This window comes from Bufo bufo, chromosome 7 (assembly GCF_905171765.1).
Source record: "Bufo bufo chromosome 7, aBufBuf1.1, whole genome shotgun sequence".
Classification (NCBI taxonomy): Eukaryota; Metazoa; Chordata; class Amphibia; order Anura; family Bufonidae; genus Bufo; species Bufo bufo.
In genome coordinates this window covers 44,066,062-44,198,380 of record NC_053395.1, presented here as the reverse complement: position 1 = coordinate 44,198,380, position 132,319 = coordinate 44,066,062, and the positions used below count along the sequence as shown (strand labels likewise).

The 132,319-nt window shown below is 45.6% G+C and overlaps 1 protein-coding gene across 1 annotated transcript; it reads right to left on the bottom strand.

Annotated features, from left to right (window-relative positions):
* Nucleotides 1–34,952: 34,952 nt before the first annotated feature.
* On the bottom strand, nt 34,953–126,363 carry LMTK2 (lemur tyrosine kinase 2). Its single transcript, XM_040441907.1, has 14 exons — nt 125,972–126,363; nt 106,712–106,833; nt 95,254–95,398; nt 87,716–87,789; nt 85,259–85,377; nt 84,568–84,655; nt 67,794–67,927; nt 58,131–58,215; nt 57,157–57,278; nt 55,998–56,147; nt 52,519–55,051; nt 51,477–51,609; nt 42,261–42,515; nt 34,953–39,693 (listed from the first exon to the last, which is right to left on the bottom strand). The coding sequence occupies exons 1-14, from the start codon at nt 126,066–126,068 to the stop codon at nt 39,665–39,667; spliced, it is 4,086 nt and encodes a 1,361-aa protein (XP_040297841.1). The 5' UTR covers nt 126,069–126,363; the 3' UTR covers nt 34,953–39,664.
* Nucleotides 126,364–132,319: the final 5,956 nt, after the last annotated feature.

Below are 132,319 nucleotides of genomic sequence, written 5' to 3'. Positions count from 1 at the left end.
AAGCCAATTTTGCAGGCGATTTTCAGGAAAGAAGCATTCCTTCCCGACAAGCGCCTGCTCGCCAGTAGAGGAGATCGTCGCTATTACATGCAGCGATCTCCTCCACAATACGGGGAGGAGTGATCGCTAATGCCATTGCTGGTCCCCATACTGACTCGTTGTTTAGACGGCACAATCTGCTGCTGGCATACTGTGATTTATGCTCCCACACAAACGATCCAGTTATCCGATGAACGAGCGTTTCGCCCATTCATTGGGTAATTGCTGGGACACTTAACACCGCCAGATAATCGCTAACGAGTGTTCTCAGCCAGTGAAAAGGGCCCTTAATTGTATATCACACACAATGTGGGAGGAAACCAGAGTACTCAGAACGAAAGCCGGCAAACACAGAGAGAACCTAAAAACTCTGTGCAAGATGTTGTCCTTGATTGGATTTTGACCTAGGACCCCGGTGGTGCAAGGCTATAGCGCTAACCACCATGCCGTTCAACTAGATCATGGGCTTGTTCAGATCAGCAAACTCCAGCATGTCTGTACATTAGGTAAAAAGAAATATGATTTTTTTTAAAGGGGTTTTCTGAAATTTTTACATTAATATATATCAATATGTGATTGGTGGGGGCCCAACTCCCAGCACTCTGCTGGGCACTCCTCAGCTATTTGAAAAGGCAGCGGCACTCTGCAGCCTCTTCCTAGGCCAGTGATGTCACCGCACATCGCTCACATGGCCTAGACGCAGCTCAGTCCCATTCAATGAATGCGGCTGAGCTGCAATACCAACCACAGCCACTATACAATGTATGTCACTGTGCTTGGTAAACTGCAAGGAGGTCGCAATGCTCACCTCAAAGGATCAGCGGCCTCCTCAAAGGATCAGCGGAGGTGCCAGGAGCTGGCTCCACCGATTACCTATGGAGGCCATTAATATGTGATCACTGGGGGTCTGGCTCCTGGCACCTCTGCCAATTACCTGAAGATAGGCCATCAATATAAAAATCTTGGAAAACCCCTTTAAATGGACTGCATATGGATGGTGTCTGCATGCAGTCAGTTTTTCCTGGTCACCCAATCACTAGAATGGGCGAGTCTTCTGGGAAATCAGACCTAAATGGCGAACACTGCACTGACTAATGGTTCTTGTGGAAAATCACACATGATTTAAGCCCATTGACTATAATGGGTCAGTGTTCAGTCCAGGTGCTGTCCTTCTACACTCCACCATCCGGCCATGAATGAGCCTTATAGGCATTTCAATCTTAAAAAGTTATGGTACATCTCAAGGATATACCATAACATTAGGACCCCCAACGATCCAGAAGGACTAAAAAGGTGGACTCCACACGTGGCGGATTTAGTTGCAAAAATTTTCTGCGACTGAAAATCATTCATCTGAATGGGGCTTGCAACAATCCAGATGCTTGCCACCAAATCAACCCCATTCAGATTAATGGAACTGCACAGTTTTAGTTTTCCCATACGTACATGACTGGGCGAGTTAGTTTGCAGTAAAATTTTGTGAAGTTATACGGGTTGTCCAGGATTTGAACAATATGGCTGCTTTCTTACGAAGACAGTGCCACATCTGTCAACAGGTTGTACGTGGCATTGCAGAAAAAGCACTTCAGTGAAACTAATTTGCAATAGATGCAATCCATGATTTATTTCCAGTTCTGGAGAACCCCTTTAAGTTCCTTCATTCTGAGGATCAGAGAGGTTTCAACTGACAGGATATGCAGGAAGTGATGGCAAATGAGTTAATAAACCCAGAGTAATGACTTGGGTAATGGCAGTCATAAAAACTCCCGATTTTTTTATTTTACATATATTACTAACTTGGCACCAGTATTCTAGTAGTGTAATTTGTTACACCCTAAGGGCTCATGCACGCGAACGTATATTCTTTCCATGTCCGTTCCGTTTTGTTTTTTTTGCGGGCTGTATACGTAACCATTCATTTCAATGGGTCCGCAAAAAAAACTGAAGTTAATCCGTGTGCATTCTGTTTCCATATGTCCGTTTCGCAAAAATATAGAACACATCCTATTATTGTCCACATTGCGGAGATAGTACTGTTCTATCAGGGGCCAGCTGCTCCGTTCCACAAAATACGGAATGCACACGGACATCATCCTGAATTTTTGCGGACCACAAAATACATACGGTCGTGTGCATGAGGCCTAACTCGGTTGCAGCCATACATTAAACCTTTTCATGTGATCTCAAGTTTGACACCTTGCTCTAATGTGTAAACAGGAAGTTGGTCTCGCCCTGTGGCTGACTTCCTGTAAACTACAAGATGACATCACCACCAATCAAATCCCTCCTGGCAGCTCTCAGGTTCCTCTCCTCCCCACATTCCTGTGCAGAGGCAGACTGGCCATGGACCCAAATGGAAATTTCCTGATGGGCCATCCAAGCCCTCCTCATGGCCGCCAGCCAGGTACATAACAATCTGATGCTCTCGGCATTAATTAACGTAGGAGCATCAGGCACTTATGCACCTAAACAAGCGGCTGCAGATGCCCCCCTGAATTCAATTGTATTGCTGTTCTCAAGATGATGATACAGTTTAATACTATGACGTGGGCGGTAGTATATTGTGCTGCACTGTGGTTTTTGGTTTTGCAGAGGCAGTATTTTGTGCTGTACTGTGGTATTTGGTTCTGCTGGGGCGGTGTTTTGTGCCGCACTGCAGTATTACTGGCCCTACCTGAATGTGTTGGCCTCGCCTTCTGTCAATTTGGATCTGCCTACAACATAGGCCAACTTTTGCATTTTTTACCAGGGCCACTGTAAATTCCTAGTCCGCCCCGTATATCCCTGTTTTCTGTTGTAGATACAATGTCTCCCCTCTCTAAAGGAGCAGGAGAGCAGATATAAGTGTATACAGTGATTAGATGCAGTTATATAAACCTCCTGACTCTCACTGCCTGCCTGTACTATCTGTGTGTGCTTACTCTCCAGTGTAGATCTATGGGATGCAGCTTTACACTGATCTCCATGTCTTCTGCGTGTGAGAGCTGACAAGTTAGAGAGAGAGACTCAAGCTGCATCACACAGGAGAACAGGGAGACTCCACACCTTCTGTCTCTGCAATGCCAGGCATGATGAGAAATGTAGGATTCTTTTGGAAAACTATTTCTGAGGGGAGATGGAACCAAGATGGCTGCCAACCCACAAATTACACATCAAACAAAACAGGTATACAAAAAATCTTATTCTTTAATAATGGTCTATCCTGCAGTATATAGGCAAGGAAAAAAAAATCCTGGAATGTTTTTTTAATGATTCGGCAATTATAGAACTGAAAGACAAAAAAACAGCAATGTAAGCGCACTAAGGTAGATATAACACTAGTACAGCCTTTCATGGATGTGACATGCATTGTCAAGAGAAAAATGTAGAGGAAGAACTGTCCAGTGGGAATATATTTTACCTAGGCTCATGACAACATCAACCATGACTGATTACTGGTGTGCTACGGCCTTTCAGAAGCATCAGCATCTTAGAATAATGATTTCTGTATCTGTAATTTATTTATTTTACCTTTATTGCTCCTATCTTCCGTTCTGGGGTCACATGACCATGTCCATGCAGCTCTTTCTTATTTCTTGGAATGTAATGTCTAGAGATTAGCGAATTTCTCAAAAATTCGATTCGGCTAGTGCCTTGCAGTAAAACGCATATTGAGTCTGCTGTGGTAGTGACCAACACGCATAGGGAGTCTGCTGTGGTAGTGAAACAATACTGTGAGTCAGTATGACATGCAGATGACAGGCATCGCTCTTAGAATCACTGCACACTTCACTTATTAGGGCAGTTACGGGGCCAAAACTGACCAAATAACTCAAGTGTGAACTCAGCCTTACAGGTCAATGTTAACGTCAAGAAGAAGCGCACTCCTTTAACACCGTCGGCAGCTGATTCCACATAGATGTCTACAGAACCTGTTTAACGCTTATACAAGTAGAGCCCCCCGACAGAGTGGAGAGGGTGTCAGCAGTAAGTTTGTGTGGACTTCACTAAATATTTTGCCCTTCCTCTGATCCATCAAAACAATAACCCCTAAAAAACAGATCCTGTCTGTGGAGCATTCACCTTCACTCGGTCAGCATTTAGTCAGTAATCCATCAGTATTGCTAAAGCAAAAAAAAAAAAAAACAGGAGTGGATCCAAAACAGAGATGACAGGTGAATGGAATAGTTGCATGTCTTCTGTGTTTTGTACCCACTCCTGCTTTTGGCTACCAAATCATAAGCCAATTCTGATGCAAAATAGGGACCATGTCATGCAGGCCTTACAGCTGTTACATAGACAGGATCCGTTGTGCATCTCATTTTTCCTTCCTTCTGACTGATGAGAAGAAGGGTCAAATAAATAATGATTTCAGCCAGGCCAAAAGGCAAAATAATGGCCCAGTCATGAAGTGTGGAGGGCGGGAACAGCATGAGAAATCCACAGAGTGGCCCTATGACATAGTGGTGAGGTGGAAGCAGCATGAGGAGACCACAGAGTGGCCCAATGACAGAGTCTGGAGGTGGCAGCAGCATCAGGAGGAGGCCACAGGGTGGCACAATGACAGTGTGGAGGTGGTGGCAGCATCAGAAGGCCACAAAGTGGCACAATGACAGAGTGTGGAGGTGGCAACAGCAGCATCAGGAGGAGGCCACAGAGTGGCACAATGACAGTGTGGAGGTGGCAGCAGCATCAGGAGGCCACAGAGTGGCACAATGACAGAGTGTGGAGGTGGCAGCAGCATCCACAGGGTGGCACAATGACAGTGTGGAGGTGGTGGCAGCATCAGGAGGCCACAGAGTGGCACAATGACAGAGTGTGGAAGTGGCAGCAGCATCAGGAGGAGGCCACAGGGTGGCACAATGACAGTGTGGAGGTGGTGGCAGGATCAGGAGGCCACAGAGTGGCACAATGACTGGAGGTGGTGACAGCAGCATCAGGAGGAGGCTACAGGGTGGCACAATGACAGTGTGGAGGTGGCAGCAGCAGCATGAGGAGACCACAGAGTGGCACAATGACAGTGTGTGGAGGTGGTGGCAGCAGCATCAGGAGGAGGCCACAGGGTGGCACAATGACAGTGTAGAGGTGGCAGCATCAGGAGGCCACAGAGTTGCATGGTGACATAGTGTTGACTATGCGGAAAGTGGGAACAGCATGAGAGGTCCACAGAGTGGCCCTATGACATAGTGGTGAGGTGGAAGCAGCATGAGGAGACCACAGAGTGTCATTGCGCCACTCTGTGGCATCTTGATGCTGCTGCCACCTCCACACTGTCATTGTGCCACTCTGTGGCCTCCAAATGCTGCTGCCACCTCCACACTGTCATTGTGCCACTCTGTGGGCTCCTGATGCTGCTGCCACCTCCACACTGTCATTGTGCCACTCTGTGGCCTCCAAATGCTGCTGCCACCTCCACACTGTCATTGTGCCACCCTGTGGCCTACTCCTGATGTTGCTGCCGCCACCTCCACACTCTGTCATTGTGCCACTCTGTGGCCTCCTGATGCTGCTGCCACCTCCACACTGTCATTGTGCCACTCTGTGGCCTCCTCCTGATGCTGCTGCCACCACCTCTACACTTTGTCATTGCGCCACTCTGTGGCATCTTGATGCTGCTGCCACCTCCACACTGTCATTGTGCCAAAGTGTAGAGGTGGTGGCAGCAGCATCAGGAGGAGGCCACAGAGTGGCACAATGACAGAGTGTGGAGGTGGCGGCAGCAACATCAGGAGTAGGCCACAGGGTGGCACAATGACAGTGTGGAGGTGGTGGCAGCATCAGGAGGCCAAAGAGTGGCACAATGACAGTGTGGAGGTGGCAGCAGCATTTGGAGGCCACAGAGTGGCACAATGACAGTGTGGAGGTGGCAGCAGCATCAGGAGCCCACAGAGTGGCAAAGTGACATAATGTTGAGGTAGCAGCAGCATCAGGAGACCACAGAGTGGCAAGGTTACATAGTGTGGAGGTGGCAGCAGATTCAGGAGACCACAGAGTGGCAAGGTGACATAGTGTGGAGGTGGCAGCAGCATCAGGAGACCACAGAGTGGCAAGGTGACAGTGTGGAGGTGACAGCAGCATGAGGAGACCACAGAGTGGCACAATGACAGAGTGTGTAGGTGGTGGCAGCAGCATCCACAGGGTGGCACAATGACAGTGTGGTGGGGGTGGCAGCATCAGAAGGCCACAGAGTGGCACAATGACAGAGTGTGGAAGTGTCAGCAGCAGCATGAGGAGACCACAGAGTGGCACAATGACAGTGTGGAGGTGGCAGCAGCATCAGGAGCCCACAGAGTGGCAAAGTGACATAATGTTGAGGTAGCAGCAGCATCAGAAGACCACAGAGTGGCAAGGTGACATAGTGTGGAGGTGGCAGCAGATTCAGGAGACCACAGAGTGGCAAGGTGACATAGTGTGGAGGTGGCAGCAGCATCAGGAGACCACAGAGTGGCAAGGTGACATAGTGGCACAATGACAGAGTGTGGAGGTGGTGACAGCAGCATCAGGAGGAGGCCACAGGGTGGCACAATGACAGTGGTGGTGGCAGCAGCAGCATCAGGGAGCCACAGAGTGGCAAGGTGACATAGTGTTGAGGTAGCAGCTTCAGGAGGCCACAGACTGGCAAGGTGACATAGTGTGGAGGTGATAGCAGCATCAGGAGACCACAGAGTGGCAAGGTGACATAGTGTGGAAGTGGCAGCAGCATCAGGAGACCACAGAGTGAGGAGGTGGGTGGCAATACCAGTACCAGCTGAAGATGGTGGGGGAAAGAAGGAGCACTTGGCATCAGATGTGTGGCATCAGGCGAGTGGCAGCATCAGAATAGTAGCTGACGCAGGTAGCCAGAAGAAACCGGTCTCTTTTGTCAAATTTGTTGGTGTGGCACCATGGATGATCTAGTCTGATGCATCAGGCATTGGTGGTGGAAATCCTGGCTGATCCACGCCTGATTCATCTTGACAAAGTTCAGTCTCTCCACATTTTGGGTGGACAGGCGAGTTCTTCTTGGGGTAACTATGGCCCCCACCGCACTAAACACCCGCTCTGATGCCACACTACTGGCCAAGCAGGACAGCTTTTCCAGTGCAAACTCTGCCAGTTATAGCCACAAATCCAGTTTGGCTGCCCAGTAGTCCAGCGGATCTTGACTGTGGGGTGGCAGGGTGCTGTTCAAGTATGCCACCACCTGCTGGTTCAGGTCCTGCTCAAGGTTTAGCTGCTGCTGCTGGTGAGTAGTTTCTTCACTAGGCGGGTGAAGAAAGCTGCTCATCAGCGACTCTAGACTCAAGTTGCTGCTGATGGAGCTGGAACTGCTCCTACCCCCCACAGCAGCCATGACAGAGGAAAGTAAGCGCAGAGGGCCCCCCGGTTAGACCTGCAAGAGGATGGACGATGGCGCAGATAGGCAGCGGCCAACTGACTACATAGGATGTCTCTATAGTAGTTTAGTTTGTCCTCCCTCTCAGCGAGTGTAAAAAAGGCCTCCATTTTGGACCGGTAGCGAGGGTCCAACAAGGTGGAGAGCCAGAAGTCATTCCTCTGCAGAATGGTGACAATTCGGCTGTCACTACGCAAGTGAGCATGCATCGGGCCATTTGTACAAGGCTTTACAACATATAACTGCTCCGCTGAACGGCAAAAAATATATTAGCCGTTTAGCGGTGCAGTTATATGTTCTAAAGCACTTTTTGGCATGAATAAGTGGCAAAAAATATATATTTGCCGTTCAGCGGTGCAGTTATATGTTCTAAAGCCCTTTTTGGCGTGTATTAGTGACCAAAAAATAATAATTTCCGTTCAGCGGTGCAGTTATATGTTCTAAAGCCCTTTTTGGCGTGTGTTAGTAGCAAAACATATATTTTTTGCCACTAATACACGCCAAAAAGGGCTTAAGAACATATAACTGCACCGCTGAACCACAAATAATATATATTTTTTTGCCACTAATACATGCCAAAAAGGGCTGCAATTTTCTCACTTCACTACACAACGGTTAATAAGCCCTTTTTTCCCACTAATACAAGCCAAAAAATGCTTTAGAACATATAACTGCAGCGCACAAGGACAAATAAGATGTAGAAATATTTCCTTGTAATAAACCCTGTTAATGGCTGTATCAAACAGCACTTGCACACTAATAACAAGAATGGTTTGCTGGAATTACAGAGCTGTATATTGGTAATTTGGATCCCCAGTCAGTGCAGCAAGGTGTAATAGGATTGTTCCTATTACCCAGGCTGTAACCTCCCCTACTGAACTCTGTTCTGCTTCAATACTGTGGAATGATTCCTCCCTATCCTTTCCCTGAACTTTTATACAGCAAAATAAAAGTTTTAAAGTCTTTTCTACCACTGTCCATAGCGCCTGGTGACGTCTCTCCCTGCACTAAGTACACTGAAAAATGGCAGCAGCCATTTTAGGAAAAAATGTGATTCGTTACCATGAAACTTGAGGAAATTCGGATTCGGTGCAAATCAAATTTTTCCTGAAATTCGGATCGAATTCCACTTCGTCAACAACGATTCGCTCATCTCTAGTAATGTCCATGGGCAGGACCATTGATAGGGGAGTGTCTATGCAACTAGCTGGGTGGGAGGAGCTATAAGCTAGCTGGGTGGTGCTAAAGCTGTGGAAGAGGAGGAAGAAGTGCATCATGGGTTTGGTTGGAGTTGGACACAGCAACAGGAAGTACTACAGTACCTACAGGATGAAAACAACAGAGTGATTGGTTTGCATGGCGAAAACGGGTCAGGAGAGGAGTCCATACTGAAAGCAAAACAAAAAAAAAAAAAGCATGAGGAAGACGTACATAAGGTAAGCAACTACATGAGCATATCGGTTAAAACCATAGTTAATCCTGGAAATCCCCTTTAAGGGTAGGTTCATCTTTGTGCTGGCAGTGCTGTTAGGAAGCTCAATTTAATAGAAGAATGCTGCTCTATTTTGTCCAGGAGAATGACAGACTTCATTAGAATTAAGGATGTCTAGGGATGAGCGAATCGACTTCGGATGAAACAACCGAAGTCGATTTGCATAAAACTTTGTTTTAATAATGCTCCGTACAGTATTAGAATGTATTGGCTCCGATGAGCCGAAATTATTACCAAGGTACCACTTGGAACCAAACCCGAGTTCAGGAAATGTTTTTTTTTACAGTAGAAATCAATTTATGAAGTTATTATGCGAAGTCTCACGGGACTTCACGAAGTAAGAACTTCGGCTCATCGGAGCCAATACATTCTCCGTACAGTATTGAAACGAAGTTTTATCCGAAGTCGATTCGCTCATCCCTAATGGTATCCATCGTATCACAGATCTGGCACTTTTTTATTTTTTATTATCTATTCCAAATCAACAGTTTTCAAAAGTGGATGGCCACTTTTAGCTGCAGCAGAGTCCTATTTGACATACAAGGTACTCAGCTTCAACATCGCTATTTGCCCTGATCAGTGGCAAATACCTCCCTACAGGGGTTGACGGGGAACTTAAAGTGGCCTTGGAAAAAAATAAAAATAAAAGTGGCCCCAATGTTGTAGGTGGGTCCAAATTGACAGAAGGCAGGGCAACACAAGTAGATGGGGCCAATACAAGTTGTCAGGGTCAGCAATACCATAGTGCAGCACAGAGTACCATCCCCCAGAACCTAATACCACTAATGCGGCACAAAATATTCCCCAGAAGCTTTTCCCTCTGTGGTGGCCATCAATAGCTGCCATGTTCTCTCCTCCAATTTGTCTCTAATATGGATATGGAGCAGAAGGCTTAGAAGGTGAGATGTAGGCCTCAACACCAAGCTAGCCCTACCTTCAGCATTCTGCCTGGAATTCCTCTAATAATGACCCCTTTAGTTCCCCCAGTAGTATGTACCTGTCCAGCAGTAGTGAGGAGGCTCAGGTGGCCCTGTGGACATCAGCCCACCAGGAAAATTCCCTGTAGGGTCTATGGCCAGTCTGCCCCTGCCTCCCTAGTTTTTAGGAGAGACTACATGCATAGAGAGTACCAACTTGAGTACATACGATCTACCCTTGAGGATGTCTTACCCCTCCAGACATGGCATATCATATATAAGTAGAGACAGAGCAGCCTGTCAGGTGGACTCGGTGAAATCACTGCTCACACTTTACTTTTGTAACTGAGGTGTGGAGAAAAACACTTGCCCTTTTATTGCATTGCCAAATCTTATTGTCTTGTGCAATTCAGTATAAGAGGCCTGAACATGGGGGGAGAATAGCCCGTATTATACGCACGAGTTTAAGCATGAAATTTAATCATGCACATCTGTTGTGATGACCTTATCGGCGCACACGGGATTGATAAACGTCTTATACAAATTACAGCATCAGGGAAAAGGCCACCGCAAGGTACAAGTCTCCTGCTTGATAAACAGGATTTGGTTTATAGAGAAGAACAGCTACAGGCACTTGGCCCGTCTTCTCACTTTGTTATTTTTAAGGGAACAGAGAAGAACAAACATAACTCAAATGACAAAACATAATCCTGAAGAAGGATCTATCCCTGCTTCCCTGTAGGAGGAGTAACTCAAAACTCAAAGTGTGCACACAAGAAGGGTCAAAAATTCATAGCAAAATGGCGAGAAGCGAGAAGTGAACTATAAGATGAATGGATATTAAAAAGCTAGTCAGTGAAGCCAGGGATTCCCAGCTAGCCTCCTATGCGTTTACTTACTAGGCCTCACGGTCTGATGAGGGCAGTCACATTCACCTTGGAATGGCTGTTGAAAAGTAGTGATACCAAGAAGCTACTCACCTTGTTAGAATAAGTCTTTAACCAGTTGCCGACCACCTGTTGACTATATACATCCGGGTGGTCGGCATATACAGTGGCATGCAAATGTGTGGGCACTCAGAGTCAAAATTACTGTTAGGGCTCATGCACACGACCGCAAAATACGGATGACGTCCGTGTGCATTCCGTATTTTGCGGAATGGAACAGCTGACCCCTAATAGAACAGTCCTATCCTTGTCCATAATGCGGACAACAATAGGACATGTTCTATTTTTTTTCAGAACGGACATACGGAAACAGAATGCACACGAGTAACTTCAGTTTGTTTTTTTACGGGCCCAATGAAATGAATGGTTCCGCATACGGTCCGCAAAAAAAAAAAATCGGTATGGATACGTTCATGTGCATGAGCCCTTACTATGAACAGTTCAAGGGGTTGTCTCACTTAAGCAAAAGGCATTTCTCATGTAGAGGAAGTTAATACAAGGCACTTACTAATGTATTGTGATTGTCCATATTGCCTCCTTTGCTGGATTCATTTTTCCATCACATTATACACTGCTCGTTTCCAGGGGTTACGACCACCCTGCAATCCACCAGTGGTGGACGTGCTTGCACACTATAGGAAAAAGCGCTGGGCCGGGACCGTGGGAGTGCACACAGGCCGGTGCTTTTTCCTATAGTGTGCAAGCATGATCACTGCTGCTGGATTACAGGGTGGTCGTAACGGTGGAAACGAGCAATGCATAATGTAATGGAAAAATAAATCCAGCCAGTAAAGGAAGCAATATGGACAATCACAATACCTTAGTAAGCACCTTGTATTACATTTCTCTACATAATAAGTACTAATAGTTGAAGTGAGAGAACCCCTTTAACTGCCTCCGGACCGCCTAACGCAGGATTGCGTTCCGGAGGCGGTCGATTCATTCCTCCTGGACGCGCCGGCGCGTCATCTCGCGAGAGGCGAGATTTCATGTGAACGCGCGCACACAGGAGCGCGCGTTCACAGGATCCGAAGGTAAACGAGTGGATCTGCAGCCTGCCAGCGGCGATCGTTCGCTGGCAGGCTGTAGATGCGATTTTTTTAACCCCTTAAAGGTATATTAGACGCTGTTTTGATAACAGCGTCTAATATACCTGCTACCTGGTCCTCTGGTGGTCCCTTTTGCTTGGATCGACCACCAGAGGACACAGGCAGCTCTGTAAGTAGCACCAAACACCACTACACTACACTACACCCCCCCCCGTCACTTATTAATCCCTGATCACCCTAGACCATAGAGTCTTACAGGGGGGTGATCAATGACAGGGGGGTGATCACCCCATATTAGACTCCGTTTGGCAAAAAAGAAAAAATGTGCAGCAGCACTACGAAAAATATAGAATGTTCCTTACTGTGGTGGTGCTCGCTGTGTCAGAAGCCAGTCCTTAGCTTCCCCAGATCCAGATGCAATTGTAACAGAAAAACTGCAGCACTCTCCAGCCTTGATCCTTAATGCTTTATTTCACCAACAAAATGCGACGTTTCGATCAGTGTGATCTTTCTCAAGCAATCTAACAATGTGAACTAAACAGCGGATACATATACCCTACAAAGTCGGTCACATGACCTAATCAGTTATGCAAATACATCATTAACAAAGGCTGTGAGTACCACCCCTTTCTCTGCTCATCTTGCAGTAAATTCAACATAATGTGTCTTTCTAAAATCTCATATAATGTGTATACATCAAAAAATCATACGTGTCATTCCATCAACTTACTAAGACGCTGGGTGTGAACTGGGGAATATCGCCACTGCGGTAACTTCTATCATTTCAACCTTGTGTGAGGCCGAACTCCTTGCTTTACTCGGCGTTCCTCCATGTCAATTGCGCCTGCGCGTCTGTCTCATGACGTCAGCCTCAGGACGCTTAGCAGTCGCCCAGGAGACCAGACGCTTCCAATCCACGTCACCACTAGGTTAAGACGCGCATGCGCGCCCGACTCCAGTGGCGACAGGGCTCGGTGTCAAGTCTCCCGTCGCTGTGTAACGCCCCCTCGGCCGTTGTCATGGTATCCTAACACTTTGTGTCGTCCTCTTATACAGGGTATAAACGCCAGAGTATAATTTCCATATTCTACCCATGTCCAGGGGCAAACTTGGTCTATAGTTAATATTGAAGTGGTTGAACTTAGATGTTTACTTATATGACCTTTAATCAAAAAAATTGTGTAAGGCTACATGAGCTAGGTGTCCACTACTCGCCCAAAATTCGGGATTAGAGTACCCAGTCACTAGTTTGAGTTTAGCCACATGGTAATTGATTCGGGGTCCATAACCTCATACACGTAGGGCGGTACCATTCAAATTGGATCACTGAGTGTAAATCACCTCCGTCCTAGAATATGCCAGCACCTACCCTCATCAGACAATCCTGATGGTCACAATGGTAACACGTCTCCCCCTCTCACGGGGTTAATAGATGTAGCCATGGATCATCCCAAACAATTCTAGGGGGGGCATACCCTCCAGTCTGGAGGGACGTCCGTCCCATATATCCAGTCATTCCAACCTATCTAGTCAGATAATGGGCATTCCCGTCTCCGGGTATGCATCCATAATTCTGACCATTAGGTCCTATCATACAATTCAACCCCCCTCCACTGTAGATATATATATACACCATACGGCTACTTATGCCGTATGGTGTATATATATATCTACAGTGGAGGGGGGTTGAATTGTATGATAGGACCTAATGGTCAGAATTATGGATGCATACCCGGAGACGGGAATGCCCATTATCTGACTAGATAGGTTGGAATGACTGGATATATGGGACGGACGTCCCTCCAGACTGGAGGGTATGCCCCCCCTAGAATTGTTTGGGATGATCCATGGCTACATCTATTAACCCCGTGAGAGGGGGAGACGTGTTACCATTGTGACCATCAGGATTGTCTGATGAGGGTAGGTGCTGGCATATTCTAGGACGGAGGTGATTTACACTCAGTGATCCAATTTGAATGGTACCGCCCTACGTGTATGAGGTTATGGACCCCGAATCAATTACCATGTGGCTAAACTCAAACTAGTGACTGGGTACTCTAATCCCGAATTTTGGGCGAGTAGTGGACACCTAGCTCATGTAGCCTTACACAATTTTTTTGATTAAAGGTCATATAAGTAAACATCTAAGTTCAACCACTTCAATATTAACTATAGACCAAGTTTGCCCCTGGACATGGGTAGAATATGGAAATTATACTCTGGCGTTTATACCCTGTATAAGAGGACGACACAAAGTGTTAGGATACCATGACAACGGCCGAGGGGGCGTTACACAGCGACGGGAGACTTGACACCGAGCCCTGTCGCCACTGGAGTCGGGCGCGCATGCGCGTCTTAACCTAGTGGTGACGTGGATTGGAAGCGTCTGGTCTCCTGGGCGACTGCTAAGCGTCCTGAGGCTGACGTCATGAGACAGACGCGCAGGCGCAATTGACATGGAGGAACGCCGAGTAAAGCAAGGAGTTCGGCCTCACACAAGGTTGAAATGATAGAAGTTACCGCAGTGGCGATATTCCCCAGTTCACACCCAGCGTCTTAGTAAGTTGATGGAATGACACGTATGATTTTTTGATGTATACACATTATATGAGATTTTAGAAAGACACATTATGTTGAATTTACTGCAAGATGAGCAGAGAAAGGGGTGGTACTCACAGCCTTTGTTAATGATGTATTTGCATAACTGATTAGGTCATGTGACCGACTTTGTAGGGTATATGTATCCGCTGTTTAGTTCACATTGTTAGATTGCTTGAGAAAGATCACACTGATCGAAACGTCGCATTTTGTTGGTGAAATAAAGCATTAAGGATCAAGGCTGGAGAGTGCTGCAGTTTTTCTGTTACAATTGCACCCATATTAGACTCCCTGATCACCCCCCTGTCATTGATCACCCCCCTGTAAGGCTCCATTCAGACGTCAGTATGTGTTTTGCGGATCCGCGGACCCACGGATCCGCAAAACACATACGGACGTCTGAATGGAGCCTTACAGGGGGGTGATCACCCCATATAGACTCCCTGATCACCCCCGTGTCATTGATCACCCCCCTGTAAGGCTCTATTCAGACGTCCGTATGTGTTTTGCGGATCCGCAAAACACGGACACCGCGGATCCCCAAAACACGGACACCGGCAATGTGCTTTCCGCATTTTGCGGATCCGCACATTGCCAGAACTATATAGAAAATGCCTTTTCTTGTCCGCAATTGCGGACAAGAATAGGACATGTTCTATAGGCTCTACAAAAAACGCAGTGTTTGCCCGATCATGCCTGATCTTGTGCGCACACTTGCGCTCAGTCCGCCCCACCGCAGTGACAGAATTAATTTTTTTCTGATTACTGCAAAAACACCGTAAAATCGCTGCGGCGCTATAAAAAGATCACTTTTGAGGGGCATGGCGAGTTCATAGAAATTTTTTATTTTTTTTGTCACAAGTTAGTGGAAATTGATTTTTTTTTTGTTGTTTTTTCTTACAAAGTCTCATATTCCACTAACTTGTGACAAAAAATAAAATCTCACATGAACTCACCATACCCCTCACGGAATCCAAACGCGTAAAATTTTTTAGACATTTATATTCCAGACTTCTTCTCACGCTTTAGGGCCCCTAAAATGCCAGGGCAGTATAAATACCCCACAAGTGACCCCATTTCGGAAAGAAGACACCCCAAGGTATTTCGTAAGGGGCATGGCGAGTTCATGTAAAATTTTATTTTTTGTCACAAGTTAGTGGAATATGAGACTTTGTAAGAGAAAAAAAATATATATCATTTTCCGCTAACTTGTGCCAAAAAATAAATATTCTGGGAACTCGCCATGCCCCTCACGGAATACCTTGGGGTGTCTTCTTTCCAAAATGGGGTCACTTGTGGGGTATTTATACTGCCCTGGCACTTTAGGGGACCTAAAGCGTGAGAAGTAGTTTGGAATCCAAATGCATAAAAAATGCCCTGTGAAATCGTAAAGATTCTCATTGGAATTTGGGCCCCTTTGCGCATCTAGGCTGCAAAAAAGTGTCACACATGTGGTATCGCCGTACTCAAGAGAAGTAGGGCAATGTGTTTTGGGGTGTATTTTTACATATACCCATGCTGGGTGAGAGGAATATAAATATGTATAAAAAAAATTAAAAAGTTGTCATTTACAGAGATATTTCTCTCACCCAGCATGGGTATATGTAAAAATACACCCCAAAACACATTGCCCTACTTCTCCTGAGTACGGCGATACCACATGTGTGACACTTTTTTGCAGCCTAGGTGCACAAAGGGGCCCAAATTCCAATGAGTACCTTTAGGCTTTACAGGGTTGCTCACAATTTAGCCTTGCCCAAAATGCCAGAACAGTAAACACACCCCACAAATGACCTTATTTCAGAAAGAAGACACCCCAAGGTATTCGCTGAGGGGCATATTGAGTCCATGAAAGATTTAACTTTTTGTCACAAGTTAGTGGAAAGGGAGACTTTGTGAGAAAAAACAAAAAAAAATTTGTGCCAAAAAAAAACAAAAACTTCTATGAACTCGCCATGCCCCTCACGGAATACCTTGGGGTGTCTTCTTTCCAAAATGGGGTCACATGTGGGGTATTTATACTGCCCTGGCATTTTAGGGGCCCTAAAGCGTGAGAAGTCTGGAATCCAAATATCTAAAAATTTGGGCCCCTTTGCGCACCTAGGCTGCAAAAAAGTGTCACACATGTGGTATCGCCGTACTCAGGAGAAGTAGGGCAATGCGTTTTGTTTGTTATGTATATAATTCCACATGTGTTAATTCATAGTTTTGATGCCTTCAGTTAGGGGTGGGCGATATAGACGATATAGGCGATATGCGATATAAATTTGTGCCACGATATGGATTTTGAGCATATCGCCTATATCGCCGGACGCGATATGATCCTGAGCCGGCACAGTGGAGGAGGAGAGAGTCCCTCCCTCCCCACTGTGCGCGGCTGCCGCTGACCACCAATGAGAACAGAGGAGGAGGGGAGGGACTGACTGTAAATAATTGAGTTTTCACGATCTCAGTGAGCGCGTGAAAACTCAAATCCGATGGTATATTCTAACCCCCAGGCGTTCCCATGGTGACAGAGACGCTTGCCTGGGGGTTAGAACATACAGGGCCACGCCGCTGACAGTAGAACATTTAAAAACTAATCAGTAACTTTAACTTTATTAATTGGTGATCTCTTTACTGTATACCTTACTAGGTCTTAGCTCCGGTAACTAGTGATGTCCGGTTCATGAACGAATCGTTCATTTGAATCGATTCAGTTCAGTGAACCGGAGGAGTCGATTCACTTGAATGATCCGATCTGTTTGAACCGCCTCAGCTCAGTCCCAGCACACAGACACTGCAGACAGAGACGCTCAGCTCACCTCACGCTGGCAGCAGGAGCCTGAGGGAGGGACTGGGGAGGAGTCAGTAATATGATCTTAGAGTGGAAGAGATGCTTCTGCCAGCCCCACCCCTCCCCGCCCACCAACCAATCACCGACCAGAGCTGAGGGGGCGAGGCCAGCACAGCACACTAGCAGCTCTGACTCGAGTCCTCGGAGTAGTGCAGGGTCAGGGAGTCTAAATGAATGGAATGAGTAACAAGAATCTAAAGATCCGATTCCGTTAGTGACTCATTCGATTCATTGAGTTAAAAGAGCCGCGAGTCAGACTGTAGAACAGGTTACACTGAGGCTGTCGGCTCTTGTTGCAGCAGTGATAAGGAGCAGAGAGATAAGAGAAGGGACAGATGACACAGAGTTTAGATTACAGGATGAATTAAATTAACCCTTTAGAATCAAATTGGCTTCTCAGGAGATATATATGTTAAAGGCATATATAGGCAGTACTACTGAATGAGATGCCTTTAACATATATATCTCCTGAGAAGCCAATTTGATTTGTGGGATCTGTGGATGGCACCGTTTAGGGGAGGGGGGGATCTGTGGATGGCACCGTTTAGGGGAGGGGGGGATCTGTGGATGGCACCGTTTAGGGGAGGGGGGGGGATCTGTGGATGGCACAGTTTAGGGGAGGGGGGGGATCTGTGGATGGCACAGTTTAGGGGAGGGGGGGGGGATCTGTGGATGGCACCGTTTAGGGGAGGGGGGGTGGATCTGGGGATGGCACCGTTTAGGGGAGGGGGGGTGGATCTGGGGATGGCACCGTTTAGGGAAGGGGGGGTGGATCTGGGGATGGCACCGTTTAGGGGAGGGGGGGTGGATCTGGGGATGGCACCGTTTAGGGGAGGGGGGGGTGGATCTGTGGATGGCACCGTTTAGGGGAGGGGGATCAGCTCCCTGCTGCTGTGTGCACAAAGCACAGGGCAGCAGGGAGAGTGTAAAGTCCTATTCACCCTAATAGAGCTCTGTTAGGGTGAATATGACAAGGGTTCTACGTTCTAGCCCTTAAGGAGACTAATCGTTATTAAATAAAAAGTAAAAAAAAGTTTAAACACGCCCCCCCAAATATAGAAAACAATATATCGCAATATATATCGCATATCGCACATGCTTAAAATTATATCGCAATATAGATTTTAGGCCATATCGCCCACCCCTACCTTCAGTGTGAATCTACAATTTTCATAGTCATGAAAATAAAGAAAACTCTTTGAATGAGAAGGTGTGTCCAAACTTTTGGTCTGTACTGTATATAGGCAAATTCTCTGTGCAAGGGACTCCAATTTGCCACCATGGGTAGCTGATTGGGAGAGAGAAGTACACCTCACGCTAGATGACAATAGCAAAAAATGGATCCAAAAGTGTTCGCACGGTTTCTCCAAATGTATAAAAATACAAGAAAACTCTGTAAAGGTGGCGTTTAGATGGTATAGAACCCCCAAGTACCTTTATAAAATAAATCTGCTCCCCACAGATCTTTGTTGGAGATGTAATGCCGCCACTGGGTCCATCTCTCACATCTGGTGGTTCTGTTCGGCCATTCGCCAATTTTGGGAAGGGGTAGAGCACACTATAAACAAGATCTGTGAGTCTCGGGGTCGTGGCACAGCCCAATTAGTTCTACTCTGGCTGCCCACTCCAAATTTTTGTCCAGGGAAGAACAATCTAACCACCCACTTACTTATGGCTGCAAAACTCCTAATTCCCCTGAAATGGAGATCAGCTGATCCACCGACCATGGATATGTGGCACGACAGGGTTCACCAGATGTGTCAAATGGAGGAACTGATAGGCTGGACATACCACAGTAGAGACCGCTACCTGCTGCTCTGGCAGCCCTGGCTGAAATACAGGGCAAGCCTCCTTGATCCTCTGCACTCAGGAACTAGCTAGAGATATGCGTTGTAAGATATCTTTCTTGGGATCTCCTAGACCTCCCTTCCCTCCCCCCCCCCCTCATGTTCCTACTTAGGGGTACATTGGCTATGGATCGTCCGCTCAACGATCCAGAGGACGTGAATAGCCATGATCTAATTGTTATTCCTGAACGGATTGTAGCTAACAATTTAGGATGACAACACTAGGGCTGTTAGTTTTGGTTGATTGTTTATCATCCTTCTTTTATTTTATTTGTTTTTAATTTCTGTACTTTATGCCTGCTCTGTAAGGTCATTCACCTGCTGGGCCCCTTGGTCCTAGATGAGTGATTTTTCATCCTAGCCTGTATTGTTAGGCTATGCCTTCGAAGATATTTGCCTTGATTTTATACGATGTGACGCACTCAACATTGCAATTGTGCATTTAACTATGACCTCTGTCTAATAATAAAAAGAGATTTCAAACAAGAAGCTGCCCTACACTTATTCACAGATCTCCTTGGTGTCGACAGAGCACAGCTAATCACTATAGAGCGCATCTATAGGTCCCTGCGCCAGGCCCCAGGGAAGGTGAGCCGCCACGAGATGTGATCTGTGGTCTGCTCAGTTACAGGGACACAGAGGCCCTGCTACAAGCTGCAAGAGAGAGGAAGGAATTAATACATGATGGTGCACCTATACAGCTATTCCAAAATGTAGCTTCGCTTGTGTTGGCAAAAATCCTTGCACCGGCCCTGCCCATCAGAGAATGGACTTGGCGTTTAAAGGAGATCCTTTTGGGCTCAGAGGAGGCTATAGAAAATCTCTCACAAAAACTTGCCTTCTATTTCAAATGATCCCTCGGACACCTCCCATGGGAGGCGCACAAAGTATTTATAAAGGGAAAATTCATAGCTCTGTGGACAAAGGTAAAAAGAGATAGACAAAAAATGCTAAATGCTCTACTGTCCCAAATTACCGCATTAGAATCTATACAAAAACAATCTAAAGCAAGAACTATGCAAGATGAATTATCTGCTTTACTCCAAAAAATGAAAGATCTACTTAACATCCAAAGTGCTAAGTCATACCAATATGCAAGGTTCAAATATTATGCACATGGGGATAAGGGCAATAAAATGATGACCTATAGGATCAAAAAAAGGAGAGAGGCTCAACACAAAGAGTATCAGAACGAATTAAGGGCCCATAACCACTAAGACTAAGTATATTGCGGAAGAATTCAGCCGTTTTTATCATCCGTTATACAATATTCCATCAAACTTACAGACACATACCAGCCATTCTAAGATAGACCAATTCCTATCGAAACTTAAACTACCCTCGCTATCCAGTGAGGATTGTTCTACATTACTTTCTCCCATTACGTCAGAAGAAATGTCAAAAATTATCACCACTCTACCACAGGGGAAGGCCCCAGGCCCCGACGGTCTACCGGCTGGGTATTACAAAAAGCTTGTACCCACCTTACTGCCCCGCATAACTGCCTGGTGCCAAGCATTGCTGAAAGGAGAGACTTCCCAAAACAAGCGCTTGAGGCAAGAATCACGATTTTGGCCAAGAAAGGGAAGGATAAGCTATTATGAGGAAGCTATCGACCTATATCTCTACTTAATGAAAATATAAAACATGGGCAAAGATTTTGGCAAATAGACTGAACAAACCGCTTCCCAAAATAATACATCCAGACCAGGTGGGATTTGTGGCAGGGAAGGAAGGGAACCATTCATGTAGAGTGCTGAACGCCATCACATTAGTAGTAAACAAAAAGCTCCCACTCATACTCCTGGGCACAGACGCTGAAAAGGTGTTTGATAGAGTCAGTTGGCTGTTTATGCAGCGTGTGTTGCACAAATTCGGAATTCCGAGCCCTTTTACCCAAGCAATAATGTCTTTATATTACCAGCCCAGCGCCAGAGTCCGTGTTAACGGAACACCATCGCCACCCTTTGAAATAAACGATGGTACCCGTCAACGATGCCCTTTGTCCCCAACCCTTTTTTATCATTACTCTAGAAGCTTTATTACAAGCAATTAGAGACAATCCATCCATTAAGGGAATAGTGGTCAAGGGGGTGGAACATAAATGTGCTGCTCTTGCGGATGATCTTTTGGTGTTGATCACAAATCCTGCACAAGCACTTCCCTCAACTATTGACTCTATTCGAAGAATATGGCTTTCTATCCACTTTTAAGATTAATTATACTAAATCAGAGGCACTGAACATTACAGTTCCCTCTCGACAAATACACCAGTTCCGAACCACTTTTCCCTTTAAATGGCAAAACGACAAGCTCAAATACCTGGGGATCTTCTTAACAAATAAACCTTCCAAATTATACTCAATGAATTACTTAACTCTCTAATTAACAGATTAAGGAACAGTTGCATTCATTATCATTACCTTAGGTCTCCTGGATGGGTAGGAAAAATGTATTACAAACTTACATTATGCCCAAACTTTTATATTTGTTACAGATGGTTCAAATACACCTACCTCAGTCCTCCTTCGCATCAATAGGTACTCTATTTATAACTTTTCTATGGAAAAGTGGCATAAAACTGTTTAACAAGAGATCGCCTTCATGGAGGCTTTGGCCTTCCTGATGCAAAAACTTACCATAGAGCGATATTGTGGAGAAGATGGCTCCAACTGTGTATCCCACAATATAGAATATTGGGCTCAGACTTAGAACTAGCCAACTTATCTGATTACCAGCTTACTGGTCTATGGGGCATAGGTGGAACCTCATCTCCTCTGTTAAATAGTCTAACCAGAGGTGTTCATGGTGTTATCAATTTTCTTCACTTTAGCGGCAAGCCATTCTCAGATTCCCCAAGACATCTACCTTCTTCTCTAATCCCTTTCCTACTCCATACTAATGCCACAGATGCTCCCTCTTTCAATGTCACTGAGCTTAGAGCTAGCTTCGTAACGCCTGTAGACAACGAACACCTTTGTTCACAACATATAAACAAACACAATTTCATAGATCAGAGGGAATTTAGGAACACATGCCACACCTTACAAACTAAATACAGCAAAATACAGTTGTGTTCAAAATAATAGCAGTCAGACATCACTAACCTGATCAATCACTGTTTTTGGTAGAAATGATATTTCTACATGGCAAATTTACTAGCAGGTGTAGTAGAGTAATAGAAACCCAACAGTCATGACATGCATGCTGCTGATTCTCTGTAATTCAATCACTAATTGAAAGGGGCATGTTCAAAATAATAGCAGTGTGGAGTTCAATGAGTGAGGTCATTCATGCTTTGAAAAAAGGCAGAAAATGTTGTACATGCTGGTTACAGTGGATTTCTCTCTGAAATTCTGAGGAAAATGGGTCGTTCCAGACATTGTTCAGAAGAACAGCGTACCTTGATTAAAAAGTTGATTGGAGAGGGGAAAACATATAAAGAAGTGTAGAAAATGATAGGCTGCTCAGCTAAACTGATCGCAAATGCTTTAAAATGGCAACCAAAACCTGAAAGACGTGGAAGAAAGCGAAAAACTACTATTCGAATGGGATAGTCACCCTCGTGCATAATGGTTATGCACCAGGGTGACGATCACATGAGTTACTATTGGAATAGTCATATTATATGGGCTATTGTGTTGTGAATCACCCCGGTGCATACTACTGGTATACTTGACATGTTTTCCATCTTCTGGCGGGTAGCAGTGACACCGGCCAGTGGATTGCGGCATCCGGTTTTTCTGCTGACTCTTCATACTCTTTTCTTGCTATCGTTAATATTTTAGTAATCATGATATGTTTATTATAATTAAATAAAAGTATATATATATTTTGAATACACTGGGCATTCTTTTGTTGTTTGTTCAACAACATTCTAGGTTTATATGGTTATTCATTCCCTGCCCTAACTTTTACATTGAGGCTTTTTTGTTTGGTTCTATATTGTCTAGGTTATGACGCTGGGTGGACGTCCACAAATCTCTAAATTGTTTTACATTTATATGTAGCACAGTGATTTGTGTTATGTGATACAAGCTCTTATATATCTTTCCCTTCCCCTTACCCTCCCACCTTCACCTCTCCCCCTTTTACTTTTACCTCCCTCGTCCCATATCCCGCTCCCTTTTTTTTCATTTATTTACACTCTTTATGTAATGTGTTCTTCAGATTATAACAGTCACAAATTTGATATATTTTTCTTCATGCTTTGGAATAGAATGTGAAGTGTTCCCAATGCATTTGTGTGTATGGAAATAAAAGCTATTAGAAGGATTTTGAGCTTTATTTTATATATTTTTTTAAATATAATCTTTATTAGCTTTTGTCATTTTTCATTCCAATAACATGTCACAATAGTATGACAAATTGACAGGGCTTGACATATAAGATTTGAGCTTTATTCACTTTTTTTAAACACACTGCTATTATTTTGAACACAACTGTACAAGAATCAACATGGTTTGAGAAATTAGTGTCCAACCCTACGATTCCCAAACACACGATATCACTATTATACAAGAATCTGCAATCCATGGTCGCCATGGGAACCCCTGCTTATATCAGGCAATGGGAAAAGGACCTAGAGAGATCCTTTTCTACAGCAGAAATAGACCAAATACATTTAAGATCCCATGGCTTTTCACGCTGCGTCAGAATGCAGGAACACTCATAAAACAATGACCAGGTGGCACAACGATCCTCACAAACTTCATAAAATGGGATTACGGGAGTCCGGCGACTGCTGGAGATGTTCTCAGGAAGCCACATATTCTGGTTTTGCCCTCAAATAAGGGGATTCTGGGAACAAGTACAACACAAATTAAACCAAATATGTGGCACCTCCATTCATCTATCGTCCTCATCGGTCTTATTGTGGATCCCATCAGACAACTGGACCCCAAACGCATCTGATTTGCCTACTTGAAAGGTCCAAGCGGCTAGGTACCTAATCCCCTTGCACTGGCTTAGCCCCAACCCCCCAACTCAATGGGAGTCAAAAATCAACCAACTGGAGGAATTAGCAAGCTGGGCAAAAAGAACTCTCTAGATTCCTAAAAACTTGGGCTCCTTGTAAAGAATACAAAAGCAAAACCACGAGTTAAAAAGTGTCCTCACTATCGACGCTCAAAAGTGACCTCTCTCAGAGACCCTCTGACTAGTTGAATATATACTGTAGAACACACACATGGTTAACTGGAAAATCTGAGCGGGATTTCTCCCTCCTCCACATCTATAAACCACAAAACCTGTAGATTACTTACTTTGTATGCCTGACTGCCCCGGGTGCGACCACATACCTACTGTCACTGCTTGTTATATGAATGATTCACTCTGTTATGGTCAAGGGTGTCTATGACGGCTTCAAATGAACATTGGCAAAAACCTACAAGGAGCTCCTGCAAGTTACTCTCCTTGAACAGAGGACTAAAGTTCTGAAAGATCTGTAGATTGTTCATTCTGCTCCATTACTATTATATGACGCTCTGACACCTTTTATATGTTATGTACTCTATATAAAAATATCAATAAAAAGATTTAATAAAAAAAGTACCCGGGAAGAGTCATCTGGGTGGCTCCCCGCCTGGATCGGGTGGATTGACATATCATTCTACAATCTGTCAATCAAGCCAAGCTGGATGGAGAGAATCTGGTGGAGAGCTGCCCTCGTGACTCTCTTCCCCTCCATTCTCAGATCATTTAAAAACGGTTGTCTCTGAAACACCACAACTTCCAGAGTGCGCAGTCCAGGAAACATGGCTCACGTGTTGGCCGCATCTCCCGGACCGACCGCAGCTCCTCTGACATGAACTCACTGTATCATCTTGCGAGTACAGTACAATAGAGCTGTGGTCCGATAGGAACTCTGTTCATAAAATTACCATGATGCAGTGACGGTCAGTGGAGCAGCTGTCTGTCCAGGGGATGCAGCGGACACAAGGGCCATGTATTTCGGACTGCACACCGTCGTGTGAATGTGGCCTAAAATACAGTTGTTTGTAACCAGGCAGTCAGTCGGCATTTCATGCTGCCCATGGTTATAGGAGAATGACGTTCCTGACAGATTCCCTTTAGGGTGCATTCACAAGACCAGTATACGTGTTGCGGTCAGCAATTCGTGGATTCACAAAATACAGATGCGGTCCGTGTACATCCCGGACTCTTTTCAGTCCCTGTTGTCACGCCGACTATTCTTGCCTGCAAAACGGACAAGAAAATGACATCTCTCTCTCTCGCAGGGCCGCAGAATAGAATGAATGGGTCCGCATCTGATCCACAAAAAATGTGGATAGGAGTACCAAGAAATATGGTTGTGCGAATTTGGCTTTAAAAGGGTTATACAACCCTTATAATGACCCCCTAATGCCCAGGCCCTTCATATAGGTTATACTTAGCCTACTCCCCAGCAACCATGTCACTCCTGATACCCACACCGCCACCACTATGACACTAGGGAGGTTTGTCCCCGTTGTGGCTTACTATTGGCTGATCCATGCAACGGGGAGATGCAGCAGCGGCCGTGCGGGTTATAAGGAGTGACACAGGGCCCTGGGGCAGGGTAAGTATAACCTATATAAAAGGGCCTTGGCATTTGGGAAGGTGGTCATTATAGTGGTTGGATAACACCTTTAACGATGAAGTTTAACTAGTGAAGCCTAGAAATCTGAATAGAAAACATATCAACACAATTAAAAGAGTTTGTTATCGGATTATCTTAAAATTTAATAGCTGAAAAGCAAATTTATATGTCCTCAAATAAAAAATAAATCAAGGACATTGCACCTGTTACCTATGTATGCCACATTATCTAATCTGGCAACCTCTCAGATGTCCAATATTTGTCACTAAAGTTCTGGAAAGAATGTGATTATGCTGCCAAACTGCCTCAAAGTTATGGAAATGTTTTACTCTTATTTAAGACAAGAACATTTCAGTTTTAAACTGGACCGATAAAGCTATTTTAAAGCCTCGTGAAGTTTTTTTTTTTTTTTTTTTTTTTTAATGTGAAAAGTATACACGGTATATCTTCCCTAAGCAGAGAGCAGTTTGAAGTTATTAGTCCGGGCAGAGAGAACTGATGGTGAGGGGACTCCACCGATCCCATGAAGTGGGGCTCCGGATCTCCCGATCTGATGGAACGGCAGGTTGGGCATGCACCCTGCTGCTCCATTTATTCTCTATGTGACCTCCAGAAATAGATCAAGGGAACGGGACCCCCACCAATCAGTTATCGCCTTTCTGCAAGATGGGGGTTAACTTTAAAACTTGGCACAACTCATTTAATAAATACTTTTATTCCCCCCATGTAATAACAATCCTGGAGGATTTCTTAGATCTCTGTGCTGTCCCCCAGTTATTCCTCTTGGAATATATATATATTTTTTACACATACAGAAGATCATTCATCTGAACATCTGTTTGAGTCACCAAAAATCATTTGTTGGCAGCACATCGCACTTCATGATAACTATCACTCATCCCCGGTTCACTTTGCATTGGACAGTGTGAAAATACCTTTTAAATGGTTTGACGTATATGACTAATCGGCGCTTACTCAGGGTTGTAAAAGGCCTCCTAGAAATCAAAGATTTTACGAATTCCTCTGAGCAGCTGTTCCACTTTTTCAGATGTATCTATTAGACATCATCTCCAATGACCCAGCACATACAGTTGTGTTCAGAATTATTCAACCCCCACTGAAATTGAGTGTTTTGGCCAGTTTGACATTGATTTTGATCATTTCAGTCATCCTGTTTACAATTAAATCAAAGAGGCACTTGTAAGTCAGACAAATATAACATAACATTTATAATGAAATAACCACAAATGTATTTTCTGTGCTCACATCATTATCAGTTTTATTCAACCCCCAAGTGACATTCAATCTTAGTACTTAGTACAACATCCTTTTCCAGTTATAACAGCTTTTGTACGTGAAGCATAGCTTGACACAAGTGTCTTGCAGCGATCTACGGGTATCTTCGCCCATTCTTCATGGGTAAAAGCCTCCAGTTCAGTCACATTCTTAGGCTTGCGCGCTGCAACTGCTTTCTTTAAGTCCCACCAGAGGTTCTCAATCGGATTTAAGTCTGGTGACTGCGATGGCCACTTCAAAATGTTCCAGCCTTTAATCTGCAACCATGCTCTAGTGGACTTGGCGGTATGCTTGGGATCATTGTCCTGTTGAAAGGTCCAACGTCTCCCAAGCCTCAGGTTTGTGATGGACTGCATCACATTTTCATCCAATATCTCCTGGTACTGAAGAGAATTCATGGTACCTTGCACACGCTGAAGCTTCCCTGTACCTGTAGAAGCAAAACAGCCCCAAAGCATGATTGACCCCCCGCCATGCTTCACAGTAGGCAAGGTGTTCTTTTCTTCATAGGCCTGGTTCTTCCTCCTCCAAACATAGCGTTGATCCATGGGCCCAAACAGTTCTAATTTTGTTTCATCAGTCCACAGAACACTATCCCAAAACATTTGTGGTTTGTCCACATGACTTTTGGCATACTGCAGTCGACTCTTCTTAGGCTACTTTCACACTACCGTTCAGAGCGGGTCCGTCTGATGTCTGCCCAGACGGATCCGCTCATATAATGCAGACTTGGGATCCGTTCAGAACGGATCCGTCTGCATTATATTGTAGAAAAAATTGTAAGTGTGAAAGTAGCTTCAGACGGATCCGTCCAGACTTTACATTGAAAGTCAATGGGGGACTGATCCGTTTGAAAATTGAGCCATACTGTGTCAACTTCAAACGGATCCGTCCCCATTGACTTACATTGTAAGTCTGGACGGATTCACTTGCCTCTGCACGGCCAGGCGGATACCCAAACGCTGCAAGCAGCGTTCAGGTGTCCGCTTGCTGAGCGGAGGCTGAACGCTGCCAGACTGATGCATTCTGAGCGGATCCGCGTCCACTGAGAATGCATTAGGGCAGTACGGATGCGTTCGAGGCCGCTTGTGAGCCCCCTTCAAACGGCGCTCACAAGCGGAGCCCCAAACGCTAGTGTGAAAGTAGCCTTATTCATTGGAGACAGCCTGGGCGTTTTGGCATGGAGGCATTCATTACGCAGTGTGCGCCTTATTGTCTGAGCTGAAACTTCAGTACTCACATCTGACAAATCTTTTTTCAGTTCCTCAGCAGTCACACGGGGACTTTTCTCCACTTTGCGCTTCAGGTAGCGCACAGCAGTCGAAGTCAGCATCTTCTTTCTGCCACGAGCAGGTAGCGTTTCAACAGTGCCCTTTGCCTTGAATTTGCGAATGATGCTTCCTATGGTGTCTCTTGGTATGTTTAACATCTTTGCAATCTTCTTATAGCCATTGCCCTTCCTGTGAAGAGAAATCACCTCTTCTCTTGTCTTCCTGGACCATTCTCTTGACTTCACCATGTTTGTAAACACACCAGTAAATGTCTAGAAGGAGCCGAGTATCACAGTCCTTTTAAATCTGCCTAATTGGTGCTTATTATGCTTGATTGCTGCTCCTTGACATCCAGAGGTGTTTTCAATACCTGATCGAAAACACTTGAATGAACCTCTGTTCTTAACCACCTCAGCCCCCATAGCTTAACCGCTTCACGTCCGCCCATAGACTATAAACGTCCTATGGGTGGATGTCTATTTCTGACAGCACGTTTTAAAACGTCCTATCAGAAATAGCAGCTGCACGCTAATCGTGCAGCTGCTGATCGGGTTGCCCGCTGTCAGTGACAGCAGGGCAACCCTATAACAAGGCAGGGACAGTTCCCAGGTGTCCCTGCCTTCACGATCGCTGCAGACACAGCGCTCACCGAGCGCTGTCTCTGCAGAGAAGGAAGCGCTGTGCGCTTCCTGTTCCGGCCCGGCGGTCATGTGACCGCCGTGACCGGAGTGTGCAGGAGCTGTGTGAGGTCTCTCAGAGACCTCGATCAGCCCTGCTGTGAGGCTGTACAGCGCTGGATTGCTGCTGTACAGCCTCTATAGGGGTGTATTTGTCCTGTAACTGGGGCTACTATGTCAGCCCCAGTTACAGGAGAAATCAACTGTGAAAAAAAAAAAAGAAAAAGTGAAGCAAATGTCCCCCAGAGGTCTTGTATGACCTTATGGGGGACGAAAAGTGTAAAAAAAAAATAAAAAAAATAAAGGGTTGAAAAAATAAAATAAAATAAAGTTTCACATGTAAAAAAAAAAGTTCCCAAGTTAGGAATAAAAAAAAATAATTAAAAATAGAAAAAATAAAATAAAATAGACATATTTGGTATTTCCGCGTCCGTAAAAACCAGCTCTATAAAAATATCACATGACCTAACCCCTCGGGTGAACACCGTAAAAAAAAAACAAAAAAAAAAAACTGTCAAAACAAGCAATTTTTGTCACCTTGCATCACAAAAGGTGCAACACCAAGTGATCAAAAATGCATATGTCGCCACGTCCGTAACAATCTGCTCTATAAAAATGTCACCCCTCAGGTGAACGCTGTAAAAATAAATAAATAGAAACTGTTCTAAAACAACCAATTTTTTGGTCACCTTGCCCCATAAAGTGTTATAATGAATGATCAAAAAATCATATGTACCCAAAAATAGTACTAATAAAACTGGCACCTTATCCCCTAGTTTCCAAAATGGGGTCACTTCTTGGGAGTTTCTACTGTAAGGGTGCATCAGGGGGCTTCAAATGGGACATGGCATCTAAAAACCATGTGGAGTTCCTTTTCTTCTGCGCCCTGCCGTGTGCCCATACAGCAGTTTATGACCACATGTGGGGTGTTTCTGTAAACCGCAGAATCTGGGTAATAAATATTGAGTTTTGTTTGGCTGTTAACCATCGATGTGTTAAAGAAAAAAATTGATTAAAATGGAAAATCTGCCAAAAAAAGTGAAATTTAAAAATTTGATCTCCATTTTCCTTTAATTCTTGTGGAACGCCTAAAGGGTTAACAAAGTTTGTAAAATCGGTTTTGAATACCTTGAGGGGTGTATTTTCTACAATGGGGTCATTTATGGGGGTATCCACTATGTAGGCCCCACAAAGTGACTTCAGACCTGAACTGGTCCTTATAAAGTGGGTTTTGGCATTTTCTTATAAATTTGAAGAATTGCTTCTAAACTTCTAAGCCTTCTAATGTCCTAAAAAAATAAAATGACATTTCCAAAATGATGCCAACATAAAGTAGACATATGGGGAATGTTAAATAATAAATATTTTATGAGGTATCACTCTGTTTTAAAAGCAGAGAAATTGAAATTTAGAAAATTGCGAATTTTTCAAATTTTTGGGTAAATTTGGGATTTTTTCATAAATAAAGGTGAAATATTTTGACTCAAATTTATGACTATCATGAAGTACAATGTGTCACGAGAAAACAATCTCTGAATGACTTGGATAAATAAAGGCGTTCCAAAGTTATTACCGCATAAAGTGAGATATGTCAGTTTTGCAAAATTTGGCCTGGTCAGGAAGGGGGCAAATGGCCCAGATGGGAAGTGGTTAAACACCCTTAAAGACCAGGCCACTTTTTACACTTCTGACCTACCCTACTTTCACCGTTTATTGCTCGGTCATGCAACTTACCACCCAAATGAATTTTACCTCCTTTTCTTCTCACTAATAGAGCTTTCATTTGGTGGTATTTCATTGCTGCTGACATTTTTACTTTTTTTTGTTATTAATCGAAATTTAACGATTTTTTAGCAAAAAAATGACATTTTTCACTTTCAGTTGTAAAATTTTGCAAAAAAAACGACATCTATATATAAATTTTGCTCTAAATTTATTGTTCTACATGTCTTTAATAAAAAAAATAAAAATGTTTGCGTAAAAAAAAAAAATGGTTTGGGTAAAAGTTATAGCGTTTACAAACTATGGTACAAAAATGTGAATTTCTGCTTTTTGAAGCAGCTCTGACTTTCTGAGCACCTGTCATGTTTTCTGAGGTTCTACAATGCCCAGACAGTACAAACACCCCACAAATGACCCCATTTCGGAAAGTAGACACCCTAAGGTATTCGCTGATGGGCATAGTGAGTTCATAGAACTTTTTATTTTTTGTCACAAGTTAGTGGAAAATGATTTTTTTTTCTTACAAAGTCTCATATTCCACTAACTTGTGACAAAAAATAAAAACTTCTATGAACTCACTATGCCCATCAGCGAATACCTTGGGGTGTCTTCTTTCCAAAAAGGGGTCACTTGTGGGGTAGTTATACTGCCCTGGCATTCTAGGGGCCCAAATGTGTGGTAAGTAGTTTGAAATCAAAATGTGTAAAAAATGACCGGTGAAATCCGAAAGGTGCTCTTTGGAATGTGGGCCCCTTTGCCCACCTAGGCTGCAAAAAAGTGCCACACGTGGTATTGCCGTACTCAGGAGAAGTTGGGGAATGTGTTTTGGGGTGTCATTTTACATATACCCATGCTGGGTGAGATAAATATCTTGGTCAAATGCCAACTTTGTATAAAAAAATGGGAAAAGTTGTCTTTTGCCAAGATATTTATCTCACCCAGCATGGGTATATGTAAAATGACACCCCAAAACACATTCCCCAACTTCTCCTGAGTACAGCGATACCACATGTGTGACACTTTTTTGCAGCCTAGGTGCGCAAAGGGGCCCATATTACAAAGAGCACCTTTCGGATTTCACAGGTCATTTTTTACAGATTTTGATTTCAAACCACTTCTCACGCATTCGGCCCCTAAAATGCCAGGGCAGTATAACTACCCCACAAGTGACCCCATTTTGGAAAGAAGACACCCCAAGGTATTTCGTGATGGGCATAGTGAGTTCATGGAAGTTTTTATTTTTTGTCACAAGTTAGTGGAATATGAGACTTTGTAAGGAAAAAAAATAATAAATAAATCATTTTCCGCTAACTTGTGACAAAAAATATAAAATTCTAGGAACTCGCCATGCCCCTCACGGAATACCTTGGGGTGTCTTCTTTCCAAAATGGGGTCACTTGTGGGGTAGTTATACTGCCCTGGCATTTTCCAGGGGCCCTAATGTGTGGTAAGTAGGTAAATGACCTGTGAAATCCTAAAGGTGCTCTTTGGAATGTGGGCCCCTTTGCCCACCTAGGCTGCAAAAAAGTGTCACACATGTGGTATCGCCGTATTCAGGAGAAGTTGGGCAATGTGTTTTGGGGTGTCTTTTTACATATACTCATGCTGGGTGAGAGAAATATCTTGGCAAAAGACAACTTTTCCCATTTTTTTTATACAAAGTTGGCATTTGACCAAGATATTTATCTCACCCAGCATGGGTATATGTAAAATGACACCCCAAAACACATTGCCCAACTTCTCCTGAGTACGGCGATACCAGATGTGTGACACTTTTTTGCAGCCTAGACGCGTAAAGGGGCCCACATTCCTTTTATGAGGGCATTTTTAGACATTTGGATCCCAGACGACTTCTCACGCTTTAGGGCCCCTAAAATGCCAGGGAAGTATAAATACCCCACATGTGACCCCATTTTGGAAAGAAGACACCCCAAGGTATTCAATGAGGGGCATGGCGAGTTCATCGAAATTTTTTTTTTTTTGGCACAAGTTAGCAGAAATTGATTTTATTTATTTTTTTCTCACAAAGTCTCCCTTTCCGCTAACTTGGGACAAAAATTTTAATCTTTCATGGACTCAATATGCCCCTCACGGAATACCTGGGGGTGTCTTCTTTCCGAAATGGGGTCACTTGTGGGGTATTTATACTGCCCTGGCATTCTAGGGGCCCTAAAGCGTGAGAAGAGGTCTGGAATATAAATGTCTAAAAATTTTTACGCATTTGGATTCCGTGAGGGGTATGGCGAGTTCATGTGAGATTTTATTTTTTGACACAAGTTAGTGGAATATGAGACTTTGTAAGGAAAAAAAAATAAAAAATTCCGCTAACTTGGGCCAAAAAAATGTCTGAATGGAGCCTTACAGAGGAGTGATCAATGACAGGGGGGTGATCAATGACAGGGGGGTGATCAGGGAGTCTATATGGGGTGATCAGTGGTTGATAAGGGGTTAATAAGTGACGGGGGGGGGGGGGGGGGGTGTAGTGTAGTGTAGTGGTGTTTGGTGCTACTTTACTGAGCTACCTGTGTCCTCTGGTGGTCGATCCAAACAAAGGGGACCACCAGAGGACCAGGTAGCAGGTATATTAGACGCTGTTATCAAAACAGCGTCTAATATACCTGTTAGGGGTTAAAAAAAAATCACATCTCCAGCCTGCCAGCGAACGATCGCCGCTGGCAGGCTGGAGATCCACTCTCTTACCTTCCGATCCTGTGAATGCGCGCGCCTGTGTGCGCGCGTTCACATGAAATCTCGCGTCTCGCGAGAGGACGTGCCGGCGCGTCCACCCAGAAGAGCAGGGCCGCCGCAAAGACGCAATCCTGCGTACGGCGGTCCTGAGGAGGTTAAGAGTGGTAGTCTTTAAGGGGTTGAATAATTGTGTCAATGAAGAAATCACAAAAAAAATAACATTTAATATTGTATTACAAAAACAATTGATGTCATTTTAGTTGCATTTGGTTCTTTAAAAAAAGTCCTTGTAAGATTTCATTCTGAACACAATTACAAATGTACACTAAATTCCCTAAAACCCTTTACAGCATTGGGGGTTGAATAATTTTGAACACAACTTTATATCGCCTACAGACGAGCACATCGCTTTACAAAGACACAAAGGAACACAGCGGTTATAAATATATAGCTTTTATTCTGAATATTAAATAGTGTTTTAAATTACAAGCAGTTGGAATCACACTAGGCATGAGAATCAAATGTACAGTAAAAATTTTACAAATTAAAAAAAATGTACACCATTTAAAGACCATTACATCAGGAAATTCATCCAATAAAGATATTGCCGTCGACCTGACATACTTTAAGTAAATTAGGAGGAAAACAATCTCCTGCAGCCTGTCCCCTCTCTCCCTGTCATATAGGAGATTGCACACCCATCACGCTTCTGTATATACAGTCGTTGTGCAAGGCAACACAATCAGATCAGCAGAATCACTGGAATTCAAGTCCGGTTTTCCCAGTTAATATAGTAGACAGTCGCTACGACATTTATAAATTTGCTTACATTGCCTTGAAACGGAAACCAAAACTTAAAAAACAAACCCAAATACATCACCCACTGCGTACAGTATACTTGAGTTAAGGCAATTTACAAAAGTGTCCAAGCCTAATCCCCCCGTTTAATATCCGCACGCATACTGGATATTCAGTACAAGGTAGTGCTTTACAGCTGGATGCTAAATAAACCGACATGCTTTAATCTCATATTTCTCGCAGGATTCAAGGTACAATAACAATTAGAAATACTGAAGGATTGCATTTTGCTGGTTACTATAGGAAACGAGATCAGTGCAGAGATTGGAACCAAAAGAGGTACATTGTCGAGAACCTGCTGATGGTACAGAAATGCTACTTGCTGTGGACTTCAGCTCTTTTTTTCTCCCTATGTGTTACAAGGGAACACATTTTAATTCATTTTCTACTGCCTCGAAGAGTGTAGGATAAAAAAAATTTATGTACAAGATCAGCGAACGTCACCCTTGGAGTGTGAACTGGTGTTAAAGGGCTTCTGTCAGATTTGTCCCTATGACAATGGCTGACCTGTTACATGTGCAGTTGGCAGCTGAAGGCATCTGTGTTGGTCCCATGTTCCTATGTGCCCGCATTTCTGAGAACAATGATGTTTTAATATATGCAAATGAGCCTCTAGGAGCAACGGGGGCGTTGTCATTACACCTAGAGGCTCAGCTCTCTCTGCAGCTGCTGCGCCGTCTGCACTTTGATTGACAGAACCAGGCGTAATGTTTACTAGGTGTAATGGCAACGCCCCCGTTGCTTTAATATATGCAAACGAGCCTCTAGGAGCATCATTATTCTCAGCAATGCGGGCACATATGGACATGAGACCAACACAGATGTCTACAGCTGCCAAGTGCACATATAACAGGTCAGACAGTGTCATAGGTACAAAACTGCTGACAGATGTCCTATCAAAGGGAAACACCAATCTCTCAAAATAAGTGTGAGGTGTATGCACGTGCTAAATGGCGCACCCTATACCGACACTTCTGGTCAGTGCAAATGTACTTTCCAGCTTATGTCTGTACAGGCATCTTTAAGATACACGAAAAACACGGCTTGGTATTCCTCCAGAAACAGCACCCCTCTTGTCCATGGGCTGTGACTGGAATTGCAGCTCAGCAGTTTTTACGTGAATGGGGCCAAGCTGCAATACCAGAAGTAGCCAACAGACGTGCGTGGCACTGTTTCTGAGGAAAGAAATAAAATTAACAGAGCGCTTTTGCAGTGTATCACTATTAACATTACATCAATCTCACAAAACAGGATTTCGCAAGACGTCTACAAGAAGCAGCATTCTGGTTTATGCTGGCGCAGGGACAAAATATTATATTCCATCAACATGGGGAAAAAAAGAGAATTCAATACACATAGAATTCAGTATACGTTACCCGGAGAAGTCTTATCTTAGATATTTATCCATATATACATAGAATCTAAAAAGGGGGCAAACACATTTTCTTCTACTTTTGCTTTGTTATTGCATTTTACATTGTACATATGTGGAAAAGGTAAAAGAAATCACAATCACATTAAAAGAACACTAAACCTAGAAAATGATGAAAGTAAAGAAACCTAGGTGCCCGTACTGTTGTCAGTCTACCTACTGAGAATGCAGGGATTAAAGAGTTCATTTTTAGGTAAATCATAGTTTTTTGTCGTACTACAGACAGGCGAGAGGCTCCTGCTGCAGCCAGTTGTCTTTCAGCCAGACACCGGACAGTCAGGGGCTGAGGGGGCATGGCTCTGCCACATTTCTTTATATATTTCTCAGTTTTAATTGTATTATCAGACAAATAGGCTCCAAGGAAAGAAGAATGTTGAGGCTAGGTCTACACACCGACTAGCTGCATTGCAACTAATGACAGTGACGGGGTCGTGTTTAAACCTGCAAGTTGCCAATGAGAGAACAGTGGCAAGAGAATCGAAACCTGTTGGATCGCAAAGTACCCCATTTTACTCATTAGTTGCGATACAGGCAGCATTACACTGCAACCTTGGGCCGACATGCATCATCAGTCACAATGCAGCCCTAGACTAAGGGAAGATAGGCCAGAATATTTTTTAGCATTCCTTTAATATCTTCACAGCTATAATTTGCTAAATATCCTTTACATTTACGCAGTCACAAAACAAACAGTAGCAGTCATCGTCATAATGGTGTTGGACTGGTCAGAGAAACCGTTGCACTACATTTATAACCTGGGACAACACCATGACCTAGCGGTGGGTAAAACAGGGGCCACCAAGCAGACCTCCAACATCCCCTCCACCCCCAAATCATGCCTCTTTAGTGGGTGCACGCACAGTCCATATATAGCAGGACAGGATTTCCTCGTATTGGACAGTTCTAGCGGCCATACACTTACAGTAGCTGTAGGCCAGTGATCATTCGGCTGGCAGCCATCTATCCTGGTTCCCCCATACACCTTCGGCTGAGCCGAAAGGGTCTTTAAAAGGGGAGAAAGCTGTTGCTGGACATTTCTAGCGGCAGCGTCTCTCCCGGAAGAACAGGATCAAGTGAAAATTATCAGTTTGCCCGATAGTCGGGGAAAAGAGTTAGGAGCTCCCTGCTTAGTAGACTTCTGACAGAACCTGCCGTTCTTGGCCTCAATACCCTAAGGTGTACGGAAGCCTTAAGACTTTGGTTTGCTCTATAACAGCACATATACATCTTGTCTTTATTCACTGCTCCAAAGAATTTAAAATGAAACAAATAAATAAATCTTCTCGTTTTGAGTCTACAGCTCCTATTCAGACCTACGTGCATCTATGGTTACAGACTACAAACAAGCCTTTTGTAGTCTGACCCTGCTGTTACACTCCCATCTATTCCCCTATTTTTCCATTTGCTTAGCTAGCAAGCAGTAAGGGACAGATGAGAGTAAGACTACAGGATCAGATTACCACTGAGACACCTAGGCCTGCAGAGGAGATGTAGACACAGGGCGGTAGGGAGTTTTAATTAATATTTGCAAAGTTATTGCATTTTTGATTCACACTGCAATAAGAGACAATGTTTGCTCAGGAATATATTCATATATTAATCATAGTGCTCATCTGAACAAGTTCTACTCTCTCCCACTGCCACCAACCTCACTATACAGCAGATTTGAAAAAAATAAAAAAATAAATCTCGGAGCAACATGTAAGGGTTGCATTTATACATTTTGCTAAAAAAAGCCCTACGTCTAATACCACAGATGCTAGAAGACCAGCATGATCAGCACTAATCATAAATTAAACCACAAAAATATATCACAAATAGAAAGACTCCAAATGACACCAGCAGTATGATCCACTCCGACAGAAGGGGCAGCAAAAGAGAAAATACACAAGATGCTTAGACAAAAACCCAAAAATATAAAACATCGCTCACAATAGTAGCCCCCCTATAGCAGCAGAGAGATGACCATTCCAATCATGGAAGAAGTCAGTCAAGTTTATTAAACCACATGATTATCAGAGAAAAAAAAAAAAAAAAAAAAGCCCGGGATCACAGAAAACATTTGCAGCAACCTTAGTGAACTGTGTGAATGTGGCCGAAATGGGAAGAGGAGGAAATTAAACTCAATTCCAGTGGTATACATAGCAAATGGGACTTCCATTATGGTCCCTGGTTTAGCTGTCCTGGCACCTGGCGTTTGTGTCGCATTTAAAGGGGTTGTGCAAGAATGGGGGGAGGGTTTTGTCAAACTCTCCTACTTGACCAGACTTGCCTGCGTCCCATCGCTGGCTCCCTGATCCTTCTCCTCCCGGCCTGCGATGCTCCGCTGGGCTCCCTCGCTGCCAACATCCGGTTTGACACGGCAGCAGCCAATCGCGGGCCTCAGCGGTGACTGGCTTCCCTTGCATCACGACAAATGGTCACATGATGCCCATTCTTGCACAATCCCTTTAAGGCTCTTTTAATGATGCAATTCCCCAACAGGAGTGGGCAACTGCATGGCCTGTCTCTATGGTACGTGTGCCCTCACTCAACTTCATTTCTCTATAACAAAGGGACCCAGTTTCCAAAACTTTGTTAGTGTTGTGGAGCAACAGTTTTATAATGAAGGTTTTGCACTTTGCTCCTTTTGTTTCTCATGCTAATTTTGCATTTAAGAAAAAAAATTGCAAAACGCCACAATAATTGCAACATGTGAACTAGGCCTAGAGAATAATAGAAGATTTATAAAGTCCTTGTCAGCTATCCTGACATGATCTTGTATGGGTGGATGCTTTCATTCAGGTTTGGGTGTGTCTATTTAGCTTTTTAACAAGCTATTTTAACTTCCTTTTTAAAAAAAAAAAAAAAATTTCCTTATGGAGAAGTCTATGGAAAAACGCCTGAGAAAAAAAAAAAAAAATATATAAATTTGGTGTGCAACCACCTAAATACTCTGCATTGAGCCATTCCTCTATTCATTTTCAGGAGGGAAGAATAGACAACTGGGCGTAACCATTCCCCCTGAAGATAGGAGTCCCTAGTAAATATGACAACGTCCAAACACAGGGTCAGTGTAGGTACGGATGAGCCTCCTTTGGACAGGGAGAATAGTAAACCTCAGTTGTCAAAAATTATTTACACACTTCCAAAAGGAATAAATGAGGCACAACACTGAGTTCTAAGAAAAAAATGCTCTGGAAGTGTTCATTTGGGGATAATACCAGTATTTGCTAAAACAGACATGTCAGGAGCACTGACCTGACCTGTTAAACGTCAAACTCTGCAGCATGCAACAAGAATCATGACACTAGTAACAGAATTAGCGGTTGTTGTGATCCAGCCCGTTCCTAGAACTAGTACTGGTATTACAGGTGCTAAAACTGCACTATCCGCTTAGTAAACGCCACGGAGTGTCCACACACGACATATTCCTATAAGACGAGGAAAGGAGATCCCAAACCTGAAACTAAGAAGGAAGTATTGCTGTTCAAAAAGAAAAAAAGAAAACAAAAAGTACAGCATACAAGAGACGGAGGTCGAGTCCCGGCAGCAGCTTATTACACAGTGTACAATGCAAAGACCAAATATCAACACATTCATACAGATAAAATTTATAACAAGCAGTGTTTTTTTTCCTCTTAACAATTAAAAAATTCTGTACAGATATAGATAGGCAAGAAACATTACAGTGCAATAATAAGCAATACATTGTGTTTTAAACGTCATGGGAGACACATTGTCACTTATGCACTTATCGTCACATGAGCACAGACACTGGAGATAGATTTATATACCTGTATGTACACATCCTGCAAATTACACACTATTCAGGTACAAAAAGATGTAGAGTTCCCAGTCCCGAAACTGCGTTTACATATATGACGGCAGTAGTACGGGGGGGAGGGGGCGTCGAGCATGGCTGGAGGAGTGGAGATGATGAATCGGGTTGCACAATAGTGATTTACACAGTTTTTACATTTTACATGCGGCACATGTCCCCGAGTCTCTTGTAAAGAGATAACATTGCACGTACGTCCTCCGCTTAAAGCGTTTTTAGCAGTAGTTCAGCAGGTACAGAGTCAGTCTTTCTCGCCATCTTCACTGCTGCCTGGTAAGAGAGAATAATAAGATATAATTAAAGAAAAATGTTATTAAGTTAAGGGGAATCTGTCTTCTGTGACCTCCCTATGCGTTTGCACAGACACGTTAGCTGTGGTTTACATGAATAAATATGCAGTTTCTCTTTTGTTGATCCAAAGCTCCGTTCCAGAGTTATGATACTTTTCCTTTGGTGCAATGAGTGTGTCACCATTGCTCTTGTTGCACAGGAGCTCCACTCCTTTCTTAGGCCAGCCCCTCTCTCGCTGCTTTGATTGACAGGGCCAGACGGTAGCAAAGCAGCAGGGGAGGGGCTGGCCATAGAAAGAAGTGGAGCTCTTGTGCAACGGTGAACCAAAGGCCTAGATTGCATATTTAAAAAAAAAAAAAAAAAAGTATAATTTTGGAACGGAGCCTCGGATTAACAAAAAGAAAAACAGCTTTTAATCAGGTGAACCACAACTATGTCTATGCAAGCAACTGATAGAGGTCGCTGGTGACAGATTCCCTTTAAACCAATAGGGGGTCATTTACTAACAAATGCCAGTATTTGGCATAGAAAATGGTCTAAATCTATTCCAGCAAGGGAGCTGGTATAGATTTAGAAACGGAGGTGGATCCACCAAAGTTATGTAGAGGCCGGCGAGCGAATTCAGCGGATCCACCACCAGTGCAGGGCCTTATTAAGACTGGCATCTAAAACTCCGGTCTTAATAGATGACCCCCATAGTGTCAAACCAATAGCACAGATATTACATTTTTCTTTTCTATTTTTTTTTTTCTTTCTTCCCTTTGAACAAGCATGCTCAGAAACCATAGATGCCAGTAAAACGTAAAAAACGATATAATACCAATTTGATATTTATGCTACGGGGTCAAATTATTAGTCGCTGCATAAGGGCTCATTCAGACGGCCGTATGCTGTCCACAAAAATACTGAATGCTATCCGTTTTTTTGCGGATCCGCAAAAAAACGGATCTGCAAAAAAACGGTTAGCATTCAGTATTTTTGCGGACCCATAGACTTCAATGGGGCCATGTCCTGATTTTCACGGACAAGTATAGGACATGTTTCATTTTTTTTGCGGATCCGCAAAAAAACGGATAGCATTCAGTATTTTTGCGGACAGCATACGGCCGTCTGAATGAGCCCTAACTTTTACTGGCACTCAGGAAATACAGGAAAAGTGCTGTTTGCTTTAAAGGGCTTTTTCAAAAGTCTAAAAAATAAAATCTAGTAGCAGCAAATGATGATTTTGTTTTTGGGGGGGGGGGCGCTGACGTGAAACTCGAGTTAAGCTATGCCACAGTGGATTGTAATTTACATGCACTATTGTGTTATCTGTGCATGGATCGGATGTCCGTGCAGTGCTTCACTATGGACGCCTGCTTGTCTAGTGTCCTTTTTTAGTAGAGCTGGCATTTGTGGTTCGCCTTGAATAGGGGGATATTTTCCGGGGAATTTTGTGAGCAGAGTGAAGAACGACGTAGCTGAAGTGGCCTACAACATCAGTGCAAACTTGTTTGGAAGGAACGAGAAGAAACTTTCTTCCTTCATTCCTTAAAGAGCGGTGCACGCTCATTATTTAGTGTACCCATTTAGATTGGGCATTGACCTACCCCCATTCGAGAGTTGGAGCGCTCAGTGTCATTTGGTCCATAGACAGCTCGTTGGTCAAGTTTAGCAGAACTCATCCAGTCGTTTCTGTCGCTACATGTTTTTCCTACATTTCGCAGCAGTAAAATATTAACTGCAGCGTCAGGTTTCCACCTGCTCTTCTCTCATACCTGCACACATCTGCTTCAATCACACATTAGTTCAATGTCACTTTACAGCTAATCTGGAAATAATAATGTTAAGTCCAGCTGATTTTTTTTTTTTTGCCACTAAAAAGCTTATCTTATCACTTGTCATTCTGTATAATGCAAGTGCAAACAGCCATTTCTAGGCCAGAAGAGAGAGAAAAAAAAAAAAAAAGGAACATTGGTGGCTGGTCAGTATTTAGGCTGGGTTCATATCCCGTTTTCCCATCTGTTTAACGTATACAAAAAAAACTATATGTTATACACAGTGGGATTCATTCACCATAGAGTTCAATAGGTGAATAAAGTGCTTTTTTAATTCTATATAATTTTTTGGAGTGATGATAGATATATATATCTATCTATCATTTTGCTTACAGGACTGTGCAGGATACAAGAACGTGGGGTGCCAGGTTGTATCTTTTTTCTTCTTCTAATGTATACGTCAAACAGAGGCACAAAACGTGATGTGAACCCTTAGGGCCGTCACTCTCATAGAAAACGCCTATTCTTGTCCGCAATTGCCGACAGGAATAGGACATGCTCTATATTTTTTGCGAGGCCGCAGAATGGAACAACGGATGCGGACAGGACACGGTGTGCTGTCTGCATCTTTTATGGCCCCCATTGAAATAAATGGGTCAACACCTGTTCTGCAAAAATGTGGAATGGGTGCGGAAAAAAATAAAATAAAATAAAAACATACGGCCGTCCGAATGAGCCCTTAATGGGAGGCAGCTGAGTATGGCAATTAATACAGAAATGATCACTCACCACCCTGCTCCATGTCAGAGTCTGTTAGATGCGTGAGAGAAAAATTTGCTAGGTTTGCTGGAGAAATGGAGAATCTTGAATAAAAGGGTGCAGGTGCATTCGTCCAGCTCTCATCAGGACTCCGAGGCTGTGGAGGAGGGGAGAAGTATTTCGATGGATTGACAGACAGCTTGGAGCCAGCTGGGTTTGTTGCTGGTTTGCTGATAAAAGCTGGATCAGGAGATGTAAAGTCGTCATCCCATTCAAAACCACCACCTAAGAATACAAATATCTTAGCTTACAGGGTAAGACCGTACACAGATCCTAAAAACAACATAATGGGCATTACAGTGAAGCGGTCAGCTGTTGCTGAAGAAATCTATTAAAGGGAGTCTGTCAGCTACTTTGAGCATTTTACACCGCTCATATCACGATTCAGCACAGTTGCCCAACATAAAAATAGTCTATGCTTTTTGATCAAATTGTATACTAATGCCTCATATGTACAGCATGCAACATAGGGGTAGGTTTACGATAAACTGCACTGAGAAGCAATGTTCATTATGCTGAGAAGCAGTTATTAGATAAAAGCAGAGTATTGAGGATCTGCGATCCAGTTTCACTCATATTTTACAACATAAAAATAGTACCTGTATTGTGTCTTTTACTTGTCCACAAACAGGGAAAAAAAAATAAAATAAACTTAGGGCCTGCAAGTGCCCAGGGTCGGCGTTGTGGCCGCAAGTGCCCAGGCCCCTCTCTGATGTGCCCAGATAACCGCTCCCCTTGGCCATCCTTTCCTTATTAATCTTCCTCCTCTGGTTTATATCTCATGCGAGCGCCAGTCACTGCCGGGCCCGGCCATGCGCACTGTTCAACATTAATGCCTCTGCCCATAGTGGGCAGAGAAATGCGCAGGCAAAGTGTTTTTTTCTGTTGGTGGACAAGTAAAAGACACAATACAGGTACTATTTTTATGTTGGTCAACTGTGCTAAATCGTGATATGAGCGGTGTAAAACGCTCAAAGTAGGTGACTGACTCCCTTTAAAAGGAAAGACCAGATGCAGTAGAACAAAGCCACTGCCAGATCCCGCTGCACATCCATGATAAAGCTGCAGCAAAAACCGCATGTGTTAAATGTGAACAGTGCTGAGAATTTACAGTGCACTGCATCCCTTACACTGAAGAAGTGAAATCCAAGGGTTTTTCTACTGACAAATATCCTTTGGATAGGTGATCAGTGGGGGTCTGACACCCAGGACCACTGCCAATCAGCTATTTGAGAAGACTCTGCAGGTACACACCACCAACTAGTTACCTCCCCTCGGTACCCTTACTGCAGACTGCTAGGAATTTATTCATAACTTCTAGCAGGAATAATACAGGAATGGCACAACTTAGAGCCATAAGAATAGATGCACCAGAATGGTTATTACATGGGGAATGCATGAAGCAATTAAAAACAGCCATGTCAGGAATGGTGAAAGGTCCTCTTTAAGCGCACAGCCGTCCATTTTATAGCGGATGTGCTTGGTATCGAAGCTTAGCCACATTCATTTCAATGGGGCTGAGCTGCACCATGTGACTGATGAACGTGATGTCACATAGCCTAGGCCAGGAATGGGCAAACCGCAGCTCTACAGCTGTTGTAAAACTTCAAATCCCATCATGCCCTGCTGTAGGCTGATAGCTGTAGGCAGACTGGGCATACTGGGAGTTGTAGTTTTACAACAGCTGGAGAGCCGCAGTTTGCCCATCCCTGGCCTAGGCAAAGCTGTGCGAAGGCTGCGGCACTACTGTGAGCACTGGTGTTAATCCGAGGCTCCGTTCCAGAGTTATACTCGGCGGGGGTCTCGAGTTTCGGACCATCACCGATCAGATACTGAGCTATAATAGGTCATCAGTAGAAAAGTATAAGAAAACCCTCTTTAATTCCTTAAGGACACCATGTCCCATTTGAAGCCCCCCTGATGCACCCCTAGAGTAGAAACTCCAAAAAAGTGACCCCATTTTAGGAACTACGGGATAGGGTGACAGTATTGTTGGTACTAGTTTAGGGTACATATGATTTTTGGTTGCTCTATATTACTTTTTTTGTGAGGCAAGGTAACAAGAAATAGCTGTTTTGGCACCGTTTTTATTTCTTGTTATTTACAACATTCATCTGACAGGTTAGCTCATGTGGTATTTTTATAGACCAGGTTGTCACGGACGCGGCGATACCTAATATGTATACTTTTTTTTTAAATTTATGTAAGTTTTACACAATGATTTCTTTTTTGAAGCAAAAATAAATCATGTTTTAGTGTTTCCATAGTCCGAGCGCCATAATTTTTTCAGTTTTTAGGCGATTACCTTGGGTAGGGTATAATTTTTGCGGGATGAGATGACGGTTTGATTGGCACTATTTTGGGGTACATATGACTTTTTGATCGCTTGGCGTTGTACTTTTTGTGATGTAAGGTGACAAAAAAATTGTTTATTTAGCACAGTTTTTATTTTTTATTGCGTTCATCTGAGGGGTTAGGTCATGTGATATGTTTATAGAGCCGGTCGATACGGACGCGGCGATACCCAATATGTATACTTTCTCCCCGCCCCCCTAATTTTTTGTTAACTTTATTTGGGGAAAATTAAGTTTTTGTTTATTTTTACTTGAAACTTAATTATTTTGGGGGAAAACATTATTTTTTCACTTTATTTTTTGTCCCCCTTTGGGACTTGAACTTTTGGGGTCTAATCCTTTACAATGCATTCCAATACTTCTGTATTGGAATGCATTGGCTGTATAAGTAATACTGTGTGTATTACTCATACAGCTTCCAGCCTGTGAGATCCAGGAGGCTGAATCTCACAGGCTCGTCACCGGAAGGCAGCACGATGCCTTCCATGCCATCGGGTCCCCCCTACAGCCCCATGGGGACCCGATGGCACCGCCGCCACCGCAATAGGAAAAAGCGGCAAACCACAGGTCTGTCATGGGACCCCCCCCGCGCATTTAGCCGAGGTGCCTGCTCAATGATTTGAGCAGGCACCAGCTTCCGATCACCGCCCGGCGGTGTCCTGAAGTACCAGGACATCAGTGCGTACCTGTACTCCCTGTGTCCTGAAGAGGTTAAGGCCTGGGCTACACTGCGACTTTTTGTAGCGCGACTGATTGATTTTAACTATTGAATGACAGCTGCAGTCCACAAGATTGCATTTAACTGAATGCATTCATTTGGACTACAGCAGTAGTTAAATCATTAAACTGAAATCAGTCGCACTACAAAAAGTTGCCCAGGACTTAATGCCGTGGCATTTCCGCAACAAAAAATGCTATGAATGTGAAAAATTTTCTGCCCCAAGATCTTCTGCTACACAAGGGTGGTGTTTTTTAAAACCCATCCAAATGCATTATGCAATAACGAGATTTTTGTATAACTTACCAGTAAAATCTCTTTCTCGCTCTTTCCTTGGGGGACACAGAAGACCTTGGGTATAGCTCATCTCCCTAGGAGGCGTGACACTAAGTGAAGACTGTTAAGCCCCTCCTCCCCAGCTATACCCTCAGCCTGGAGAGAGAGACTGCCAGTTGCGTGTCCAAGTAGTGAGAAAAGGCAAAGTCCAAAAAGTGGAACCAACAAGCCAACTACCCAAAGGGTAAAACAAACTCGGAAACAGTCAGAGAAGAACAAAGAATGGGTGGGTGCTGTGTCCCCCAAGGAAAGAGCGAGAAAGAGATTTTACTGGTAAGTTATACAAAAATCTCGTTTTCTCGCCCAGTTTCCTTGGGGGACACAGAAGACCTTGGGACGTTCAAAAGCAGTCCAAAGGGGGAGGGACCACAGCACCAAGGCGAAGCACCCGAAGGCAACAAAAAACCCGCCGCCTGCAGACCAGGCGGCCCAAGGCAGCATACGCCGAAGGCCGAGTATGCACCCTGTAGAACTCGGTAAGGTGTGCAAGGAAGACCAGTGACCACCTTACAAATGCATGGCCGAAGCCTAATGCCTCCGGCCCAGGAAAAACCGACAGCTCTGGCAAAATGAATGGTGACACCAAAAGCAGAACCCTGCCCTTGGTGCGACAACCACAGCAAGAGCCACACTGAGAAAGCGGAGGAAAGCCACCCTGGAGGCCCTCAACCCTTGCGCGGACCTCCTGGGAACACAAGAGACCGAACGTCGACAAGAGTCGGAGATCTCCAAGTAAAAAACTGCAAGGCCCAAACAAACGTCCAAATCGGTGAAGTGTCCGTTCCCGGGGGTGGGAAGGGGAGGACGACTGCCTCAATGAAATGAAGGACAAACATCACCTTCAGAAGGAAGGAAGAGACGGAATGGAGAACAGCCCTGTCCTGGGGGAAGACAGAAGGCTCGGAACAAGAAGGGCCGCCACTCAGGCACCAGTCAGAGACACGATGGCTACAGAAACCCAACCGTACAGGACAGAAGGAGTACAGAGGACTTCTGTAACGACTCCAAGGAAAAATTGGAGCGCCAAGAGCCCAGTATGTGGTTCCCAGGACGGTAACGGAGGGCAGTACAAAGGAACCCAAGAGCCGCTCCATGGAAGAAGTTCCTGACAGGCCCAGAGGGTCGGGGAACGCTGAAAGAGGAAGGACAGGAACGACACTTGATACCTCAAGCAACGGAGTCCCAGCCCCAGGGCCGGGCTGGAGAAAGACAGAACCATGGAGAGAGAAAGGCAGAGTGGGGGAACGCCCAGCTTCCCACAGAACCCCAGGTAAAGTCCTAAGTCCTACCACAGATCCTGGACGAAAACTCGGCTAGAAGCGAACACTAGCGAGCTCACTAGAGTCGCCTGGGCAAGCGGGCGAAAACCCAATGATCAGTAACACGGGCAGAACGGTCAGTAGAACTGGACCCGTCGGCCCCGAACAATGTTGTCCCGTATCCACCCGGAGTGGGGGAGCAGACGGACAGGAACCGAAGGGTCCGCCCAGCAACCGCCCGATGCCAGGACAAGACAGGCTAAAGCCCAAGCCGATGTAGCCACCACAGGAAGACGGACTAAATGGTAGTCCTCCCAAGTTACCGAGAAGGTAAATCCATAGCAGAAACATTGCCTAGAATGGAAAAAACGCAATCTGCACCCAGCGGGAGGACAGAACGCGGTAGACCCGTTAGATAGGTACACAGCTAGTACAGTCAGTGTGGACAAGACACCAGAACCATCCACCTGAACAACCATGCTCTTCCCAGAGGGGAGGGCAGAGAAGGAACATCCTCTGAAGCGTGGCCGGAACAGAAGCCACATCGGAGAGATCCGTACCGAGTGGGAGCCAAACAGAACCGGCGAGAAAAGGCAGTCGAGACAGAGGCCGGGATAACACCCTCCAAAAGAAAGGAGGAGTGGGCATAGAGAAGCCATAGGACAGCTCAAAAGCAGGACCCCGCTACACTGAGACGCCCCGTTCACCGCTTCGCAGAAGGCGAATATCCTGAAGAACTCAAGGTGGATGTCCTCCGGACCTGGGTAAGCGAGCACCCAAGAGAAGTTGGGTGACCTTTCCCAAGAAGAGCGGCCCGAACCTGGTAGAAGGAAATAGTAGTAGGCGAGGGGACCGTAGTCCCACCAGAGCCAACATAGAATGCGAAGGGCGCTGCAGACAGCACTCTCGACCATGTGACCACTAGCGCAGGGAAACAATGCTGCGGGAAGACGAATGAGCACCGCCCAGCTCGGAGCAGTAGCGAGCAGGTAGAGGCCGTCTACTTATCTATAAGGCATTCATTTATTGTTTGTTGGACAACACCTTAAGCTTACACAGGTGGACAGAATGATCTCTTTAGAGAATAGTGCAAGGCTTGCTGCAAACACCGTCTCCCAAGAGAAAAAAATATGTCGCAGGAGGAAAGGAGGGATACGTACGAGTAGCCCCGTAAGCAGTGAGAAGGCCAACCCACCTACGGGACGAGAAGGTATACACGGCCCAACAACGCACAAAAACGTCCACTCACTGCCAAAATATCACTCAGCGAAGGCCAGCCAGAGTGCCACAGTATCTACCTGGCAAACTGCAGTCGGCAAGGGTGCAAAAGCCCGCCCCAAAAAAAAAAAGGGGGGAATGCCCAAGGCCGTACCTACGTCAGAGAAGTAGGGCATACCATACTTCGCCCCGAAGGGCGCCATGCACATAGCCACACAGTATCCAGCAGGAATGCAGGAGGTCCACCTAGTGAAAGGGGGGGCATGCACAGGGCTATCCTAGCATTAAGTGAGTGTGCAACAACTCACCCAACACCGAAACTTCGTGAGAGTGTAACTACTCCCAATGAAGGGGAACATGTGCAAGTCCAATACGGCACATACAAGGACAGCCTTGGATCTCGTGAGCGTGCAAAATTCCGCCCATGGAATGAGGGATGGTCACGCACAAGGCCAGCACGGTATCCAATGGGAGCGCAAGCGTTCCACCCATGTTAGAGGGCCATGCTCAAGGCCAGCGACGTATCCGGTGAGAGTGTAGTATGCCGCCCAGAAAAGAGGGGGGGGGGGGGGGGGGGGGGGGGGGTCATGCACACGGTCAGCATCGCATCCAGGGAGAGTGCGATCAGTCGGTGAGAATGTGTGCATGTCACCTGAAGGAGGCGTGCCCATGGCCGGCAGCGAATCCAGTGAGAGTGCGTACACCGCCCACGGAAGAGGGGTCATGCATATGGCCGGCAGCGGATCCAGTGAGAGTGCAAGCACCCCGCCATGTATGGGGTTCATGCACATGGCCAACAACGTACCGGCGAGAGAACATCACCGACCGAGGGAGTGTATGAATGCCGCCACAGGGAAAATCCAATGAGAGTGCATCATACCACCTATGGAAAGTGGTCATGCACATGGCTGGCAGTGAATCCAGTGAGAGTGCCAAATGCCGTCCACGGAAGGGAGTCATGCCTATGGGCGTCAGCGAAATCAGAGAGTGCAGCATTCCGCCTATGGAAGGGGGTCACGCACATGATCGGCAACGAATCCAGTGAGAGTGCAGCGTTCCACCAATGGAAAGGGATCGTGCACATGGCCAGCACCGTATCTGGTGAGAGTGCAGTATTCCGCCTAAGAAAAAAGGGGTCATGCACAGATCGCAACGAATCTAGTGAGAGTGTAGCGTTCCGCCTATGGAAGGAGGTCGTGCACACGGCCAGCACCGTATCCGGTGAAACTGCAGTAGTCCGCCAATGAAAGGGGGATCATGCACAAGGCCAAACCGTAGCCAGGGAGAGTACAGTATCCCGCCCAGGAGGGGGGTCCCGCACATGGCAGTACCATAACTAAAGAGGGTGACGAATGCTGCCTACAGAAAAGGCCGCATGCACTTGACCAGCGCCGTATCGTGAGAGAGGGCTAGAAGGGTAAAATGACCCTGGCAGCGCCGCAGCCGGGGAGTGCGACATGCCGCCTAGGGAAGGGGGGCATGTACTGACATGAGGCTGCAGCGTCCTGCGCAGCCCACAAGTTATATATATAAAAAAATTCTTTTTTTTTTTTTTTTTTTTATATATATATATATATATATATATATATATATATATATATATATATATATATATAACAGAAAAGGGGAGCCACCTACAGGGGCACTGGGGGGTTCCATACAGGCCCATCTGAAGCCGGCCTGTACCCAAAGGGTTAAACAGGGATCCGGCCAGGAGGGCGGCGCTGCGATCCCCTGGGGGCAGCCATACAGGCCCATCTGAAGCCGGCCTGTACCGCGGCGCTGCGATCCCCTGGGGGCACCCATACAGGCCATCTGAAGCCGGCCTGTACCCAAAGGGTTAACAGGGATCCGGCCTGGAGGGCGGCGCTGCGATCCCCTGGGGGCGGGGGAACCTCCCGGCGGGAAGAATTCCCGCCTGGAGAAGTTCCAGCCCCCTCCAACAGAGGCCTAGTAATTGTAGGCCGTGAAGCCGGGGCCTAAATTATTAGCGGCGCCCGGCTGACCGGGGCCGCACAGATTCAAGTACCGGCCGGGGAACGAAGCGGCGCATGCACATGCCGGCCGCGGGTGCCCACCCCGCGGGCCGGAAGAGGCGGGGACCCGGATAGAGCGCCGGGATCGCGGCCGTAAAGCCTGCGGTGCCCGGCCGACCGGAATGTTCCGACGGTCGGCCTGGGGCTGTTGAAGCATAGCGCTCATATTGCAGGCCGCGGGTGCCCACCCCGCTGCCCAGAAGCGAGGACCCTGCGCTCGGCAGCCATTTTACCCATGGAGCGGGCCCTGGCTTATAACAGCGCACCATGTGGCCAACAGCCACAACCACCTTGCCCTTGGGCCGGTGCCCGTGAGGGCAGAGGAGGGTCAGGAGCAGCAAGGCTCTGGCCCTGAAGCAGTAGCCGGTAAGAGGGAGGGGGACCCTGAGACCGGGTGCCTGTGAGGGTGGGACGCCTGCATAACCCCTCAGTCAGGGGCAGCTAGTTGCGGACCTCTGCAGCTCCCCAGGCATTCTTCTTGTAGGGAGAAGGGTGCCAATGACCTAAGGAGGCCAGGAGAGAGGGAGCAGAATGTCGCCCTGCGGCAGCCCAGGGGCCAGCCTAGGTCTAGCAGGGACAGAAGGGTCCATAGGCCCAGTATAGGGTCAGGCACGCAGGAGACCGGGGGGGGACGGGGACGTTGGGCTGGAGCAGCCAATCTCTCACCATAGACGTCTTCACCCTCGGTCCGTTCCAGCAGGGTCGCCCCTTCAGCTACTGGCACCGTAGTGGCAGGACGCTGGAAGGGGGACTTGGCGTGCGGGCGACCCTTGCGCTGGCGGGATGTAGGGGAGCTGGGCTGCCCTGATCCACCTTGCCTTCTGTGGGGGAGGCAGCCGTGCGGGTGACCGGCACTGGCGCAGCTCAACCCCGGGAGAAACAGAGAGGTCTAGTGCGTCTCTGTTGTCCCTGATGATCTGGAACAAAAAGAAAAGAAAAAAGTAAAAATCTAAAATTTAAACAAGGAGAAACCAGCCCTGCAGAGCAGGGAGTGTCTTGCCTCCTTGGACACTAAGCAAAAACTGGCAGTCTCTCTCTCCAGGCTGAGGGTATAGCTGGGGAGGAGGGGCTTAACAGTCTTCACTTAGTGTCACGCCTCCTAGGGAGATGAGCTATACCCAAGGTCTTCTGTGTCCCCCAAGGAAACTGGGCGAGAAAATCTGCTATGGATTTGCATTGTCAAATAAGCACTGCAAATCTGCCACATCTGAACTTACTCTAAAGAGTCACGTATACATAATTCTGGTAACTGAAACGTCCCATACCTTCTTCATCAGTAGAGCTTTCAGAATTTGTAAATCTATATCCGGGAGCAGATGGAGAGATAGGACTGCTGTTACTGGACATTTGACTGCTGGTGTCCACCGCTCGAGATACTAGTTCTTTGGTTGGGGTTTCCTAATTTGTTAAGAAAGGTTGATAAATTAAATGGGTGTTTCACAAAAATAGGAAAGAAAAAGTAGGTTATTTCTCTGGCCCGAAAGCGGAATACTAGTCCTGCATAAGGCATCTTTCACACGAGCGATACAGATTGAGTCAACATGTGCTCAGGAAAAAAATAAATTAAAAAAATAATGGTTTTCCAGGCAAGTTCATCATATTTTTCTGCAATTGCGTTCATTGTGTGCATTTTTCCTCCTTCCGGAGTGTATGCAGATTACATGCGTTTTTTCACGTGCATGAAGAGAAACTGGAGAATAAACCTGCATCTCCTAGCATCAGTGAATGCCTTCTGGTTTTTCACACCAGCCCCATTCACTTCTATGGAGCCCGATCGGTGTGAAAAACGCACAATATAGAAGATGCTGTGATTATTACTGAACGCAGAGATGATGCATGAAAACCAATCATGTGCACAGACCCATTGAAATGAATGGGTCAGGATTCAGTCTGTATGCAATGTGTTCACTACATGTATTGCATTCAGACGCAAAACTCACTTGAGTGAAAGAGGCCTAAGAGCCCAACAGTGTGAAAGTGAAATAGATTAGTAACTAGTTTTACGAGCTTGAAGGCTGGCATGATGCTGATCAGCAATGTCCCTTGTTTTCCATCATGAAACCCTATTTCCATTATATATAAAAAAAATAAGAAAATATGACAATTCATTCAAGTTAAAAATTACGCTAAAATATTAAATTATGGGTAATTAAGATGAGGTAAAATTTGTGTGAGCAGATTTCAAACTCAAGAGAAAGCTGGTTATAATGGTCATAGTGTAATACTGGCCAGTTTGCTATTTCTACACAACTGGTGCTTACCATAAAACTACAAACAAACAAACAAAAAAATAAAAATAAAAATTACCTGATCAAATAGGTAGATGGTAACATCATCAAAAAAGGAAACCGCTTTCCTGCTCCTCCGCTCCTGCTTGCCTGCCGCAGGTTTGCGCGCTTTAATGAGGCTTTTTAGGTTTTTCCCATCGTCTCTTTCCATGTGCACAACAGGCACTGGATGAACTGTGTCGTCATCACTGTCAGAGCTGAAGCTGTGGAGGTTAAAGGCTCTTATATCGTCATCCGAATCATCACTGTTTTCATCCTCCTCATCCGCGTCCATGCCATCCTCCGATAAGTCAATCAAGCCAGAAGCATCAAGCTTTCCAAGGTATTTTCCCTCCATATCGGGTTCTTTAAGTTTCTGTCCTTCACTGTGGCTCAAAAATGGCAGCCCTTTGATGGCGTTCACCGAGCAGAATACTTCAGAAGGACCAAAAGGATTTACAATCTCCTCTTCGTTTTCTGATATGATGTCATCAGCCGATTGAACTGGTAAAATGTGCTCAGAATAGTCTGAATTCAAAGCCCGCTCATCCGGGACCAGGACCTTTCTAGGAAAGCTTCTAGTCGTCTCTTCCAGTGCTTCGTTCTCTGATGGTAAACTCGTGTCGTCATTTTCGATGGCTTTGACTTCCGACACATCGAGCTTCTTTTCCGACTCTGACTCGTTGTCAGAGAAATAGGCGGAGTCTCGATAAGAACTGTGACCGCCATTGATCGATTTTGGCAGTTTAATATCGAGTTCTTCATCATTTATGTCTACTTCTGATATTATGATGACAGGTGCTGCAAAAGAAGACACTTTTGAATTGGCAACAGAATGGCTGGACGAACCATTTGCGTGTGAGGTCCACTCTGGAGACTCAAGGTTCTCTGTCTCGTAGCCGCTATCAGCAGGTTTGTCAGATGGTGTGAATTTGTGCGATTCGTCGCCCTCTAAAATATTTTGAACATCCAAAGAGTCTAAAGAGTCAGGAGTCCCGACAGATGGTACCAAGGACTGCGAACAGTGTGATACACTATCATCTAACAAGCTGTCTTGACTGGTTGAATCCAGTGAAGTAGAAGTTTTTACAAGAAGTGGACTTCTATTAAGATCGCCGTTGACATGTTCTCCAGATTTCAAAGCATCTATTGTGGAAAGTTCATGCACAGGCTCAGGACAGACTTGATCATTATGTGTGACATCACCATGGACCTCATCAGCGCTAACATGACCAAAGGATCTGTACAGATCAATACTCTCCGTATCTGCTATGGAAAGTCTTGATTCGTCGGGTTGAATTTTGACGTCTTCAGGTTGATTTAAGAGGACACCTCCGGCTGTGCTTTCAGGTTCCTTTCCAGAAAGTCGAGGGTCCATATATAATTCTTTCAGAAAATCCTCATGGGCAGCAAAACCTGTTTTTTCTAAGTCTGTTATTTGCGCATTTTCCTGTTTGCCTGTCAACACTTCACTTGAGAAGTTTAGGAAGGAATTATCGAGTTCTGCCAGTGTGAGCTCAATGTCCAAATTACTAGTATTTTCAAAAATGTTCTTTGACCCAACCTTACCCTGCAATGAAGTGGGGTGGTCAGACAATAGATTTTTCTCTTGCAAGAAGAAAAAATTGTCTGAGAGTTCTTCCAATTCAGCCAAGCCTAAACTTGTATCCGAAATACTGTCAAAGAGGAAAGTATTTGTGTCAAAAAGATGCTGCCCCCCCTTTTTTGAAAAATCAGTCACAGGCGATTCATGATCAACCCGTCCGTAACTTTTTTTTGTAAAGTCAGAAAAAGACACATCAATGGATCGATTGTCTGATGGCTCAACATGGTCTACAGGTTTCTGGAGTGGAAAATCTGGGCGATTGGAAACGTGAAGGTATTCAGGAATACTTGATTTATTGGATACTGATGATGAGCAATTGTTATTTTTACTGGCTCCTGCAGAACGAAGATCAGTAAGGGCAATGAACTGTAGATTTTCGTTCTTCCGTTCTTTGTGACCGCTGCGGCTATCGAAATCTAACCTGCTTTCACCTTGCTCTTCCAAGCGGATGTAATAATCGTTAGCTACAGAAGCATTGTGGGAATCAAAAACCGGAAGCACCTCTGGTAAAGGAAAGGTATCTTCTCTGCTAGGGTGCTCCGGCTTGCCTTGTTCAGATTCCAACACGGACTTCTGAAAAACATCTACGGGTACAGGGAAGAAGAGGCTATTATAGTTGACTGCAGTGTCCGAGTCTGAGTGACTGTGCTCTTCAAAATGATCCTCTTTGGCTGCCTCCCACACGTACTCAAAGCTGAGCCCCTGGCTAGTTTCAGTCACTGTAAGAACCTCGTCCAGTTCGCGGCCCAATTCATCGCCGTTGAAGTTATCCAAGATTGGAAACGCCAAGTTATTCACGGCAGGCTGCCGATTGTTCGTGTTTGGTTTAAGAGAATTCCAGCGTTGTTCAAAGTCCACTTCAGTCTCCCTTTGGCTTTGCATCCGGAGGTATGTCAGTAGTCTGTGCACTTCTTCTGCCGTCAGTCTCTTGTCTGGAGGTAGCCAACAGAACTGCAAGACTTCAAACCTTAGAAGAAAAAAGAAAAAAAAGAAAAAAAAAGAAAAAGAAGATCACTCAAAACACACAAAAAATTATCACTATAGAGAAAATGCTCAAAAAATGTATCCGGTAAGCAATTATACGCAAGCGTTTTAATGGCAGTTCTTTAGCAAGGGAAAAAAATTAAAGCCAGAACAAATTTATGCAGGTTTTGCTATGGAAAGATGGTAAAATCTGTGGTCGATTCATTGTTGCGTCTGGACCCACACTAAGGAATCCAATCCTTATTGTGTGGCCAGTTTAAGGGTACTTTCACACTTGCAGCACAGGATTCCGGCAGGCACCATCAAAACGTATGCAAGCTGATGGCATTTGTCAGACGGATAAGGATCCTGATCCGTATGACAAATGGATTGAAATGCCGGATCCGTCTCTCCGGTGTAATCCGGGGAAAAAAAAATTGCGGTCTGAGCATGCGCAGACCGCAATGCTGGAACACTCGGGGTCGTCCGGAATTTTGGACAGAGATAAAACCGCAGCATGCAGCGTCCTGAAAAGGCAAAAAGACTGAACTGAAGACATCCTGATGCATCATGAACGGATTGCTCTCCATTCAGAATGAACGTGGCTAAAACTGATCAGTTCTTTTCCGGTATGGAGTCCCTAGGACGGAACTCAATGCCGGAAAAGAATAACGCTAGTGTGAGTACCCTAAACACAAGTATAACCGTGGGTCGATAGATCCAAATAGCATCCATGATCTCTAGCTCTGGTCGATAGACCTACAGTTGGGCTGGGATTTACAGCTATAATACTGCTACAAATCTGCCCCTTGAAACTGGAATGAAACTGGCTTTTTTTTTTTCTTTTAGTCATTTCCATGCATAATGGTGTCTTCCAGAGAAAGGAATCAATCTGGAATCAATTTCCAAAGAAGTAATATTGAGCTACTTCATGAGAATAAGTGCGTTACCATCTGTCTGCATATGGCTGTTCAAGTTGAGGTTTAGGAAGTTTAACTTCTTTCTCTTTGATAACATAAGTTAAGACTTCATTGTCTGAAAGTTCAGCATAAGGAGTGGCACAGTCATCAAAGAGCTCCCAGAGAGTCACACCGAGAGACCTAGGTAGAAAAAAAACAAGCAAAGTGCAAACCAGTCAGATTCTGTGTGTTTAAACACCACCCTTTAATATATTCTAACATGGCAAACGGGGATCCAGCAGTAAGGACCACCCAGTGTGCACAGCAACTGATAGGAGTGCATCTCGATGATTCTGGGTCTAAAGATTTCAGTGGGTGCCGTGTAATAAGGACATAGCAATTGCTTCCTCCTCCAGATGATTGAGTTACAGCAGCTGCATGGACCCCTGTACATCATGAGGGACTTTTTACATAGTGGTAGTCCAACCCAGATAACCCTTCTAACTTAAAGAGTAACTAAACCTTTGTTACAATCTTTAATATGTTGTCCCAAATGCACTAATAAAACTATTTCTAATATACTTTATCGATTTTGTATTTTTCTTATACTTTTACTTCCCTAAAACGCACCATTCCCTGGTGCGCTTAAAACTCAGTTCTCTGTATGCTGCCGACAGCTCACACTGGCGGCAGCAGGGTCCGGCAGGCAGTTCCAGCGGGGCAACAGCCTGCCGAATTCGTGCTAACGCTAGCCCACTGTGCCGCCGGAAGTCCCCTCCGGCCTCATTCACTATAATGGGGCGGGCCGGAGGTCCGGCAGCAACACTGCAAACAAGCAGAGAGGCGGCCGTACCAAAAACTGCAGCACAGCATGGTGGGCTAGCGTTAGCACGGATCAGGCAGGCTGTTCACCCGCCGGAACAGCCTGCCGTACCCTGCTACCCCAAGTGTGAAAGTAGACTTTAAACAAAATTTTACATTCATTGGCATATGCTTTATGCTTGGTAAGGGTCCAAAGTGGGTAAAAAAAAATTGTGTTTATTCACCCATTAGTGACGCAACGTTTCGGCTCCAACATGAAGCCTTACATCTTTATTTTTTTTCCAGTGGTCACTTTATTGGGCTGTACCACCTTACTCCCCACAACCCCTCAAACAAAAAGCTATTATAATAAATAGGTAACAGGCTTCGTTCACATCTTGTTACATACCAGATATTGCTGGCACGGGTCTGTTCTGCAACTATTACTCTTTCTTGATATGACGTTACCAACTCTGGCGCTGTCCACCTTACTGGGACAAACTTCTCTTCAGAGGTATCCATGTAGTCTTCCTACAAAACATTTTTTTTAAAAGAATAACTAAAATGAAAGTTAAACAGTAAAAGTAACATGAAATACCGCTATTTAAACATAATCATGTCCCATATAATACATTTGAGGCAGACACTTTCCAGAAAATAATCAGATGCCGTGAATGAACACACACTCTGAATATATATATTTATCAGGCATCTGTTAATATATTTATCTTCATTGGTGGCGCAGTAGCCACAGCCCCTCCTCCTCCCGTCTCTCTTCTTATTGGCGGCGGCAGAACAGGGGAAGGGAGAGACTCCTCCGCGCTGCTGAGAAGAACATCGGCGGCGGGGCAGAGAACTATCAGCTCCTGTGCCCCACCGCTGTATTCAGAGCTGCGGGTCTAGTCGCAAATGGAGACAAGACTAAAAAGTCTTGTCGCCATTTGTAAATTCTAAGTCGCATTGGCGACCATTTTGGTCGCCATCTGGAGCCCTGCATATGGAACTGTAGATATTCATAGACCTTCTATTGAGAACATCTCCTGCAGAGAGGAGACAGCGCTTCGTGTGAGCTCTTTATCCTCATTTTAGCAATTTGTGGAGGTCTCAGAAATCGGATGCCCATAGATCAAAGCTTTTGATATGTCGCTAGAACATTCCAAAAGGTGTTGCTGCCATCTAGTGACGAAATTTAAAACTACATAAAATCCCAATTATAGCCAGCTAAATACAGCACCACCTAGAGACCTTTTTTTATGACTTGCCCCATATATATACGTAAAGTGTATAAACACTCAGGTTTTGGTAATAGTATTACTATGTAGTATGGGATCATAGCAATGCAGAGGAAACCCATAGGGCAATAGACACATGCAGTATACATACCTTATACCGACTGAATCCTATACCGTAGTCTCCTATTTTTACTGTTAAGTCAGATGTCACAAAGCAATTTCGTAAGGCCAGATCACTGAAAAACAGGATAGAGCAGAATACATTAGATATGAAGGAGAGGGGGAAAAAAATATATAAAAAAATAAATAAAATCGACCAATATATCGGAGGTCAGTATCCATATATGATCATGATCAGGTCATTTCTGTGCCAGTCTGAATAACACACAGGATCACACTGGATGGCAATAGGTCTGCAGTTCTCCATCTTTCAGTACCACATTTTAAGTAAATAGTTTTAAGAAATTTGCTCACAGGATATTCTAGACATGATAAACCTAAAGCACACAGAGCGGTCAGTAGTGCATTCAGGTGCAAGCTTTAACCTTTTCATTTTTGCAGTAAAAAACTAAACGCAGGAAATACCAGTTCAATCACCTCTTCATGAAAGCAAGTGACCCGAAGCACTGGTCCCCTCTTCTAGACACAACAACTTTTAAAGGAAATCCGTCACCCCCTCAGGCAGGGTATCTGAAAGGGCCGCCGATTTGGTTGTGTGGGTAGAAAATATATTAGAGAAATTTACCATATACTAGCTGCGGTGCTGGCATTGCCCTCTGAGGAAGGAGTCCGTGTATTCATGACTTGCAGGTATACCTACCTCCGCCCCTGCACATGATTCAGAGCTTTCTGTACATAGGAGGAAAGGTCTCCCATGACCGCGGTCGGACCAGGAAACACTGTATTGGCCGCATCTTCTGGACCAACTTCCGCCCTCCTGACCCAAACTGGGTGCATCACAGTGTTTTATGCTACACTTAAATCATATGTGATCGCAAATCTATTGCACTGTACTCCATCATCATGCAAGCAGAGTACATTAGACCCGCAATCAGATAAATCTCTATTATGCAGTCAGTTCAGGAGGGCCACAGTTGGTCAGGTAGATGCAGCCGACACAAGGGCCAAATCTCCCGGGCAGAAATCTCCATCAATCATCCACGGAAATGAGTGGCGCTCTCCCCGCAGCTCCGAATACTAGGACTCAGTCCTCAAAGTGCGACGCCAGAGGCTTAAGATGTACCAATATTGCAGAAGAAGCATGCCTAAGAGAAAAGCGGTCTCACAATTAGACTGGCGTTGGATGTGCTGAAGTTATGTAGAGGCCAGCACCTCTTCATAACTTCAGCGGATCCACTACCAGATATAGGGTTTATTAAGACCGGCATATAAACCGCTGGTCTTAATAAATGACCCCCATAATGTCTAATTCTTAGGCGGGTTTAGTAAAACTGCACTAAAGCATGGTATAACCCCCCCCCCCCCCCCCCCAAACAAACAAAAAACTGTTTTAAAATGGCCTACCAAGCATAAACTTATGGCAGGCTGCTCTGCTGCTTGGACCCCCAGGGATCTGCTGCAATCATTTTAGTACAAATCAATTAGTACATGGATATTTGGGTGAGAGGAGAGAGCAGCAGAATAGATGGGCCAGAACTACATGGTCAGGAGGAGAATTTCAGTGGAAAAGGAGGCAGCACAAATACCTCAGCCTTAGGCCTCATGCACACGACCGTATGTATTTTGCGGTCTGCAAAAAAAATAAAAAAAAAATAAAATAGATGTCCATATGTCATCCGTTTTTTTCTTTTTTTTGCGGATCCATTGACAAGAATAGGACATGTTCTATTTATTTATTTTTTTGCGCGGCTATGGAACGGACATACTGATGCGGACAGCGCGCTACCCGCAATGGGTCCGCATTTTGCAGACCCATTGAAATGAATGGGTCGGCATCCTATCCGCAAAAAAAACGAAACGGACACAGAAACCAAATACGTTAGTGTGCACATAACCTTAGGCCTCTTGCACACAAGTCGACCATAAAGTTTTTTCTGTGTTTTGCGGTCCATTTTATGGTTCAATTTGTTTTTATTGAAAACCATATACATGAAAAAAATATATATGCATCATGAGCTGGTTACATTTGAGTATATGCAATATGTGGGTATTACAATAGTACATGTCAAATCAGCATAAAGAAAAAAAAAAAAAAAAAAAGTCGCCAATCATCAGTACTAGATGAGTGGAGTAGAACGGGGGAGACAAGACAAAGGATCCAGGGGGGAGGACAAGGAGGGGGGAAAGGGATTAAGCTAGTAATCTATGCAAGATATAACTGTAGTCAGACTGAGCAGAATATTTTAAGTAGTAGATCCTGAGGACAACCAACTTGAAAAACCTGCTGATGCACGGAATTGGTACCAGGCCTCCCATTGTTTAGAGTGAGCAGCTTTGCGGTCCATTTTAAACGGATTTGTTTTAGTAGTTTTTCTGCTGCACCGTTCAGTTTGGCTTCTGTTTTTTGCGGATCGCAAACCTTCCGTTTGCGATCCGCAAAAAAACAGAGGCCAAACGGAACGGTGCAGCAAAAACACTACTAAAACAAAAACGGATCCGTTTAAAATGGATCACAAAACACAGAACAAACTTGGCATATACAGTAATTACATAGAAAAATTGGGCTGGGCATAAAATTTTCAATAGATGGTTCCGCAAAAACGGAACGGATACAGAAGACATACGGATGCATTCTGTATCCGTTCCATATATTTTTTTTTACAGCCCCCATTGACTTGAATGCAGCCCAGGAACGTGATTTGTGGGCAACTATAGGATATGTTCTATCTTTGAACGGAAAAACGGAAATATGGAATGCATACAGAGTACATTCAGGTTTTTTTTTGCGGACCCATTGAAATTAATGGTTCCGTATATGGAACGCAAAAACGGAACGTGAACAGAAAAAAGAAAAACGTTTGCGTGCAAGAGCCCTTAGTCTAGGGCTGTGATGGCTAACCTCCGGCACTCCAGCTGTGGTAAAAGTACAACTCCCAAGATGTACACTTGCTTGGCTGCTCTCAGAACTCCACAGAAATGAATGGAGCATGCTGGGAGTCGTAGTTTCACCACAGCTGGAGTGCCGGAGGTTAGCCATCACTGGTGTAGGGTATTACTAACATAAAATTGGCGTATGTATATCCCTTTATATTATACTAAGAAAAGCTTAGCAGACCCCTTCTGTTAGTCTAGTCTACAGCTAGCCATACACAATCCTCCTATGCATACTCAAGCCCCATCTAGCAAGCAATGAATGGTCAAAGGGAAGAAAGCTGCTGCCAGACACCCTGCAACAGCTTCTCCCTCTCTAAGAACGATAGGGCAGCTGAAATCAAACATGCCCAATTCCTATATTCCCAAACATCAGCTGTTGGGGGAAAGTCGAGAAAATGCCATGTACATTAGATGGTGAGCCAAACCCACCAAAATTGGCAGGTTTGGCCGCAATAGATAGACTGTGTATATAGCCACCGTAAGGCTTGCCTCAACTGCACTTGGCGCCAAAGATTTTCAAAGGATTAAAGTAGTAGTATTGTAGCAGCAGGTCCGGTTACAAGCAGTGAATTCTGGTCTACATAATTCACTAGTGCATGGAAGAACTATTAGAAATGATCTCACATGCATTTACTGAGCACTCAACTCCAGACCTTCAGGAGAAGAGGCAGCAGCCGTACCCACTAGTGTATAATATAACTCTTGGTCTATATAATTCACTGGATTCTATGACGCATTTCATAACCATACAGGAGACAGCCAAGGGAGAGGCAGGTTCCCCATGTTGGAGTCCAGAGAGGCGGCCTGGCTGCATTCATTTACCACCAACAACAAAATCACGGATGCTGGAGATTTGCCTGTAACTCAGACAGCATCAGGATATTGTTGCTGGCAGTAAACACAAGTTATCACCTCTCACGTGTACGTCAGCTGTCACAGCACAGGACACAAAATCAGGAAAAGTCAGGGCATGTTCACATGCTATTAAATACACGGCAGAAAAATCCAACAACATGCATTTGCTGTGGATTCAGTGGCAGAAGCTTGGATTTCTGGTGCCGGTTTGAAAGCTTGTGAACGCCCGCTGCGGTTTCAGCTATGAGGAATGGCAATGCAGATTCCCACTAGAAACATTGGAATACATGTTGAAATCCTTGTGTGACCGTACCCCAATGACTCCAAATCACACCCCATGCATGGTATATTTTAAACGCGTGCCCAGTAACAAGCCGTGGCACAGTTTGTGCAACATCTCATCTTGGAATTGCACCAAATTAAGTGCGGATACCAAATCAGATCACTAATTGGCAATAAATAGAAACTCAACTTGTGCTGGAACTAAACCTGCTTGCCATCTGGTGGGGACTGAAAAGGATGGAGGGTGTGAACAGATGCACACTCCATACCTCACATTTTCACCTACTTAGCCGCTTTTAGGTTAGGATTCCACAGCGACACTTGGTCTCCAGCAAGCCATGGTATGTTATTGTGGCCTCAGAGTTTCCCTTGAAGTCACGGGTGAGTTGCAAGGATCATAAGAATTGCTGAAATTTGTGCGATTGTCAAGCAAGTCCCCCCCCCCCCCCCCCCCCTTCACCACAGCACTGCGACTTGTAGGAGACCCAAGCTACAGACTAGAGATGAGCGAATCAAATTTGACGACGTGGAATTCGATCCGAATTTCACGTTTTATTCGATTCGCACCAAATCCGAATTTGTTTCCTAAAATGGCTGCTGCACGTGTAAGGACATGGAGAAAGGAACTCTGGGAAGGCGGGATCACCCATAATGCCATGCATGCAGCCCTATGATGTCACAGCCCTATAAATAGCCTCAGCCATTTACCAGTCTACTTATTGCAGGGAGAGACATCTGCAGGCGCTAGGGACAGTGCTAGGAAAGACTTCAAAATAACCTATTTACAAAGATAATTCAAGGTGTAGGGAAAGGATAGGGAGGAATCATTCCACAGTATTTATGTAGAACAGGGTTCAGCAGGGCAGGTTACAGCCTGGGTGATAGGAACAATCCTATTACACCTTGCTGCACTGACTGGGGATCCAAATTGCCATTATACAGCTCTGTAATTCCAGCAAACCGTTCTTGTTATTAGTGTGCAAGTGCTTTTTGATACGGGCATTAACAGGGTTTATTACAAGGAAATATTTCTACATCTTATTTGCCCTTGTGCGCTGCAGTTATATGTTCTAAAGCATTTTTTGGCTTTTATTAGTGGGAAATAAGGGCTTATTGTGTGGTGATGGTGAAGTGCGAAAATTACAGCCCTTTTTGTTGTGTATTAGTGGCAAAAGTAAAATATATTTGCCATTCAACGGTGCAGTTATATGTTCTAGAGCCCTTTTTGGCGTGTATTAGTGGCACGAAAAAGTATTTGCCGTTGTGTGGTGAAGTGAGAAAATTTGGGGTGTTTTAATTTCCCTTTTATTTATTAATTTGATCTAACAGTGTCAGACAGAGAAGTGCCAGGTCCTGCACAGGGGAGAGGCAGTGCTTCTGGTGCAGGCACAGGTCGCAGCAGAGTAAGGGGGTATGGCAGCAGGAGGCCTGAGCTCCCAGTGTCAGCTAGCGGTCGTGTCTTGACCAGCAACCCAGCGGTTCTTGAATGGTTGACTCCATCTCTGTTATGGATCCACTCCTGTTTTTTTGGGCATTAGCAATACTGATAGATTACTGACCAAATGCTGACCGAGTGAAGGCGTATGCTCCACAGACAGGATCCGTTTTTTGTGGGTTATTGTTCTGACGGATCAGAGGAAAGGCAAAATAAGCAGTGACGTCAACACAAACTTACTGCCGACACCCTCTCCACTCTGTCCAGGGGGCTCTACTTGTATAAGCGTTTAATAGAACAGGTTCTGTTTCCATCTATGTGGAATCAGCTGACGACGGTGTAAGAGGAGTGCGCTATTGGCACTAACATCGACCTGTAAGGCTGAGTTCACACTTGAGTTATTTGGTCAGTTTTGGCCCCGTGACCGCCCAAATAAGTGAAGTGTGCAGTGATTCTAAGAGCGACGCCTGTCATACGGACTCACAGTATTGTTGTTAACTACCGCAGCAGCGTGTTACTGCAAGGTACAGTGTTCTCCACCACTATAATGGCTCTCTGCAGTCAGGAAATAGCGGGGTTTTTTTTAAACTAAATTCACTGTGAATATATTCGTATCGAACAGAATTATTTTTTTTTTTTTATTCGAACTGGTGAAACGAATTTTTGAAACATTCGCTCATCTCTACTACAGACCATAGAGTACAATGACATCAGGCTGCTATTATCGGATAGCTGACCCGATAGGTGAAAGAATTTGCTTGCATTTGTGTAGAATGAACCCAATAAATCAGGGATCAGCAACCTCAGAATCCTTTCACTTCTATGGGAATTACAAGTATGTGTGCATGCTGGGAGCTGTAGTTTCACAGCAGCTGGAGTGCCGAAGGTTGCCGATCCCTGCAATAAACCATGCATATAATGGACACTACGACATGCAACCTGAAAGGAAATCCACCTTGATCCCAACAAGCCACTGGCAGCCAGAATTCAGAACACGCCACCCACGCGGCTGAGCCGTCAGATCCAATTTCAAGAAGATCAATGTAAAACGAGCCTCTAATCTAAAGTGTTTATTCATCAATACGCACATAGCAGATGACACCATTTCTGCGAGGTGAGAAACTGAATAGCCTGAGCCTGGCCTGCGGTGACTATCCTCTCATCAGTAAATGGAGCAGAATAGAGAGAGTCAAACTATCGCCACTCACAGTTCCTTTGGACGCCTTCAATTCTTTATAAACATCTCTCAATGCTACCGTAATTAAACCTGTGGGGCGTCCTCCAAAATGTTGTCTCTGAGGGAGGAGAGGGAAAAACTTGGTGTTCTCTGCGAGGCCATCAGATAATATGCTGTGCTCTTTCCTTATGGAAAGATGTTAATAAAGAATTGAAGGGATTGTGTGAGCCAAGGAACTGAGTGAGTAGTGAAAATCCCCCCATGCTGCCATTCAGAAGACTGAATGAATAAAATTAGAGATAGATAGATCTAGCTATCATGTCCAGGGGAAAATTCCAAGTCAAAACTGGTGGGTGGCAACGCACCAATCAGCCCCACTGAGTGTGGGTAACGGAGTGCAGACCCACCGCATGATAAACTGACACCCCACAGGAGTCGGTCTTACATTAGAGCAGTGGCGGCTAACCTCCGGTACTCCAGCTGTGGTGAAACTCTGACTCCCAGCATGCTCCATTCATTTCTATGGAGTTCTGAGAACAGCCAAGTAAGGGGGCATCTTGGGAGTTGTAGTTTTAGCACAGCTGGAGTGCCGGAGGTTAGCCATCACATCCTTAGGCCTCATGCACATGAACATATTTTCTTTCCTTGTCCGTTCTGGGTTTTTTTGCGGGCCATATATGGAGCCCTTGATTTCAAAGGGTTACTCCGTGTGCATTCAGTGTCCATATTTCCGTTACGCAAAAAATAGAACATGCCCTATTATTGACCACATTACGGACAAGGATAGGACTGTTCTATTGGGGGCCAGCTGTTCCATTCCGCAAACTAAGGAATGCACATGGACGTCATCCGTATTTTTTGCTTAATGCATATGGTCGGGTGGATGAGCTAACACACTGGGGCAGATTTACTATTGAGAAGGTGCCAGTTATTTGGCACGTTTTGCATGAAAAAACTGTGCATGCATGCTTTGCGCCACATTTACCAACCGTTTTACACTTTTCTAACTTTTTATTTTTATTTACTCTGCCGCGACCTGTCTTCATGAGAAGAGAGCATTGCATCTATGGAAAAGGGGGAGCAGCTTAAATGATCCATTGTGCACCAATAAAGTGCTGATTTTGGTGCATTTTTGGAGTAAAACTATGCCAACTTAGTCTAGATAGTTATTTTATTTTTTTGGCACCCCGACAATTCTAGTGTGGTGCATGATTTAAGATGTTCCACATTTACAACGATTCATGAACCCGAATAGTAAATTTGTCTCATTAAGACTGATTCGTATTCTTAAACCGTGTAAAGTGCGGCACTATTCGCAAATCTGCCGCTGTTCCTTGCACAGGACGCCCTGAGCATGGTCTAGACGGCATGTGGACTTCTTAAACCAGGAGGTCAGAAACTGCACTCGAAACCAAGTGTCATATGTCAACTATTTGTAAAGAATGGCAACAAGTGCTTTCTCAGGCCACAGATTAAGTATCTGCGTTCTGACTGCGAGATACTGAAATAATTCATTCCAAAGTGATGTAATAGAGCAAACTGATTTACCATGCTGCCAGTTATTTCCAGGAGATCTTTTAGAGGAAACTAAGGAAAATAACCAAACTGTTCACCGGTATCAATGGGCAGTCGGCAGCTTCCCTTTGATAATTTCATAGTGCTGACATTACTTGGCACTATAGCCATAGGATACCACCAGCTGACGTCAAAGACTTTGAGTGTGCCCATAAGCGTAGCCATTAGGGTGGCAAGCTATTCTTGGTTAAATAAGTTTGGACAAGAAAAGCATGTCACCTTTAGTGTGGTACGTTTTTGTCCGAATGGCTCTTGGACAGGTGAAACACATTGAAACCATGTATTTCGACTACACAAGCACGTGGCCAAAAATGCAAACTGCAGTAGAACTTCTTTTGTTGTGCAGTTCTCGTCATATGACCCACTACTGGGCAAGGGTATGCAAGCCTTTTAATAAATTTGCTGCAATTGAATCCAATAATTTTTATTTTTAATTTTTTTTACTGTGGGTCTTACCATCACGTTCCCCCACAGATACCAGCTTATTGTTAAAGAACTATCTAAGTGGGGATTGTCTAAACTGAAGAACCCCTTTAAAAAGGCATCTGTCAGCAGATTTGTCTCTATGACACTGGCTGACCTGTTACATGTGCGCTTGGCAGCTGAAGGCATCTGTGTTGGTCCCACATTCATATGTGCCCGCATTGCTGAGAAACATGATGGTTTTACTATACGCAAATGAGCCTTTAGGAGCAACGGGGGCGTTGCCATTACACCTAGAGGCTCTGCTCTCTCTGCAACTGCCACGGCCTGTCCACTATGATTGACGGCCAGGCAGGCGTGGTCAAATTTATACTGCCAGGCCCTGTCAAATTGCAGAGGGCGCAGCAGTTGCAGAGAGAGCAGAGCCTCTAGGTGTAACGGCAACGCCCCTATGGCTCCTAGAGGCTCATTTGCATAAATTAAAACACCATTTTTCTCAGCGATGTGGGCAGATATGAACATGGGACCAACACAGATGCCTTCAGCTGCCAAGAGCACATGTAACAGGTCAGCCAGTGTCATAGGTACAAATCTGCTGACAGAAGCCCTTTAATTAAGGCCTCATGCACTCAGCCGTAGTTTGGGTCCGCATCCGAGCCGCCTTTTGGCAGCTTGATGCGGACCCATTCACTTCAATGTGCGCATCTGTTGCTCCGTTCCGTGGCCCCGCTAAAATATAACATGTCCTATTCTTGTCCGCGCTTTGCGGACAAGAATAGGCATTTATATTGAAGGCTGTCCGTGCCGCACGGACGCCATTCGTGTTTTGCGGAGCGCAAAACACAACACTGTCGTGTGCATGAGGCCTAACTATTTCTTTAAATTCTTCACCTTTGTTGCTTCTTGGATGTCAAAACATGCAATTTTCTTCAAGTAAACTTAATTTGGTCACCAAAGCATGCATAAATACCCCAAAAGACTCATAGCAATATAAATGTGAATACAGAACATACCAGTGTACAAAATTGTGTTTGTGCATGACGGTCAGGCCGGCAGCAATTTCACACGCCATGCGCTGGAGCAGCACGATCTCGGTGTCTCCATTCAGTTTCCCCTTCTCGTTACTTAAATAGGTCTTCAGGTCACCCTGAAAAAGAAAGCAACATATCATCATCCGCTTGTTCATCTGCTGATTGCACTTCAGAGATGCTTAAAAAGCAGCAACTAAATACATTACTTAGATCTAATCAGTCAACAAGGTTATTATTAGTAAAGTTGTACGGCTTAATAGTCTTCAACTCATCAAGTTTCATGTCTCAAATAAGAATTCTTCCCGAACGCACACACGGGGCACGCTGCCTTTTATGGGTAATTGTAGGTTCTGTTCGTTTGGATCTTTTTTTTTTTACCCTTGCGCTTTCACCAGACAAATACATTCTGCAAATCACGGCATGAAGACCAGAGGAAGACATGGATCTGGAAGAGGGAGGCCAGCAGCACTCATGGCATGCTCCAGCAAGATGTGCCCTTACAAAGCAGAACACAAGATACTGGAGGAAAGCTCCCCACCTGCTATAGTGGGCAGTAATGTACTGAAAGTTCCTCTAATGGGAGAAACCCTATGCCATGTGCATAAAAACTACTGCAAAGTGGATTCGTTTCTCATGGTAAGCAATCGCATCGTATCCATCATTTTCTTACCTGCACCAAAAAAATAAAATAAAATATGAAACGCAGAATGTGATCGATTGCTTTGGGTCACTGCAATACTTTCTGCTTGGCAAATACAAAATAAGTGATGTCCATATGTGCTGCAGTCAGCAGGGGACTATGCAGATGCCCTTGCTACTGTATAAGACAGGCACATCCACACAAACTTCTCTGTACATTGGATGAAAACTAATAAGGGGTACAGCACTTTTCAGGAATCCATTTTTGTTTAAAGGTAAAGGTATGTTTGCATATGTGGCGGCAGACTGCCGAATTGTACAGTTCACTGTGGGCTCCCAATTGACTATAATGGGGTCTGGCGGTGATCCGGCAGCTTTTCAGCATAAATGCAGGGTTTCGGCTGGATGGAAACGGTTGCATGTAGCCGGTATTTGTGCCAGATCAGGCCTGACGCAGATGCGGAAGTATCCGAAGCGGATGAATTGTCTATTGCAGCGAGCCCCAGAGATCTATAAAATATACGGTGGCGGTCAGAGTGTAATTTCCCAGCAGCGCCACCTCAGGGAAAATGAGGAATTACGGAGATTTATCAATTCAGATTTGCCTGTAAGGTGGTGTTATAAAGTCGCAAACTGTCTGCACTTTTTTTTTTTTTTTTAATTGTCGCATCTTCCCACAGACGCAACCAATTTGTTTTAATTTATGCCAGTTTTCTGGTGCAAATGAAGCCAGAAAGAAGCTCAGACATGCTGAAGATTCCTCTGCCGGAGAATGCGGCTCATTTTTCATGAGATCTGCGTCCGGAAGTGCAGGGGGTATCCAGACCAGAGCAGAAAAAGCCAGTCTTGATAATAGGTAACAGATGACAGGGCCCTCATCTACCACATGCTATCATGGGTCTTAGGCCTCATGCACACGGCTGTATGTATTTTGTGGTCCGCAAAAAAACTGATCCACAAAAAAATACAGATGTCCTTGTGCATTCCATATTTAGCGGAAAGGAACAGCTGGCCCCTAATAGAACAGTCCTATCCTTGTCCGTAATGCAGACAATAGGACATTTTTTATTCTTTTGTGGAAAGGAAATACGGAAACTGAATGCACACGGAGTAACTTCCGGGTTTTAAATAAATCCCAACAAAAATAAATAATATATTCGCTGATTGTACACAATCTATAGGGTTTACTGTAGAAAAGGAGATTTTTTGTGAAACTCACCTGTAAAATCTCTCGTCTTTTCCATTGGGGGACACAGACCATGGGTATAGCCTATGTTATTACTAGGAGGAGACACTATGCAAATAAAAAAAAGAGAGCTCCTCCTCCCCGGGCTACACCCCCATGCGCCACCGGGAAGACCCTAGCGCGTGCAAAAGCAGTAGGACAAGGAGACAAAAAAAACTACAGAGACCAGAACAAAGGAATACCGCCATCGGACTGATAACCCTAAATGTCCCGAAGAACTAAACCAACCCCTTTGTAAAGGTATGCAAGGACGACCAGGTGGCCGCCTTACAAATTTGAGATGCCGAGGCGCGATTACGCCTAGCCCAGGAGGCCCATTAAAGGTGGAAGGCGGAGACCACCTTGGGCAAAAATGAAGGGACCGCCTTATCCTGGTGGAAGACCAAAAAGAGCTCCCTAGAGGAAAGAGCGGCCAGCTCCGATACCCTCCTGATCGAGGTGATGGCCACCAAAAAGACCACCTTCCAGGTAAGAAGACTCAAAGAAACCTTCCTCAGAGGCCGCCTGTAGGGAAGACAAAACCAAATTGAGATCCCAGGGGGGCAGGGGAGGAACCGAATGCGCCACCCCTTGTAGGAAAGTCCTCACTGGACCGAGCAGAGCCAGGGATCGCTGGAAGAAAATGGCTAGAGCCGAGACCTGGCCTTTCAGGGAGCTCAGGGACATTCCCATCTCAAGGCCCGACTTGAGAAAGGAGAGGACCACCGGAACAGAGAAACGAAGGGGAAAAACGCCTAGCTTCTCACAAAAGGCAAGAAAGGCCTTCCAGGTACGATAGTATATCCGGGAGGAAGCTAGTTTTCTGGCCTTGATCATGGTCTTCACAACAGAGTCCGAGAAGCCCCTCTTCTTCAGGATGGCGGTCTCAACAGCCACGTCGTTAAACAAAGTGACCGTAAATTCTGGTGGAGTCCCATAGAGATGAACCGTCCAAGACAGGTATGGCCGTATTCTTAGCCAATCTGGCCACTGGCGGGTCGACCTTAGGAGGAGAAGACCACTGCTGCACATTTTCTGCCGGAAATGGATAAAGAGTATCCATGCGTTTTGTGGCAGAAAACCGGTGATTAGGGCGGTCCCAGGCCTTAGAGAGGACCTTGTCGAATTCACCATGTATGGGGAATACAACCGTTTGTGGTTTCCTAGAGTGGAAAAGAGGGAATTCCTGGCTACCAGCGGAAGGAGATTCCCCCTGGATATCAAAAGTATCCCGGATCGCCACCACCAAAGTGGACAGTTTGGGCGAGGGTTCCAGCTCTGTGTCCTCGTCAGAACTGGATCTTTCCCCTTCCGATCTATGGTCCCTGCGAGAAGGGGAAGTGTCTGAGCAAGCCTCCAGGCGAGGAGGGGGAAGCAGAATCATCTGAGGAAGGATGCTGCTGTGTACGCTGCCTCTTAGCGGCCGAGCGGCCTCTGTGGGAACCACTGGGAAGTGGATTGGTGTTAGCGACAGGATCCGTGGACGCTATGCGTTCCATTAAGGCCATGGCAGCCCGAGAGACTTGGGCTAAATCAGCGGCCGCCCTAGAAATGGCAGAGGCCCAAGCGGGTTCCGCGAGCTCCGACAGGGCGGAGGGGGGACTGGGCTGAGTGAGGAGGAGGGGGGGGGATGATCCTGTCCAGAGGCAAGGCAAGAGTCACAGGATCCAGTGACCAATAGTGGCAAACAGCAGACCTTACATGGCCCCAGTGGGGCCTGAGGAGCAGACTTGGATTTTTGGGGGACCCAGGTTTCGGCATGATGGCAGCAATCCCTGCAAAGAAAGGGGTCAGGGTCTCCTACCGTTCCTGCAGCACGCTGAGTAAACACTATCCTACTGCGACAAGTGTGGAGCCGGGAGCAGCCACGTGTGGAGAGTGCTGAGACGGAAGCGCCGGAGCTGAAGAAATAGGGCTCCGCTCACAAATCGCAGCAAGGAAGGCGCGAAACCCGCGCGGGAAGAATGAAAAATAATAGAGCCGTGGCCGCCGGAAGGGTAGGAGAGCCCGCTCCTATAGAGCCCCGCTGTGGGAGAGCAGAGGAAGCTGCCACTTCTGCAAGAGCGATTGCCCCAGACAGGAATCCTTCCCCCCCCTTCAACCACCCACTAAGCGGCCCTAAGTGTCACACCGGGAAACAGAGGGAGGACAGAGAGCTCTGCAGGAGTGCCGTGTACTTATCTGCGTACTGCAGTCTTCACCCTCTGCTCCACACCAGCAGAGGTCACCTCTTCAGTCAGCTGGCACAAGGAGTGGCAGTAATCTGGTAGGAGGGCAGGATAGGTGACCCCAGATCTGGTAGGCCGCCGGAGATGCAGATCGAGCCAGGTGCCACTTAACTTCTTGGGGGAGGTAGCCGGGGACGCCAGTTCGACCCCGGCGCTCGCTCCACCGAGAGACCAGGGAAGCAAAATTGCGACCCTGCGTCCTCTGCTGAAAAAAATAAACGGGAGTAGAGAGTCTAAAATGTCACCTCCTTATCCGACACTAAGCAAGACTGGGGTCCTCCCGGTGGAGCATGGGGGTATAGCCCGGGGAGGAGGAGCTCTCTTATTTGCTTAGTGTCTCCTCCTAGTAATGACCTAGGCTATACTCATGGTCTGTGTCCCCCAATGGAATGGGCGAGAAATAGCAAAATTTTCACAGTGTATAACGAAAATCCCAATCTGAACTCTGCAAGCAAATTTGCAAGAAAGTATAAGGCCTCTTTCACACGACCGTATGGCTTTTAGAGTATTTTTCGGTCCGTTTTTCATAGATCAGTTCAGTTTTTTTTGTCTCCGTTCCGTTTTTCCGTATGGCATATACAGTAATTACATTGAAAATTTTATGCCCAGCCCAATTTTTTCTATGGATGGTTACGCAAAAAACGGAATGGATACGGAAGACATACGGAGTACATTCCGTATGTGTTCCTTTTTTTGCGGATCCATTGACTTTAATAGAGCGATGGAACGTGATTTGCGCACAATAGGACATGTTCTATCTTTCAACGGAATGGAAAAACGGAAATGGAATGAATACGGAGTACATGTTTGTGTATGTGCATCCAAAACCAAACGTGCGATTCCAGCATGAGTTTTGGTTTTGCCATTTTGAGTCCCCCCGGTTTTCAAAGATTTAAAAAAAAATTGAGCACTGAGCTACATAAAATAAACCAAAAACTCTTTATAAATTCCCGCTACTTCAGTTCTCGCTAGGCCAACAGCGGTCAAGTGCCACTTATTTGATCGATGGCAGCCATCTAGTGTTGAGCGAATCGAGCTTCGGATCGTCGATCCAAAGTCGTTATGTTCAAACACCATGTGAATGATGGATATGATTTCTTAACGGCGGGACCAGCTGGTACCGGAGCGAATGGGAATAGAGCAGCTGCACTGGAGCACAGACATAAAAAAAAAAAGGTTGTTTTTTTCATAAGATTTTACACTACACTTATGTACCACTAGGTGGCAGCATACAACTGCTTAAAAATATAAAAGGATGATTAGCTGTTTTTAATTTCTCTCTTCACAAACCAAACAGCATATGAATATCGTCAGAACACAGGATTTTACTGCAGCGCTTTACAGACATCGCTCTCTGTACCCAGTGGGGCTCAATCTAAACACCTTATCGCTATTGAGAAGAGTTTGTCACCAAGTGCCAAGAAGTGAATCAAAAAGTGGTCAGAGATAGAGTCACACTCCTCTAAGGATCAGATTGTAAAAGTCACGCCACCACAGAATAGTACAATACAAGATCAATATAAGGACCCATCCACATGAGCACATGGACCCATTCCTTTCAATGGGGCTGCAAAAAAAATATGAAAAAATAATTTGTGTGCATGGGGCCTAAAGCGGTGAGAAAACTAGTGCCATAACTTCTTTTCTTAAAGAAAATCTATCACTGGAAAATGATCTAATGTTCAAATCAAGTCTTTATGTTGAGAATATTTTTAAAGGGAACCTGTCGCCTCCCAAAACCATCCCAAGCCGCCAGCAGTACCTGCGTGTAACCAGCAGCGTGTTTCTGATGATGCCTTTCTTCCTGAAGGCAGATGCAGCAAAAGTACTGAAAACGTTGTTTTATCCCCCTGCCCGGCGCGCTTCTCCACACATGCTTGAAGTCACGGGGGCAGCGGCCTCCTTGCTTCAAGAATCTGTAACCGCGCTCCTTCCCTGCCCCTTCGCTGTGACAGACAGCGCTTATACAGAGAGTTCGGCTGCCTTTGCCAAAGAGCCGTCTGTCATTCACAGCGAAGGAGCGCGGTTACAGATTCTTGAAGCAAGGAGGCCGCTGCCTCCTTGACTTCAAGCATGTGTGGAGAAGTGCGCCGGGCAGGGGATAAAACAACATTTTCAGTACTTTTGCTGCATCTGCCTTCAGGAAGAAAGGCACCATCAGAAACACGCTGCTCGCGGCTTGGGATGGTTTTGGGAGGTAACAGGTTCCCATTAAATAATTTTGGGTGATGTTTAGCACTGGTCACTAGGCCTAACAGGCACCACCTTTTGGTCTGTGCTAGAGATGAGCGAATTGATTTGTAACCTGCAACGGGGTGTCCCTGAAGCCGAGGATTGACAGGGCAGGACATCTTAGACCGTCCTCACATCTCATGCATGTTCCTCTGCTCCGAGCAGCAGCCCAAGACCAGCAGCTCTGCCTCAGACATCGGTGCAGCGACTGTTCATGTGCTGCTACATATAACGGCACATGCACAGTTGTTGCTCCAGTAGTGGAAGCAGATCCCCTCTGTGCATCATGAAATTGTCAGGGCTGACCGAGATGACCAGCAATGTCAATCAAGCAGCAAGGGGAGCACCCCACTGAAGATGCAGAACTCTGCTTGATGAGCCATATCGATTTGCTCATCTATAGTCTGTACAGATGCCTTTTCAGCAGTCATCTCATTATCACAGGTAAGATTAAAATGAGAGATAATACATGATCCACTAATAGCCCTATAGTGGATGCTGTAACGCACCTCTCTAAATGCTGTTAACTACAGCTCAAACAAGATGGCTGCCCCCCTAATCATGTTCAGGAAATAGAATTTAAAAAAAAAAAATGTAAAAAAAAAAATCTACAATAAAAAAAAATTAAACAGATTAGAGGGGAATAAAAAAAATAAATTAAAAAAGTGTCTGGTTTTACCTCGCAGAAAGAATTCCATGAATCTGACTATAGTTAAAGTCTAGACCACGTGAAAGTAGTGCAGGAAGACAACAGGTTTAACCACGATTTCTTTAACGCCTTCACAAAACATTTTCCACTAGGTGTGAATAAATAGTGACATCACTGCCAAGTAATCAGGCTTCTGAAATTAGAGTTCAGGCAACACCCTCAATAAAGGCTATATTAACCCATATGCTGACTCAAGAGCTGCAATCAATCACAATGCTTTGTGCATTACTACATTCCTTCCAGCACCAGTCCAACCTGAGAAACCCTCACCTCAAGATTCACTTGACAACTGGGAGTCACCGTCATAATGGTGTGCCGTTATACAAGCAGATAACGGTCAGTGTAAAAACAGGTTGTACCGACAACGGGAATGGAAGCACTAAATTATCACCTAAATTACAGGAACGACACAACATACGGGTATTCAGAATGGTTCGGCTTTTTTGCCGGACAGAATAGCACCTCACTTTGTGAATGGATCCGTTGCAGCAAATGCGTGAATACAGTTTTTGGGTATTCAAACATATATCCCCCAATGGAAAACCCAGCGGAGAATTAAACAGTGTGAACGCAGCCTTATTTTTATTTATTTTTTAGAAAAACAAATACCGTATTTATTAAAACAAACCAGAAGAGGCTGCAATTTTCCTTTTCCTGTTTTATTTATTTTTTTACCCCCTACCTTCCCAGTCATAACTTATTTATTTTTCCGTTCACATAACCACGAGGACTTTTTTTTATTTATTTCCAGGACAAGTTCACTGTTGCATATGATGTAGTGGGAAGCTGGAAAAAAAAATCCTTATAGGTAGCAATTGGAAAAAATAAATGCAATTACACAACAGTTTTAGGCTAGGGCTACACTGGTCGCGGTCATGATCGCCGAGTAGCTGTGATTCCATAGAAATAAACGGGATCACTGCGGCAGTCGCAATAAATCCAACACGGCTGGATTTCTTGCAACTGCCATGGAGATCCCAGCCATGTAGCCCTTTTGCCTTATGGGTTTCGCTTTGATGGCGTACCCTATGAGTTAAAACTGACCCATGCCTTTAATTCTCTGGGTCAGTACAATTACAACAATACCACATGTATATAGTTCTTGTATTTTATTACTGAAAAAATAAATAAAAAACATTTTCATTGCCATATTCTGACCCCCTTAAAGTAACTTACTTTTTTTAGGGTATGTATAGGGACATGGAAAGGGAACATTTTTCTAATATACTTTATTTAGGGAAAACCCTTATTTATAGTAGAACACAGGGTTGCATGCGCTGCTGCAGGCAATGACTGGCCTTGTCGTGATGTGTCCCCAAGTGGCATGTGAATCAGGTTAAGGACATGTCACCGCTGAGGCAAATTATTGTCTGCATCAGTGGACATGACCCAGTCCGTCTAATGGGGCTTGCAGAACAGGGACAAAGGACTGCAGAAGGGAGCCTGAAAGTGATGGGGGGCAGGAGGGCAGAATTTTTTTTTTTCAACAAGTACAAAAGGCTGCTAATGAAAGTTAGGAGTACAAAAAAGCTGGAAAACCCCTTTAAAGGGAACCTGTCATCAACGTTATGCTGACCTCACTGAGGGCAGCATAAAATAGTGACAGAAATGCTGATGTCAGCGATGTATCACTCATGAGCTAATAGTAAGTGGTTGGCGAGAAACAGCATCACAATCATTGCAGCCCAGGCCTGGAAAATAGTCAGATCTACCCGAGAAGAGTCCTGGTTATTCCTAATCTCCTGCTCTCTCGCCATCTGCTGATGGTTTGCAGTTCTCTCCTAGAGAGAAAGAGAGAAAACTAGGTAGAAGACTGTCAGTCATCAGCAGGTGGGCAGGAGAGCAGGAAGTCATGAATAACCAGGACTCTTCTCAGGTGGCCGGGGCTCTTTTCCAGGCCCAGTCTGCAACAATTGTGACGTTGGTTCTCAGCAACCACTTACTTTTTACTTTTAACTTTTAAATGACCGACCGCTGAAATCAACTCACCGGTCTCTACTTTAGGCCTCCTGCACACGAACGTATTTTTTTGCGGTCCGCAAAAACGGGTCCCGTTTTCCCGTGATCCGTGACCGTTTTTTCGTCCGTGGGTCTTCCTTGATTTTTGGAGGATCCACGGACATGAAAAAAAAGTCGTTTTGGTGTCCGCCTGGCCGTGCGGAGCCAAACGGATCCGTCCTGAATTACAATGCAAGTCAATGGGGACGGATCCGTTTGACGTTGACACAATATGGTGCCATTTCAAACGGATCCGTCCCCATTGACTTTCAATGTAAAGTCTGGAGTCCCTTTTATACCATCGGATCGGAGTTTTCTCCAATCCGATGGTATATTTTAACTTGAAGCGTCCCCATCACCATGGGAACGCCTCTATGTTAGAATATACTGTCGGATATGAGTTACATCGTGAAACCTCATTTCCGACAGTATATTCTAACACAGAGGCGTTCCCATGGTGATGGGGACGCTTCTAGTTAGAATATACTACAAACTGTGTACATGACTGCCCCCTGCTGCCTAGCAGCATCCGATCTCTTACAGGGGGCCGTGATCAGCACAATTAACCCCTCAGGTGCCGCACCTGAAGGGGTTAATCGTACTATCATATCCCCCTGTAAGAGATCAGGGCTGCCAGGCAGCAGGGGCAGACCCCCCCCCCCCTCCCCAGTTTGAATATCATTGGTGGCCAGTGCGGCCCCCCCCCCCCCCCCTTCCTCCCTCTATTGTAATAAATCGTTGGTGGCACAGTGTGCGCCCCCCCCCCCCCTCCTCCCTCTATTGTAATAATTCGTTGGTGGCACAGTGTGCCCCCCCCCCGCCCCCCTTCCTCACTCTATTGTAATAATTCGTTGGTGGCACAGTGTGCGCCCCCCCCCCTTCCTCCCTCTATTGTAATAAATCGTTGGTGGCACAGTGTGCGCCCCCCATTGGCCCCCCCCTCCCTCTATAGCATTAACAACATTGGTGGCCAGTGTGCGGCCTCCCATCTCCCCCCCCCCCGATCATTGGTGGCAGCGGGTTACTAGCAATAGTACAATAGTAAAAGATTCATACTTACCTGGGAGCTGCGATGTTCGTGTCCGGCCGGGAGCTCCTCCTACTGGGAAGTGACAGTTCATTTAGCAATGCGCCGCATAGACCTGTCACTTACCAGTAGGTGGAGCTCCCGGCCGGACACGAACATCGCAGCAGCCGGTAAGTATGAATCTTCTACCATTGTACTATTGCTAAGTAACCATGGCAACCAGGACTGTAGTAGCGTCCTGGTTGCCATGGTTACCGATCGGAGCCCCAGCGGTTAAACTGGGACTCCGATCGGAACTCCGCTGCCACCAATGATGGGGGGGGGGGGGGAGATGGGAGGCCGCACACTGGCCACCAATGTTGTTAATGCTATAGAGGGAGGGGGGGCCGATAGGGGGCGCACACTGTGCCACCAACGAATTATTACAATAGAGGGAGGGGGGGGGGGGGGCACACTGTGCCCCCAACGAATTTTTACAATAGAGGGAGGGGGGGGGGGGGGGAGCCGCACTGGCCACCAATGATATTCAAACTGGGGAGGGGGGGGGAGGGTCTGCCCCTGCTGCCTGGCAGCCCTGATCTCTTACAGGCTGCCGTGATCAGCACAATTAACCCCTTCAGGTGCCGCACCTAAAGGGGTTAATTGTGCTGATCACGGCCCCCTGTAAGAGATCAGGGCTGCCAGGCAGCAGGGGGCAGTCTTGTACACAGTTTGTAGTGTATTCTAACTAGAAGCGTCCCCATCACCATGGGAACGCTTCTGTGTTAGAATATACTGTCGGTTCTGAGTTTTCACGAAGTGAAAACTCAGCTTTGAAAAAGCTTTTATGCAGACGGATCTTCGGATCCGTCTGTATAAAAACTAACCTACGGCCACGGATCACGGACACGGATGCCAATCTTGTGTGCATCCGTGTTCTTTCACGGACCCATTGACTTGAATGGGTCCGTGAACCGTTGACCGTGAAAAAAATAGGACAGGTCATATTTTTTTCACGGCCAGGAAACACGGATCACGGATGCGGCTGCAAAACGGTGCATTTTCCGTTTTTTCCACGGACCCATTGAAAGTCAATGGGTCCGCGAAAAAAAACGGAAAACGGCACAACGGCCACGGGTGCACACAACGGTCGTGTGCAGGAGGCCTTATACTGCCGTTAGTATGGGTAGCATAAAGTTAATGACAGGTTCCCTTTAAGGTTTCATGCACACGAAAGTATTCCCCCCCCCTCCATTTCAGTTTTTTGCATTCCGTATACAAAACTATTCATTTCCATGGGTCTGTAAAAAAAAAAAAAAAAAAAAAAGAAAAAAAAAAAAGAGAGAAAGTACTCTGTATGCCTTTGGTTTCCGTATTTATGTTCAAAGATAGAACATATTCTATTATTGTCCGCATAACGGACAAGGATAGTACTCTATCAGGGGACAGCTGTTCCATTCCGCAAAAAACAATGTGCACGGACGTCATCCGTATTTTTTGTGGATCAGTTTTTTGCGGACCGCAAAATACTGAAAAAGCCACACGGTCGTGTGCATGAGGCCTAAGGGAAATCCATCTTTAAGAACACAAACTATTTACGCTGGAGATGGGCGATTCCATATGACTAGTAAAGCGCCACCTTGAAGACACATATTATATCAGGGAACTGCATTATTATTAATTCCCTAAAGGCTTCATGCACATGAAAGCATTTTGTTTCCGTGTCAGTTCCGCTTTTTTTGCACATAGGATGCGGATCCATTCATTTCAATGGGTCCACAAAAAATTGCAGACAGCACACAGTGTGCTTGTTCGCATCAGTATGTCCGTTCCGTAGCCCTGCAAAAAAAAAAAAAAAAAAAAATAGAACATGTCCTATTCTTGTCCGTTTTAGGTATTGTTACAATGGATGCGCAAAAAAAAAATAATATATATTTCAAAAAGGCTTCCTTAAGCCGAAACGTTGCATCTGGATTAAAATTCCACAAGTTTGGACGTGCTGCCTCTGGTTTTCTTTTTTCTTTATTGTTCACACAAGCTTTGGGGGATTTTACCACTCCCTTGGAGACGAGCACCCATTACACTTATACTAAGGAGTCCTGTCCAGCCTCGACTTTTGCAGCTTCACGGATGCATCACTGACCACCTGCTCACGGATTTGAGCACGGACATGTGAAGGAGGATTAATACAGGGTCGTCATCTGAATCACTACATTTACAAGTGGGAGAAATGATGACGATACACACTAGTCAGGGAAACAATTCCCAGCATTTACCCTAATGGAACAAGTCCAAGCCATACATTCAACCAAAGATTGCATGTAGTTTGGTGTTTCTTCTCTGGGTGGCAGCAACAACTGAATGCTATGGTTAAATGTTGCTCATAGACATGCAAAAACTTAAGACTTTGATAATACGTCCTCCTATACCAAGGGTGGGCAACTTGCGGCACTACAGCTGTTGTAAAACTACAACTCCCATGATGCACACTTGCTCTGCTCAGAACTCAGAAATAAATAGAGCATGTTGGGAATTGTAATTTCACAGCAGGTGGAGCGTCGCAGGTTGCCCGCGCATCTGTCATGAAGGACTTGTGTAGATTCAAAGCCACCAATTCTGATCACAGACCAGTTTAAATGAGATTAATATGGGCATGAATTACATCTGCAAAATCCTGGCCCAGCCATGGGTCTAATAACCCAAGCAGCACCACCTTAGGGATCTATAATGCTATTAGAACCTGCGGTCCAGAAACCATTTGACCACGTATTATGCTCAAGTGAAGCTGCCCACAAGCAAACATAATCGAGCAGGACTGATATACCTAGGAAATGCCATTTACGATCGTTGGGTGTCCGATCCGTTGGACCCTGACAATCCTAATAATGAAGCGGCTGCAGCACAGTTCTGCATCCACCTTCATTATTTCTACTTGCACAGCAGCGCTCCTGGCATGGGATACATATAGGTTCTGCTGCCAACTTCACTCCTTACACAGACGCGTGTGCAGTGTTATATTCCTCTTTGACTCCTCAATGAAATCACCTAAATGTGTGGCCTACACAATGCAACACACAAATCAAGGCCTATGCAGGGGGCAGTGAACAGAAGAAGCTACTAATGCAAATAAAATAAAAAAAAAGCCTCATTAACCCCCCCCCCCCCCCTGCCCCTCGCTGAACGTGCAGGAGACCGACATGACAGAGGAATCTGGTCACATCTATGGCACCGTTTGGTGCTTAAACTATAGGGTACCTGCAGTGACACACGTTATAATGTAATTGCATTGGTTACCATAGAGAACCAGTAGGCACTATAGGATGCAGTAGCGAGCGTGACTCTTAATCCATTTAGCTAATCTGTCTGTACGTCAGGTACTCACAGGAAGCTGGCGATTATTAAAGTACAGAATTCACCCATTACCCTTACAGTCACCCGTTAGTAACTAGGGGCAAAGTCTGAACGTTAGAAATCTGATAGCGAAGTACCAAGAGGGGCTGGTCTGAATACAGGCGATTAAAGCCATTACAAAGGTACAATTTAGATGCATCAAGTAGGTTCATGGCCAAAAATCTTTGGCCCTTGAGCTATTGCAAAACGCTACTTCCCAGCATGCCCTGGGAGTTGTCGTTTTGCAATGGCTGGAGAGAAGCAGGAAGGAGATGATAATCTCCACTACCTACAAAAAACAGCCACCATGACTAATTTTTTTTTTTTTTTTAATGTACTGTATGCTGCTGTGCTAGGTCGGAAATAGGACAGAGAAACAGTGGACATTGTGAACCTGATGCAGGAACTTTTGGCATGGCTACCCATATATGTATAACAGGGGTCATTTATTAAGACCGGTGGTTTAGATGCCAGTTTTAATTGCTGGCGGTGGAGTTCTATAGAGGTGCCGGCCTCTCCATAACTTCTGCCTATCCATTGCCGAATCTAAACGTAAGCCAGCTTCCTTGCTGTCTTAGGGCTCATGCACACGACCGTATGCCCTCCGAGACATACGGTCCGTGAGCAGGCCACATGTCCTGGCGGCATACATCGTGCGCACAGCATCATAGTAACCTATGATGCTATGCGCTCCCGTGCGCATGATGTATGCCGCTCCGGGACATATGGCCCACTCACGGACCGTATGTCTCAGAGAGCAGACGGTCGTGTGCATGAGCCCTTACATTTAGACCATTTTATACACCTAAACCAGGTGTAGAAAATGATGAATGAGACAGGCCTGCCGGCCCATCCCCTTCGATGCCCGCGCCACTCCCACTTTAGACCTGGCGTGATCTGAGAAAAAAGTTGCAGATTCTGCCGCAACATGGCGTGCGACAGAATCTGTGCTAGATATACGCCACAAAAGTGCCATATATCTGCTAATAAATGACCCCCAATATCTTTATGTCAATGAGCTTTATACATTAGTAAAATTATGAAAAGAAAAATATATTTTTATCCTTCGGTGGAACAGGGATTGAATAATAAAATATTAAAGGGGTTGTGCAGGCAGTATATATTGACGATTAATTGCATTGCACCCGCGCGATAAAACTGAACGGAACGCAATCAAAACTGACAAATTCGCGCGGGTTTGGCGCAATGCACCTGGGACGCATCCGAACCTAATCCGGACACGCTCGTCTGCAAGGGGCCTAACTGTCCATTCACACGTTCGTAGAATGAGTCCGCATCAGTTTTGCGGAACGGGTGCGGACCCATTCATTCTCAATAGGGACGGAAAGGATGCGGACAGCACACATTGTGCTGTCCGCATCCGCATTTCTGGTCCGCAGCTCTCGAAAAAAATAGAACATGTCCTAATCTTGTCCACAAGAGAGGACAAGAAAAGGCATTTCTATAGGGGTGCCGGGCCGGTGTATTGTGGATCCGCAATACACTACGGACGTGTGTGTGTGTGTGTGTGTGTGTGTGAATGGACACTAAGGACACAGTAGGGTTGTGTTTTCTGCATTTCTGTTCTGAAACATACAAATTACAAAAAATGAGGCAGCACTCCAAAAATAGTGTATGGGTGGTAGATGTGTTTTCTGTTCCGAAACACGGAGAGAGAGAAAAAAAAAAAAAAAAAAAAAAAAAAAAAAAAAAAGGTATCGGTTTTATTTTAAGCATTTGTGCTTGCTTTGCCAGTGCCATAAATTTTCAGTTATTTTTGATTGGAAAGATCCTGTCTCTTGTGCGTATTCTCACGTCAACAATTAATGAAACCTGGCGGAAATAAGAGCGAGTACAACTAACGTCCAAAAGAACCCATTCAAAGAAATGAGAATCAAAAAAGATATTTTTTACCCACAGAAATAGGGAAGGAACAATGAACTCAACCACTTACACCCAAAAAAAATATAATAATAATTGAACTTCCACCGACCCCAGTTAGTGAGGCACTGTAGTACAGAAACAAGTCAGAATATTCATACTAGGCTAGGGCTACACAGTAACAAAGCACAAGAGACTTCCTATTCGCATGCAATTATGTCCCAGTGCAGCCCTCATGCACACGACCGTTGTGTTCCATGTCCGTTGTTCCGTTTTCCGTGATTTTCTGGGTCCGTTGAAAACTCTGATAATGCACCGTTTGTCATCCGCGTCCGTGATCCGTGTTTCCAGTCCGTCAAAAAAATATGACCTGTCCTATTTTTTGCACGGACAATCATTTTTCCTAAAATGGCAGCTGGAGTGGTCTTAAAAATAAAAGGAAATAAAAAAAAAACTCATCCACTTGCTCGCGTATAGGCAGTCCGCTTCTCTTGAAAAAGACCTGCGTTGAGCGATAGGACGTCACTGCGTGCTCCCCACATGATCACGTTGGGACGTCATAGTCACCACGGGATCATGCTGAGTGCGCAGTGACGTCATCGCGCTTAGCGCACGTCTTTTTCAATCATGAGAGGAGTGGACTGCCTCTACACGAGCATTGATCCCATTGATAGGCTGTATGTTTTTTTTTTTTTGTGATTTGTTACGAATTAGTTCAATAGATTTTCTGGTAAAACTTCGGCAAAGCTGGCGAATCAAATTTTTCAAAAAATGGCTCGTCTCTAGCCAAAGCATACTTTGGGAGATTTTCCTAGAATACGTGTTAAATGTAAAGCAAATACAAAGTGCAACCAGGGGGGGGGGGAGAGTCCCATGCTCTCTTATGACCATGGCAGAAATTTCCAGCATGCAATTATGTCCCAGTGCAGCCCTCATGCACACGACCGTTGTGTTCCATGTCCGTTGTTCCGTTTTCCGTGATTTTCTGGGTCCGTTGAAAACTCTGATAATGCACCGTTTGTCATCCACGTCCGTGATCCGTGTTTCCAGTCCGTCAAAAAAATATGACCTGTCCTATTTTTTGCACGGACAACAGTTCGCGGACCCATTCAAGTCAATGGGTCCGTGAAAAAACACGGAGGCACACAAGATTGTCATCCGTGTCCGCGCGTACGCTTTTTTCCTATCATTTGCAAGGCAAGCTTGACTTCTATTTTTTTTCACTTTTCATGTCTGGTGATCCTCCAAAAATCAAGGGAGACACGGAAATGGATCACGGAACAACGGAACAGCTTTTTGCGGACTGCAAAAAAATACTGTCGTGTGCATGAGGCCTTACTGGGATGAAAGATCAGAAGGGAACTTTCAGCATTGTAAAGCTGGCGATCATTCACATGATCCGTAACTTCAAGTTAGAGGCTATTTTTATAGCATAGTAAATAACTTACCAAGTCACATATCTCAAATACCGTGAGGTAGGGCAAAGTCTCCAGGCACTGCCCAACACACTGCACAATATTCGGATGATGCAGGTAGCTTGAAAAGAGAGGAAAAGAAAATCCATGTGATGAAAATGCTCTAGTAATGGCTCACAAATGTGTCGTGTCATATCATAGACATGACACGTGCTTCGGCATAATGAATAATTTTTCCTAAAATGGCAGCTGGAGTGGTCTTAAAAATAAAAGGAAATAAAAAAAAATATAAAAAAACTCATCCACTTGCTCGCGTAGAGGCAGTCCGCTTCTCTTGAAAAAGACCTGCGTTGAGCGATAAGACGTCGCTGCGTGCTCCCCGCATGATCACGTGGGGACGTCATAGTCACCACGGGATCATGCTGAGTGCGCAGTGACGTCATCGCGCTTAGCGCACGTCTTTTTCAATCATGAGAGGAGTGGACTGCCTCTACACGAGCATTGATCCCATTGATAGGCTGTATGTTTTTTTTTTTTTGTGATTTGTTACGAATTAGTTCAATAGATTTTCTGGTAAAACTTCGGCAAAGCTGGCGAATCAAATTTTTCAAAAAATAGCTCGTCTCTAGCCAAAGCATACTTTGGGAGATTTTCCTAGAATACGTGTTAAATGTAAAGCAAATACAAAGTGCAACCAGAGCCCTAGTAAAAAGGTATAACCTACCTGTACGGCTCGCCATTTTTAATGAACTGATCCTGCTCCTTGCTACTTGCACTTGCTCGCAGTTCTTTTACAATCACTCTTGCCACGCTGTTGTCTCTCAAGATCTCGCCCAACAGTACCTGAGAAGTACAGCGGAGATGAGCTCAAGATGTAGCACAAAGCACAGAAGGAAGGGATGAACATCCTAACAAATGGGGACAGCCATAACAGAAGCCTGGGGAAGTGACATCCGCTCAGCTTTGATCAATACGCTGCTTTTAAACTTCAAGCCAGATACACCCCCCCCCCCCAGAGCCATTTCTTAATTAGGTGAGGGAACTGAGATTTCTTCATCCAATTCTGCAGCTTAATAATATTACGATTACAATAAATATAAGTAAAATCCTATACAGCATCCTAGCATCTCTCAAAGGACTGTGAACGCAGCCTGTTATACGGTTTGCAGTGCAAGCTAGGGTCGTTTTACCCCCCCCCCCCCACCCTCTCCCCTGATGTGCCGCACATGTACGCGACAGCTCCAGCCAGTAACTTGCCTCCGCAGCCTCCAAAGCATCACAGCGGAGGTCAGTGACTGGACAGTGTGACCACTGGAACATCAGCACTGGAATAGCAGGATTGGCAAGGGTCCTGGCAGTCGGACCCCCTACAATCTGAAACGGATATGCCCTCATTTTAAATGTACCTACACAAAAAGGGACTGAGACTAAACAGGTTGCAAATTTAAAAAAACACTTTGACACAATATGACAAATATAAAGAGACATGATACACCAATGTAAAGTGCGGTCTGAGACAATATCAAAATACATATATGGGGGAAATGACAGCGATTATACATGGGCTATATCCCAATAGAAAAATCATAATTGGCAAAGTAATAAATTCATATGAGTTCAGATAAAAAGGACGCCGCCAGAGGAAGGCATCGCCGAAACGCACGTCTGGGTGTGCGGCTCTCCTGAGGTGAATCTCCCTACAATGGCTATGTGATACTTGTGTGTTACTTTATATGAGCCGGGAATAACCGGTTGATAAAAAACCATGTGCGAATATATAATCATTAGTATGTTAGGGATTCTGCATTTATACCCTCCTATATATGAATTCATACGATTTATTTATTATTGCCAATTACGGCTCTTGTGGGATTTTGCATTCATAGGACCCTTGTTGCTTCCCTCATATGTATTTCCCTATAATAGGTATAGAATACTTGATTGTTACTATATATGATGGAATAACTTACTGATATATTTGCACATGCACTTAATATTACCATCATGTTGGGGACTATGTATTTATGCTCCTTTTTATATGAACATTACTTTACTAAATAATGGTTTTCTATTTGGATATAGCACCTTCATAATCCCTGTCATTTCCCCCATATATGCATTTTGATATAGTCTCCTCAGGAGCAGACCGCACTTTACATCAGTGTATCATGTTTCTTTATTTATGTCATTGTGTAATTTAGGGTACTTTCACACTATTTTTCTTTTCCGGCACTGAGTTCCGTCAAAAGGGCTCAATGCCGGAAAATAACTGATCAGGCATATCCTAATGCATTCTGAATGGAGAGTAATCCGTTCAGGATGCATCAGGATGTCTTCAGTTCAGTCATTTTGACCGATCAGGCAAAAGAAAAAAACGTAGCATGCTACGGTTTTATATCCTGCGAAAAAAACTGATCACTTGCCTGAATGCCGGATCCGTAGCAGCACAACGGAAAAACGATAAATACCGTCCCTGAGGCTACTTTCACACTTGCGTTCGGGGTTCGCTTGCGAGTTCCGTTTGAAGGCTCTCACAAGCGGCTCCGAACGCATCCGTACAGCCCCAATGCATTCTGAGTGGATGCGGATCCGCTCAGAATGCCTCAGTCTGGCTCCGCTTGGCCTCTGTTCCGCTCAGCAGGCGGACACCCGAACGCAGCTTGCAGCGTTCGGGTGTTCGCCTGGCCGTGCGGAGCCAGACGTATCCGTCCAGACTTACAATGTAAGTCAATGGGGACGGATCAGTTTGAAGTTGACACAATATGGTGCTTTCACACTTAGTTTTTTTCCTGAAATATAATGCAGACGGATCTGTTCTGAACAGATCCCAACGTTTGCATTATAGGAGCGGATCCGTCTGTGCAGACACCAGACGGATCCGCTCCGAACGCAAGTGTGAAAGTAGCCTGAATGTGGTCGTGCCAGCCGTGTTGCGAGTCAGTCCTGAACTCCCCCAGGTATAGAAGCACTTGTAAAGAAAACCGCAGCACTCTCCAGCCTTGAATTTCCAAAGGTTTATTCACCAGCAAAAATGCTATGTTTCGACCTGTGTGGTCTTTTTCAAGCTTGAAAAAGACCACACAGGTCGAAACGTCGCATTTGATAAAACTGCCCCAGTGTCATTTCCTACATTTACCAGTGCAGCAATTTATTCCAATATAAGAGGAAATAAAAATCCTACCTTGCCAAACGAGCCATTAGCAATCTCCTGAATGTAGCTCAGGCTGTGGCGGGCAATCTGGAACTTTGACGCATCTAGAGGAATGACAAAATGCACGAGACTTAGATACATATATGAGAGACGTCCGGAGCAAACAGCGGCTCGGTGCAAACTAGGCGGATACATATAATTTGCCTGCATTTAAAAGGTTGCTGGGTGTGTGGGAGAATAATGGCATGAAGAAAATGTGGGGTATGCAGCACAGAGCACAACGGGCCTCATTTCTAAACACTGAAAGAAGGTGGTTAATTATGCTTTCAGCATGATCGTATAGTAGCAGTTCAGTCCTGGAATGAGGGGGCAAACCATCAACCATCTTATGATGTGGTTCTCCATACCACAGAATATTTTTTACCGAGCAAATAAAAAAAAAAATATATATATATATATATATATATATATATATATATATATATACATATACACACACATACACACAAGCAACTGTGCCTTGTAGGGCTAGCTCAGCTGAATGTAATGATACCTTTCACTTACAGATCTACTGCTTCATTCTGGAGAAACGGTTCTTTTAATGTATATGCAAATGAGCAATTAAGTGCACTTCCCCCTACTGAATTGGCCAGGTCCCTGTCATCTTGACTGCCCCGTCAAAGGAAAGGAATGGACTAGCAGAGGAAGCAGGAGGTGCAAGAGTGGCTTGGCTCCGCCCTTGGTGCACTTAACTGCTCATCTGCATATGGAATTAAGGTGCTGCTTCTCCTAATTGCTAAGGGTGCCGTTACATGTTCAGTTGTTTCATGCAGGAGCACATTGGGAAAAAAATAAAAATAAATCAAAAAAGTGGAGAAGAAAAATAAAAATTAATGTCTTAATACTTTTTCTCCGTTTATAATCCACGCCTGATTTTGGCTTCAAAAAGCCTGAATGTTTGTCAGCACCCTTCGCATTTCTTTCTATTTCTGTTCCTTTTTTTTTGCATTGACTTTAATGCGGCTGCAAAAAAAATGGAAATGACTCAGTGTGCATTCCATTTCTTTATGTTCACATGGCCATTACACAAAAAAGATAGAACATGTCCTATTCTTGTCCGTTTTGCGGACAAGGATATGCATTGTTACAAGGGATCCTTACATTTAGCTGAGCTAGCACAACAAGGCATTGTGCCTGGTGTAACATTGACTGCCTAGTGATGGATTCCCTTTAATTAAAGGGGTATTCAAATCTTGTAGCAAGGATGGACCCAGCCACTCTGCGACTCAATGGTCCAACTGAGGCCAGTGACTGACTGCGGCGTGTGTGTGTGTGGAGCACTGTAAGTGGCAGGGGTCAACTGGAGAGTATTGGTTCTCTTGCTATATTTGCACAGGCCCTGCCTTAGGCCACATCTTTCCAAAACTCAGACGATCCCTTAAAGCAATTTTAAAACATAAAAACACACGCCGGTAAACACAGACAATAAAAATCCGAGGTAGTCAAAGATAGTGTGGGATTCATGTCAGGAGATCCGTTTTAGGCCTCATGCACACGACCGTTCCGTTTTTTTTGCGGTCCGCAAAGCCTTCCGCAATTTGCAGAATGGAACGGGCAGCGGCAATTTAAATGCCTATTCTTGTACGCAAAGTGCGGACAAGAATAGGACAGGTTATGTTTTTTTTTTTAACGGGGCCGCGGAACGGAGCCACGGATTGCTGTCCGCATCTTTTGCGGCCCCATTGAAGTGAACGGGTCCGTATCAGAGCCGCCAAAACGGCGGCTCGGATGCGGACCCAAACAGTCGTGTGCATGAGGCCTTAGATGATTACACACAGACGGCCATCTGTAATCAGCCAAAACTGTTCCCTTCCCCCTTCTATCGGCAGTGGAGGAAGGAGTAAAGCAGGATGTTTTGGGGTCTGCCTGGACTACAGACTAATAGAATAGCTCGCTCCGCATTGCTTAGGCCTTGTCCACGTCTGTTTTTCACAGACACGTGCTGTCCGTGTTCGCCAGACAGCACACGCACCCATTGAGTTTAATTAATTTTATGTTGTGAAATTAGTTATGGATTCCGTTAGCACAGACCATAACGCAATTCTATGACGAAATGCATAACGGAATGCCTTTAGAGGTATTCCGTTATTCATTCAGTCATAATAAAAAAGTCCATGGGCTGCAGAACGGATCAGTCTCGCTTCAGTTATGCAGGAGAGGACGGATCCGTTATGCAGGCCAGAGAGCCATAGACTTCTATTATGACGGGATGAATAACGGAATGCCTCTAAAGGCATTCCGGCATAGAAATGCGTAGTAACGGAATCCATAACGCAATTCTGCTTTTACCACCAAACGAAGCGCAAACTAATTTCAAAATATGAAATTCGCTCATCTCTAATCAGTGGTTTTCCAGCCGTCCAAAAATCACACCGAGGCCTAGCTGACAGTGTTTGATTAGTGATTTCAAACCAAAACCAAGTGCGGGTCAAATACACAAAACAGGTACAAATCCTTCCATTATACCTCATCTCTGTGCAGCTTCTACTCCATTGGTGCACTGCAGTAATACATGTAAAACCAAAATCCAATTAAGGGTTCATTACACACAACCATTGGATGTTTTGCAGTGCAAAAAACATGGATACCAGCTGTGTGTGTTTCTTATGCCCCTAACAGAACAGTCCCACCTTTGCCTGTAATACAGACAATAACAGGACATTCTATTTTTTGGGCGGAACAGACATGCAGACACAGAATGCACGTCAATTCCGTTTTACGGCCCCATTGAAGTGAATGATTCTGCATACGGGCAGCAAAAAAAAATAAAAATTTAATAAAAAAAGGACAAGGACAAAAAATACGTTTGTGTGCATGAGCCCTAAATATACTTCTAACATTTCATTTACAACCAACACAACCCGATCCGGAAATGCGGAACCCCCCTTCTGGGTCTGCATTTCCGTTCCCGAAAAAAATAGAACATGCGTAGGTCTCATCTGACAAGAAGCTACCTGGTCGTCTGGTAGATGGGTCCGACATATTTTTGATCAATAATATGCGCTAAGAGCTTCTTCACTGCTTATTAGTAAGTATTGGCGTCATGTATTTGACCCTGTTCACACATTCACCTGTTCACCCAGTCTTAGTGCATTTAGTAGTGTGCTGCTAACTTTATTTTGTTTGCTGTATTGTTGCCTGGTAACTTGCACCTGCGATTTTCTCTGGAGGTGATGTTCCGTTTTTTGGTTATGCGTTATTCTTGTCCAAAATTGCAGACAATAGGGATATTCTATTAGTACCGGCAATGTGCGGTCCGCAAAATGCGGAATGCACATTGCCGGTGTCCGTGTTTTGCGGATCCGCAAAACACACACGGATGTGTGAATGGACCGTGAAAGGGCCTTTTACACAGGCCGAGAACCCGCCAGATAATCGCTAATGAGCAATCATAGGAACACTCGTTAATTATCTGTTGGTGTAAAGGTGCTGCCAATTACCTGATGAATGGTAATCATTCATGCGGTCACCTAAATAGTTTGCAGACAGCAGATCGTGCCGTCTATACAGCCTCTGCTGCCAGCAAACAATGAGTCACTATGGGGACAAGCAGTGGTATTCGCTATCACTACTCACCATACTGTGGAGGAGATCGCTGCATGTAAACGCAATTCTCTCCTCCACTAACTGCGACTGCCGATAAGGAACGCTTCTTTTGACAACCGCCTGCTGCATCATTCCATCTAAAGAGATCTTAAAAGGGGTTATCTGGGCTTTTTCATATTGATGACCTATCCTCAGGATAGTTCATCAATATCAGATCACCAGGGGTCCGACACCCGCCACCCCCACCGATCAGCTGTTTAAGGAGATGACGCACGCTGAGCGCAGTCTCCCTTCTTTCTTCCTGCTCTGCCGCTGTTGTCCCATTGACATACAGCAGCAAGCAGGAAGAGATAAGACACGTGCACACTGCATGTGCCGTCTCCTCAAACAGCTGATCGGCGGGGGTACCGGACCCCTCTGATCTGATATTACCTATCCTGAGGATGTCATCAATAGAAGAAGCCCGGACAACCCCTTTAAAGAGAGCTCTGGGTTTCAAGAGTGCAAGAAAAAAAAAAAAAACACAATCACTGGTGATCTTCAGCGTCTCCCGGAGTCGATATAACCCAGCTCTGTAATCAAGTCAGCAAGGACTGGATGGGATTAGACTTGACAAATGTCATACTTCATAAAGAAAACCCTTCACTTCCTTATGATGAGCAAGAAAAACAACTGCAGACTGAAAATCTAAACTGGGTCATCAGTATTTCCATGCTACGGTGAAAACAGAATCTTATGGTTACTTTGTATCCACCTTTATTATCCTGTTTCGACAGACACAAACTTTGATGAAACTAAGTATATAAGGGCATTGCTCAAACCCTGTAGATTGTCAGAAAACACAGGCTGCTGGTGCAGGACAATACTTAAAAGGGGTTAAAATGGCCCCATATGGGCGGGCCCCTCACACTGAATCAAAAAATAATAATCTGACGGTGGTTGTGCGTGGGGGAACCAATGGCAGGCGGGGAAGAGGACAAGCCTCCCTAGTGTCACCAGCGAGGCTCTTCCCCGTCACCACCTGCCACCCCCTCCCCCCCAGATGTTTTCATCTGGACACGGGGAGAAGCGGTGGTCCGGGGACCAGGAGCGGTGCAGGGAGCCAGGTAAGTAGATTCAGTGTAAAGGGCCCATCATATGGAGGGAGGGCATTTTTTAGTCTTTAATAGTGGTAGCAAATAATCATATAGTACATGACAAGCTCTTTCTAACAAAGCTAGAACCAGCCCTGCACCTCACATGGGTCCAGAGATCTCCACATTCACTGCTCTACTAGATTTATATCAAGCTGACAGCTCAAAGGGAGTGTCTTTTCTGCTGCAACTCAGGGGGCGTGCCCATGCTCTCCCCATCACAGCTGGGGGGGCGTGCCCATGCTCTCCCCATCGCAGCTGGGGGGGGGCGTGCCCATGCTCTCCCCATCACAGCTGGGGGGGGCGTGCCCATGCTCTCCCCATCACAGCTGGGGGGGGCGTGCCCATGCTCTCCCCATCACAGCTGGGGGGGGCGTGCCCATGCTCTCCCCATCACAGCTGGGGGGGCGTGCCCATGCTCTCCCCATCACAGCTGGGGGGGCGTGCCCATGCTCTCCCCATCACAGCTGGGGGGGCGTGCCCATGCTCTCCCCATCGCAGCTGGGGGGGGCGTGCCCATGCTCTCCCCATCACAGCTGGGGGGGGCGTGCCCATGCTCTCCCCATCACAGCTGGGGGGGGCGTGCCCATGCTCTCCCCATCACAGCTGGGGGGGACGTGCCCATGCTCTCCCCATCACAGCTCAGGGGGCAGTTGAAGGATGAAACTGAGAATGTGCGACTGACCATCTCAGTGAGCAGGACAAAGATAAGTTAAAAAAAAATTAATAAATAAAAACCTGCAGGTGGCGCTGTACAGACATTTTATTGAATAACTCCGAGGCTATACAAAATTTTTAATTACATGCAATTACAAAAGTATTCAGATCCAAGTGCTGGTTTGAAAACTGTAGAATATTTTTCGTGGGAAAACCCCTTTAACCAATGATGCTGTAAACTAAGACGGCTAAGTGGCTGGAATGTTTTCTTTTCCAAAAATGAGGGTCACAATGGCATTTAAAAAAAAACAAAAAAATAAAATAAAATAAAACACACTAAACAAATGACTGGCTGAGGCAGATAGCCATAAATTAGCCGAGTGATAATTTCTTGTGTGGAGAGGGACCAGCAAAGTAAAGACTAGCGGAGACCTTGGAAACAGGAGCAATGGTGATCGGGGAGGTAAGTAACACTTGTTTCCTTTTATGACGGCATGGCAGTGTTTTAGTCTGCATTTTACATTAGTATTGGCAAGCCAAGATCAGGAAAGGAACAAACAAGGAAATTATGATGGAAAGATCTGCACCTCTCCCACGTTTCAGAGAACTACTGGTTTCGGCTTACAAAGAAGGATGCAAAATACAGTGCAAAAAAAATAACAAATTCCAAGTGAACGTGGCCTACACGTTAAAGGAAACCCACACAAACAGGGAGAACATACAAATTGCTGGCATTGTCCTCTGCCTCATTCAAATTCAGGGCCCCAGTGCTCTGAAGAGCCAAAAGGCTATCCTGGCACATAGAAATCTCTTGTTTTAGCAAATGACACCCACGTTCCAGTTTTAAAACCCTACGACCATTACGTCTTATGGCCACATTAAATGCCATTCCTGACAAAGTTATCCTCCTCCTTCATGGACCTACTAACGTAGATCCGAAGAAGCGCGCAAGCACAAAACGGCCGTCGCCGCTTTGCGCTCTGTGTGAAGGTGAAGTCCACCCCAGCCCTATTTTATCCGTACCATTGTGTAAGAATCAAGAAGTTTTGCTACTACAGTGGTGAGTGCCGCCGTCTTTTCTTTATCTACTATACGAAGATTGTATGTACTTCTAACATTGGCTTGTGCACCACGAATGCTGTTTGAAGGACAAGGGTATGTGAAAAGCCATCTATCACCATCCGGACATTAGCGGTGCCGCCCCATTAATTTGACTCTATTTGGACATTAGCAGATCTGAAGACCCTTAAAGACCAGGGGTCAGTACCCTTCACCACTCCAGCTGTTGTGAAACTACAATTCCCAGCATGCTCAATTCATTTCTATGGGAGCTCTGAGAAGAACATAAGTATGCATGCTGGGAGTTGTAGTTTCACAACAGCTGGAGTGCCGGAGGTTGCCTATCCCTGCTTTAGACAATCAGTTGTTTAAACATTTGTCAAGAGTATCGTATATGGACATTTCCCTCTGTATGATGCCCGTACACATGCTGCCATCTAGCAGCACAAGATTGACTGCGGCAACGTATGTAATGTACATGTTGACTAGCGATGTTGCATGCCACAATATTTTAATGCTCGACCGATTTTAGTTTTAGTGCAATTTGTGCATTTAGACAAAAAATAAATAAATATTGTAATGGATTATTTCTACAAGGAAAGAGCAGCGCCGTGTGAAGACAGGGGTTCTGACCACCACTGCAGAGCAGATACAAGATGGCGGGGCATGGGAGCTGCTGCGCATGGGTGCTTATGCACAACCCCGGATGGCGCTTTTTCCTATAGTGTGCAAGCACGACCACCGCTGGATTGTAGGGTGGTCATAACTCCTTGAAAGAGCAGTATACAATGTGATAAAAAAAAAAAAAATAAACATAAATTTCCTCTACATGATAAATGCCATTTGCTGAAGAGAGACAACCCCTTTAGATCTAGTTTGTGAGAAAATAATCAATGTAACCTGTAATTAATGCCTGCAAGGGGCACTTACGCTAATTTTATATAAAATAAATATATATATATATATATATATATATATATATATATATATATATATATATATATATATTTTCTTTCAGCTTATGCAACTCTATAAACCTGCCTCCTGTAGATTGGACCGCATTTACACTGATAGGCTCGCTTTAATGAGATTGTGGATGAAACGATTACTAACCTTGAGGAGTCTGCAACTGAGTCGGAACAGACAAAGAGACTGTAGGGACTATTAATGTGAAAACGTCAGCAGGAGACTGGTTGGATGGCGTGTCTTCAGCAGGAGGGGTAAAGTCAATTTCATCGTCAAAATGATCTTCAAACTCCTAAAAGGAAAGTATAGCTTTGTTAAGCAAAGGTGGTGGCGACAAACAGCACTGCTGGAGGCTGCATAATCCTATGACCATGTCAGTGTTACCACATATAGGGAGTATACAGTGGTTATAGGCTTTTCTTGCTGTCAAGTTAAGTGCAGCAATCAAGAAGATTCTACAGAAACCCACACTAGCCAAAACTGAAAAAATATAAACCCTGGTGGTGCTTGGTCAATGATCACACAACCAAGGTAGGTTTTGCAGTAGGGAATATGATGAGGCAGAGTCGCATTAATACTGGGTGGCATCCCCCCCTTGCTGGGATACAGGCTGCCACTCTGGCATGGTAGCGGTCATACCACAAGAGGACATCAAACATTTGTATCTCTTTCCAAGACTTTGCAACTTGGACCCATAGCTCAGACAAGGTGGTCAATGGCTGCTGTGCAAGGAAGAGCCGTCACCCCATTCAGCCCCAGATACTCTCGATGAGGGAAACATCTGGCGATCCAGCACGTTGTGTAGCATGGGGAGTGTGGGGATGGGTGTTATCTTGTTGGCAGTGTGGCCATTAACAATGGAATCCAACAAAATAATGCAGTCCTGATTAGTTTAATTACAGCCCACTGCAGCTCGTATGCCCGCATGGTAATCAACTGCAGCGCTTCCTCACCGCAAATCGCCCACGCCGTGTGGTCGTACACTTATTGGGAATGTAATCTCTGGTTCAGGTGAAGTCCTGATTAGACAAGGGCTTCCTCTCATGTGAAGTTCTGACCAGTAGGGCTTTTCTCAGAATTGAAGAAAACCACAGAAATAAGATAATAATGCACTTAGTAAAGTAGATGCAAACATTATACATGGACAAAGTTCTCACTCTGATATAATAATATCTGAGACACTTAGTCAATATATTTTGAGCAAAACACATCTGAGCCCGCCTACCAAGCGCCAAGGTGGTCTCAGGTCAGGCGGGTCCTACGCTAAACCTACCTAAGCCGTTGGGCTTCTATGTTCAGGAGCGCGGACGCCGCACATATGGTGTGCTGCTCCTTGTCACCTCCATGTGCATCAAGCAACCAATGGGAGGAGGAGCCAGCACACCTATATGTACCACCTAATCAAGGCGCTCTATTGGATAGGAAGGGCAAAAGTGCAGAGGAATGCTACTCCCAAGATAAAATAGGTGCGCATTCACACTTGAAGGTGCCACTCCCTCAAGCAAATACTACATAGACAAAAAAATAATCCACAGAAAAAACTAAGAAAAACATCCTGCACGGTATGATATACAAATGTGCGGATGTCCCTGGCCATATTATTGAAGAAATCCTCCTCCCATCGGTTGCTTGATGCACATGGAGGTGACTAGGAGCAGCACACCATATGTGCGGCGTCCGCGCTCCTGAACATAGAAGCCCAACCGCTTAGGTAGGTTTAGCGTAGGACCCGCCTGACCTGAGATCACCTTGGCGCTTGGTAGGCGGGCTTAGATGTGCTTTGATCAAAATATATTGACTAAGTGTCTCAGATATTATCATATCAGAGTGAGGACTTTGTCCATGTATAATGTTTGTATCTACTTTACTAAGTGCATTATTATCTTGTTTCTGTGATTTTCTTCAATAATATGGCCAGGGACATCCGCACATTTGTAGATCATATTGTGCAGGATGTTTTTATCTTAGTTTTTTTCTGTGGATTTTTTTTTGGTCTTTTCTCAGAATTGTTTTGGATGCAAATACTTATTTCAATAAGGATATGAATGGTGATGGGAAGAGCCCACAGCTCCTGAATATGCTAGACTTCCTTGCAAATAAAAGTTTACATAGTAGGACTGTATATAAAGCCACTCTGGACCTTTGCAATTCTTTTGGTCACTAGCCCTACTGGTCTGTCATGAACAAAAAACTGTCCAGTCATTAACAATCAATTGGGGCAGTATTTGGTCACCCTGCTACATGTTTAGACAGCACTCTTATACAGTCAGGTCCATAAATATTGGGACATGGAGACAATTCAAACATTTTTGGCTCTATACACCACCACAATAGATTTGAAATGAAACAAACAAGATGTGCTTTAACTGCACTGTCAGCTTTAATTTGAGAGTATTTACATCCAAATCAGGTGAACGGTGTAGGAATTACAACAGTTTGCATATGTGCCTCACACTTGTTAAGGGACCAAAAGTAATGGGACAATTGGCTTCTCAGCTGTTCCATGGCCAGGTGTGTGTTATTCCCTCATTATCCCAATTACAATGAGCAGATAAAAGGTCCAGAACTCATTTCAAGTCTGCTATTTGCATTTGGAATCTGTTGCTGTCAACTCTCAAGATGAGATCCAAAGAGCTGTCACTATCAGTGAAGCAAGCCATCATTAGGCTGAAAAAACAAAAACCCATCAGAGAGATAGCAAAAACATTAGTCGTGGCCAAAACAACTGTTTGGAACATTCTTAACAAGGAACGCACCGGTGAGCTCAGCAACACCAAAAGAACCAGAAGACCACGGAAAACAACTGTGGTGGATGACCGAAGAATTTTTTCCCTGGTGAAGAAAACACCCTTCACAACAGATGGCCAGATCAAGAACACTCTCCAGGAGGTAGGTGTATGTGTGTCAAAGTCAACAATCAAGAGAAGACTTCACCAGAGTGAATACAGAGGGTTCACCACAAGATGTAAACCATTGGTGAGCCTCAAAAACAGGAAGGCCAGATTAGAGTTTGCCAAACGACATCTAAAAAAGCCTTCACAGTTCTGGAAGAACATCCTATGGACAGATGAGACCAAGATCAACTTGTACCAGAGTGATGGGAAGAGAAGAGTATGGAGAAGGAAAGGAACTGCTCATGATCCTAAGCATACCACCTCATCAGTGAAGCATGGTGGTGGTAGTGTCATGGCGTGGGCATGTATGGCTGCCAATGGTACTGGTTCTCTTGTATTTATTGATGATGTGACTGCTGACAAAAGTAGCAGGATGAATTCTGAAGTGTTTCGTGCAATATTATCTGCTCATATTCAGCCAAATGCTTCAGAACTCATTGGACGGCGCTTCACAGTGCAGATGGACAATGACCCAAAGCATACTGCAAAAGCAACCAAAGAGTTTAAGGGAAAGAAGTGGAATGTTATGCGATGGCCAAGTCAATCACCGGACCTGAATCCGATTGAGCATGCATTTCACTTGCTGAAGACAAAACTGAAGGGAAAATGCCCCAAGAACAAGCAGGAACTGAAGACAGTTGCAGTAGAGGCCTGGCAGAGCATCACCAGGGATGAAACCCAGCGTCTGGTGATGTCTATGCGTTCCAGACTTTAGGCTGTAATTGACTGCAAAGGATTTTGAACCAAGTATTAAAAAGTAAAAGTTTATGATTATTATTATGTCCCATTACTTTTGGTCCCTTAACAAGTGGGAGGCACATATGCAAACTGTTGTAATTCCTACACCGTTCACCTGATTTGGATGTAAATGCCCTCAAATTAAAGCTGACAGTCTGCAGTTTAAGCACATCTTGTTCGTTTCATTTAAAATCCATTGTGGTGGTGTATAGAGCCAAAAATGTTAGAATTGTGTCAATATCCCAATATTTATGGACCTGACTGTATGAGCAGGCAATAGTTTAACACAGTAGTGCCAAGCCCTCCAGAGTGAAAATCTGATTTCAGGACCTCCATATTCTGGTTAACTCAAGGAGAATTTTGGAGCTTAACAATAAAATCAAATTAGTCCTGGGTCATGTATTAACTGCATAGTGTATCACCGCACACAATAATTAAAATAAAACTCCATTCTCTAGAGGCAATGGCTCAGAAGATAGAGGAATCATGGAAACTGCAGTCCTTTATATGGTAAATCTGTCCACTGCAAGCTCTGGCAGCATTAAAACAAAGGTGCAGCACAGAGAAGGATAAGATACTGAAAATGAAAAATTACTTCGGATCAATGACATCACCTTGTGAGCATTCAGACACAGGTATTTTTCTATATTTATTAGCTTGCTCAGAAAACCCCTATAATCATCTTTTGCCTCTAGTTATGTACCTATTAACCACCTCAGCCCCCAGTGCTTAAACACCCTGAAAGACCAGGCCACTTTTTACACTTCTGACCTACACTACTTTCACCGTTTATTGCTCGGTCATGCAACTTACCACCCAAATGAATTTTACCTCCTTTTCTTCTCACTAATAGAGCTTTCATTTGGTGGTATTTCATTGCTGCTGACATTTTTACTTTTTTTGTTATTAATCGAAATTTAACGATTTTTTTGCAAAAAAATGACATTTTTCACTTTCAGTTGTAAAATTTTGCAAAAAAAACGACATCCATATAGAAATTTTGCTCTAAATTTATAGTTCTACATGTCTTTGATAAAAAAAAAATGTTTGGGTAGAAAAAAAATGGTTTGGGTAAAAGTTATAGCGTTTACAAACTATGGTACAAAAATGTGAATTTCCGCTTTTTGAAGCAGCTCTGACTTTCTGAGCACCTGTCATGTTTCCTGAGGTTCTACAATGCCCAGACAGTACAAACACCCCACAAATGACCCCATTTCTGAAAGTACACACCCTAAGGTATTCGCTGATGGGCATAGTGAGTTCATAGAACTTTTTATTTTTTGTCACAAGTTAGCGGAAAATGATGATTTTTTTTTTTTTTTTTTTTTTTTTTCTTACAAAGTCTCATATTCCACTAACTTGTGACAAAAAATAAAAAGTTCTATGAACTCACTATGCCCATCAGCGAATACCTTGGGGTCTCTTCTTTCCAAAATGGGGTCACTTGTGGGGTAGTTATACTGCCCTGGCATTCTAGGGGCCCAAATGTGTGGTAAGGAGTTTGAAATCAAATTCAGTAAAAAATGACCTGTGAAATCCGAAAGGTGCTCTTTGGAATATGGGCCCCTTTGCCCACCTAGGCTGCAAAAAAGTGTCACACATCTGGTATCCCCGTACTCAGGAGAAGTTGAGGAATGTGTTTTGGGGTGTCTTTTTACATATACCCATGCTGGGTGAGATAAATATCTTGGTCAAATGACAACTTTGTATAAAAAAATGGGAAAAGTTGTCTTTTGCCAAGATATTTCTCTCACCCAGCATGGGTATATATAAAATGACACCCCAAAACACATTCCCCACCTTCTCCTGAGTACGGAGATACCAGATGTGTGACACTTTTTTGCAGCCTAGGTGGGCAAAGGGGCCCATATTCCAAAGAGCACCTTTCGGATTTCACTTGTCATTTTTTACTGAATTTGATTTCAAACTCCTTACCACACATTTGGGCCCCTAGAATGCCAGGGCAGTATAACTACCCCACAAGTGACCCCATTTTGGAAAGAAGAGACCCCAAGGTATTCGCTGATGGGCATAGTGAGTTCATGGAAGTTTTTATTTTTTGTCACAAGTTAGTGGAATATGAGACTTTGTAAGAAAAAAAAAATTAAAAAAAAAATCATCATTTTCCACTAACTTGTGACAAAAAATAAAAAATTCTAGGAACTTGCCATGCCCCTCACGGAATACCTTGGGGTGTCTTCTTTCCAAAATGGGGTCACTTGTGGGGTAGTTATACTGCCCTGGCATTTTCCAGGGGCCCTAATGTCTGGTAAGTAGGTAAATGACCTGTGAAATCTGAAAGGTGCTCTTTGGAATGTGGGCCCCTTTGCCCACCTAGGCTGCAAAAAAGTGTCACACATCTGGTATCTCCGTATTCAGGAGAAGTTGGGGAATGTGTTTTGGGGTGTCATTTTACATATACCCATGCTGGGTGAGATAAATATCTTGGCAAAAGACAACTTTTCCCATTTTTTTTATACAAAGTTGGCATTTGACCAAGATATTTATCTCACCCAGCATGGGTATATGTAAAATGACACCCCAAAACATATTCCCCAACTTCTGCTGAATACGGAGATACCACATGTGTGACACTTTTTTGCAGCCTAGGTGGGCAAAGGGGCCCAAATTCCTTTTAGGAGGGCATTTTTAGACATTTGGATACCAGACTTCTTCTCACGCTTTGGGGCCCCTAAAATGCCAGGGCAGTATAAATACCCCACATGTGACCCCATTTTGGAAAGAAGACACCCCAAGGTATTCAATGAGGGGCATGGCGAGTTCATAGAAAAAAAATAATTTTGGCACAAGTTAGCGGAAATTGATTTTTTTGATTTTGTTCTCACAAAGTCTCCCTTTCCGCTAACTTGGGACAAAAATTTCAATCTTTCATGGACTCAATATGCCCCTCAGCGAATACCTTGGGGTGTCTTCTTTCCAAAATGGTGTTATTTGTGGGGTGTTTGTACTGCCCTGGCATTTGAGGGTCTCCACAATCATTACATGTATGCCCAGCATTAGGAGTTTCTGCTATTCTCCTTATATTGAGCATACGGGTAATGAGATTTTTTTTTTCCGTTCAGCCTCTGGGCTGAAAGAAAAAAATGAACGGCACAGATTTCTTCATTCGCATCGATCAATGTGGATGAAAAAATCTCTGCCAAAAAAAAAAAAAGGAGGGGAAAGGCGTCTGCCAGGACATAGGAGCTCCGCCCAACATCCATACCCACTTCAGCTCGTATGCCCTGGCAAACCAGATTTCTCCATTCACATCAATCGATGTGGATGAATAAATCATTGCCGGGATTTTTTTTTTTATATATACAAAGTGTTTGCCAAAGTATATGAACACCGCCACCTCCTCAGCTCATATGCCTCGGCAAACATATCTTTTACTGCAGAGGAGAAATCTCGTCTTGCAGCGCCGCATACACCGACTTGCGTGTAATCTGACAGCAGCGCAATGCTTCTGTCAGAATGCACATCAGTGCTGCAGCTAGTCGATCGGTTGGTCCACCTGAAAGGTAAAAAAAACAAAACAAAAAAGAAAAAACCAGGCCGCAACGCAATAAATTTATTAACTGTTGAACAGAACATAGAAACTTTTTTTTAACTTTTTTAACTGAACGTTTAACTTTTTTACTTACCGGTAATTTTTTTTTTGTTTAGTTTTTTTTACCTTTATAGAACAAACCTCTCCTTCCCCATGGGACAATGTGCAAAGCGCAAATCGCCCAAAGATGTGGCAAAGTACGTTATGCACTGTATCCCAGGTGAAAGGAGAGGTTTGCAGCAGCTGTGAGTAAAAGGGCCCTAATAGCCCTGTGTGCCTGTCCTGTGAGATGCAATCCCTATGCTAGGTGTACCTGTGTGTGGTACTTCCGGAAACACTCACCAAAGCATAGGGCAGGGTGGTCAGGACAGAAATAGCGGGTGTCACGCCTTATTCCACTCCTGCTACAGACACGACATCTTTTTCGGGGTGACGGTTGGGTTGAGGTACCAGGAACGACACTGGGGAAATGTCGCTCGTGTAGACGGCTAACTACACTGGTGGATGGGGCCACGGAACCTCCTGGGTAAAGGAGGTTCTCGATGATCTCTTCCTGGAATTTGAGGAAGGATCCTGTTCTCCCAGCCTTACTGTAGAGAACAAAACTATTATACAGCGCCAATTGAATTAAATATACAGACACCTTCTTATACCAGCGTCTGGTTCTGCGGGAAACTAAATAGGGAGCCAACATCTGGTCATTGAAGTCCACCCCTCCCATGAGCGCATTATAGTCGTGGACTGAGAGGGGCTTTTCAATGACACGGGTTGCCCTTTCAATTTGGATTGTCGTGTCTGCGTGAATGGAGGAGAGCATGTAAACGTCACGCTTGTCTCTCCATTTCACCGCGAGCAGTTCTTCGTTACACAAGGCAGCCCTCTCCCCCCTTGCAAGACGGGTGGTTACAAGCCGTTGGGGGAAGCCCACGCGACTAGTTCGCGCGGTGCCACAGGCGCAAATCCGTTCTAGAAACAAATGCCTAAAGAGGGCCACACTTGTGTAGAAATTGTCCACATAAAGATGGTACCCCTTGCCGAATAAGGGTGACACCAAGTCCCAGACTGTCTTCCCACTGCTCCCCAGGTAGTCAGGGCAACCGACCGGCTCCAGGGTCTGATCTTTTCCCTCATAGATCCGAAATTTGTGGGTATAGCCTGTGGCCCTTTCACAGAGCTTATACAATTTGACCCCATACCGGGCACGCTTGCTTGGGATGTATTGTTTGAAGCCAAGGCGCCCGGTAAAATGTATTAGGGACTCGTCTACGCAGATGTTTTGCTCAGGGGTATACAAATCTGCAAATTTCTGGAGGAAATGGTCTATGAGGGGCCGAATTTTGTGGAGCCGGTCAAAAGCTGGGTGGCCTCTGGGACGGGAGGTGGTGTTGTCGCTAAAATGCAGAAAACGTAGGATGGTCTCAAATCGTGTCCTGGACATAGCAGCAGAGAACATGGGCATGTGATGAATTGGGTTCGTGGACCAATATGACCGCAATTCATGCTTTTTAGTTAGACCCATGTTGAGGAGAAGGCCCAAAAAAATTTTAATTTCGGAAACTTGGACTGGTTTCCACCGGAAAGACTGGGCATAAGAGCTTCCCGGGTTGGCGGATATAAATTGTGTGGCATACCGATTTGTTTCTGCCACGACTAAGTCCAAGAGCTCCGCAGTCAAGAACAGCTCAAAAAATCCCAGGGCCGAACCGATTTGAGCCGTCTCAACCCGAACTCCAGACTGGGCGGTGAAAGGGGGAACTACAGGTGCGGCTGAAGTTGGTGACTGCCAATCAGGGTTTGCCAGCACCTCAGGGATTCTAGGGGCTCTACGGGCCTGTCTGCGCGGTGGCTGCGACGGGGTAACTAGTGCACGTGCCACCGTACCAGCTTCAACTGCCCTTCTGGTGCTCGCCACGTCACCATGTTGTACGGCAGTGCTGGTACTAGGTCCAGGAAGGGCTGCGCTGCTGGTGTATGCCTCACCACGTGATCCGGCAGCGACAGCCCCACTCTGCTGCTCTTGAAACGGATCCTGCGTAACCTGTGGTCTAGCGACACGGGGCCGGGTACGCCTGGTGCTGCCAGGGACCTCCACCTCCTCGTCCGAACTTTGGGTCAGAGAGCCACTGCTTTCCACAGGTTCATATTCTGACCCGCTAGATTCATCAGATGAGGGTTCCCACTCCTCATCCGACTGGGTCAGAATCCTGTAGGCCTCTTCAGAAGAATACCCCCTGTTTGACATTTGGACTACTAAATTTAGGGGTATTCCCTGAGACTACCCAAGAAAAAAAGCAAACCTGTCTTACAAAGGGGAGGCTAGCGAAGTACCGGAGGCTGCTGCGGTTGATAAAAAATATCAAAACTGATTTTTTTATCGCCGCAGTGCTTGTAAAGTGAATGTGCAGTGATCAAAAAACAAAATTTTTTTTGTCACTGCGGTGGGGCGGGCGTGGGTGAACGCACGTGTGGGCGACCGATCAGGCCTGATCGGGCAAACACTGCGTTTTGGGTGGAGGGCGAACTAAAGTGACACTAATACTATTATAGATCTGACCGTGATCAGTTTTGATCACTTACAGATACTATAAAAGTACAAATGCTGATTAGCGATACGCTAATCAGCGAATAAAAGTGACTGCGGTGCGGTGGGCTGGGCGCTAACTGACGCTAACTACCTAACCAAGGGGCCTAAACTATCCCTAAAACCTAACAGCCAATACTAGTGAAAAAAAAAAAGTGACAGTTTACACTGATCACTTTTTTTCCTTTCAATAGTGATTGACAGGGGCGATCAAAGGGGTGATCAAAGGGTTAATTGGGGTGCAGGGGGGTGATCTGGGGCTAAAGTGTGGTGTTGGTGCTACTCACTGTGAAGCCTGCTCCTCTGCTGGATCCAACCGACGAAAAGGACCAGCACAGGAGCAGAGAAGCCATATAACAGATCATATTTACTAATATGATCTGTTATCTGGCTTCTGATTCGATTTTTTGAAAATCGCCAGCCTGCCAGCCAATGATCGTTGCTGGCAGGCTGGTGACGAAATACTTCTTTAACTTTTGCCGGCCCGCGATGCGCATGCGCGGGCCGGCAATGCACGAAATCTCGCGTCTCGCGAGAGGACGCACCGGCGCGTCCACCCAGAACAACAGGACCGCCGCAAAGACGCAATCCTGCGTACGGCGGTCCTGAGGTGGTTAAAAGCATAACAAAAAACAGAATTAACAGAGACTACAACCTTATGGTTGTGTTCAGAAGCATTCATTTTGTGTTACATGTAGATTACTCAGCAGATTTCACAGTTTACATTGAAAAGGGTGAAATCACGCCAAAAGATCCATGTTGACGAACTGTTGCTGCTATGTGTGAATGGGGTTTTGAAAGCACCAGTCGCATGAATTGTACTGTAGTTTGTTGTGGATTTTCATTATCCTACAATGATTGCGCCACAGGAGTGCCCTGTGATCATAGAAAATTACATATCATACATCCTATATATGCCCTACACCAATGATGGCTAACTGCAGTTGTAGTTTTACCAGATGGAGTGCCAGAGGATAGCCATCAAAGCCCTATACCATCCAAATATACATTTCCTGTCTGGACCAACATTTCTTCTGCCATTTAACTAGTCAGGGAAGGGTGCAGGGCTGAAAAATGTGTCAGATAGTACAGCGAAATCTACCGTGTTTCACTCGGACTGAATGCCAGAAGTCCTGGAATGTTACCAGACTGGAGACAAAAGCAGACAAAAAATTTAAAAAAAATAAAAAGGGGGGGGGGGGGGTTAAATCTAGCTATTCTCAGTATCTATGATCAGGTATGGGAGCATACGACAGCACAGAGCCTATAATATACTGCAGCTGATTATTTACAGGAAGTAGATCTGAATTGCATGCTAGCGGAAGATCTTGTTAAACCAGCAATTCGTGCTTCGACTGTGACCACCAAGACTAGATATTGTTATTTGCATTTCGGTTTCTCGGCTTGCAGGCTGAACTAGTACTGAGCAAGGTGACCTGCATGTACGGAAACCACTTTACAGTGTTTGCTCACTATCTTTATAAAATGACATAGGTCCAAAGCAGATACCAATCCCCTTGCCTCACCCAAATAAAAAAAATAAAAAAATCTTGATAAGGCTGAGGCTACATGGCCGTTTTGAGCGACAGGTATTTTGCAATCAATGATTGCAGTGTACAAGTGCAGCCATAGAAATAAAGTGCACAGGTTTCGCAGCTCGACTTGCACGTTTGCTGCGACCATGACCCCAGAATTGCAATTCTGCAGGATTTTTGGCGATTCTGGGGTTGCAGCAAACATAAAACCTCATTCATTTCTATAGCTGCACTGAGATCCTTGGCAGCGCGAGACACCGAGATCGCCATGTGGCCCTGGCTTCTAAGACCTGAAACGTCTTACCTTGAAATCTATGTCGTTCTCTTTGCAGCAGGATATACAGCTTATAAGCAGCAGAACCAAAGCAACAAAACTGCAGACAGACAGCAGCACCAGGGACACAGGGACATCACGGCTTGTAACATCTGAAAGGAAAAAGAAAAATCAGTGTTAGCAGACGCTACGGAACTCAGTTTGAGACATTACACAGTCGCACATTATACACATTTCATAGGGTACCTACAACTTAAACTTCTGACAAGGCATTGGGATATTTCAGATGTTTTTATCGCTGGGGTTCCAGATGATCCGTGGTAGCGGAATCCACAACGCAATTCTTAGATAACCCGAACCTTGTAACCACACGTTCGCTGAACACTACACAGGAGTCCTCTCCATTATGTCAGTGCAGCGCAGCAGTCCTGACAATGTATTTCAGTACAGCCCTGAATGCTGACAGCAGGTGAACGGTGCTACATTTGTCACAGGACTATTTGTCACAGTAATGTCATGACATTTTATCATGCTAGCCTATAGTGTCGCACTGCAAAAAACCCATCCACAATGGATTTTGTGCAACTGTCACATCGCAGTGCGACACCAGTGATGGTGAACCTTTTACAGACAGAATGCCCAAACTGCAACCCAAAAGCACTGTATTTATCGCAAAGTGCCAACACGGCAAGTTAACCTGAATACTACAGTCCGATATAATATATCTTCCATTTACCTATAATAGCCTGCCTACATTCAGTGTGCTGCCTGTGCCGATCGTAGCGCGCCCTGCGCTGATGAATGGCAGGAAAAGTCTAAGGCATATTTGCACGCCTTAGACTTTTTCCAGGATGCGGGTGCCCACAGAGAGGGTTCCGAATGCCGCCTCTGGCACCCGAGCCATAGGTTCGCCACCACGGCCCTAGACTATCATAAAATATGTTAAGCGACACCCTGTATGTCACCGTGTAGCCCTAACCTAAAAGGGGTTCTCCAGGTACCATAAATATAACTTATGTTTTAGACTAAATTATCAGTAATTACCTAATATGATTTCACATAGTCACCGGTCAGCAGTTATAAAAGTAGTTTTCTTCCTGCTACCACTGCGTTTCCTCATTAATTACCATGGCATCGACCTGTAGTTCGGAGCCTTTGTTAGGTCGAGCATGCTCAGTGTGTTGCCAGGGGGGGGGGGGGGGGGGGGCATGACCGACTGTATATTAGGCAGCCAATCAGTAAACATCAACACAAAGTCACAGCAGGAAATCTAGGGATTGTGGGGGTTGTAGTCTGAGGTTTTGTGAGGGAAGATCAGGCACCATGGTACTCTCGGTGTGTTGCAGGCTCACAGGAGCTAGACAAATGGATTGCGAGATAAATTAAAACTCTGGTTATATAGTTATAGGTTCTTGTTGGGCCACAGCTTGCAGCCTTAATGCAGTTTAACAATTAAAGGGGTTCTCCAGGCTTTTAATATTGATGACTTATCCTCAGGATAGCTCATCAATATCAGATCGGCAGAGGTCAGACACCCGGCACCCCCACCAATAAGCGGTTTGAAGAGGAGGCGCGCGCCGTGCCAGCGCTGCCTCCCCTTCACCGTTTACCTTCTCGCCGTCGCCTCTGCAGCAGTGAGCAGGTGTATTTACACCTAACCGCCCCATTCATTTCAATGAGACGGATTGTTCCCATACATACACTTGTATAGGAGCGATCAGTCCCATTGAAATGAATGGGACGTCTTAGGTGTAAATACACCTGCTCACTGCTGCAGAGGCGACGGCGAGAAGGTAAACGGTGAAGGGGAGGCAGCGCTGGCACGGCGCGCGCCTCCTCTTCAAACAGTTGATCAGCGGGGGTGCCGGGTGTCAGACCCCCACCGATCTGATATTGATGACCTATCCTGAGGATAGGTCAGCATCAATATTAAAAACCCAGAGAACCCCTTTGAGTTAACTTTACCAGAATACCCCCTTTGAGGCTCTAAACAGACAGGGAATGGAGGAAATTGCAGACCGCCATCATACAAGATCTCCATACAGACACCGGACATAAAAGGAAAGCGGGACATACTAAAGTCCAAATCCACTTCTCGTACTTCTGTGCCAGCGTTCTACATTTCATATGCAGCAATAGACAAGTATCAAACTAGGAGGACAGGGGAGATATCTGCTGAGGCTTCATTCACACCTGCATTGGAGGCTCTGTCGCACAATGAAAGAAGTTCAGCATCTTGTGCCATTTTGTCTGGTAAAATGACAGAAACCAACAGAGCAGAACAAAGTAAACAACGCAGATATGAATAAAGCCTTAGGCCCGGTTCAAGCACTGTTCACACACAGGTTTTTTATGCCTGTGTCGGAGTCAGCGTGGAGAGACGCCTCACGCCTGCATCCTACTGTTTTTCAATGGGAGGCAGCGACTGGAATTTCTTATTTCTGTGCACTGAAAAAAAGCAGTGTCCTGCCCTATCCTGCCACGGTTCCCATGCAGGCAGGAGACGTGGACATGGCGTGTGGCCGCACAATGATTATGCCCCATTGGATAGGGCTAATCAGAGTGAAGAGGGCTCAGCCTTGGCGTTCTGCTGTCGGTTCCACAGGCGGGTATTTTTCTTGTGTGAACTAACCCTTACAGAGAATTAACAAGACTGCATACAACTGCAGCAAACTCTCAGCTGTGCGAAGTATGTCTGTACTATTTTTTTTCCCCCGTTAAATGGCAAGGAATTTAAATACAAAGGGGGACATTTATCAAGAATGGCATTTGCTTTGCCAACAGAGGTCACTCTACATTTTTTCCGAAAGAGTAAAAACACTCCTTTTACCATTTTTGAGGAGTATTTTTAGCCGAGGAGGAGTACGAAACTTGCAGATATAGAGAGATAGATAGATAAATCATTTAGGGGTTGCCATTTCTGCAGGGAAACCATTACCAGTCTCCTCTATAATGTCTTCCATGCAGAAATAGCAAATTGACCATTTTAAAAAATTTCTCTCAGAAAACCGAATCCCTACCCTTCTTTAAGCACCAAATCTGTCCTGTAGGGATCCGAGCAGCAGATTGTGCAAAACTAAATGCAATAAGAATTGAACAGGGAAGTCTGGTCGTTGTGGCTTGGTGACAGTGGTTAACGTCTGGGACCAGTGCACAGGAGGCATATATAGGACAGTCTTATACACAATATCTTGTGTACCGTATAGTCCTCTGTGTGATCCCTGGACACTGCACTCCATACTTAAGGTTGTCCGGGTTCAGCGCTGAACCCGGACATACCTCCATTTTCACCCCGGCAGCCCCCCTCTGACTTGAGCATTGGAGCAGTTCATGCTCCGATGCTCTCCTTTGCCCTGCGCTAAATCGCGCACGGCAGAGGCATTTTCAGGAGTTCCGGTGACGTACCGGGGCTCTCCATGGGGCTGCCAGGAAGCCCGGTGACGTCACCGGCACTGATGGGTGGGATTTAGCTCTGCCCTAGCCAGTAAAACGGGTAGGGTAGCGGTAAAGCACGGGTTGAAGCCTCCGCCCGGCAGTGTGTTATTGTACACAAAAGAGCCCTTGCCCGGTGCCATATAGCGCAAAGCAAGGGAGCCCATCGAGCATGAGATGCTCTGATACTAACATCAGGGGGGCTGCCTGGGTGAAGATATGGGTATGTCCGGGTTCAGCTCTGAACCCGGACAACTCCTTTAAGCCATACAGGCAGATAGTTTTTTTATGTAAGTAGAGCGGTCTAATAGCCGAGAGGCTAAAGAAAACCCGGGTTCTGGTCCTTATGTTAAAACATATCTTTCTTTTGATTTCTCTGATACCTAAACACCTGAAGGAGAAAAAGAATTTTAAAAACCTGCTGTTTCTGTAGATGACCTTATGTTTACAAAAGTAGGGTACCTGCTTTTATAGACCCTCGAGACTCTATTAACACTACCATCAACATAAGGTCATCTCCCTTCTCCAGAGATATATATACACACACAGTCGGGATAGCAGAAGAGATTATGAAATCCGTGCTTTCCGTCCAGATCGGCCTCTATATATAGTGTGTGATGCTACCACACACGTGCTATTTGGAGCTGCGTGGAAGAGGAGCGGAGCTGGTGCTTTGTCACAGTGACAGGCGCTTCTTACATCACAGACTTTCGCTTCCCGTCTCCAAGACTCCTCTGTTCTTGTATTTTATGGGGGTGTTCACACCGAGTGTAAAACAACAGCACACGCAGTATCTGCACACAGGTGGGCAAGAATTTACCTTCCCAAGCATACATCCTCGAGTTGTCTTCTCTGCATTTGCTAAAACGACCAAGATGGGCTCTAATTACCCTCAATTTACACACACATATATAATGGATCGCAAAAACGGCTACGGCCGTGTGGATGAGCTCTAAAAGGGCATTCCTATCTCAACATCTGTGGCATATTGCAAGGATATACCCCCAATGTTAGGTGATGGGACTATCTCCAGAAAGGGGCACCAAATTAAAGGGAAAGCTGCAGCATACGGCCTGCATGCGCCGATGTCCCACAGCGCTACAGCCTGCCACTGGGTGCTCCGACTGCCTGATAAATACACTCAGATCTCGGGAACACTGCAACCTATACAGAAAAATAAGGTGCCAGCATGATCAACCCTACCAGGTCACATGCCTGGTTTGATAGGTTGATCATGCTCTTTAACAATAAATCGAAGAGGCTCATAAAATGTAGATTCTCTGCCTACGGCTTCACAGTGCTATAATAAAGCTGTCCACTACACGGACCCTGCATGGAGGAGGTCTCCCGCAGCACTGCGATTCTCCTTCTACAGTTCAGCTGGACACTATACAATGTGAAATACTTAGATGATGATTCAATAGCCGGCAAACAACACGTAGCATTATGGAAGGTGAGTCACTCACCTACTTCCCATTCTCACACCCAATGTCTTGTGACAACACATCTGTACTTCTACAACTGGAAAAGAAAAATCAACGCCAATGTGTCATTGGAAAAAAAGGCCTGTTTAAAATCACATTTTTATGTGAAACTAGTGTTTTGTTTTTTCATTTTTTCCCATGTCAATATATTAAAAAGGAAGCATATAATCCTGCAATGTTCACACTGGCCACTAGGCCTAATAAGAGGCCATGATTTCCTGTACAGGTAACTTCTCAGCAGCCGTCACAGGAAGACCCACAATGACAGATATCACCTATATACAGATAACACAGGATCCACCATTCACAATAGGCGATATCACAGCTTATCTACTCCCTTCTGACCTCTGCCCGGGTCACAGAGCATGACTAGAAATCTCTCCCATAGAAGTCAATGGGGGTCAGCTCCTGTCCGTTGTGTCTATGCCCTATGGAGCTGCTCTTAAGGGCTCATTCAGACGGCCGTATGCTGTCCGCAAAAATACTGAATGCTATCCGTTTTTTTGCGGATCCGCAAAAAAAATGAAACATGTCCTATACTTGTCCGTGAAAATCAGGACATGGCCCCATTGAAGTCTATGGGTCCGCAAAAATACTGAATGCTATCCGTTTTTTTGCAGATCCGTTTTTTTGCGGATCCGCAAAAAAACGGATAGTATTCAGTATTTTTGCGGACAGCATACGGCCGTCTGAATGAGCCCTAAAAGACAGGAAGTCTCAACATTATTTTAGGCCTAGTGGCCAGTGTGAAAATTGCAGGATTAGGCCTCATGCACACAACAGTTTTGGTCCGCATCCGAGCCGCAGTTTTTGCACATGGATTGGATGCAAAGGATGCGGACAGCAATCCATGTACTGTCCGCATCCGTTGCTCAGTTCCGTGGTCCGCAAAAAAAAAAAAAAAAACCTGTCCTATTCTTGTCCGTTTTGTGGACAAGAATAGGCAGTTATATCAATGGCTGTCCGTGCCGTTCCGCAAACTGCAGAACACACACGGACGCCAGCAATTTGCGGATCCGCAATTTGCAGACTGTAAAACACACAACGGTCGTGTGCATGAGGCCTTCTATACATCTTTAATACATTGACATGGAAAAAACGTAAAGACAAAACAAACCAAAAAAACGCAGTAGTTTGACATAAAAACGTGATTTAAACAATAAGTGATTTTCTGATGACACATTCCCTTTAACCACCAGTTCCCTGTATTAAAGTGGTTATTCAAGTGTTAATAAGACCTCAGAGTGGCCGACCCGCAGTGGGGCACATACTTACCTGGTCCCCGTTGCTGGGTTCCAGCTCCATTTCTCCATGGTCACTGAGGGGGTGCCACTTGACAGCTGCAGCCAATCACTAGACGCAGCTGTGACCCGTCAGCTATGTAGCATGTGCCCCAGTGACGTGCCGCATGGGGGACAATCAGTGGCTGCAGTGGTCACGTGGCGCCTATAAACAGAACATAATGGAGCTGCAGAGACGGACGGGGAGCAATGGAACCGGAACCAAGCGAAGGTGACCAGGTAAGTATTAGCGCCACCACAGGTCAGTGACTGAGGTCTTATTAACTCTAGTCTACATAACCCCTTTAAATGATGGTTCAGTTTCCAATATTAGGAATACAGACTGACTTCCCTCTCCTCCCTTCCATGCGATTCCATTTAATTTCCAACATGCAATCAGTATGTTAGTAAGGGTGCGACCACACGGCCAGGTTTGGAAGCATTTACCCAGCCTATTATCAGGATGAAGGGTCCATAGCGGGCGGAGCGGCAGTATCATGCACAGCTCCACTAATGGGTTTATACATGGCTTTTATTTACTGCAGTTTATGGTAACCCAACTGAACCCTCAGGCCTCTTGCACACGACCGTATGTCTTTCTGTATTTTGCGGTCCGTTTTTCACGGATCAGTCATTCAGTTTTTTGTTTCCGTTCTGCAAAAAATCTCTGTATGGTTTCCGTATGCAATCCGTTTTTTGCGGATCGCAAACGGAAATTATTTTTTTTAATCATTACTGTAATGTACAGTAATGATTTTAAACAGTAAACACATGTGCAAAGTGGGCACGGATCCGCAAAAAACAGATGACATATGGATGTGTTCCGTATGCATTCCGTATTTTTTGCTGACACTGACTTGAATGGAGCCACGGATCTTTTAGCGGAAGGGATATACGGAAAGCATACGGAGTACATTCCATTTTTTTTTTTTTTTGCGGAACCATGAAGAATGGTTCCGCATACGGAACCCGCAAAAATGGAACGGAAACCAGAAGAAAAAAAAAAAAAAAACACGTTCGTGTGCAAGAGGCCTCAAGGAACGTAAACTAGTCTAACGCTAAGGGTACCTGCACATGGGTGATGGATGTCTAACAGAAATTGTGCATGAATTTGTGTGGATCTCTGTCAGTTTCCGCATCAAATCGTGCGTTTGGTACTTGAGGTTTTGCTGCAGATCTCACCCTTGCATTGTAAAGGGTGAAATCCTCAAACAATTGATTTCAAATCCGCATGGCAGGTCAATTTCCGCACGGGGAAAAAAGTGTACATGAGGTGTCTAATCTTATGTACTTTGCTGGTACTATTTCACATGTCAGTGTTTTGGTCAGTGATTTCCATCAGTGATTGGAAGCCAAAACCAGGACTGGAGCCTCCACAGACATAAGGTATAAGGGAAAGATCTGCTCCTGTTCTGTGTTTAGAGCCACACCAGGTTTTGGCTGGAAATCACTGACGTGTGCATGAGGCATTACGCTGCGGTTTTTCCACACAAGAACCCATGCAGAAATAAAAAAAACGTGTGTAATCCGCAACGTATGCAGGTGGCCTAAAGTCGAATAAGCAAACGAAGTCAGTGAAGAACAGCAAAAGGTGTAAACTGCATCTTACGAATTTCAAAATTTCAGAGGGCCACGTCCATATTTTATAATCTCATAATGGGCTGCAGTAAATGATTTTAGAAATAGAGTATTCTATAGATTATTACGATTAATAGAGTATTCTAATAAGAAAAAATGTTTTCCTTTACAAAAACTTATCAGACCCCCTGCCATCAGTCCCCAACACCCTTTGTTCCCCCTGTGTGCCGGTGCCATCAGCTCCCCCCCATTGTGCCAGCAGCTCCTCCTCCCCCCCCCCCCAATTGTGCCAGCAGCTCCTCCTCCTCCCCCCCCCCCCCAATTGTGCCAGCAGCTCCTCCTCCCCCCCCCCCTCAATTGTGCCAGCAGCTCCTCCTCCCCCCCCCCTCAATTGTGCCAGCAGCTCCTCCTCCCCCCTCAATTGTGCCAGCAGCAGCTCCTCCTCCCCCCTCAATTGTGCCAGCAGCAGCTCCTCCTCCCCCCTCAATTGTGCCAGCAGCAGCTCCTCCTCCCCCCTCAATTGTGCCAGCAGCAGCTCCTCCTCCCCCCTCAATTGTGCCAGCAGCAGCTCCTCCTCCCCCCTCAATTGTGCCAGCAGCAGCTCCTCCTCCCCCCTCAATTGTGCCAGCAGCAGCTCCTCCTCCCCCCTCAATTGTGCCAGCAGCAGCTCCTCCTCCCCCCTCAATTGTGCCAGCAGCAGCTCCTCCTCCCCCCTCAATTGTGCCAGCAGCAGCTCCTCCTCCCCCCTCAATTGTGCCAGCAGCTCCTCCTCCTCCCCCCTCAATTGTGCCAGCAGCTCCTCCTCCCCCCTCAATTGTGCCAGCAGCTCCCCCCCTGCACCTCCTGACAACCGGAGTCATTGGTTGCTATGATAATGACGCTGTGCACTCTGGGCGCCCTGCCTTAGTTGCACCAACTTACCTTTCCAGCAGCGGCGCCGACAACACTCCATCGTTCCGCGCTGGAGGTCAGTGCAGCGCAGGACCATGTAGTATGTGCTGTGGAGTGTCCGGAGGCCCCCCGCTGGAAAGGTGAGTATTGCGGGCCAGCGGGAGACCACAGAGCGGAAGTAATAGCAAGTGCTTCACTCCCACTCCGTGGTCACGTGACACATGATTCTGATGCAAAAAATTTGCATAGATTTTTGTGTCAAATTACTCAATTCAATCGAGTAATCGTTTCAGGGCTAATCCCATTCTATATATTAGAAAGCACTGCACAACAAGGATCATCAGGTGGCAATTAGAAAAAAGTCAGCGTGTTAAACCAACATACAATGTGAAGACGCCACAAAAACAAAACGAGCAAAAAAACTACTACTAGTCTATGAAGACAAAAGACTTGAGGGGAATATCTTCCACACCGAACACCCAGAAGCCCAACTCCATGATAAGGAATGACAAGAATGTCAAGGCTTGTAATGTAACAGGCGCAGCTTCACGGAAAATACTTTACCGTCCTACAGAGCCCTTAGAGGCGATGAGCGTCCACGTGACTCAGTAACAGCTCGGCTCTGAGGTTCAGTAGTATGAAAAACGGAAGCAGCCCATACAATACAAATTTAGGCCAAAAAAGCCGATTTAGACCAATTTCAGCACACCATCAGTGAAAACGCTGATCCGTTTATTTTTTTTCTGCAGACGGTTCAGCATGTCCGCAAAAAAACAGATTGCATTCCACATTTTTGCGAACCCATAGACTTGGAGCCACGCCCCGATTTTCAAGTATAGGACATGTTTAGTTTTGCAGGTCCGTGGAACGGAAGAAAAAGATGCAGACAGCAAACAGAGAGCCATCTTTTGGGGCCCCACAAAGGAGAACAGGGCTGCACCTAATCCGCAAAATTATGGATCAGATGCGGAAAGCAACATACAGCCGTCTGAATGAGCCCTAAAGGTGTATTTCCATCTGGACATTTATGTCATATCCACAACAAAAGGAGGTCCAAAAGATGGGAATAACCCTTTAAGGCATTGTCTTCCAAAACAAACCCCTGACTCTTTGCGGCATTTATTAAAGCATACACGCCATGGCGTAGACAAGTCATTTGCGCAAGTGCAGTTTTGAGCAAAAAATTGTGACTTCAGTTTATGCAACTTTTCGAAAAGTTGAGGTGGTCAGAGGCTACTCAGCCTGACAAATGTAATACGAGTTACACCAGAAAACTGATGGAAACTTACAGCTGAAACTTATGCTAATTCTTAGTGGGTGAAGATTTTAGCTTTTGTCTCACAGACCTCCCAAGATGCACCCAAATTATTATGAGGCGTGTGCATCTTAAAGGGCTTGTTTGGGAGTTGGATATTGATGGCCTAACCTCGGGATAGGACATCAGTATCTGACTGGTCGGGGTTTGACTCCTGACACCCCGACTGATCCGCCGTTTGAAGAGGTTGCGTCTCTCTACGAGCGCTGTGGCCTCCTCCTAGGTCATGTTCATCGGCCACATGGCTTAGGCACATCTCAGCCCCATTCAAGTGAATGGGACTCAACTGCAATACTAACCAATGGACAGCGCTGAGCTTGGTAAGCCACAAGGAATCTGATCGCACGAGCGCCGGACCTCCACGGATCAGGTATGGATGACCTATTACGCAAGCAGAGTGTGTACTAAGGCTACTTTCACACTTGCAGCAGAGGATTCCGGCAGGCAGTTTCGTTGCCGGAACTGCCTGCCGGATCCGGCAATCCGGACGCAAAGAGATGCATTTGTGAGACTGATCCGGATGCGGATCCGTCTGACAAATGCATTGCAATACCGGATCAGTCTTTCCGGTTGTCATCCGGAAAAACGGATCCGGTATTTATTTATTCTCATTTTTAAAGGTCTGCGCATGCGCAGTTTGGGAAACCGGATGCGGTTTTCCGGAACACTTAGTACCAGATCCAGCATTAATACATTTCAATGGAAATTAATGCCGGATCCATCATTCAGGCATGTGTTCAGGATTTTGTCTGGAGAAAAAACTGCAGCATGCTGCGGTATTTTCTCCGGCAAAAAAAACTTAAGGGACTGAACTGATGCATCCAAAACTGATCAGTTTTTTTCCGGTATTGAGCCCCTAGGACGGAACTCCATACCGGAAAACAAAAACACAAGTGTGAAAGTACCCTAACACTGAAGTACCAGTCATCCAGGAAACTGTCCCTTTAAAATGCACGTGTCTTATCTTGTATTGAAATACAACAGGCAATGATACCAAATAGGATCACATGACCTTGTACAGATATATGCAAAGTCATGTGGAATGATTTGTTTGCCATTATTACAGAAAAACAAGAGCATCGTCCACCAATTTCTGGCAACAGCAGAAACAGATCCCAGGGGGTATTGCTGTGCGATCTCACACTTTAGTCAGTGGGACCGAGCTGCAACATCCAGGCTACTTTCACACTGGCGTTTTGGCTTTCCGTCTCTGAGATCCATTCAGGGCTCTCACAAGCGGTCCAAAACAGATCAGCTTTGCCCTAGTGCAAAGTTTTGGTGTCCGTCTGGCGAAACTGAGCCAAACGCATCCGCCCTGGCACACAATGTAAGTTAATGGGGACAGATCGGTTTTCACTGACAATAGAAAATGGATCCGTCCCCCATTGACTTTCAAGTGTGTTCAAGACTGATCCGTCTTGGCCATGTTACAGATAATACAAACGGATCCGTTCTGAACGGATGCAGACGGTTGTATTATCTAAACAGATGCGTTTGTGCAGATCCATGACGGATCCGTACCAAACGCGAGTGTGAAAATAGCACAAAAAAATTAAAATTGTTAGTAGCAGTTTTATTGTCAAACCATGATGCTACACATCGGGGAGCGGAGAACGTAATCAGCCCTACCACCACCACAATGGACATAAAACTAAGACAAATCCACACAAGATTTCTACTGTTCGGGTCCATTCAAACGTTTTGCAAAACACGGATACCGGGTGTGTGCGTTCCACATTTTGCAGACCGCACACGGCTGGCCCTATGATAGAAATGCCTATTCTTGTCCGTGGCTGTGGAAGAGAATAGGACATGCTCTCTTTTTTGCAGGGCCATGGAACAGAACTACGGATGCGGACAGCCGCGTTGAAATGAATGGGTCGGCACCCGTTCTGCAAAATTGCTGAATGGATGCGGACCCAGAACAACAGACGTGTGAACATGGGCCAAGAATCTGTCCGATAATCGCTAACTAGGAGGTCATCGGAACGCTCAATAGCAATTACCTGCGGCAGAAAGGTGATTATCTAATAAATGAGCAGAGTGCTAGTTCATCGGGTAATCCAATCGCTTGTGTGGGCTCCTAAATCGTCTGCCGACAGCAGATCGTGGTGTCTAAACAGCCTCTGCTGCTTGCAAACAACAAGTCTGTATGAGGACGAATGATAGCATTAGTGATCACTCCTCCCCATACCGTCTCCTTCACTGACGAGCAGGCGCGCTTCCTTCCCGACAATCGCCTGCTGAATTGTCCAGTCTAAAGGGACCTTTAAGGCCCTATTACACCTACAGATTCTGCAGGCGATTGTCGGGAGGAAAGTGTTCCTTCCTGGCAATCACCTGCTGGATATTGGAGGTGACCGCAGCTATTACATGCAGCGATCTCCTCCACAGTATGGGGGACGACGACAAGTGATCGTTAATGCCATCGCTTGTTCCCATACTGAATCACTGTTTGCCAGAAGCAGAATGCTCATTAGGCTAGGGCTACACGGCGGCACCTGTTGTGGCCAGGAGCTTAGCAGCTCCCATAGAAATGAATCGGATGGCCGTAGCAAGAAATCCAGTTCTGAACAGATGCATGCGGTGGTATTATCTGAACAGATGCGTTTGTGCAGATCCATGACGGATCCGCCATCCTGGCAGCGACCAGTGTCGCCATTCAGCCTTACACGGCACAATCTGCTGACGGCAAACAATGATTTTTAAACATGTTGAAAGACTCCAATTACCTGATGAACAAGTGTTTTACCCGTGAACGCTTGTTCCTGACAATCTTCCTGTCTAAATGTGCTGCTGATCACCCAACGAACGAGTGAAAGGCTCCTCCATCGGCTGATCCTGCTGCTCATGAGACATCACCAATAATCGTTTCTGGGCAGCAGATCGTGCTGTGTAAACAGTGATCTGCTGGCCAGCAACAGTGCAGCTGTATGAAGAGGAGCGATCACAATAGCGATCCTTCGTCCCCATACTGTGAAGGCGGTCACTACATGTGACTGCTGCGATCTCACTGAACAAGCTACAGACTGTCGGGAAGGAAAGCTTTCTGGTCGGGGCGTGTAAACCCGCCTTAAGTTACACAAGACACAGACTGTACATAGGATTGTACAGTGCCTTTGTATGCAAATCTGATTGAGAGATCCCTTCTCTGCTGTGGCAGTATATCGGGTTGATTTCTGTATTGCACAATGAGACAGCAGGATGCAAATACTGCACGTCCTCCATATCTGCCTGTCCACCTGCAGACCCTGTACTCAATTAACTGCTTTGTTTTCCTCTAGATAAGGACAGACAATGTAACAATTGTACGATACCAGCTTACTGATGGCACGTGTTACCTGAGAATTATGTTACAATATGCCCTGTATGTGTGGCTAGCTGAGTCACATTATTATGACCACTTCCTACTGAAGTCGGCAGTGTGCAACTCATGAAGGAAGTCACGTACAGCGAGCGGCTTGGTGGGTATATAAGGTGTGCGACAGGCTGTCTGCGCACAGACCTCGCTGCTGACGGGGAGATTTATCAGAGTTGCAGAAAGGGATAGTTATTGGTGGTTTCCGGTCCAAGAGCGGCGGTATTTCTGAAACTGCGCAGTGGGAACTGTTCTCGTGCTGCTGTGGTGAAAGTGTATTATGAGTGGACAAATGGCAGCTTTGGGAATAAGCGATGTGGAAGCTGCCGAGAACCACGTGCCGTTGATGCGAGAGGCGAATGACGGCTACGAAGGTGCACAGGGGCGGACCGACACCAAACAGGGGAACAGCTCTCCTCAAAAATGAACCAAGGGCTACCAGACGTATGTCTGATACAACCGTTCAGCGAACCCTACTGTGTGTGGGGCTCCAGAGCAGATGGATGGTCACTGCAAAGGCTAGGGATCGACCGATACCGATAACCTGTGAACTTTCAGGCCGATAGCAGATAGCTTATACCGATATGCTGTGCATTTTCATTTTAGGGAAAAGATAGAGAGATAGAGATATATATATATATTTTTCTGTTACGTTCACCACAGATTTTTTTGATTTATATTTTAAAGGGTTTCTATCACTTGGTATGACATAATTAGCTGTCAGACACTAGCGATCTGCTAGTGTCTGCTCTGGCCAACCATCCTACTATAATCACTTGTGGGGCAGCGGTTTTGCTAAAAAACTAACTTTTATAAATATGCTAATGAGCCTCTAGGTGCTATGTGGGCGTCATTAGCACCTAGAGGCTCCGTCTACCTTCATACACAGCCGCCGCCCAGCGCGTCCCTCCAGCCCGCCCATGCGCCGTGCACGGCTGTATTCGGCGCATTTGAGATCTCAGCTCGGAGCGGTCAGACATTCAATGCGCATGCGCGGCTGTATTCGGCACATGCGCATTGAATGTCTGACCGCTCCGAGCTGAGATCTCAAATGCGCCGAATACAGCCGCGCACGGCGCATGCGCGAGAACTCGTCCGCTGCGTCACACGGAGGAGGACATGGGCGGGCTGGAGGGACGCGCTGGGCGGCGGCTGTGTATGAAGGTAGACGGAGCCTCTAGGTGCTAATGACGCCCACATAGCACCTAGAGGCTCATTAGCATATTTATAAAAGTTAGTTTTTTAGCAAAACGGCTGCCCCACAAGTGATTATAGTAGGATGGTTGGCCAGAGCAGACACTAGCAGATCGCTAGTGTCTGACAGCTAATTATGTCATACCAAGTGATAGAAACCCTTTAATAGTTTGGACTGTTCAGACATGGCAATATGTGAAATGTTTATTTATTTATTTATTGGGGAAGGGGGTGATTTATACTTAATAATTTGGTGGGGGGTTTTCCCCCCCTTTTTTTTATTACTTTATATTTAATAACTATTTCCCCCCTTAGGGGCCAGAACCTGGGATCTTTAATATAGAGCTCTATTAGGGTGAATAGGACCTCACACTCTCCCTGCTGCCCTATGCATAGTAGACACAGCAGCAGGGAGTTGACTATGGCAGCCATGGATGGCTTCAGTAGCGTCCTGGCTGCCATGGTAATCAATCGGAGCCCCAGGATTACACTGCTGGGGCGCCGATCACAACTGCCACTGCAACAGAATCGCGGCGCAGAATCACATAGCCGGCACCCTGCCTCTGACAGGGAGCTGCGATCAGCGGCAGCAGTTAACCCCTCAGGTGCCGCACCTTAGGGGTTAATTGCCGCTGATCGCAGCTTCCTGTCATACAGGTTGGGCACCGCCTCCTGTATTTGTATTAGACGTTAATTATCATTGGTGGCGCAGTGTGCCCGCCTCTCCTCCTCATTGGCAGCGCGGTAGAGGGGGGAGGGAGTGAGTGACTCATTCTCCCCTGTGCTGCTGAGGGAACATGGCGCGCTGACAGCAGCGCGCTCATGTTCTAAGGACGCATTATTGGCAAGGTTAGATGCCGACACCAATAACTTTGAAAATCATGAATATCAGTCGATAATATCGGTAACTCCGATAATCAGTCGATCCCTAGCAAAAGCTTCATTTGACTTCCACCGAGTCGCTGAGGGCTGCCTTCTCCAATGAGTCACATTTTCTGACTCACAGTACAGATGGACATTGGCGTGTCAGGCGAAATACATCCGAGAACAAACACCCTGCAACTATTGCTGGAAGAACACAAGCTGGTGGTGGCAGCGTTCTAGACGGAAGGATGTTCTTGTGGCATTCTCTGGGCCCACTCATCTACGTGGAAGGCACTCCCAACAGATTTGGGTATGAATCCATCCTTGCAGATCACGTACACCCATACTTGCTGATTGTCTTCCCTGGGGCGGATGGGATCTTCCAGCAAGACAATGCGACATGTCACTTGGCTAGAAATGTCCAATACTGGTAGAAGGAGCATGATCAAGACTTCCATGTACTACCCTGGTCCCCTAATTTACCAGACGGGAACCCAACTGAGCATATGTTGCAGTGATTTCTGTCCAGCGCCTCTCGGCATATTTGCTGTGCTGAGGCCAGATCTCTGCCGGATCACCATTATAGTGGACATCCGGCAGCGCACAGTAGTTATGGATCCGGCAGGTCGTTCCCCGGCCGGTCGTTCCCCGGCCGGAACCATTGTTGCCAGTGTGAAACAGGCCTTAGTGGACACCACCACCGTGTGTGCCTGGGAACGCAGAAATCCACACATTGAACATCTGCCGGCTGCAGTAATAAAACCAAAATGGTCAAATTGTCGCGACGTGTGGAGCTAGTAATGGCCGATCTTCTAATACACTAATAAACATTTTCAAATATCTTCGTCTTCAATTACAGCAAGAGATACAGATTGCGTAAAGACCTGTTTAGGGAATAACTGATGGTTTTGCACACAGTTTTTTTTTTCCTGCGTTCAGTGTGTGTGTTTTTTCCTATCCGGATTGCACGTGGTTTTCGCACGCGTGAAGAAAAACCCAATAAGAATGTACATCTCCGGGCAACCATCAGTGAAATACACATTTCATCTAGATTCACAATCACTGGCTGCAGTAGTGACCCGTCACCTGTGACTGGGTCATGTGGCTCATGGGTTACAGGTGACCGCTGAGGCCATCGATTGGCTGCAGCGGTCATGTGCCCCTCCCCCGTCAACAGGATGTTGATGCAGAGAGAGCGAGATGGGAGCTGCAGGTAAAGCTGTAACACAGCAGTGGGCACCAGGGAAAGTATGGTCACCACAGATTCAGCCACTGAGGTCTGAAAAAAGTTGCACAGCCCCTTTAATTTTTTTATTTAAAGCAGGGAAGGTATTAGAATAATTGAAAAAATAAAGAACTTATAGGGTTTGTTCACGTGCACAGGTTTCAGCAAGGATTGGGTGCAAAAAACATCTTTGGCTGAAGATTTTTGCCGTACGGTTTTCCAGACCGTACCAAGAACACACGGTTACTGCGTGGACCCCTCGCAAAGCCTGAAGCTTAACCGAGAGCAGCTCCACACCATTCAAAATGAAAACCCAGAGCAGAAACTGTTGCAGTTTCAGCCGTGGAATACGTGTCAGATTTTTTCACTGACAAAACATAAAAACTGAACATAACCATACTCCCCCCGAATCCTCTCCATTCCTCCCCACCAGGCTTTGCTTTCTTGACTGTAGCAGTCACATGCAGTATATGGGCATGTCATGGCTGCAGCAGTGAGGGGCACTGGTGTGGTCACTTTGGAACAGAGGTGATTTGGGATGGATTATTTATTATTTTTTATTATCATTATTTTTATTATACTTTCCCTGCATTTAAAAAAATATTTTTTTATAAATAATGGAACACTGACAACCCCATTAAAATGTAAAAAATTCTAAGCCAACTTGTGCATTCATTTTCAAGATTCTCAGCATTCCCAGGATAAAGGAACAATGATGAGGGGTGCACGTTATCGTAGCCAAATTCACGTGTGGTTTTGTTGCATATTTGCCACTCACCGTATGCATTGAAAAGGCTGAAATCCATGGTAAAAACCCGCAATATAAAACTGACATGCTATAGATTTCAAATCCACACCACGGGGCAATTTTTGAAGATCTTTCGAGTAACAACCATTTTTTTTTTTTTGCCGGTTTTCATGCACTTTCTGGGCCAAAAAATGCCTCTAAGGGCTCATGCACACAGACGTATGAGCTGCGGTGCACAATGCACGGGCACTGGCCGTGTGCCCACCATTTGTGGACACAGAGACACAAGATTCAGTCCGCACCGCGTTCTATTTTTTTTTTGTGGTGCAGAAGCATGGAGCGAAATCCATGAGCTTCTGCTCCATACCGCTCCGTATCTTGCGGATCCATTCGGGAACGGGTCAACATCCGAGATACAGCGCACACGTCGGTGCCAGTATATTGCGGACCCACTGTTTGCGCCTCGCAATATGGACACGGGACGCACACGAACGTGAATGAGCCCTAAAAAGCATTGGGAAGCAGAACTTGCTTTTTCCCCACACTGAAAAAAAAAAAAAGCATGGAAAAACCTAAGCAAAGTGCTGTAAGGGTCCATTCACACATCCGTTTGAAAGGGTCCGGATCTGTTACGCATTTTTTGCGGAACGGCGCGGACCCATTCATTTTCAATGGGGCCGCGAAACGGAAGTGCGGATGCGGACAGCACACAGTGTGCTGTCCGCAACCGCACTTCCGTTCCGCAGCCCCGCAAAAAAAATAGAGCATGTCCTATTCTAGTCCGCAGACACGGACAAGAAAAGGCATTTCTATTGGTGTGCCGGCCACGTGCGATCCGGTGTTTTGTGGACCGCAAAACACTTGCGGATGTCTGAATGGACCCTTAGAGCGGAATCCACGCTGATTCGGCCACTGAAAAAAATAAAAATAAACACAGAAAATCAGCATTTTTCAAATGCGTGAACATAAAGGGTATATATCTGGAGAACAGAGCACCATTTTGCGCTGCCAGGAACGGACAGGCGGCCGCACACGCGCGACTCATTTCACTTTTATGGGAGGTCCTAAAATAGCCGAGTAAGCGTGCCTGGCTATTTCCAGAACTCCCATAGAGATGAATGGAAGGAGCCCCACTCTCAACATAGGTGCAGGACCAGAAACTATCGGTGGAGACGTCATAAATGTCCAGACGGGAACACCCTGGGGCTGTGGTGTTTTTAGCTTAGTGGGGACTCCCGTGGTTGGGCGCCCACTGATTGCCTATCCTAAACGTGTTAGCGGGCACCAAACCTTTACACCTAGGGTTTGATCGCCATGCCAGCCCATAGGCCCCAACTGATTTTTATCCTCGGACAGGTTTTCAAGTCAGACCATCACCACTAGCAATAGAGCCTGGGATAGGCCGGTTTTGAGTTGCATTTGGCACCGCTGATCTCCACGAGAAGTCGGATTCCAAAACCGCCAACCACTATTGGGACTGGAGTGGATCCGCCAGATCTCAGACATTAGATTGATGGAGATCTCAGAGAACTGTCTAATGGCGGACTCCAGAGAGCGATGCCACGCTTCTCCCCCTGACCTGTCAAATCAGTGGGGGGTGCAAGTGATGCGGCGGGGTTATCCAGGATCAGATAAAGGTGAAAACGTGGCTGCTTTCTTCCAAAAAAAATAGTGCCACCCCTGACCATCGGTTGTGTCTGGGATGGAGTCAATGGAGCAGAGCTACAGAGCCGCACACAACCTGTGGACAGGGGTGGTGCTGTTTCTGGAAGGCAGCAGCCATGTTTCCACATCTAACCTGTGTGACCAGAATATAAAATAATAATCAGATATACTACAATGATGACGTCAAATACACGTCAGAGGGTGACAGAGAAGAGCTGCAGCAGCTGTGAGGGGCCCGGGGCCCCCAGTCTCTTACCTGCACCTGTTTCCGGAAGTGGAGCCGCCTGTCCTCGCCCCAGAGTCAGGAGGACCAGGAGTCCGAGGCCCAGCGGGTGTCTACCCGCACGTAGCATCGCTCCCCCAGGCCCAGCGGGCACGCTCAGCCGGTTACACACGGGTACGGGAGGAGGGGGGAGGCTCAGCCGTGAGCCGGAGCCTGACACACACCGAGGCTTCCCCTTCACTGCGCTCCGCCGCTGTCACCAAGCGTCCTCCACAGCCTCCTCTCGGGCCTAGTCATGAACGGAATCCCCGGAGCTCTCATAGTTTTCCCAGGCCGCGGAGCCCACGTACACCGCCGCAGTTTCCTAGGCAGCTTCACCACATAGCGGCCGCCATGTCCCCCCTCACGACTTCGCCGCGGCCAAAGGCGGGAGCAAAAAAAACAAGTCTTCCGATTGGCAAACCCGGCGTCCAATCGGAATTCAGATTCTGGAATCTCCCTACCAATAGGAGGCAAGGGGCGGCGCTCGTCTGTCAAGGTGAGTGCGGTGACGTCATTAGGAGAGAAGACGCAAGCACGGAACAGTATAGAAAGAGCTGCGCTATTTTACCAGCCGGTCCCTGCTAGTGCTCTGTTCACACCTAATTGTATGCAGGGGACCCGGAGCCTGATCCCTACCAAACTGATAGATGACCTCAGGCTGGACCATCAATGACCCAGAAATCGCCATTAACCTTTATTGCCACCAGAACCAAATATGGAGTCCCTATAGACAGCCAGTCCACCAGTGTTCCCAGTAAGCTATGGAGACTTTTTTTTTTTAAGGATCTGTTCACATGCAACTGATTTTGTTGCAGAGATTTCATCATTTGCAGAAATCCACTAGCTTGATGAATGGAACTGATTTTTAACTGCAGAAATGTCTGCAGCTAATCTGCTGCCTGTGAATATGCACCACCAATGAGGCCAGGTGAGGCGATCGCCCCGGGCAGCACCGGGTAGGGGCAAGAGGGGGGCAGCCGAAGGGTTAGGTTAAGAAATTTGCCTTGGGTAGGGGGAGGGGGGGGGGGGGGTTCAGTTTTCGTCTCAGGCAGCAGAAAGGCTAGGTGCACCCCTGCTAAGACTTAGAAGCCGATTACGCAGCATATTTTTTGCTCCTACCGTTAAAGGGTTCTGCATCTTAAAGGGGTTGTCTGAGAGTAGAATTCTACACAATTTGAAATAAAAAAATAAAATACAAATCCGTGCGAAGTGTTCCAGGTCCAGCACCAAACTTTCCGTCTCCGCCCCCGTTGGACCAGAATGACGTGCTGTCCACACCTGTCACCGCTACGGGCCAATCGCTGGTTTCGGCATCAATGCCTCTGGAACGGCACATGATCGCTGAATCCATTGATTGCATTGACGCAACCGACTAATTTATCGCTGTCTCTAAAGTTGGCTGTAGATGGAGGGGCATGTGACCAAACACGACATTTAGCTTCCTCCATTGAAACACACTACGCCTGCGCAGGTCCTGGACGTCAGGAATCTAGTGCAGTGAATAGAGAGGAGTGATGTGTCCTCCATTGAAACACACTACGCCTGCGCAGGTCCTGAGCATCAGGAATCTAGTGCACTGAATAGGGAGGAGTGATGTGTCCTCCATTGAAACACACTACGTCTGCGCAGGTCCTGGACGTCAGGAATCTAGTGCAGTGAATAGAGAGGAGTGATGTGTCCTCCATTGAAACACACTACGCCTGCGCAGGTCCTGAGCATCAGGAATCAAGTGCACTAAATAGAGAGGAGTGATGTGTCCTCCATTGAAACACACTACGCCTGCGCAGGTCCTGGAGGTGAGGAATCTAGTGCAGTGAATAGAGAGGAGTGATGTGTCCTCCATTGAAACACACTACGCCTGCGCAGGTCCTAAGCAGCAGGAATCTAGTGCACTGAATAGGGAGGAGTGATGTGTCCTCCATTGAAACATGCTGCACCTGGCAGTGGCGGATCCAGAGCCTGGTCTCGGGAGGGGCACTTCCCCAGGCAATAGGAGATTGTGGGGCCCCTGTGTTCCCGCCCACCCTCAAGCCACACCCACACACAGCCCCACCCATATATCGTGCCCATACCTCTTCCATCCAGTGACGTCTCCTTTGATGTAGATGTTCTCTTTCTTCATCTTCTCCATTCAGACCAGACCGCCATGATGATTCCTTTCAGCCATCTCTCATCGCTGTAGAGTTTGACAGACAGACATCTTAGTTTCCTACTTTTCCTCCCACCTTCTCAACATCCCATCATGCACCCCCAATACTGAGACGCTGTGCCCCCCAAAACTATAATGTAGAAACAGATAAACCCCCTGAAAATACTAGTTACACACAGATAGCGCCCCCTTCAATAATTATTGGAACACAATGCTCTAAAAAAAATAACTGCACCCAGCAAATAGTGCCCCTGACACTAATAGTGTAACCATAATGTCCCCCAAAAATAACTGTGCTAAGCTGATACTGTGCCAGGGCGCCCGCACAGTAATAGTGCTCCCCAAAATCCCAACAATAGTAATAATTCTGTGCCAGAGTGCACTTAGTAGCAATAGTGCTCCTACAGTGCCCCCAACAGTAATTGTGTCCCAGAAGTAATAATGCTCGCATAGTCCCCCAGTTGTGATAAAGCCCCCTTATAATGATTGCCAGTACAAAAAATGCTCCGTTGTGTGGAAGTAAAAAAAATAAAAATACCTCCGCTTAGTGCCCCCAGTAGAGTCAATGTCCCCAGAGTGCCCTCATGTGATCCAATGACCCGTACTGTGTGCCACTACAAAAAACACTTAGTGCCCCCAGTTGAGCTAAGGTGCCCATAGTGCCCCTATAATTTGTGCTAGTTTAAAATACTCCTATATAGTGCCCCCAGAAGATGCCCCCATAGTGCTCCTCCCCGTTCTATATAGTGCCCCTATAGTGCCCCCCCCCGTCCCCATACTGCCCTTCATAATGTGGCAGTATAAAATGCCCCTATAGACTGCCCCACATAGATGCCCCCATAATGCTTCTCTCCCCCCTTCACCATAGTGGCACCAAAATGGGTGCCAGTATTAAATGCCCCTATATAATGCCCCCATAGTGCTCTCCCCCCCCCCCCTTATCCATAGTGTCCCCCCATAATGTGCCAGTATATAGGGCCCCCATTAGATGCCCCCATAGTGCTCCTTCCCCCCTTCTCCATTGTGCTCCCCCCCATAATAATGAGACCTCACTTGGAGTATTGTGCTCAGTACTGGAGACCATATCTCCAGAAGGATATTGATACTTTGGAGAGAGTTCAGAGAAGAGCTACTAAACTGGTACATGGATTGCAGGATAAAACTTACCAGGAAAGGTTAAAAGACCTTAACATGTATAGCTTGGAAGAAAGACGAGACAGAGGGGATATGATAGAAACTTTTAAATACATAAAGGGAATCAACAAGGTAAAAGAGGAGAGAATATTTAAAAGAAGAAAAACTGCTACAAGAGGACACAGTTTTAAATTAGAGGGGCAAAGGTTTAAAAGTAATATCAGGAAGTATTACTTTACTGAGAGAGTAGTGGATGCATGGAATAGCCTTCCTGCAGAAGTGGTAGCTGCAAATACAGTGAAGGAGTTTAAGCATGCATGGGATAGGCATAAGGCCATCCTTCATATAAGATAGGGCCAGGGGCTATCCATAGTATTCAGTATATTGGGCAGACTAGATGGGCCAAATGGTTCTTATCTGCCGACACATTCTATGTTTCTATAATGTGCCAGTATATAGGGCCCCCATTAGATGTCCCCATAGTGCTCCTTCCCCCCTTCTCCATGGTGCTCCCCCCATAATGTGCCAGTATATAGGGCCCCACCCCCCCTTCTTGCTATACTGTACTAAAAATAATTAAAACAATAACCCCTTTACTTACCTCCATGACACTGCGATGCGATGCAGGCCTCTTCCGGCCTGTGTCCCACTCTGTACGGCTAAGGCGGCGTGACATCATCACGCCGCCTGCCCCGGCCTCTGATAGGCTGCCGGCCTAGTGCCGGCAGCCTATCAGAGGAATGGGCAAGGGAAACGCCTCTCCCCTGCCCCGCACCGTTCATCAGAGGAATATAGAGATGAGCGCTTCCATAATGGAAGCGCTTATCTCTCCCTGCCGCTGCCACGGAATGGTCAGTCCGCCCCTGGCTCTCACTATATTCTCGGGGGAGGGGCAATTGCCCTGTTGTCCCCTCTTCCCGATCCGCCAATGGCACCTGGGCATCAGGAATCTAGTGCACTGAATAGGGAGGAGTGATGTGTCCTCCATTGAAACACACTACGCCTACGCAGGTCCTGGAGGTGAGGAATCTAGTGCACTGAATAGGGAGGAGTGATGTGTCCTCCATTTAAACACACTACGCCTGCGCAGGTCCTGAGCATCAGGAATCAAGTGCACTAAATAGAGAGGAGTGATGTGTCCTCCATTGAAACACACTACGCCTGCGCAGGTCCTGGAGGTGAGGAATCTACTGCACTGAATAGGGAGGAGTGATGTGTCCTCCATTTAAACACACTACGCCTGCGCAGGTCCTGAGCATCAGGAATCTAGTGCACTGAATAGGGAGGAGTGATGTGTCCTCCATTTAAACACACTACGCCTGCGCAGGTCCTGAGCATCAGGAATCTAGTGCACTGAATAGGGAGGAGTGATGTGTCCTCCATTGAAACACACCACGCCTGCGCAGGTCCTGAGCATCAGGAATCTAGTGCACTGAATAGGGAGGAGTGATGTTTTTTGTCCCACGGCAGGGCTGTCTGGATGGGATAAGGTGCAGAAATGCGGAATCTTGAGAACTGCGGCCATGACAAGCAGCGTGTTCCTTATATAAGCACATACCAGACGCCTCCCAAGCAGTTTGCACTGTACACATTCAGCAGCTTATATAAATATGACTGTATTTGCTTTATAAAAATGCCTTAGTCAACAGTAATCAATGGATCCGTCCATACAGGGTCACGGGTCGTATTAACATCAGCGCTATGTTATTGCTGCAGCTTCACGTGAAAGTTATATCTAGAGGGTCCTGGAAAAAAACAAAACATGCCCTAAAAAATGTGAATGGACCCAAGAAAAAAATGGGCGTACCCTTCTCTTCATCAAATCTGATCCTCTAGAAAATCTTTTGCACTAGATTAAAAAATTAAAATACTTTGCTGTTTAGTATCTTTGCGAATCCAGGTGGGAGTTTTTTTTTTTTTTGGTCCATCCACATTGCACTGTACATTAGATGGGCAAGGAGTCCACCTGGAGGGAGGTTGGGGAGCAGCCAATGGACTGAGCAGCAGGGGGGCTCAGTGCTTAGCAGCGCTGGGGGTCCGGGGGATGAATCTGACCAGGGATCAGAGACGACATCTGCTTGGAGTCTGTAAGTTCTCCCCATGTCTGCGTGGGTTTCCCCCGGGCACTCCTGTTTCCTCCCATACTCCAGCAAGCCATGGTGTAGGACGTCTTCACCAGAGCATCTCACCGCTAGCCCAGCTTTATCAGCTTTAATCAGTAGACAAAGACCCCAAGATGGGGAAAACTCTCAGAGACAGAGAGGGAGCATCGGGGAACACTTTGAAGGCGAAAAAGACCCAGGGGGGTCTGAATAAATTCCTCAATAGAAGATCTACTTCGCACCCTGATGGCGGCAAGATGGCGCGCGAGGCGCGAACCAACTCTGAGCGGGAAGGAGCCGACTCGGATGCTGACAGTTCCGATGCTGAAGTGTACAATAGAGGTGAGTCGGACTCCCTCCCTCTCACCCGAAGCTTCCTACAGCAATCGCTGGCTCAGGCTCTTACCCCAGTCATGAAAGAACTGTCTGCAGCTCGGCCACCGGGTGGAAAATCTGGTAGACAGCCATGAACTTTTAGTTCAGCATGAAGCCGGAGTTCAGAATCACCTGTCAGCCATGTCCAAGATGATTAACACAGCTTTCCTGAACCTGGAGGACCAGGAAAACAGGGGACGGAGAAAAAATGTCCGTCTGAGGGGAATACCTGAGACGGTGCAGACGGAGGACCTGACTGATACAGTACGTCGCCTGTCTGCCCTCCTAGTGGGAGAAGACCAGGCCGCCGCCATTGTCATCGAAAGAGCTCATAGAGCTCTTAGGCCCAAACCGGCTATGGGAGAGCCACCCAGAGACGTCGTTTGCGCCCTCATGAACTTCCTAGATACTGCCGCCGTGCTGAGGGCAGCTAGAGAGAAGGGAGATGTTTCCCTGGACGGCCATAAGGTGCTTTTGTTTCAGGACCTAGCGGCGAGTACGCTGGCCAAGCGCAGGAACCTGCGCCCGCTAACCACGTTGCTGAGAGATAAGAAATTGCCGGTCAGATGGCTGTTCCCT

Excerpts from the sequence above, each read along its gene's own strand:
- LMTK2 (XM_040441907.1), bottom strand. The coding sequence starts at position 126,068 with ATGCTACGTGCGGGTAGACACCCGCTGGGCCTCGGACTCCTGGTCCTC. Across the intron at positions 67,928-84,567 it reads TATTTGAGATATGTGACTTG|GGTGACCTGAAGACCTATTT; the intron begins GTAAGTTATTTA and ends TTTCTTTTTCAG. Across the intron at positions 39,694-42,260 it reads CTCTGACATGGAGCAGGGTG|GCAGCAGTGAAGATGGCGAG; the intron begins GTGAGTGATCAT and ends CTCTCTTACCAG.